The sequence below is a fragment of the Saccopteryx bilineata genome, chromosome 6, assembly GCF_036850765.1.
Source record: "Saccopteryx bilineata isolate mSacBil1 chromosome 6, mSacBil1_pri_phased_curated, whole genome shotgun sequence".
NCBI lineage: Eukaryota > Metazoa > Chordata > Mammalia > Chiroptera > Emballonuridae > Saccopteryx > Saccopteryx bilineata.
The window spans coordinates 139,514,027-139,658,205 of NC_089495.1; the positions used below are offsets into that span (position 1 = coordinate 139,514,027).

The 144,179-nt window shown below is 44.9% G+C and overlaps 2 protein-coding genes across 12 annotated transcripts in view; one reads left to right on the forward strand and one right to left on the reverse strand.

The window, feature by feature from the left end:
• Positions 1–19,273: 19,273 nt before the first annotated feature.
• Positions 19,274–109,532, reverse strand: NOL10 (nucleolar protein 10). Of its 2 annotated transcripts, XM_066236670.1 has the most exons (21): positions 109,382–109,532; positions 90,102–90,147; positions 87,384–87,482; positions 85,739–85,816; positions 84,160–84,197; positions 81,801–81,937; positions 80,848–80,913; positions 79,167–79,227; positions 76,766–76,851; positions 74,128–74,206; positions 72,634–72,783; positions 69,375–69,441; positions 63,505–63,557; positions 43,684–43,810; positions 37,249–37,328; positions 36,950–37,048; positions 35,904–35,993; positions 27,761–27,934; positions 27,260–27,507; positions 21,454–21,556; positions 19,274–20,027 (listed from the first exon to the last, which is right to left on the reverse strand). In XM_066236670.1, the coding sequence occupies exons 1-21, from the start codon at positions 109,445–109,447 to the stop codon at positions 19,896–19,898; spliced, it is 2,079 nt and encodes a 692-aa protein (XP_066092767.1). In that variant the 5' UTR covers positions 109,448–109,532; the 3' UTR covers positions 19,274–19,895. The 2 variants fall into 2 exon arrangements, with proteins under 2 accessions (XP_066092767.1, XP_066092768.1); XM_066236671.1 differs by lacking the exon at positions 90,102–90,147 and having other exon boundaries at positions 109,382–109,525.
• Positions 109,533–134,239: 24,707 nt separating this feature from the next.
• The window catches only part of ATP6V1C2 (ATPase H+ transporting V1 subunit C2), a 44,475-nt gene continuing 34,535 nt past the window's right edge, over positions 134,240–144,179 (forward strand). For 8 of the 10 annotated variants that reach the window (XM_066237606.1, XM_066237612.1, XM_066237614.1 and 5 more), the window contains exons 1-4: positions 134,240–134,351; positions 135,162–135,229; positions 135,434–135,588; positions 137,410–137,477. In XM_066237606.1, the coding sequence (XP_066093703.1) occupies positions 135,460–135,588; positions 137,410–137,477 (197 nt within the window). In that variant the 5' untranslated portion in view covers positions 134,240–134,351; positions 135,162–135,229; positions 135,434–135,459. Of the gene's footprint in view, positions 134,352–135,107; positions 135,230–135,433; positions 135,589–137,409; positions 137,478–144,179 lie in introns of all 10 variants that reach the window. The other 2 variants (XM_066237608.1, XM_066237609.1) reach the window with 2 other exon arrangements.

Consider the following 144,179-nt stretch of genomic DNA (forward strand, 5'->3'; position numbering starts at 1 on the left):
TTAAAAGAGCAGCATCGTTTAGTCTGAGGAGACAAATAGGCCCTTATTATTGATGGACTGATTAACTAATTTGTCCTTTATGATTATTTAGTTATTTCACTTAGCACAACATCTTCAAGGCACATCCAGGTGTAGCGTGTGTCAGAATGACACCTCTGAAACTTACGGCACCTCCCTTCGGACCCCACTGTATGCAATCTCTGCTCTTCCTCCCAAGGTTGATCTGCTGTTTCCCAAATACGCCTTCCCTCTGCCAGCCTCTGACCCTTTGCTCTCTCCAAACATCCCTTCCAGGATGTTCTTCCCTTGTTTCTATCTACTCAAGCCCTGCTCATGCCTTGGAGCTCAGCTTCAACGTGACTTTCTTGGGGAAGCATTCTGGAATAACACCTTTCCCCCTGGAGACGCTTCCTCGCTCCTGGGCCCCCACAGCCCTCACAATCTGCAGCCAGCACATGTGGCATTACCCTCTGCTTCCCGGCCACTGGCCCTCCTAAAGGAAGCCTGGCATTGTGTTTGGCTGGAACCCCTGCCAGACTCCACAGCAGGCAGCGTGCACAGCAGGTGCCTAGGACGTAAATGCAAAGTGTGTGAACAATAATACCATGGTTTGTCTTAAGTCCCCTCTGCAGGTCGGGCCAGTTCAGTGGGCACCCCCAGTGCCCGCCAGCCCAGCAGCCTGAGGACTACTTCAGCCTGGAGGGGAGCAGGTCAGCCTGAAGCCTGAGAGGCACTGGGTCAAACTCCAGTTGGGCCACTTAGTGGCTGCCGGACCTTGGTTGGCCTCGGTTTCTTCATCTACAAAATGGGCAGACTCCGTGGGATCTCCAAGGCCACTGCAAGCAGCCGGTGGATGCCATGTGGGAGTGTCTCACTCTCTAGTAAAGGTGCGAAGTTCGCGTGGGTTTTTATCTTTAATTGTTATTTCAATTTTTTTTTATATATACTGAGAGGTGGGGAGGCAGCTATAGCTGCAGGAGTGGAAGAGAGACAGAAGGGGGAAGGGGCGGGGTGGAGAAGCAGATGGTCACTTCTCCTGTGTGCCCTGGCCGGGAATCAAACCCAGGACATCCACATGCTGGGCTGATGCTCTACCACTAAGCCAACCGGCCAGGGTCTCAAATGTCTCTTTTTAAATGACAGATTAGACAAATAGACTTTGAAAAACTAGGAACAAGACAGATGTGTATAACAGGAAATATAAAGCTCCTCTCTCCCCCACAGTGCCCCCAGGAACCCTGGGAGCAGAAACACAGGCCGGGAAGAAACTGTCGCTGGTACAAAAAGCTACCACTTATCCATCCAAAGGAAGCTGGCCTCCTGGACCCTGATGCTCTGCCCTCTCTTCCCTGTCATCATGCGTTTCTCAACGAGGGTGGTGTCTGGCAGTCGGCTCCCCAGTGCTTGTAGTCCCCAAGCTGGGAGGGCTCTGTCCATAGGACACACGCAGTCTCTGCACCAGAAGGACTGTCTGACCCTCTATGGGACAGCTGACCCCAGCCCTTCCTTCCTGAGGCCTTTCCCCTCCTGGACACTGACCCGCACATGGCCTCAGGCTGCGGCTTCACTCGGGAGCTGCTGAGGAACTTCCCTTCCGGAAAGACTGGGTCTGAGAAGTAGCAGAACGCAGCCCCGTCTCAGTGTAAACTGGGTCAAAAGTGAGTTCAGCCCTCTAGGAAAGGAGGACGGGACCTGAAGGGGGGGCAGCTGGAGTGCAGGAGGGGCGGTGCTGGCGGACACGGCTGAGCCTCACTGCGTGGATCCCACCAAATCAGCGCACGACCTGTGGGCCAGATGCTGTGGGGTTCCAGACCTGGAGCATGGCCCCTGCCTTTGAGGCCGTGCACAGTCCTGGGTGTCTCTGTCCTCTGGACACAGGGGTCACGCGACCTGCCACTATCTTTCAAGCACCTCCGCCCTGGGGTTCTGGGGTGGAACCAGCACAGGGAGGCAGCACATGCCGCCATGCGGTCTGCATGGGGAAACGCGGATTTGGGCCTCAAGGAGGCGCTGGGCTGTGACAGGTCCTCCAACACCCGGTCCCCGTTGGTCACAAAGATTCCCCGGAGCTGCAGGTGGAAAGGCCTTCCGGACCACTTGTCCCCCCACCTTCCGCACCGGGTGTGTGTGTGTGTGAGCGGTTGGTGGCTCTCCTGTCGTGGGGCTGCCCCTCTCCTGCTGGAACAGACTGTCGAGGTCAGGCAGTCGTCTCCTAAGGCAGCTGCTGTTCCTTTACTTGGGTGTTCCCTCTTTAGCTTGAACTCAGTTCGCTTGCAGCTTCTACCCAGGAGTACTTAAATGCAGCCGCACGAACCCAGTGCTGGGCAGGGAGCCTGGGGAAAGTTGGACTGGACTTCCTGATGTGTGCAGAGTTGGGCTGAGCTCCAGGGAGGGCGAGAGTGTGCCCTGGGGGTGAGTGAGGCAGGGTGCCCCCAGGCAGGCGAAGCTTGAGCCCTGGAGACCAGACACCTTTAGCAACAGAGCCCTCTCCCCAGCCCAGGGTCAGCCTGAGGAAAAGCCAATGTGGGGGCTCCTCTGTGAGGGGAGGTGGACCGCGGGCACCCCTGCTCAGCCCCCTCGGCCCCTATGTTGCTGTGGGCAGTGGGCAGTCCCCACGCCCCCTGAAATGATGCTGCCCTTCTGTCGGGCCCTGTCTACAGGCCATCCGACCAAACAGCCCTCCCCCATGGCTGCCAAGAGCGGGGGTGGGGGGCCAGTGGCAGGGCAGGCCATGTCCCCCCAGGGCTGGCCCCACCTCCCGGCGTCAGGCAGCCTGCTCACACCGGCTGGCTTTTTCCATATTTACTCCTGAGAGTTCCTTCAAACAATTGAGAGGAAATACTCTCAACCCCAGCTGTCCAGGATACACGTGTCTGCAGCCTTTTTCCAGGGAGGGAGACCCTTGGGCCCTGCTCCCGGAAGGAAGCCTGGCTTGCGCTGTCAGGAAGCAATAATGTGGAGTTGCAGATTTCGGGCCGTTCCACTCTCTGGGCTGAGAGAGAGACAGAGAGAGATAGAGAGACTGAGGCAGAGAAAGACAGAGAGACAGAGAAAGAGGGATAGAGAGAGAAACCAAGACATAGAGATAGAGACACAGAAAGAGGGATAGAGACAGAGAGACAGAGAGACTGAGAGAGATGGAGAGAGACAGAGGCAGAGAGAGAGACAGAGAGAGACAGAGAGACAGAGAGAGAGAGAGGTGCAGCTTGCATCCTTCCTCAATCTCGGGCTACTCCATCCACCAGTGAACCAGATCCCGGGGGCCGCGCGCCAGGCCCTGCGAGGCCCTGCGCCGGCGCCAGCTTCCCTCTGAACGCGCACACAGACCAGCTCTAGCCCACCTTGGGGGTTCAAGCTCCCTCTTTCCCAGCTTGACCTGTGAAGTGAGAATCCGCCATGATCTCCCCCTCCAATGCCCCTGAGGGCCACAGGGAACATCACAACCACCACCTGAGCCTGGAGGGTGTCACTGCTAAGGTCGGGGATCTCTAACTCGGGCGGCCGGCTGTGTTCATTTGCTGGGGCTGCTCTAACAAAGGGGCACACTGGGCCCAGCATGTTGCTCCGCACTGGGAGCCACCTGAGGGAGGCTGGTGCACACATGTGACTTTATTCAGTATTCCCGAAACCTAGGTCTCCTACGGTGCTGTGCAGCACACCAGGGGGATGGCAGGAAAGTGATTCAAACAGATGGCATTGGATGCGGTCAAAATGCACCCAAAGTTCTCCCGTGCCACGGAGCAGAACTCCACCGCAGCTCAGGTGGTGTCAAATTGTGGTGTCCCTCTAAGGAGCATTATGCAAGGTGACTCACCAGCTATTAGAGAAGGGGCAATCAGCAGGACAAGCAGCAGCGATGGGAGAACAGGGCCCTGGAGCCTACGCCTGGTGGCTCAGGGCTGGTCAGCCCTGCCCCGTCCCGCTAACACAGGTGGGGAGCGGGGCACTGGGCTCATCACATTGGCTTCCATCTTCCCTCTGACATGCTGCCCACTACCTATTGTTCCCAGTTCCTGGAAGAGCTCAAATCCAAGCAGTGACATCACAGGCCCAAGTCTCTAGAATGTGAGTGTGGGTGGCAAATACCCATTAGATGAGGAGTTGGGATGTTTGCACAATTTAAGGATTCTGACAAATAAATCGGCATGACTCAGATGCATCACACTGGTGTCATAATGCTGGCGTGGGCTTTGTTCTCCTTTTTGCTAACAATCATTTAACATCCACACTCATTGCTTCCCTGAATGATGAAACTTACCCACAGTGACCCATCGGGCCTGGCAGGCCACGCTCCGGCCCCCAGAGCTGAAGGAAGAGGCTGAGCCAGATATCAGGGGCAACTTGAGCATCAGCGATGTTCCTGAGGGGACTTAGGAGAGAGGGGCCTGATGCAGGAGCGTGAATGTTAGAGCAAGGCAGGGATGGGCTGTTCCAGGAGGCAGGGCCGCAGTCCTCCCTCGCCTGCCTGGGCAGCCATTGGGCAGGCTGAGGACTCCCGGTGCATGGGCTCCAGGCAAGCCACGGGACAAGCCCCAGAAGCCCAGCCCCACGGCAGGGCACTGAGAATGCGGCACTCTGTAACAGATACCTAACAATGTGGACACCGCTTTGGTGCTGGGTAATCGGTAGACACTAAAAGAGTTCTGAAGTGTGTGCTAGAAATATAGATGCTGGGGGTGACGGCAGTGAGAGCTCAGAAGGAAAACAGAAGAGCTGGAGGGGTCCCAGTCTTCTTAGAGAGTCCCTAAGTAACCGTGGACACAATGTTAGTGGACAGAGGGACAGGAAAGGCCATTCTGATGAGGTCTCTGATGGAAACGCAGAAAATGTTACTGGAAACGGGGGGAGGGAATCTTGGTTACACAGAGGCAAAGAACTTGGTGGAATCGTGTTCACCATCTAGTGCTTTGTGGAAGGCAGAGCTCGTGAGCCGCAGAGAAGGCAAGCCAAGTGTTGAAGGTGTGGCTCGGCTCTCCTGGGTGGCGTGTCATAAAATGCAAGAGAGAAATAATTTGAACATGGAATTGTTAAGCAAAAAAGGGACCAGATTTGGAACTTTCTCAGCCTATCCTTATTGTGAAAAGGGGGGAAAAAACAGGGTTGAAAGAAAACACGAAGGGTGTGACTGAGTGACCACTGGATAAAAAGTAGACTAAGAAATTCAGGCAGCCTAGGGTCTTCTGGAATGTTCCCTGGGGGATGGATGGAAGAGGGACTTCTTCAGAGTCTGGTCTTGGTTTTGTTTCCAAATTGTTTATGGGGTGCCTGTGTTATTCAAACACATTAAGATCAAGTTCAAGTAAGCAGGACGAATAGCAGCCCTCAAGTACTCTGAACTCCCAACTAGGAACGCAACCTCTGTCCTCAGTTCTTAATGAGAAAGTACATGGCCTAGGACAACTACCAGCTCACATCCAAAAGGCAACCTCCTGTCATCACAGTGTCTGCAGGATGTGCCCCGGCCGCCTAATTCTCCAGGGATCTCCTACCTGTCCTCAAGTCAAGGAGGCCTGGCCCTGGACCAGGAGGACCCACTGGGGTTCACTCCTGAATAAGACCTACCTGTGGCCTTCGTTTGCTGTCCTGTGGGGAGACAGAGGGATGCATAAGCCCCTTGCACGGCCCTTGGAGAACATGGGAGGGCACTGAGGGGCCCACTATCCTCAGCATCCACCTGAAGTCCCACCCAGTGACACCTGAGGCTCAGCCACACCCCATTCGCTTCTACTCCAAAACAGGACTCTTACTCAAACACATCTGGGTAGAACATGGAGCTGGCACGACATGGGCATGGCGTGGTTCTTTCTGGCAGTGCTGCAAGGGTGTCAGCTTAGCATGGACTCTGGCGGTGAGGCTGTGGGCCAAGCTGCCATAACAAGAAGACAGGACAGCAGTGGTCTAAAGAAATCCCCTCTTATTTCTCTCACATAATGGTCAGTAAGGAGGCAGTCTGAGCTGCTGGGATGGCCCGGTGGCAAGAAGTCAGTCAGCCGCCCAGGTTCCTCCCATCAGTGGCTCTGCCGTTGTCTCACAGGCATGGTCAGAGTGGAGTCCCCACCACATCTGAACGACAGTGTGAATGTACTCACCGTCATTGAACTGCGCATGTAAAAATGCTTAAAATAAAGTAGTCCCCTCCCCAGCCCCATGAAAGGGTCAGGCTGTTTTTACTTATCTAATGCAGGGCAAATGCGGCAGCGAGCAGAGTGAGGCTTGCTCAGCGCAGGTTCCAGGGTCTGGCTCAGGGAAGCCCAGTGTTACCAGGGAGCAGAGGTTGGCCCGGGGCCACCCCAGCTTCATGTGTGCAGGTCATGAAAGAGAGGATAGGAGGAAAATGCAAGTTGAGTCATCTGCAGGATGTGCAGATCTGGGTAGGACCTCAAACTTGGCAATGGTGAAGGAAATGGTCTTCATTTTTTACGACTCTCATGTAACCTAGACATTCAGCTGAGACTCTTGTTTCCTATTTCAAGACTTTTCCAAACAGTTGTGTTTGCTGGGACCTTCAGAAACACACGCCAGGGGAGGGGACCAGAATGCACCGCGCTTCTCCGGGCCTGCTGGTCAATTCCCTCGGTGCCCAGCGCGCCCCCAGTGTTCCAACAGGAAGACGGCGCGCCGAGGAGCGGAGGAGCCGGGCGGCAGGGCTCTCAGAAGCCGCTTCCCGGATTCGCCCTCCCGCTTTGAAGAACCGAACAAGGTGGCATGTGACTCGAGGGGACCTACAGAGCCGCAAGGCCCCGCTTGTAACGAGGGGAAGGCAACTGGGAGCCACCGCCTGTCACCCGGATTTATGCCTTGGTTCACGCTTCTATCACGATCTAGAAACACACACATAGGCCGGGTCATGTCTCTGCGCCCTGGGGACCTAGGGCCCTCCTGGAGGGCCCTCACGTGGAGCCGCCCGCGCCCAATGCTGGGCCCAGCAGGGGGTGATGCAGCATATCCACCAGGAACCCGCCATTTTCCACGTGCTGTCAGCTTCTTTGTACACTTTGTCTCAATGGATGTCTCCACAGCCACACGAGGTAGAACTAATGATGTCCACTCGATTGACAGAGCAATCCAGTTAGTCTTAATGCAGTCTCCAGGTTTTCAGATTCGGTAGAGCCGTGGCTTCCCAGAGCCCGGTGATATCTGGAGCTCTGCAGGTGGGTAGCCTGGAGGGGGTGTGGTCCTCTAGACCAGGATGTTGCTATGGTTACCTATAACAAGACGGAACTCTCTATCTACAGATTTGACCAAGTCCAGGGAGGTGCAGGCCACTCCCCCTCTGCTAACCCTTGTTTTTTTCAAAGGGCACTCCCAGTCCCAGGAGAATAAGGCCCATCCCCAGCCTTGCTCCTGTCACCTGTCACCAGAAGCAGACACATGGGGTACTCTGCCCCGCCCCCTCGCTCTTTACCACATTAGTTGAGACATTAGTGTTGGCTGCTGACACCCTCACCTCCAAGGACCTGCCAAGGTTACAAGTAGTCACTTAGAGCAGTGGTCCCCAACCCCCGGGCCACGGACCGCTATTGGTCCTTGGGCCATTTGGTACTGGTCCACAGAGAAAGAATAAATAACTTACATTATTTCCATTTTATTTATATTTAAGTCTGAACGATGTTTTATTTTTTAAAAATGACCAGATTCCCTCTGTTATATCCGTCTAAGACTCACTCTTGACGCTTGTCTTGGTCACGTGATACATTTATCCGTCCCACCCTAAAGGCCGGTCCATGAAAATATTTTCTGACATTAAACCAGTCCGTGGCCCAAAAAAAGGTTGGGGACCACTGACTTAGAGGGTTACCGGTACAAACGATGACGGCCTTGTGAACCGAATAGTTACAATTTAGAAATAAAAGCTGAAGCCCCTTGGCTATTGGCCCCTGAGGACTCCCCAGGCCCAGATGAATGGTGTGTTGGCAGTGTCAGCCCCAAACCTGTGTTCTTTAGATCTGATTGCGTGTGGTGCCTGCTGGGCAGCTCTCTGTGCAGAAAGATGCCCATGGTTTCCCCTGACTACACGGGACAATGACTCTGCTCTCTGGGCCAAACCCTGAGGGAAAAGAATGATCTCCCAGGAGGCCTTTCCTATGAGTCTCCACGTGGCCTGGCGAGAGGAATGCTCCCTGACGGGGAGAGGAGCCCCAGACCTGGAACAGTCTACCATTCACTAAGCTGCCATGGTCACCTGACCCTAACAGGAGCCCTAGTGCAGGGCACCTTCCCTTGGTCACTCCGTTCCACTCTGTCCTCCACTGGACTGTTCCTCCCGGTCCTGGCTGCTGCCTCAGTGGCTTCTCAGCTGCAGGAAGCGTCCACTGGGAAAGCTCTGAGCTTTCTATTGGCCTCAGTCTACACTTTCGCCCCTCTGTCAGCCTGGCTGGCCCCAGCCCTGCAGGCAGAGTCCCCACAGCAACCTTGGCGAGGGCTGACTGATGAGCCCCCCTGCCTACAAGTCCCTCCGCCACTTACCAGCCAGGTCCTTGTCCCCACTGGACCGCTGTGTCCTCACCACGGCCACCTTCGCAGGATGCTGTCAGGGTTCCATAGAGTCCCTGCACAGCTGGACTTGAGCCGACGAGGTCCCCACCTGTGCCATCTCTCCTGTCCTTCCTTCATGCTCTTCCAGAAACCTCTTTATTTTCTCATTCAAAGGCTGATGCTCCCAAATCCATTCTTTACTGACAATCTGTGGTGGAGACCTGCTAGACTGCCGGGGGCTGTGTGTGTGTGTGTGTGTGTGTGTGTGTGTGTGTGAGTGCGCGCGCGCGCGTGTGTCCTGAGCTTGGAGGGGCTTTGCTTTCTCACTTGAAGTTCACGGGCAGCCAGCACATTTCTCGTTCAAGGGCAGAAGAAACCCCCAGCCAACCCCAAATCAGATTCTTAGGGCTGGAATGGACCTTGGCTGTTCGCTTACTTCAAACCCAACCTCATCATGGTCCTCGCTGTTAAGAGGTACGCTCAATGCCCTGCTCCCCAATCTTTTTTAGCTTTATCCTCTGATCTGAAATTTTAGCCTTTTATTTTTTTAATTTTTTAATTTTTTACAGAGACAGAGAGTCAGAGACAGAGGTAGATAGGGACAGACAGGAACAGAGAGAGATGAGAAGCATCAATCATCAGTTTTTCGTTGCGACACCTTAGTTGTTCATTGATTGCTTTCTCATATGTGCCTTGACCAGGGGGCTACAACAGAGCGAGTAACCCCTTGCTCAAGCCAGCGATCTTGGGTCCAAGCTGCTGAGCTTTGCTCAAACCAGATGAGCCCGCGCTCAAGCTGGCAACCTTGGGGTCTTGAACCTGGGTCCTCCTCATCCCAGTCCGATGCTCTATCCACTGCACCACCGCCTGGTCAGGCTGAAATTTTAGCCTTTTATTACCATGTGGTCCCACGTCTCATAGCTGGTCCCAAACCTTTGCTGATGCCCTGTAAGGACACCTGGTACCTGTGAGGTGTTTGGCAGAGTCCAGGAGGTTTCCCCTGTGTGCTTGTTCAGTGGGCCAGTGATTCATTCAGGAAGGCTAGACAAAGAACCCTGTGTGTGGCATTCTAAGCCTGGAGCATGGCGGGGGGGGGGGGGGGGGGCAATGTTGGTGTTGGTTTATCTCATGTCTACTCGACTGGGCCACGGGCCGCCCCGACATTTGGTTGGACAAACCTTATTCCAGCTGACTGTGTCTCTGGATGAGATTTAACACTTGAATCAGCAGACTGAGTAAAACAGATGGCCCTTCCCGGTGTGGGTGGGCCGTGTCCTGTCAGTGGAAGACCTGAACGGAACAGAAAGGTTGTCAGACTCCAACTGAAAAACTGGCTCTCTTTGGGTCTGGGGCCTGCTGGCTTTCTGACTGAAACTCATACCACCTGCCTTCCTGGGTCTCCTGCCAGCTTGCAAACCACAGATCTTGGGACTTGTCGGCCTCTATAATCATGTGGGCTGATTCCTTGAAGTAAATTTCTCTCTTTCTCAAACTTCCTATTGGTTCTGCTCTCTGGAAAGCCCTAATATAATTGGTGCTGTTAATACCACAGTCCCCCCCCCCCTTATCCACAGGGGATGTGCTTCAAAACCCCCAGTGGACACCCAACACTGTGGCTAGAACCGCACCCCGTATATACACTGTATCATAAAGTCATGGTGCACTTTTGGCCAGTCACAGGAAAGCAACAAAAGACGACAGAAATGTGAAATCTGCACCAAATAAAAGGAAAACCCTCCCAGTTTCTGTAGGATGATGTGGCAGCATGTACGCATGCGCAGATGATGATGTAACACCGTGTATACAGCAGAGCAGCCCACGGCCATGCCAGTAGAGATGTGGACGGTACAGAGGAAAGTTCAGTGTGTTCTGTGGCTTGCTAAATTCGAATCCGATATTCACCGTGCACCAAAGTGCAATGTGAATATCGGCACGTTTATAATGAAGCGCCACCACATAGGAATAACATTACTCGGTGGGATAAGCAGTTGAAGGAAATCAGCAGTTTGGTGGAGAAACCCGTCCTGGTAGGCCATCAGTCAGTGACAAGTCTGTAGAGGCTATACGGGATAGCTACCTAAGGAGCCCTAAAACATCTGTGCGTGAGCCCACATCGAACTGCACTGAATAGGTATGAAACAGGGAGTTTTTCTTTTATTTGGTACAGATTTCACATTTCTATCATCTTTTGTTGCTTTCCTGTGACCGGTCAAAAGTGCATCATGACTTTACGGACACACTGTACTACATTTTTCCTACACATATATGCCTTTTGACTTAACGGAAGGGCTTTACAGTTTCTCTGCGGAGTATTTGACTGCCAGCATCACCACTCCTGTGCTTTGGGGCCACAACTAAGTAACGTAAGTCACCCAAACACAAGCACTGTGACGCTGACTGTTGGTCTCATGACCTGGCTGGTAACTAAGTGACTAAGGGGCAGGGAACAGACATAGCATGGCAATGCTGGACTCAGGGCTGATTCACATCCTGGGCAGGACAGAGCAGGACAGCACATTTTCATCACGCTGCTCAGGACGGCGCACGATTTAAAACTTAAAAATGTTTACTTCTGGAATTTTCCATTTCATATTTTTGGACCACAGGTAACTGAAACCACGGAAGGTGGAATTGTGGGACGGGGTGAGGGTTAAGACAGACTGTGCTATGATTCTGATCTCCATTTCATGCAGCCAACACCACCCAGAGCCTGTGGCGGGCCAGGCATGCCGAGTTCACGGATTCAAAATCACGTACGGAGCACCTGCTATGTGCTTGAGAGACATAACCATGCGGTCCCTGACACAGGGCACGCGAGACGCCAAGGTTAACAGTCGCCGTGATGGCTGGCTGCTGGTGGAAGGCTACTGGGAAAGGCACTTCACTGCAACAGAAACCAGCAAAATAATATTTACCAATTAGTGTGAGATTTATCACCACGTCATTTTTTTTAACGTTTTTCAAATAAACCTGTTGTTATGGTAACCCTCTTAAAACAAGATGCAACCTGGTGTAGAGAACCTGAGAACTAATTACAATAGTGCTTTATTACTTAGTTACAACTTTCTTCTGAGGAGTTTAATGGACCTCACTCATTAAGCTCTATAAACACCCTCTGAAGTCTTTAGGGGACAGATATTATTAAACCCACTTTACAGATGGAGACACCAAAGCACGGATGGGTTCAATGACTTGGCCACTGACGACAGCTCAGCCTCAAGCAAGTCCGGGCCAGACCCAGGCCTCCTTGTTTCCTTCTGTTGTCTCCGCGCGTCGGACTCCGTCCTGGCTCGGAAAGCCCTTCGTCCTGAAAGGCTTGGTTTCCCACAGTGTGTTCTGGGGGTTCAGACTCGGCTGTCACCTTTATACAGAAAAGGCTGCCGGGCCAGGACGCTGCAGGGACGTGTGGAGGGAAGAGAGAGGCCGCTGCCGGAGGGCCAGAGCACAGGATGTGTGCTTCCTGGGGACTCAGCCCTCAGAGCCAGCATCCAGGGCCGGGGCACTGGCACACCTGACCCAGCCTGATGCTCCCAGGAGTGGTGGGGCCGCAGCGGTGTCCAGCTGACAGCAGGTGTCCCCTGCCTCCATCACACAGGAGTCTGACACTGAGCTGGCCACAGTGGCCACCAGGCTACTCCTTGGAAATCCAGGCAGAACTCCATCCCAGGGCCTCTGCTCAGCCCCTCAGAGCAGGGCAGCTGTGACATTAGTGTCTGGCCCCACCTCAGAGCCACTGAATCAGATTATTTACAAGCCCTGGGGGCTTCTCCAGCACCTCGGCCTGGTGTGTTCCTCCCCAGACACCCTGGCCGACTTCCCTCGCTCCTTCAAGCCTTTCCTCAGATGCTGCTTGTCCACAGGGCCCAGGCGGCCACAGGCTGGGCAATGCAGCAACGGGGCCTGTCCGGGCCCCCCGCTTCCAGCCCTCACCACCTTCACCACGTTTGTTAGAAGTGGCCTGTCTCCCCCGTGAGAACGTAAGCCCTGGCAGAATGGGGCCCTTTGCTCAGTCACTTGCACAGAGTAATCAGTACATATGGATTCAAACCACGATTTCTGACTCAGGTTACTGAGGGGTGAGGAGGAGAAACAAGTGTTTGGGGGGGTGGAGAGCATGGCTGACGAGTTTTGTTTTGGGCACATGGAACTGGAGACTCCCGTGGGCCCGCCCAACGGAAGGTACAGAGGCTGCCTGGGAGGTGTCTGGGAACACCCAGGAGAGGAAGGAGGAGGAATGAAAAGTTTAGAGACATCCTGGTGCACGTCGGTACCTGTGTGGGTGGCGGGGGGGTGAGGAGCCAGCAGCAAACCCACGAGGCAAGGGCAAGACAGTGTCTGTCACGACAGAGGGGTCAAGCAGGCCGGCAGAAGTCTGGTCGCAGAGGTGCACCGGCGGGAGGCATGCTTCTCTGCCGGGAGCCAGTGTAGGAGGGTGTGGAGGGTCAGCAGGCAGTGCAGGGGAAGTAGAGACGCCCCGGCGAGGGGAGGAGACACTCACCTGGGAGGTAGAGCGAGCAAGGTGGGGAGGGGAGAGAGAAGGGGGGGAGCGAGGTGTCAACTCCCCACATTGGAAGTCCCAGTTGGAGGCCCTGACACAGGGGAGAAGGCCACTTGTATACTGGGGCTGGGCGTGCAAGCAGAAACTGGAATGCTAGTTCAAAGGGTATGATGGGAAATCCAAATGGGCACGTGTCTGGGCCGGCTGAACGTGAAGGGCACCTAGGACTCACACTTCTGTCCGGACTCTGTGATCCCAAGGCTAACAGAAAAGCGCAGCTGGCTGGCCTCCCTCCCACCTGGCAGGAAACCGTTTGGCCCTGTGACTTTGAAGTTCCACCTGGGTTTACAAAATAGTCAGGGAGTCTGGAACCCACCACTGGTAGAGGACAACTTCCTCCTCAACTAATGTGTGTATATGGGAAGCTCACCCGGCAGGAAACCTGCAGCCCAGGGTGGTTTCCACCCCCCCGACAGCAGAGCTGGGCACCAGGACACCACGCAAGCTCCGGGGCTCTAGGCCATCACATCTTTAAGGGCAAGGACAGAACACTTTCCAGTAATTCTCCATTCACCTCGAGGGTGCTCATGGTGATGGTTACAAGTGTGAGCAGAAGGCATCACCCTGAGTCCCAATAGTTCAAATATAATGGTGAGACTTTTATGAGACATTAATTAATTCTGAAAAATTTACAAGTGGATAAAAAAATAAATTTTAAGAATAAAAACGAGGTCCTGGCCAGGTGGCTCAGTGGGTAGAGCGTCATCCCGGTGTGTCAAGATTGGGGGTTTGAGCCACAGTCTGGGTACATACGAGAAGCAACCAATGAGTCCATAATTTAATGGGACAACTAGGTGGACCAATGAGTTGTGTCTTCCCTCTCTATATATACCCCTCAAATCAATGGAAAACTTAAAAAAATAATAAAAATGATCAGGGTTGGAAATTTCCCTGTATATTCAACAAGATGTGTAGTATCCTAAATCAAGAAACTATATATGCGCCTAAATATATGGAAACTCCAAATATAAGGCAATTCCGTATTTTACCAAGGAGAAAAAGTAATTTACGCCAACTTGGAGAAACAAACATTTCTGGAATGTTGAAGAAATAATTCAGAATGTACTTATAGTTATTTATTTGTACATATTAACTTCTGCCGATACTTTGCTGTCCTCTTTCAAAGTTTTCAGTAGAATTCAGTCACTCTGAGACACAACACATTCATTGACTCTGGACTTTTCTTGAACTAAAACACATTACTTTCAGTATTCTCAAATGCAAAAGAGACGAGTTTCCTGTTGGTTGTGAGGACTCAAACTTAACAAAGGGCAAAACGGAGTTATGTAGCCACCACAATCTGCATTTGCTTAAAAATAATGGTAGCACAAACTCTGATCTTGTTGCAACTTGTGGCTACCCAGGTAAAGTCAGGTTTGAAAGTCATTTCAAAACCAAAATCAATCAATTTACCAAAAAACAGACAAACAAAAAAGCCAGATTTCTTTAGTGTACTTAAAGTTTATCTAAGAACCACAAAATTCTTTTAACTTTTCTCATTAAAACTGTTCTTCTGTAAAAGCTATCTTGCCTTTCATTTATGCTGAACATAGAGCTTTGAAAAAAAGATACTCATCCATCCGGTCATAAAAGATTCTCACAGAAGCTCCAGCAAAATGTCTCACCTAATCAGTTATTTGTTCATCAGAAATTCAAGTGTAACTGGGTGTCCTGTATTCAGTCTGACAACCCTACTGAACACGCCCTCCACTCAAAAGACAGTCTCTAATTCCCCTTCCACCAAGTGGGCTGTACTTGACTCATGCCTGACAAACCGAAGAGAGGGTAGGTGATCGCATGCAACTTCCAATACTCGGTGACGAGAAGCACTGTGGTTCCCATCTTGGTCCCTCCTGCTCTCCTGGTCCCTCGCTCTGAGGGAAGTCAGGTACCATGTCATGAGGACACTCCAGCAGCCCTATAGAGAGGTCCGTGTGGTCAGGCACTGCGGCCTCCTGCCAGCAGCCAAGTAGCCAAGCTGGGAGGGGAGAACATCCAGCTCGTCAAGCCTTTGAATGACCGCAGCTTTGGCTGACATCTTGACTATGCCCTTATGAGACACCTGAGTAAGAACCACTCAGCTAAGCTGCTCCCAGAACACTGACCCACTGTAACTGTTAGATAACTGTTATTTTAAGCCATAAGGTTTTGGGGTAATTTGTTACACAGCAACCGATAACTGCTGCACCTACTATATGGGCATCAGTCCAGTGATTTCATTGTCACGTTTTCCTTCTCCTGGGTTGTTGCCAGCAGCAGGCAGCCACGCTGGAATCTCTCGTTTTAAAGAAAACACTCTCTTGACCTCACAAATCCTATTTTCTGTTGCCCTGTATCCAAAACCTCCTTCCAAGTGTTGTCTGCAGTCTCGACTTCTGATTCCCTTTGCCCTGTTCTCTCCTGAACCCCAAGGGGGCCTTTCAGCTCCCGTCCCAACACAGCTCTTGTCAAGTACGAATCAACCTGCTGGCTTTCAACTGAAAGTTCAACCTTCAGTCCCCGTCTTTTTATTAAAAATATTTTAAAAATATTACTTACTGATTTTAGAGAAAGGAGAGGAGAGAGAGAGAGAGAGGAACATCAATCTGTTCCTGCACGTGTCCTGACTGGGGAGCGAACCAGCACCCTCTGTGCTCCCGGATGATGCTTTAACCAACAGAGCTATCCGGCCGAGGCTTCAGTCCTCATTTATTTAATAAATGTTTCAGTGGCTACTACATGTCAGGTATTGTATCAGGTGCTGGATGCACAGCACTGAGGGGAACAGACCAAACAGTCCTGATCCTTGGGGAGCTCACAGCCTGGTGTGGGGTGGGGGTGAGGGGGACAAGCAATAAACAGACAGGTAAAGCATTATGAATATTTACGGATCAAATGATATGTCTGGGATCAAAATATTTCCAAATAACAGGGCTAATGGGGAGGAGTAAAGATGAAACAAAATGAGCTTTTGTTGTTAATTATTGAAGCTGGGTGATGAGTACATAGGAGCTCATTAAACCATTCTCTACTTTGGTATATGTCTGAAATTTTCCATAATAAAAAGTTTTTTCAAAGCATATTATGTCTGTTGGGAACCAGTTGCAAGAAAGGCATAGGGCATGCTGGGAGCAGGGCGTGACGGCCAGGGACAGGGTTTTCCTGGAAGAGCAAACAGCAACGGCAGAAGCCCTGGTCAAGGAGTGCCAGAACGTTCTAGAACAGCAAGGGTAGGGCACTGACAATGAGCGAGTGGAGGTGCGAGCAGAGGGGCCAGCACACTGCCCTGGCTTTTACTGAGGGTAACCCACTAGCAGTCTTGAAAAGAGAATGAGGCTTTCAATAAGCCTTCATTGGTCATCTAGAACCTGTTCCCTCCTCACCCCACACCTGCCCCACCAGCTGTTCCCACATTGCTCAGGGATGCTCCAACCCGGCCTTTGCCCGGGCCAAGCACCCCGGGCCACATACCGCTCCCCGTCCCCTCTCAGCCACCATGGGGACACGCCAGGTCCTCCCCTGCCGCCTGCCTGTGCAGCCCTCTGCGTCGCGGCAGCGGGAGAACAGGTGATGCGGGTCGTTCACCAGATGAAGAACCGCATTATGGCCGTGGGAATCTTGATCATGTCACCTGGTGACATAATAAAACCATAAACGGTGCACAAAAGAATGTCATTAAGATTTGCCCAACTATGTGACAGTTTGTTTCTGCTCTATGACACATGGGAGATCCTATGGATAAAAAAAAAAGAAAAAGAAAAAGTGAAACTATATCCTAACTAGCAGAACTGCCAATCCCTCTCAATCTGCACAACAAAAAACGACAGAGCACCGAGGTAACCACCACACGGGAGAAGTTACTATGCTCACCTGAAAAATAACCTGGGGTACAGTTATTGCAGAATTGATTTTTTTAAAGTTTCCTTTTTTAGATTTTCAGGCAGAACTGGCAATAGCGGGAAAGTTAAATAAATTATGGATCAGTTACATAAAATACTGATGTCTGTACAAATGAACGAGGTAGACCTCTCTTTATGCACAGACTTAACTTGGGAAAATGCCTGTTATCTGTTATTAATTACAAAAATCAAGTTGAGACCAGCCTATTTTTAATAACAGTATGTTCCCATTTGCTTACCCCTAAAATGTGCATTTAGTTGTTTATAAAACAAAAAAAGTATTTGGGAAATATATACCTTGGTTGAAAGTTATGTCCGAAGGATTAGACGGAAATTACTTGTTATAACAATCCATGTGATGCTGACAAAACAATTCTTCAATTAGATTTTGTAGTTGAAGTAAAACACGCACACGGAAGGCACACAAGTCAGGAGAGCCGCCGACCACCCAGTCCCGTTAGGTCCCCCATCCATCCCTTTCTCCTCGCAACAAGAGCAACCACTGCTGGCAGCTTTCCCCTAATAGTCAGAAAAAACTTATTAGGTCGGGGGATCAGAGCACGAGGGGACCTGGGCAGGATCAGAAGTTGTCGCTCAGGAGCCCCCAGTATGTCCCGATGGAAAAACCAAGCCCCATTTTTAGGCTGTGCCTCTTCCACTGGCTCACAAACACCCCACACTCCTCTCCTGTGGAGGCCAGGGAGAAATGTGGCCGTGTCCTGGGGCTAGGAAGTAATCATTACAAACGTGAGAAATTGCGACCCTGAAGAGATGGCTGTTTTAAGGGACCAACAGGCCTGGAGGAAACATCTATGCAACTATCTATTCAGCGAGGCTCAACATTTATTTATTCACTTTAGAGCAAGAAAGGGAGGGGGGAAGAGGGAGAAAATGGAGGGAGAGAGGGAGAAACAGCAACTTATTACTCCACTTATTTATGCATTCACTGGTTAATTCTTATATGTGCCCGACAGGGTATTGAACTCACAACCTTGGTGTATTGGGAGACATGCTTTAACCAGCTGAGCTACCCCGGCCAGGGTGCAGCAAGTTTTCTTGGATGTCAAAGATTTAGCGCAGGGCCTCAGTGTGCCCTTTCAGAAATGCCCAGAAGAAAAGCTCTAGAAAACCTCACGGTTGACGAACACAACGAGTTCAGGGGCGTATGCAGAGGTGAGAAGGGGCTGGTGAGGGAGGAGCTATGTCAAGTCCTCACGGGCATCAGTCTGTGCTAGATGAATCCCTAAAGTACGAACCTCACTTAACCCTTGCCAAAACGCAGCATTAGGCTAATTTGTAGGAGGAAGTGAGACTCAGAGGGGTTAAATAGAGCATATGGAACTGGTGGGCAACAGGGCTGGGATGCCACCCTGGTCAGGTGGGCTTTGCTGCCAGTGCCCCATAGATCGGTACCACTCTCCTGGACCTGGTCATGATCTGACGCCCACTGGAAGGCTCGTGTTCCCCACAGCAAATGCACTTGGCTCTGCCAGCTGGGGCACTGCTTCTGGGACTCAACACCATGGCGGCTGGCCCCACTCCACAGGGAGGACCCCTGAAGGACGGAGGGGAGTGGCCCGGAAAGCCAGGTACAGTGCCAGGACCGGAGCCCAGGAAGTAGGTCTGTTGCCCAACCCCTCAAGCCTGGGGAAACCCCAGCCAGAGCGCGCTTTCACTGTGGATGCCCCGCCTGGAGACAGCCGGGGGAGTGGAGAGGCTGCAGGGCAGCTGGGAGAGGACCCCGGGAGAGGAGGGCCATGGAGAGGAAGGCGGCCGGAACCAGGGACTGAACAGGGGCGGGCCCGCCAGGACCCAGCTGCCAAGTCGTTCGGCGACCGTGTCCCCGCTGCCCCCACAGACACACACAAATCCACACAGACACAGACATACACTTCCCTGTGGAAACAGCCCACCTCTCCGACCACAGAAGAGGATGTGTGACCCACGCTGTCCCCTGCACGGTGGAGCAAGCCAGTCTGTACAGAAGAGCAGAGGGGGGTCAGGGACGGGCCCGGTGTATGTCAGGGAAAGAAGAGAGACCTGGTGAGACGAGGACACGCTGAGCCCGGAGCAAGGACGGATGGAGAGCAGGGCGGCCGGGTTGGACCGGACCGGACTGGGGCCCGAGTCAGACATCCCGAGCAGCTGCAGGTGTGCAGTGGGTTATGCTAACTCACACATCCACCTGCTCACTGACTGCATTTCCACTGAGACTCTATCACTTACAATCCCAAGTTAGCACTCCACCTGCACATAAAGACGTGCACCTCCAAAATCACATTAATACCTGACAAACTAATGAAACCAGAGTTAATTTTCAGATTACCTCAAGGAATGGGTCTTTCTCAGAGAAGCTGTTCAAATGGAAACATTTATTTTTACAAATGTTTTCACCACCCAGTTTAGCTCTGTGCACTTAGGAAACGGGAACAAATCTGTATTTAGTCTTTTGTTAAGTATAAAATACCTGGTAGCTTTCATTTCTTGTTTTAGGTTTTTATTATCATTAATTCATATGCTCTCGGTATAAAAATATTTTTTAAAAAGTCCCAAACTGACACGCAGACGGGCAGCCCCCCCACCAGCACACCTGCAAACACAGGCACACCGCTGCGCTGCAGTGGACCAAGAGCCGGCTTCCGGGCTCAGCCGAGCACGGCGCTGTGACAGCCAGTCGCGGACACCCCAGCCTTCGTTTCAGCACAGGGGACCCTCGGTGTTACAGCACATATTCCCCCAAACTAAGAAACGATCGCCGGGTCTACTTGGTTCAAACCGGGGAAAGGATGATGTTTATCGAGGGCAGCGATGCCTTCCGCACCCAGAGCCGATGCTGTGACGCAGAAGGCTGGACGCACGCTGCCCGCTCCCCTCTGCAGGAGGCCCACGTGGCCGGGGGCGGTTCAGACCGTGTCCCCCCCTCGGTCTGCGCACGGCGTGCACTAATGCTGCACCCTGGGGCTTCCTCCGGGCCATGTGCCGGGTTACTTCCTGACTCCGTGAAAGGGCCGTCCCCTCTTATGCCTGGACCTCAGGTGACTGGCTGAGCGGCGGAGTGCTTTCCTTTCCTGCCGGTGCAGCTTCTCGGCCTCCTGCTGCTGCTTCTGCTGTTCAGACTAAAAGAGAGTTCCATGAGAGGAAAGAGGGACACAACCCCAGCGCCCTGTGGGAAACGGAACGTGGTCCTCCCGCCACCCCCGGCGGGAGCAGCAGGACAAGGGCCCCTGTCACTGTCGCACCAGAGATTCTAAACCCTGGGCGAGACAAGTCCTGCTAGAGCAGTCCAAACTGCAGTGCTGACTGGCTTTTCTACCAACACACAATGCTGTTGGGACACAAAGGGGGAAGGTCTCTTAGAGAGGAGCCAACTTCAGAGACACTATTGCTCACAGAATGCCACCGACTTCCTACAGAACAGTCTTTTGTTTATAAGCCAGAACCGCTGGGTTATTCACACTCTCTTAAAAACAAAACACAGCCCTGGCTGGTTGGCTCAGTGGTAGAGCGTTGGCCTGGCATGCAGGAGTCCCGGGTTTGATTCCCGGTCAGGGCACACAGGAGAAGTGCCCATCTGCTTCTCCACCCCTCCCCCTCTCCTTCCTCTCTGTCTCTCTCTTCCCCTCCTGCAGCCAAGGCTCCACTGGAGCAAAGTTGGCCCGGGCGCTGAGGATGGCTCCATGGCCTCTGCCTCAGGCACTAGAATGGCTCTGGTTGCAACAGAGCGACGCCCCAGATGGGCAGAGCATCGCCCTCTGGTGGGCGTGCTGGGTGGATCCCGGTTGAGCGCATGCGGGAGTCTGACTGCCTCCCCGTTTCCAACTTCAGAAAAATACAAAAAACAAAACACAAAAACACTCACATGCACAGTAAGCATGTTATAACCCACCCATGATCAAGCATGCATTCACCAGGACCACTTCCAAAGAATTTCTGGCTGTTTTAAAAAAATTAACCCCCCCTCAAAAGCCAGAGATCTGCTCCCACTAAACATGGACAAGAGCTGTGCAGATGAGTCAGGTTCACAGCTGCAGCTCACCCTCCAGCAGTGCACAGCTCCCTTGACAGGCGGGAACCTGTTGGGGGCTCTGAGGGCAGACACACAGACACAGCACACAGACACGGCATGCACACATGGCACATGCGGCACACACATAGTACACACACGGCACACAAACAGCACACGGGGCACACACACGGCATGCACAGATGGCACACATGAGACACATACAGTACACACGCGGCACACACACAGTACACACGCGGCACACACACAGCACATATAAGGCACACACACGCGGCATGCACACCGCACACACAGCAGACATATGGCACACACATATAGCCATATGGCACATGCAGCATATACATGGCATGCACAGAGTATACACACCACACACACACATGACATGCACATGTGGCACACACACAGCACACACTCACGGCACACACATAGGACGCACACAGAGTACACACAGCACACACACAGCACTGCTGGAAGCCCGGGTGTTGTTAGTGAATTAAAAACATTAGAGAACCACTTACCCTCTTCAACGTGAATGTCAGCTGCTTGCTGCCAACGGTGGTATCCGACATGCTCAATGTCTCCGTTTTTGCTGCCAGCTTCAGCCGATCCTCTAGGGTTTTACTGTGAGAGATGTAAGAGGATGGCACATTCATTAGCATTATGTTTTAATTTACCATTTGAAACAAGTTTTAATTAGGATTGATGCGTGAAGGAAAATCTTTTACACGTATGGTGCAGACAGAAAATGGCAGTCATGTAACAACCAGCGGGAAGAATTAAACTCAGACAGCCATGGCTCACGCTCAACAGGTACACAGCAAAAAGAACGGCTGTAAAAACACCCACCAATTTAACATTTTAAGTGGTGCTTCCAAATAATTCACTGGCTACTGCTTATCTTTCTAAATCGCATTTCGGAAGCCTGTGAGTTAGCATCACGGTCGGTGGCCCTGATGCCATTCAAGCACTTTGTACCTAAACCAGGCACAAGTTAGGTGCGTGAGTATCACGACAACTCATCCACCTTCTACAAAGGATGAACACAGAGGCCCCCAGGTCGAGCCGCAGAGAAGTGCTAGAACACTGACTTCCTGCTTGCTGGGTTGCAGGCTGGGCCACACTCACACCCACAGCACAGACAGCCTGCTCCACGAGCCCGTCCGGGGCGCGGGGCGAGCACCGGAGCTGTCACACTGGGGTAAATGCCATCCCTTCAGCCCTGGTCACTGCATCTCTGCAGGCGCCTTCCAGCTTCTTAGGTGACTCTGACACACTTTACCCCAAACTTCCATTTCATTTCATTTCTGGATCGTGCTTCCCAGACTTCTCTAGGGTCTCGAGTAATCGGTGCCCCTATTAGGTCCACCGGGCCTCACAATTCACTGTCTACTGCATAATTAGCACCCTCCCACTGCCTCTTTCTTCACAATCCAGATGTCAAACACAAATTGTGTCCCAGTTACGTAGCACTTCACTGCATGTCGTTATTAGGTTTTATTGGAAAATCAAAGATTTGACCCTTTTTGTGAACTTACAGTTTAGAGGGAGGAAAATGAAATTAGGTCTAAAGATAGATACTTCCAATAATTTCTAACTTCAGCACTAATCCTTCGGGAAAAGGCTGAAGTAACACCCTTACATACCCAAAATGAAACTGAAAGAGAGGAAGAAAAGAATATGGTTCTGTTTTCTATTCTGCTCCCTCCTCAAAAGAAGGAAAATACACTCCCCTCCAACCCCCTTTGTACTGACTTAAAGTTGAATGCAGCCTTTTAAAGTTAACCCTGAAAAAGTTGATTGAATAAAAAAGTGGGGTACTTGTGTGAAAGGGTCTCCTTCTTCCTGAAGGACAACAAGCTCTGTGACTAACACCTGGGCACAGTCCAGCTTCTAAAGGACCCATAAGACAAGGTGCTGCCCCCTTCAAAATCTGAGGTTCACGACTGAAGTTCGCAACACGAGACCTATCTCCACTTTATGACGAGAATGCACCAAACATACTTTCTTTATATAAATTGAGACATCAAGTGGTTAGCATAAAAGTGGCACTATTTTCTAAGCAATAATGTCATTAAGAAACACTTTTAAAGTACTTTTCATTGTTAAAGTTTCTTTACAGACTAATTAATCCTTTCAACAAAACCGAGACAGAAGTATTTATCCTTTACAGATGGCAGAAAGGGAGGTAAGATATTATGACCTGCCCCAGGCGACACCAAAGTCAAGTTTAAAACTGGGACTCCAATTTAAGAACTTCTGGTTTCCAGGCATATGTTAGACCACACTTGATTTATAAAGTTTTGTTCAGGAAATGTGTCCATTAAGGATTCTAAACGACAAGCTTCCACCTGACAAACTGCATGAAATTAAGATTTACTTCGGCTTTTTTAAAACAAGAATTAGAAAGTGAAGTGTAAACTGAGATGCTAGCCTTGCATGGGAATTATGTCAGCTAAGCAGATTCCTGGACCTGCTCATTTACTTTTTGTCCCTCTCAGAGCCACCTGGATGTTTAAAGTTAATAGGGACCGTGAATAAGTATGGAGCCACTGAGACAAGGTGGCACACAGAAAACACCAATTTGGGGAGAAAAAAGATTTTTCAAGTAAATTGTGGAAAATTACTGCTCTTTAAAGAATGACCTGTTTCCTCCATGATAGGGCATATAAACCCTGGCTGTCTCCTGGTGTGCTTGCAGTGCACACCTGTGGGAACTTGTTCTGTCTGGGCTGCTGGGCAGACAAGGTGGGTTTAGAAGGAGCCGTGGCAGAAGATCAGACACAGACACTGAGCGTGGGGATTGCTCCATTAAAGTGAGTCCCACTTCCCTCCCTTTGAAAGTCAGTTTACAGAATGTGGCCGCTACCCAGCAGTGCCAAAGCCTGCTACTAGTGTGTGAATTTGGTCGGAGATGACCGAGAAGTGGAGACACCCAAAAACTGTCCCCTGGACCAGAACAGAACGTGGAGACCTGCACTGCAGGCCTGGCAGAGGGCTGCCCGCCCTGCCTGCCCCCTCCCGTCCTCCCGGGTTCTTCCTCCTTTCCCACCAGGGCTTTGGGGCTGCCAGCTTTGGGCCACTTTGTACCCGACAGGAAAGAATTTTAGGGAAAAATCTCACCGTCACAAGATAAACACCCCCAATGTGTGGGGCTGGCTAAGAAGACAGAGTGGGGCTTCTGAAGGTGGACAGTGAGGAGACTGACCCGGGATAGGATGAGGCAGGCACAGAGAAGGCGGGCTGTACTGAAAGAGAAGCAGGCATGCCACCAGGGGAAACCCAAACTGGGCCTGGAGCAGAGGCCCCAACAGCCCAGTGATTACTGTCCGGGCCTTACAGCACACACACACTGACTTCAGTTAAGACTACTTAGCCTGGTGCTCAGGCGAGTGTTTTCAATCACTGCGGCAATGGAGCCGAAGACACCTGAGGGCCATGCTCTGAGGAAGCACTTGGACAGGCGAGCCTGCCGCTGGGGGCCCACTGCACTGGCCTGAAGCACGGGCCCTGGAGAACGGGTCCATGGAGCAGTGGTGTTGCCCACGCCATGTCCCTATGACAGACACTCCCAATCCCTGTCAAGTTTTTTAGAAAAAAAACCCATTTTGATGCTTTCAGTTTGCACATGCTGCTTCTAAGTCCCTGTCTCCAGAGGTGTGAATTCAAGTGGCCACGGACCAGATGCCTCATCTATCAGCTCAGTTCCAATTCGGAGGGATTCCTATACCCGCTGTTGCTGCAATGTGGGGAAGGGGGCATCCAGACAGCGTGCCAAGTGCTTGGCTTTTGGGGTGAAAGCCTCACCTGTCACATCCTTCTGATCTAGGAAATCCCATCACTAGGTAATATACACTCAAGAAATTCTTAACAAAAAAAACAAAGCAAGCAAACTAACAAGACAGGCTCCAAATGGAGTCACTGTTGCGAAGCCCCACCAAGACTTAATACTTTTGACCTCAAACCTGTTTTTCATTGTGTTCTTGACTCGGTGGCAACTCTGCCAGACGTGTCAGCATCACCAGACTACTTTTCTCCTTTGACATGAAATTGGTGACCCCAAGAACGGTGGAGGGTCCGCCCATCTTTCTTTCCTACTCTTAGGCAGGGAGCAGTTTGGATCTAAGTGACTCGGGCTTTCATAGCTCCGACTGGGGCTAACGCAGTGTGCTAGCCAGTCTGCGGTGCCCGTGTTCTCTCTAAAGTGGAGATTTCTCACGAACAGTTTCTGGTAAATAGGGACTTATGTTTTTGTTCTTACTTTCTACAACAAGCATGTACTGCTTTTATTATATAAGTATTTACACAATAGGAGAAAGGTTGGAATTGATCTATCACCTTAATTTTAGGTTAGAAACCTTCCCTGGCTCTCAGGTGCTTGGGTCGGGCCCAACACGTCTCTCCAGCCTCGTCCACGGCTGCTCCCCCACGTCGCGGTGCTCTCGCTGCCCGAGGACAGCTGTCCCCTGCGCCGCCACACCGCTGCCTCCGCTAAAATGCCATCTTTCCACCTGCCTCTCATGCTCACCTTTCATCTGTCAAAGCCCTGTTTCAATATCACCTCTTATAAAGACACCCTGCACCTCCAGTTAGAGCCCTCTCTCTCTGACCCGCCTCCCGCCTGACCTTGTACAGCCTGTGGCATGCCAGCGAGAACGTGTGGGCTGCCCTTTGCTCACAGCAGGCCCTCCACGGGTGCTGACTGATGAATGGGTGAGCGGAGAGGATGGCAGGTGACGGATGTACTCACAAATACAGAACAGCACACTGTGAGCCACATAAATGTGCTGACAGGCACAGAGACTTACCTAAAGCCAGGTAGCTATGCCAAGCAAAGAAGAGAACTCATTCAAGTGTGAATTACCACTCACTATTCAATCTTCCCTTTATAGAAATAGTTTGGAAGCTGGGCGAGTCTGAATGAGCAGCTACACATAATACGCTCCACCTTGATAGGTTTTATTGACTGCTTTGGGGTGGCTCCCGGAATAAATACGAGGAGTCACTTTAGTTCCCCGAAAAATACTGGGTCAAGGCTTCATTAAATAATATAAGGGTCCTGCAGGTTCGGGCTTTGCCAAAACAACCCAGTCAAGACCAGAATTCAGTAAGCAGTTTGCGCCGAAATGCCCGCAACTGCAGCTGTTCACATCGAAGGGTGATTCGACAGGGTTTTCCTTTTAAGCTCATATAAGTATTATTACCTATAGAGCTCCTCTTCTCAAAAAAGGGTTAATTTAGTGATGTTTAACCTAGTAAGAAATTTAAGTGAAGAGTATTTTTTTTTTTTTTTTGCATTTTTCTGAAGCTGGAAACAGGGAGAGACAGTCAGACAGACTCCCGCATGCGCCCGACCGGGATCCACCCGGCATGCCCACCAGGGGCGATGCTCTGCCCACCAGGGGGCGATGCTCTGCCCATCCTGGGTGTCGCCATGTTGCGACCAGAGCCACTCTAGCGCCTGAGGCAGAGGCCACAGAGCCAACCCCAGTGCCCAGGCCATTTTTGCTCCAATGGAGCCTTGGCTGCGGGAGGGGAAGAGAGAGACAGAGAGGAAGGCGCGGCGGAGGGGTGGAGAAGCAAATGGGCGCTTCTCCTGTGTGCCCTGGCTGGGAATCGAACCCGGGTCCTCCGCACGCTAGGCCGACGCTCTACCGCTGAGCCAACCGGCCAGGGCTTAAGTGGAGAGTATTAACTTATCTATTACCTAGTCACTAACTACTAAATTCTCACCCATTTTGTGTTTTACATTCTACCCTGCTAAACTCACTGGCAGAAGAAGAATGTCAGTGAGTTTAGTCATGCCTCCCACCCCCAAACCATGGCCCCCGGTTACCAAGGCAGCTCCCCTTTGCCTGTCCTGTGTGTGCCTGGCTGCTCTGGGACACTGCTCTCTCTCACCTCCCCATGTTCCTATAACTGGCTTCACATGTCTGGCACATTTTCCAAGTGACTTTTCCAATAATCAGGTAAACTGAGATGAGGGTAAACATAACAAAGTCTAATTTTTAAAAATAACTCAAGGAGCAAAGAATGTCACCTCAATTGCCACTGGGCACAGAATAAGACATACCTACCTGTAGGTCAGGGGACCTGATAGGAAAAAACAGGGACCACAGGAGTGGCTTTGGGTGTGGAAGTGTCCCAATACACACTTACCAACACTCACAGGTACACCTGTGTCTTACGGTATGCAAACCATTCCCCAAGTTGTTAAGAGGAACCCTAACGGAGCCGTGTTCCCCTTGGTAGTGTGGTGCCCCTCACGTTAGCGCCGCAGACCCAGACGCCCAGGACGCCAGGCTTGCCGGCAGGCATGGCACTCACTTCAGCAGCTTCTGCTTGGTGGCAGAGTCCCGGAAGCTCCTGAACTCCTCACCAGCTTTGATCTCGTAGAACTGGGGCCGGAGGACCGTCTGTTGGTCCTCCTGGAGCCGCTCGCGCCGCCGCACACTCTCCTCCTGCTGCAGGAGTCTCCGCTGCTTCCTGACCTCTTCCACCCAGCCTCTGTCGTCATCCGAGCTCTCGGAGCTCTCCGCATCGCTCGGCTTTCCTTCCGGCTCGTCCTCCTCTTCCTGAGAGTAAAAATAGTTAGAAGCTGCTCCTCTCCCCCACCGAACATGGACCCAGTATTCCCACTGGGACAGCACTGGCCCATCAGAGGACGTGACGCCGCACGCATCAAGACGCTACACTCAGACCAGATGCACCCTCAGCTGAAGGTCACACAAATGACACATCACGTCTACTCAGAGACTCTTCTAACTCACACAGGAAACCTGACACCAAAGAAACAGCACAGATGCTGAAGGTTACACAGTACGTTACCTTTTCATGACGTTCTTGTTGCTCTAGGAGTCTTAGTTTCTTCTTCCTTTTTTCACTAATTTTTGAAACAAGTGGATTCAAAAGCCTAAATTCTTCACTCTCTTCGTCTACTTGGAAGTCAGGGTTCTCAAACATAACTTTAAATCGATCATCTGTGAGGATACTAGGAAGGCTCTGTAAGAAGAACGCAAAAATTTAAAGTTATTATCTGAATAAAAGCTGACCAGAAAGACGACTTTAAAAGTTTACTCGATTACAAATCAACAATCTGAGTAAGGTAGAATTTATCAAATGATTATGAAATTTCTTTAGAGTTAGCTTTCAGAACTCTCTAAACGCCCTGGGACTGGGTTCTGTCTCCTGCCCACAAATAAATTCTATTAACCCATTAAGAATAAGCCTTTCTGACTATTCGCCTAATCCATCAGAATTTTCTTCAATAACCTTTTAATGCAAAACCACTTTTCAAGAAAATATATGGTTTTGAAACATGACTTTTTGAGCACAGTTACTATACTGAATTAAAATCAGCGAGTCCTCAACTTCCTATTTCAAACTTGAGAGAGGACGCACACATCAACAACATCAACAACAAGCCCCGAATGAGCCTGAATGGAGCTGGGGGTGTGAGCTGACAGCCTCCAGCCGAGTTACCTGGAAACAGAGATGTTACCATCCCTCCGAGAAGAGCCTCATCAATTTTCCCTGGGCCATTTAATTGTTCTTAAGGAGACAGTGAAAGACTGTCATTTTGACAAAGTAAAACTTTGCTACTGAGACCCATCTGGATAGCTCAGGACTGACACTAAATTCCTTTCCACTTGTACCGTTTCGGAACGGAAATTTTTCTAGAATGTATTATAAACTACATTCACGCAGACAGACGACAGCCTTCTGCACGCAGGGTTCTTGCACTGCTTCCTATCTGCCACAGGCCTGGAAGCCAGATAAACCAACCTAGCCAACGTGGTTTGTGCAGTAAATAGCCTGCACCCAGGCTGGAGACGCCGGCCTCCTGTGGCGGACTCCAGCCCTGCTGGGTGGACTTTCTTTTACAGTTTCTCCACTACTGAGAGTAAGTGAGGCTGTAGGTAGTGGAGCTCTGAATACTGTACTTGTGTAGCAAGCCGCACACACACAAAAATATTAAATCATGACACATCAGGAATTTGGGCTGTTTATTACTTGTATGTACTTAAAATCTGATAAACCTTTACATAAATTTTATGATATATTGAATATATATTCAAGACATATCAAACAATAATAAGTACTACTTCTAAGACAGGCTGAGGTGCCAGAAGAAACAAAGATGATGAGATCCAGTTCCTGACCCTATGGTGCTCGCTCACCATGTGCCAAGAGCGAAAAGCTGTGTGCCACAAGGTCCCTTAGGAAGGACGCTAGCCAGAGTTGAAAGAGCTCGAGAGGCAGGGGTAACTCTAACAAGAGAAATCTGGGAAGGGTTCGGGGGGGGGAGTGGCAGCAGGGGCAGCGTGAGAGATGAGCAGGTTTCAGAAGATGGAACTCCAGGGAGCCCTGCCAGCCACTGCGAAGTGCTGAGTAGGCTGAGGATGCAAGGATAACGGCAAGACTCGAAACAGCATTATGACTGGACCAGACTGCAGAGGATGTTGGAGACCTTTATTCTGCAGGCAAGGGGGAAGCGCTAGGGGAGAAGGTCAGAGGAGGAGAGGGCAGACAGATGTGTGCTTCCAGAACCGGGTGACAGCGCTCTGCGTTGAGCCTGCCGCAGCGTGCTCCGTGCTGGACTGCACTGCTGAGGGGAGCCCGACTCCCGGGAGGACTGAGTGGCCCCTGCAGGAGCTGAGAGAGATGCAAGGCCTGAAGGAGGGCGCTGGGAACGCACATGGCCATAGGGAAGGACACTGAGATATGTTTCTAAGTCGGAGGACAGAGATAGCTGTGGAGGAGATGTGAGGAAGAGGAGTAAAAAGCAGGGCTGGAAATTTCTCTCCAGTGCTCAGCGTGAGTGACCAGAAGGCTGGAGACACCGTGAGTGAGGGCATGTCACTGGAGACCATCAGAAGAGGTGCGGGTGACACGAAGAGCCTGAAACCATGTTCCCAGAAAGCGAGCTGGCCTCCAGCCAGGGAGATGAGCCGCGGCTCACTCAGACCACGGAGCGTTAGCACCAACAGAGACACGCCGTCAGGCCACAAGGACACGGAAGAACCGTCACCGCAGACCACAGGTGCAGGAGGCCACCCTGGGAAGCCTACAGCCTGCACGGTTTCAGCCGTGTGATGGGGGAAGGTGAACCCGCGGGGACAGTGGAAGCCCAGCGGCTGCCAGGGGCGGGGGGAGAGGTGGGCAGGCGGAGCACAGAGGACGCCGAGGCACGAGACCACTCTGCATGACACTGTAACGGCGGGTACCTGTCATTGTGCGGCTGCCCAAACCGGCAGAACGGACACCACTGAGAGTGAACCCCATGTAAATGACAGACATCGGGTGACACCATGTCAATGCAGGGGTCACCAATTTAACAAATGCTCTCTGGTGGGGGGTGGGAGAGTGGGGAGGCTGTGCATGTGGGGGAATGGGGGGGATGGGAAATTGCTGTCCTTTCCCCTCAATTTTGCTGTGAACTTCATACTCCTCTAAAAAAAATCATCTTTTACAAAAATCCAGTGAATGAGAAAAGTTAACCAACAAAGAAGAAATGATGTTCCTTTTAAGACTAGTTCAGTCTATGGTAATGACTCATGGACGTCACCTGAACCCTGACAGACACCACTGCGGTGCCTGGGAACAAGGACCTGGCCTCAGGGAGAGGGCAGGGGCTGAGCAGCATGCATTTAGGGAGTTATCTGTAAATAAAGGGTACTGCTCAAGACCCAAGTACTGTCAAATGAATAGCAACTGACCTGTTACACATCTTCAAGTAAAAAAATAAAATAAAATCCAAGGGAGATTCTTCCTTTTCATCTTACTGCACTTATTAAATAACAATATTTAATAACTAACAGAGAAACATGTTTAAAAGGATATGTTGCAAGTACTCTTAAGATTTTTTTCTTACTTTAAAACAAATGAATTGCTTTGCCTCAAGACAAGTATGTGCTGCAGGAACAACTATAAAGTGAAATTCTTCTGACCTAGCTGTAAAAATATTTCCCCCAGAGAGTTCTCCTAGTCTGTTTGTTTTCATAGCTTTTTTCTTTCTTTCTTTCTTTTTTTTTACAGTAGGATTAAGTAAGATGTAGTCAGTGTGTTCTCGGTAGTTTACAAGTGTCTAGCTCGTGATCCGCCCTATAAATACTCACATATATATGCTAAACACTTGCCATTCAAATTTGGAAAACATCTTAAAGTACTGTTTACATCACAGCCCTACCTCAAAGAAGTGTATCTGTAGATCTGAGTAGGATGCTCGTTAATATTTTGTCTTAACATAGTAACACATATGAGGAATGTTTGACATTTAAAACAAATTAATGCTCCAATGCTGATACCTATGAAGTTAAGGCGATGCAGACTTTTGAGTAAAGAAGGTGGTTTGAACTAAGTGTCTCCCCCTAATCTCTGCTAAAACCCCACTAAAACAACAGAAAAGGGCTTTAAGAAGTCCCAAACCCTTAAGGATGAAGAGGATAGTAAAGGGGACAGGAGCAATGAGGTTTCAGAAGCAAGGGAGGAAGGCCTAGCACTAGGCTCTTCACCTGGAGGTTTCTCCCCTTGGGGGTGGGGGGAGATAGCAGCTGGCCCAGCAGCACCCTGAGGCAAGAGACGCAGACACAGGGAGGGGAAGCCAGCCCACTCTGCACCCCTAAGCCCTCAGGACTCTAGTTCTCACTTCTCAGAATGGGGGCAGCAGGGCTGTCCTTCTCCAAGCAAGAGAATCTGACCAACCAAGAGACAGACCAGAAACAGACGGCTGTCTGGAGTTTCCCCACATAAATGGTGTGGCCAGGTCACCATGCAATGACAATGAGCCCTGCTGCCACCTGAAAGTTTCCACTCAGCTCTTTCAGTCCTTCACTTTAAGTGTAGACACACGACCATGGGTCACAGCAGAGAGAAACTACTTAACTTTTCCTCAAGAAACATTCCAGCTGAAGAACCCAAGTTTCTGGAAGAAAAGGGCCCACCGAGTGGCAGGAACAGCAGGTGGCCCAGAGCCGCCCCCCCGGGGGGGAGTCCCCTGGACTCTTCTCTTCCCTGCCCGCCCCCTCATTCTGAGGGACAGCCCGAGGGGAAGCAGCCTGTGGAGTCGGTCAGGGGCTGTTCCAAACGCGAGGTCTAAAAGCCTCTCTTGTCCCTATGCACTGAGGACGGTGTCTGGGCTAGAAACACGATTGCCTGAGGACAATGCAGGTCCTCTCATTCTGTGTCTGCCATGAGGGTGTGGCAGTGGGTCCCCAGGGTGGCGGCCGTGGGCCAGGCACCCCAGACGCCCGTCCAGGTGGAGCAGAGCAGGGCAGGGCTGAAAGACGGGGAAGAGACTTTTCAGGAAGATAAAACTCACCTAACAACTGATCTTCACATACATATCCTGAGATGCAATTTAGACAGTGGGCAGAGAACTGAGGGCTAAGTAGTGGTGGCTACAGAGAAACAAACAAACAAGTCAACTATAAAGGCCAGGGAGGACGAGGCTGTGAGGGAAGTGTCATCAGGAAGTGTGAAGAACTGTGCATCGGCACAACCACGAACATGCTGACTGCTGACTTCCCCGGGGTTACTGCGGAGCGGTGTAGGGAGGCAGGTTATAAGGAGACAATGCCTGACATTTAAGGGTCAGGAAGTAGTACTGTTATGAGACAGTGTTTTATACCAAACCAGTCAGCCAAAAAGGCAAAAGGGTTTATCTCATGAGAGGTGAAAATGAGGGAGGGAGAGTGGGAGGGGAGGAAAAGGAGAGGGATACCCAATGCTCCTAACAGACCTTGGAGAAATGCTCACTTCCTAAAACTAGGTGTGTACTGCTGTAATAAAAAACAGAAGTTTTTAATTGGTACTAAAAAAGCTTTAAAAAAGAACATTTTTGATGTTCAAACTGCTTCGATGCAACCCAGTGTCTGTGCATGATCATATGTCCCCTCAGCGAGATGAACTGTTACTTTAATATAAACGTTGACAGGTGTCACATAATGCCCAAGGCTGTTAAGCCCCCTCTCACAAGTCTCCAGGCCACAGGATACACTTGGACTGGAGGCTTTACGCATGGTAGGCAGGGTAATACCTGACTGAGCTGCTGCAGAATCCAAGAGAAGTCCTCCATACAGACTTGAAGGCAAGAGCAAAAAACTGGCAGAAACAGCCAACAGGCAGAAAATGATACTTGCAAGAAAAAATGATTCTACCCAAACTCAAACCCCAACAGAACAAATGGATCATGGGTGCCATGCCTTCCCAAGCTGTGTGTGTGCCCTGGGAGCTCAGGACACATTTGTTGAAAAAACAGACGCATTCATTTTTACTAGAATTAAGACCTCCAACTTCTAAGTCTAGATGAGGTGTGGGTGATGCTTCTTGTCATTGTGCTGTGGGTCACTGTTCATGGCAGGTCCAACAGCAACTGATGGTAAACACCTCATTACACCTCCACGATGTTATCAGGAGTGATGATATCTGGGAACGTATTTCACTGCCTGCCTCCATGAAATTTCAGGTGGAGAGAAAGCAGAACAGAACCGCACCTCACCGACTTTCAAATCGGGAGTTATCAGAGCCATTAGCGCTCTCGAGGGTTTGAAGGGTTGAGTTCAAAGGCAAGACTAATGAACTGCCAATGGACGAACAGTTCTTTCAAGTATGTTTAACGATCATAATGAAGGATTCTTTTCCTTAATTCATGAATGGTTTTTAAGGCCTTCATTTTAATTAGATAACACTGTTAAGCAACAAATCATACAAACTTTGTTTAACAGCAGCCTCAGGTTTTTATGACTATTTTTACGCATTTCTGAGATGAAACAGAGCCTGGATAGTAGGGCCTCATGCGGACCAGCAAGCCAGCAGAAAGCAAACTGGGGCACAGTTTCCGAGCACCATTCCTAGCAGACCTCAGTGAGGTGACTGCTGCAAAGACAGCACCCCAGCTGTCAGCAGCAGCAGGGGAGCAGCGGTGTGAGGAAGGAGACGAGCATTTCTAAGGGTCTTCCTCCCACTGCAGGAAGTACAGTACACAGCCCACGCTTCTTGCAGGACGATCCTATTTACGTTTTGACAAAAACTCTAAAAGGCACAGACCGTCATTTCTCCCACTGGCCACTCTGCATGTTTCCTTTCCGCCTCCCATTCTGCACCCTATGCACAGTGAGGACAGCCCTCCTGCCCAACCTCAACAAAACTGCGACAGAGAGGCGGGGGGCCAGGGATGGGATTTCCCATCTTCATAATCATCAGGGCCTTTTGAAGAGGCCTCTGAACTGTGGAACCATGCTGCATCAAAATGAAACTTTCAGTGTCCTACCCCTATATTAAACATAATGGCAGTCCTCATAAGCACAGACCAGCAGGGAACGCATTCACCTGCAGCCTGAGCACCTGCAGCCTGAGTCGGCTTCTTTCTCTTCCCACTGAAGCTTTATGATGCGAATCCAGAGATCACTTCCATCTAGCCTATAAAAGGGCACTGTGGAGCTGGAACATCACCTCCCTAGTCACCCTCAGGCTGGGCGACAGGACAGCGGGAGGTCTCTGAGGAGCCAGTCCGTGCCGCAGGAAGCATGTACAGTGAGCAAGACACACACCCCTCTAGTGCACCAACGTGAGCGGGAGGCGCACAGCCACAGCACATGGACGTAAACTTTACAGTAAGTCTGAGTGTGAATCCTTTAGAAACTATAGCACCAAGAATGCCCCTCTCTGGCCCTCTCCTGTGCATTACCAAAGAAAAAACCAAGACCATTGAGGCTGAAGGTCACCACGATGACACAACTCATGAGCAAGGGGACCAGAAACAAGTCCCTTCTGTGGCGCTTCCCTGGCACCGCCAAAGAGAGTGGAACAGAAGTAAACATACAGCGAGCTCACTTATCTCATGTTCACTTACCTGGTTAAAAACTAGAGAGAGAACAGAGAAAGAATAAACAAACCAATGAAAACCTAAGCGCTCAACCCAGCTGCTCAAAGTTCCCAGGGCTGGGCCCTTGCTTCAGACTCGGGTCCTGCAGGCCCGGAGGGGCAGCGACCTTCACAGTTCCTTCTGGTAAAGGCCAAGCGTGGTACCTGCTCATGTGGTACCGGTCTCAGCTCTGGGAGGAAGTCTCACAGAGCATGGAAAATCAGAAAACATACCTGTCTTAACAGTATCATATCAGCTCAATAAAGTACTAAATTGTATGACTGATCTCTGTTTTCACATTAGCACAGGAAGGGGGGCACAGTTAAAATGCAAGCATGCACACTCCCAATAACACCGAGTCTAAATAAAAATTGGTCACTTCTGGAATTATAAACAAACCTAATCAGTAAAAAACAACAATAACAAACAGTCTAAATATTTAACAGTGAAAAGATTAATTATAATCATCCACAGCCTAGAATATAAAGCTCTCAAAAATATTTACAAAGAAATTTTAATAAATGAAAGCCACTTACGTTGTTCTATAGGACTAGGATAAATATTTTATATATACAATAGTATCTTGCTATTATAGTTTATAATTTTAAGAGAAATTTCTTTTCACAGAAAAGAAATTTAGTGAAGTATTAGCAATGCTTTCCTCTGGAGAGAATTACACGGTGACTCTCTTATATTTTTTCCTATCATGTAAACTTTCCATATCGAGAACAGATTATCTTTTAAGCAGGGGTAAAAATGCATTTTTTAAAATTTATTCATTTTAGAGAGGAGAGGGAGAGACAGAGAGAGAGAGGAGAGACAGAGAGAGAGAGAGAGAGAGGAGAGACAGAGAGAGAGAAGAGAGACAGAGAGAGAAGGGGGAGCAGCTGAAAGCATCAACTCCCATATGTGCCTTGACCAGGCAAGCCCAGAGTTTCGAACCGGCGACGTCAGCATTTCCAGGTCGACGCTTTATCCACTGTACCACCACAGGTCAGGCGTAAAAATGCATTTTTAAAATAAAAATAAATTTGAAAAACTTTAAGTTAATATCAAGAAAATGTAGAAGCAATTTATCAAAATTTCCTCTGCCTTATAAAACCTTACCTTAACTTTCTTTTTCCACGTAGACTTTTGCTTCTCCTCCTCCTCCTCAATTAATTTAAGTGCCAGCTCTTTGTTAACTTTTGGCAATTTCTGGCAGAGGAAAAGACAAGCTGCATTAAAACACGTGCACGTCGGCTGTGAAGGTGACAGCAGAGGATGGACGGAGCCTCCACCCCAGCCTCCCCTGCGCGCCTCCATTATCATTCCAGACACTCGACTGGGAAAACCAGTCTCCTGAACGGAAAGAGCATGTGTGTTTGTAACGGATGCTCAGTTGGCAATGACCATGTCACGTGGTGAGATAACGCCAATCTAGGGGGCTGTTAGCGGCGCTAGGGCCGGAGGAAAGACGAGACTCACTCCTCCCATCTACTTGTTGCTGGGCAGGCATCACACGTCAACCCTGCTCACCCTGGCAGCAGCAGGGGCTTCCAGGGGCTGGGGGTCCAGGCTGAGTTTCTCTGACGCTCCCAGGAGCAGCCTGGCACACCCTGGAGGACCCTGCCCACAGCAGCCCCTGCTCAGTGGCCTGTTGCCCGGCCCTGCAGTCAGCGCCATTTGTCATTCTTCTTGCAGCTGCTGCCTCTCTCAGTAGTACCGCGTTTCTGTCTTCTCAGTTCTCTAATGGCTGCTTAGCGATTCTTCATATGACGTTCTACAAATACTCCTGGTGCGGTCTGATGCCGTGTGGACACTGACATAGGCTAAGGCCTGTTTCCTCTGATCCCCACAGCTAGTCTAAGACTCAGCCTAATGTCGGTAGGAAATGGGGATTAGCAAAGCCTGAATGCCCCTCGGAAGACATCATCCATTTTCTTAGCAGGGCTGAAAAGGTCAGTCCATCCGGCATTATTTCTAGTAACATCACTGCCAGAGTCTGTGATGACAAAAACAGAGAGCACCTGCCTCATGACAAACAAAATACCCCGAAGATATTAACAAAAGGAAGAGAAACTCAGAGACAGACAACAGGTTTCTTTGGAACAATAACAAAGTGAAAATAAGTACTTTTCTCTAGTAAATTCCACGGTGAGCACATTAAGTACCTTTAACTGGACCCTCTGGGCCCGGGTCTCTTCTATCTTCTGTCGGATCTTATCTTTCCTGTATTCTTCATAGGCAAATGGATTTACCATCAACTTCACCTTTTCAAAGTAAAAAAAAAAAATTAAAATGAAAAATGTAAGGACTGTATTTAGCAGCGTGTCATATATAACATGACGACTATGTCAATGAACAGGCAGCTCTCTTACAAATCCTACGTATATTTTATGGAAATGCAAGTGACAAGGAATGGCTCCAGACTACTTATCGCTCCCTAACATACCTGTGCTTCTGTACTAACCTTGTGATAGAGTCTGATATCCATGAAGAATCCATGCATATACGCCCGGAGGAAGGGTGACCCAATGAGATGTGTGAGCCCTGGAAAGTCAATCGGGAGAGGGCGGGTCCTTAGGGACTCTGAGAGTAATACCGACACTCACCTCTTATGTTCAGACACTGTGCTGAGTACGGCCCAGGCATTCTCTGCTTCAGTCACCAGGCAACCCTGTGGGCAGGTGCCGTTACCACTGCCATGTTACAGATGACGAACCCAAGGCACACCGAGGAGAAGCGCACTGGCCAAGTCACAGGAGAGGCGGCTGCGGACCAGGCAGTGTGACTGTGACTCCAATGCCCGGGACACCAGCCTCCGTGCGAGCCCCCACCCAGCACTTCTTACAGACGTAGTGCTCCGTGAAACACGTTCTGGGAAGTAACCATGCTATAGGGGCCGCTAAAGGCCATAGCTGGGAAAAGGCAGAACTAAGTATTTAATGTTAATACTCTGAGGAAATAAGGGAAAGTCAGTTACAAAGTCTTACTTCTACTTTTAATATAAATTATATTTATCTTTAATGATGGTAAGATCTGTTAAAAAATAACCAAAGGCACAGAGTAGCAGAATGGATTAAAAAAGAAAATCCAACTGTATGCTGCCTACAGGAAACTCATCTAAGTAACAAGGATAAAAACAAATTCAAAGTGAAAGGCTGGAAAACAATACTCCAAGCAAATAACATCCAAAAAAAAGCAGGTGTAGCAATACTCATATCGGATAATGCTGACTACAAGACAGGAAAAGTACTCAGAGATAAAAATGGCCATTTCATAATGGCTAAGGGGACACTGAATCAAGAAGACATAACAATTCTTAATATATATGCACCAAACCAAGGAGCACCAAAATATATAAGACAGCTACTTATTGATCTTAAAACAAAAACTGACAAAAATACAATCATACTTGGAGACCTCAATACACCGCTGACGGCTCTAGATCGGTCATCCAAACAGAGAATCAACAAAGACATAGTGGCCTTAAACAAAACACTAGAGCACCTGGATATGATAGACATCTACATGACATTTCATCCCAAAGTGACTGAGTATACATTTTTCTCCAGTGTACATGGATCATTCTCAAGAATTGACCATATGTTGGGCCACAAAAACAACATCAGCAAATTCAGAAAAATTGAAGTTGTACCAAGCATATTTTCTGATCATAAAGCCTTGAAACTAGAATTCAATTGCAAAAAAGAGGAAAAAAATCCCACAAAAATGTGGAAACTAAACAACATACTTTTAAAAAATGAATGGGTCAAAGAAGAAATAAGTGCAGAGATCAAAAGATATATACAGACTAATGAAAATGACAATACGACATATCAGAATCTATGGGATGCAGCAAAAGCAGTGATAAGAGGGAAGTTCATATCACTTCAGGCATATATGAACAAACAAGAGAGAGCCCAAGTGAACCACTTAACTTCCCACCTTAAGGAACTAGAAAAAGAAGAACAAAGACAACCCAAAACTAGCCGAAGAAAGGAGATAATAAAAATCAGAGCAGAAATAAATGAATTAGAGAACAGAAAAACTACAGAAAAAATTAATAGAACAAGGAGCTGGTTCTTTGAAAAGATCAACAAAATTGACAAACCCTTGGCAAGACTTACCACGGAAAAAAGAGAAAGAACTCATATAAACAAAATCCAAAATGAAAGAGGGGAAATCACCACGGACACCGTAGGTATACAAAGAATTATTGTAGAATACTATGAAAAACTTTATGCCACTAAATTCAACAACCTAGAAGAAATGGACAAATTCCTAGAACAATACAACCTTCCTAGACTGAGTCAAGAAGAAGCAGAAAGCCTAAACAGAACTATCAGTAGAGAAGAAATAGAAAAAACCATTAAAAACCTCCCCAAAAATAAAAGTCCAGGCCCTGACGGCTATACCAGCGAATTTTATCAAACATTCAAAGAAGACTTGGTTCCTATTCTACTCAAAGTCTTCCAAAAAATTGAAGAAGAAGCAATACTTCCAAACACATTTTATGAGGCCAACATAACCCTCATACCAAAACCAGGCAAGGATGGCACAAAAAAAGAAAACTACAGACCAATATCTCTAATGAATACAGATGCTAAAATACTAAACAAAATACTAGCAAATCGAATACAACAACATATTAAAAAAATAATACATCATGATCAAGTGGGATTCATCCCAGAATCTCAAGGATGGTTCAACATACGTAAAACGGTTAACGTAATATACCATATCAACAAAACAAAGAACAAAAACCACATGATCTTATCAATAGACGCAGAAAAGGCTTTCGATAAAATACAACACAATTTTATGTTTAAGACTCTCAACAAAATGGGTATAGAAGGAAAATATCTCAACATGATAAAGGCCATATATGATAAACCATCAGCTAACATCATATTAAATGGCACTAAACTGAAGGCTTTCCCCCTTAAATCAGGAACAAGACAGGGTTGTCCACTCTCTCCACTCTTATTTAATGTGGTACTAGAGGTTCTCGCCACAGCAATCAGACAAGACAAAGAAATAAAAGGCATCCATATCGGAAAAGAAGAAGTAAAGGTATCACTTTTTGCAGATGATATGATCCTATACATTGAAAACCCCAAAGAATCCACAAAAAGACTACTAGAAACAATAAGCCAATACAGTAAGGTTGCAGGATACAAAATTAACATACAGAAGTCAATAGCCTTTCTATATGCCAACAATGAAACAATTCAGAACGAACTCAAAAGAATAATCCCCTTCACAATTGCAACAAAAAAAATAAAATACTTAGGAGTAAACATAACAAAGAATGTAAAGGACTTATATGATGAAAACTATAAACCATTTTTAAGGGAAATTGAAAAAGATATAATGAGATGGAAGAATATACCTTGTTCTTGGCTAGGAAGAATAAATATAATCAAGATGGCTATATTACCCAAAGCAATATACAAATTTAATGCAATTCCCATCAAACTTCCAATGACGTTTTTTAAAGAAATAGAGCAAAAAATCATCAGATTTATATGGAACTATAAAAAACCCCGAATAGCCAAAGCCATCCTAAAGAAAAAGAATGAAGCTGGGGGCATTACAATACCTGACTTCAAACTATATTATAGGGCCACGACAATCAAAACAGCATGGTATTGGCAGAAAAATAGACACTCAGACCAATGGAACAGAATAGAAAGTCCAGAAATAAAACCACATATATATAGTCAAATAATTTTTGATAAAGGGGCCAACAACACACAATGGAGAAAAGAAAGCCTCTTCAATAAATGGTGCTGGGAAAACTGGAAAGCCACATGCAAAAGAATGAAACTGGACTACAGTCTCTCCCCCTGTACAAAAATTAACTCAAAATGGATCAAAGATCTAAACATAAGACCTGAAACAATTAAGTACATAGAAGAAGACATAGGTACTCAACTCATGGACCTGGGTTTTAAAGAGCATTTTATGAATTTGACTCCACAGGCAAGAGAAGTGAAGGCAAAAATTAATGAATGGGACTACATCAGACTAAGAAGTTTTTGCTCAGCAAGAGAAACTGATAACAAAATAAACAGAAAGCCAACTAAATGGGAAATGATATTTTCAAACAACAGCTCAGATAAGGGCCTAATATCCAAAATATAAAAAGAACTCATAAAACTCAACAACAAACAAACAAACAATCCCATAAAAAAATGGGAAGAGGATATGAACAGACACTTCTCCCAGGAAGAAATACAGATGGCCAACAGATATATGAAAAGATGCTCATCTTCTTTAGCTATTAGAGAAATGCAAATCAAAACGGCAATGAGATACCACCTCACACCTGTTCAATTAGCTATTATTAGCAAGACAGGTAATAGCAAATGTTGGAGAGGCTGTGGAGAAAAAGGAACCCTCATCCACTGTTGGTGGGAATGTAAAGTAGTACAACCATTATGGAAGAAAGTATGGTGGTTCCTCAAAAAACTGAAAATAGAACTACCTTATGACCCAGCAATCCCTCTACTGGGTATATACCCCCAAAACTCAGAAACATTGATACGTAAAGACACATGCAGCCCCATGTTTTTGCAGCATTGTTCACAGTGGCCAGGACATGGAAACAACCAAAAAGCCTGTCAATAGATGACTGGATAAAGAAGATGTGGCACATATACACTATGGAATACTACTCAGCCATAAGAAATGACGACATCGGAACATTTACAGCAAAATGGTGGGATCTTGATAACATGATACGAAGCGAAATAAGTAAATCAGAAAAAACCAGGAACTGCATTATTCCATACGTAGGTGGGACATAAAAGTGAAACTGAGAGACATTGATAAGGGTGTGGTGGTTACGGGGGGGAGGGGGGAATGGGAGAGGGAAAGGGGGCGGGGGAGGGGCACAGAGAGAACAAGATAGAGGGTGACGGAGGACAATCTGACTTTGGGTGATGGGTATGCAACATGATTGAACGACAAGATACCCTGGACTTGTTATCTTTGAATATATGTATCCTGATTTATTGATGTCACCCCATTAAAAAAATAAAATTATTTAAAAAAAAAAAAAACCAATGGCTCATTTAATATTAAGATATATTAATAATGTACATGAAAAGATTTCTAGTATAATTTATTTTTCTGAATATCATCTATTTTCAGTTTTAAAAATGGGCAGTATGAATACATTTTAACAAAATGTATCTAAATCTTTATAACTGCTTTCCTCACTCAAAATAAATACAGTAAAGAAACTAGAAAAGCGGTCAAAATGTACTGAACACAGCCAGCCCTGGCCAGTTAGCTCAGTCAATTAGAGCAGTAGTTTTCCAACTTTTGACACCTGAAAATCAGTGAAAATAGGAGAATTATTTCAGAGACCGCTAAGGCAGAAATCACCCTGAGCATAATAAGTGAATTCAGGATCACCGGGTCTATAATTTTCATATAACACCAGGGTGGTTAACTCTTCCTCAGACTGGCACAAAATTTCTGGTGGACCGGTCTGTGGACAGGCTGCTGAAAAACACTGCATTAGAGCGTCGTCCAGAAACGCCAAGGTTGCAGATTTGACCCCTGGTCAGGGCACATATGGGAAGCAACCAATGAGTGCATAACTAGAGTGGAACAATAAATGAATGCTTTTCTCTCTCCCTCAAATCAATCAATGAAAAAAATCTAAACACAATAATTAAAAGACTTTAATTTTCCAATTTAAGAATGTAGTTGAGTACCACACAAGCCCGCTATAAAATTAATGTCAGTAATACTCAGGGAGGCATTGCAGTTGGAGGGCCCTATTTCACCTTATTTCATTCATCAGCCATTTTTAAAAAGGCTGAATACAACTCTTTTCTTTTTAAACATTAAAATTTAAAGAGCTATCTTGATGGCAACTGATAGAAAAAAATTCTGCCTGGATTAACTGTGCTACGAGATAGAGGATAAAAATAAAGGTAAAGAACTTCTCTACTAATCTATTGCGCGATTCTATTTCCTTCTAATAATCAACTGCTGTTGTATATCTACTTGTTGCAAAGACAACTAAGTTCTCTAGACTTGTGGAGAGTGAGTCCTCTACGTTTTCCCATTCTCAGTTATTCGCTATGCAGCCTTTCCCCACCATCAGAACGGGGTTAGCAGAGTCTGCCCCCTCTGCCCCACAGACCAGTGTTGGGGCCAACGGGTTCTGCCAAGGCTGGTGTGGCGGAAGTGACGAGCGGGACTCGAGGTCTGAACTCCGATCCTCATGTTCACTATCCCTGAAGCCTCTGGTGTCTTCATCTTCCAGTGCCCTGGCTTCCTGACCGATAAAATGGCATCATACTAGTATCCACTTCATAGAGCTGTGAGGATCAAACGGACAAAAACACTGCCTGGCCCTATTCAAGCACTGACTGTTATTAAGTGTCCTTTCCTGGTCTACGTTCTTTTAACTTACAGGACCTATAAAGGTTCTAGAGATTGGAGGAGTTGATCTATGAGTTTTAAGTTTTGGATCAGGTCTTTTTCAAAGCAAAACTGACAGGGAGCCAGGAATCAATTACTTGTAGTCTCCAAGATTTTTCAAAACCTGACCATATTCAAACAGCACTTGAAAAAATAAGTCATTGCTTTCTTGACAGGCATTTTTTTCTATACATAGGTAGCATGCTAAAAAAAATTATCCTTCATTTAAGACAAAAAAGCTTCAGTAGGTTGAACTTACCAGAACCTTTCTCTAAACACATATTACACACTTATATATACTGTGTTTAATATCTGATTTGGCAGAAAGGGGGAATCAGGTAAATCAGATAAACATGATTCCACCACTTATAAATGTTCAAACCCCCCCCCCCGAAAAACAAAAAGAAGCAGAAATAAAATAATTTTATAATCATTTCATCCTAATTTTTTTTTTTACCTAAATTTTCCAGGTCCTTCTTGGTGATGAATTTGTAGTCGTCGTAAACCGTGCTTTCTGGGTTCTCTTCTAGCTCCTCCGTCAGGTTGTCTAGGAAGGAGCACCACCGGGGAGCGGGCCCCAGAACCTGCCGGGGTGGGGGAGACAAGGTCAGTGGTGTGCATGCCCCGAGTCTGCTGGACATCAGTGCTTTACAACCACACTTCCTTCTACTCAATGTTCAAACCCTCAACGATATTTACCAGAAGTGCTGAGAGTACCCTATTTCCCCATGTGTAAGACACTCCCATGTATAAGACGCACCTTAATTTTGGGGCCCAAAATTTGAAAAAAATGTATTACATAAAGTGATTGAACTCAAGTTTTATTCATCGTAAGATTCGTACACCTCCTCATCACTGTCAAAACTCCCATCCATTAGCTTGTCCTCATCCGTGTGTGATGACAAATCACTGTCTTCAACAATGAGCGCAAAAACAAGCAGGAAATGCAAGTAAAAAAAAAAAAGCTACAACCACTGTGTAAGACATACTCATGTTTTAGACCCCAATTTTTTTTGAAAAAGGGTGCGTTTTATACGTGGGGAAATATGGTAACTGCAATATGCATGGTCGACAAATATATAACATAAGGTCATAAAAGCAGGAAGAATTTAGGCTTGCAAGGGAAAAACTTCACTTGGGTTGGGATATAAAAATACTAATAAATGCTCTTATATTAGAACTACAAAAATACAAATAATTCGGTACTTATAATAACATCCATCTGTTTATCACCTGTTTCATTCAAAACAATACTAGAATCTATAAAAGATATCTGGTATACCAGATGTTTAAAGTTTGCCACTCACAAAGAACAAAAGTCTAAAATGAGAATTACCTGTTTTCAACTCATTACTTGATAATTACATTTGATCTTATATGGTCTACTGCATTTAATTCATTAAAAATTAAAATTATGTATATAAAATCCTTTAGAATTAACCTAAAATGGGATGCCAGGATCCATGAGTCAGTCCCAACAAGAGGTCAAGAAACGAAAGGCTGAATAGAATTTACAACCAGCCAACAAAACCTGAGTTGCCCAGCTCATAATCCACAAAACACCAACTGATCTCCCTTTCTGGCTCCGAAACACCTCACCGCTGAGGCCGACGCCGACCCAGGCCAATCCCCAGCTCAGGGGAAGCTATGCCGTGAAATCCTCTCTAAAGTGGGGGCTTCCAGAAGAGAGAACACGGGTCTCTGACACAATGGAACTTCCACTCGCCTGTATATTCGGATAGTAATCAATTACACAGGAAAAAAACAGGAATCATAATGGAAATGATTACATCTAGCTTAAACGTTTCAGAGAAGGGAAAGTGGAAGAGAATTATAACAAAGAAAAATGGCCCCTAATATGCTCTTCAATTAAAATAAAAAAAAGATGTTAAATATAGCCGTATTCTTTTGCCTGTTTGAAAGGATGACCCCACCCTTAATGACAAAGGTTACAGGCTCATGAAGATAAAAACCAACTTTTATTGAGCACAGAAGGAGTCCTATACAAGAAGTTTCATATTAGCATAACCCATAGAACTATTGAAAATGGAAGATCATCTACATGAAGTGTTTGACTGTAACCTTAGAAGACAAACCTTCAAGAAATACAAGGCATCTTTAAAAAATTTGATGTAGAACACTCTGAAGAAATTGCTGAGATTTTAAGCAATTTTGAGACAGAAGTTGTAGTCGACAAATGTCAATACCAAATTCTGCTACACATAAAGCAGCATGCTAACCAGCAGTCACCGCCTGGGACCCCCGAGGGAGTTCAGTCCAGCTGGAGCGGAAAGAGGTGCGCACAACACCTGCACAGCTGTAGCCATGCTTGGCCAGTCACAGTAGCGCACACAGAAAGCACTGAGTCAACAGGGACTGGCGAGGGCTGGAGAAAGCAGGGCGGGCTGGGACACAGAGCAGGTGTATCTGAAAGGATTTCATGTGGAATGAACACATGAGCAAGGCAGGAAAATCCCAGGGCCTGTCTGAGAGAGCATTTCAGTACTCGCAATGACAGGGGTACCTGCTTCCCGTCAGGCATAAACTTTCCAATGCAAAGCTCTGCCACACACTGGTGCACAACCTAAGATAGCAATCTTTTCCTTTAGATAGGAAGAAAGGATGACACCATTACTTCTCTGTAATATAAGATCCAAGATCCTGTCCTCTTGGGAGAGTAGGATTGCCATCTGTTTTAAATAAATTTCCAGTACCTAGAACATTGCCTGACAAACAGAAGGTATTCAATAGATATTTCATAAATAAATCTATTCATATGTAAAACATGTACAAATGCATTTATGAATTTCATGTGCACTTAAGATTCTGTTTGATAATTTTTAAAATGGTCAAATTGTCTTCATGCAGATAAAAACACTCAAATACTCTACTATAAAACTATAGGATATGAGAACACTTTTTGGTCAAGTCAGACCTATTTTGCCTGCTCTGTGAGCAGGCATTGGTTACTAAGGGACCTCATAACAAAATAGTTCCTCCTTTAAACCTTCAATCAGTCATAAATGGCTGCGAAGACAAAGAAAAGATTATACTGTGTTTACTGACTTTTCTTGGGGGTGGTGATAAGGGGAGAAATATCAAAGTATCAGACCATATCTGAACTTACTTTCCCATAGTCCTTTTCCATAATGTTCCACAACAGGCTTTTGGATTAGTTATCTGGATACTAATGGAATTGTTTTGTTTTTTTTTACAAGGACAGAGAGAGAGTCAGAGAGAGGGATAGATAGGGACAGACAGGCAGGAACGGAGAGAGATGAGAAGCATCAATCATTAGTTCCTCGTTGCAACACCTTAGTTGTTCATTGATTGCTTTCTCATATGTGCCTTGACCGCGGGCCTTCAGCAGACCGAGTAACCCCTTGCTGGAGCCAGCCACCTTGGGTCCAAGCTGGTGAACTTTGCTCAAGCCAGATGAGCCCGTGCTCAAGCTGGCGACCTCGGGGTCTCAAACCTGGGTCCTCCGCATCCCAGTCCAATGCTCTATCCACTACGCTACCACCTGCTCAGGCTAGAATTGTTTTAAATTGCCTCTCGGGGACAGGTCTGGTTATGGTAAACAATCTCTGCAATTAAATTCATGGTCATTAAATTTTATAGGAGAAAACATTTCCATCAAAAACAAAATGAAATCTAATGGGTTGATTTTATTAACCACATTTCCCTAGTTCCTTTTCAGAGGAAAAAACTCAGAACAGCTATAACAAAGTTGAAGTGACTGATTAGATGGTATTAACCCAGGCTTCCTCCACAGTGGAGTTCCCTCAAAGGTCTACTGTGACGGTGCCCAGAGAGGGGCCGCTGAACCAGCTGACAGGGCTTAGCCAGGGGCACTGCTCTCTGCTATACCCAGAATGACCACAGTATTCATCAACATGTAAAATCCCTGGCTATCTTCACTCATAAAATAAAGTATGTTAAACCGTCAACTAATCCACAAATACATTAACTTACTTCCTAAATTTTAGGCTTTCCAACGTCAAGGAAACAGCTTTTAACCACTGGTACACTGTTCCTCCTACATCAGAAGTCTCTAGGTTGCCTACCTTGTCATTATGCTGCGATATTACACATTTCAGTCAAAACTGATTACAACCTGTTTATTTCCATTTTTATGCACCTTAAGAGTTTTGTTTCAGAAAGTTGGTGGGCTGTTCTATTTTAAACTTCTATTATCTGTTAATGACCTTGCACTTTTTATTTATAAAAATTTTATACAGTGACAAGTCAGTAAAAGTGGAGAACTGGAAACTGATTCATCAAAGTGCTGTAATGGGACACTGTGGTCCCTTAGCAACTTTAATGCCAATCTTGTCCACTGACCTGAATGGAAATACGTGGTCCTCTACACTAGAGTCTGTATCAACATGCTGTGGGGAGTGCTCGACATACATGCACCCAAGCATTCTGCCTTTAAAATGTTAATCAGATGTTTAATATTAAAATTCAAAATTTTCATATATTCTGGTAATGGACAAAAATGACCAAGGGCAGAGAGAAGAGGGTGGATATTAAAATTCTTAGAGAAGGGTGCCCCTTTCCCCAACTTTACTTCTGAAAAGCTGTTGTGTTACACCCCAGAGCTGTGTTAGGGAGAAACAAAGACTGAGGATTACGAGATGGATAGTTTTAACAGGTCAAGGGTGACTAACACAACAACAAAGTAAACATTATTAATATTTTTGGGAACAAAGATGCAAACTATACTAATTAATATAAATGCCACCATTTTCCCAGTTATTTATAATGCTACTGGGTATGACAAAATAATTTTATTTTCTTACTATCAAAGAAAATACATAGAACAGCAATTAAATTTAAAATTAACTTGTATTTTTAACTAATGATTAAAAATTTTTTTATACATAGTGTTTCCTTTATCCCTCCTACCTCAATGCCCCACTCATATTTCAGGCTGGGACCTACTCCTAATTTAGAGCTCTCTTTCCTCCTTTTGCCAACTTGTATTATGAATTTACCTTTGCCACCCAGCTTAGTGTATCCCAAGGTTCTCTTTACCAGGCCACAGTCACAGAGCTCCAGGGAAAAGCAACCTAGTCTCAACTCTCCAGGCAGAGGAGAACAGAAGCTCCATATCCACGCATGCTGCAAATGGCTTTTTCCAGTCTACTTGAATCATTACCAGCTAGAAGCAGCGGTCATTGGGACTTGGACATGAGCTGCAAAGTATAGAATGGTGACAACAATTCCAGTGCCATGCGGACTTTTCCTGTGGGGAACTTTCCTGGACTCCTGCTCCCTGTGACAGCTCCTAACAGACTGAACTGTGGTTGGGTTGCATTTTTCAGGGATTTGGCATGGTGATGGGGCCAACTTGGACTTGGTGAACATGTTAAGGACACTACTCTTTTAGGGATTCTTGCTGTACTGGCCAAGAGTTTGCTTAAAGGCTTTTAATCACTGTAAAAAAAAATAGAGGACTGGATGAAGAAGAGGGGGCACATATACACCATGGTATACTATTCAGCTATGAGAATGATGACATCGGATCACTTGCAGCGGAATGGTGGAGTCTTGGTAGCATTGTGTGGGGTGAAATGGGCGAATCAGAAAAAAACAGGAACTGTAGGATTCCATACATTGGTGGGACATAGAAGCGAGACTAAGAGGCATGAACGGGAGTGTGGTGGTTACAGGGGGGGGGGGAGGGAAGGAGGGAGGGTGGAGGGGGAGGGGGAGGGATATAGACAGAACTGGATGGAGGGTGGCGGAGGACGATCTCTCTTCGGGTGATGGGTATACAACAGAACTAAATGACAAGATAACCTGGAAATGTTTTCTTTGAATGTATGTACCCTGATTTATTGATGTCACCCCATTAAAATAAAAATTTATTAAAAAAAAATTTTAGCAACTAAGAAAGTTATGACAAAATAATTTTATTTTCCTACTATCAAAGAAAATACATAGAATAGCAATTAAATTTAAAATTAACTTGTATTTTTAACTAATGATTAAAATTTTTTTAAAAATTTTAGCAACTAAGAAAATTACTCCAGTAGATTGTATCAATAGATTATAAATAACTTTGAACCAAAATGGGCTTATACATGGAAAACTTTAATATATAATTGCATTAGAACACATAGATGTATACAGCAATCCAAATACATGAAGCTGTTTTTAAAATACTTTTAAAAATTATCCAAAATGCACTGCCGCACACATTGTGAAGCAGGACCTGTTTCTAAATGACAACTGGAAAGAGAATGATGATACTATCGAGAGTTTAGCTCACATGTTCTTCTAGGTTCAGACAATAACACTAGACCCACTGAGTGTAAGGAGGTAGATTTTCTCTCATCACATACTTACTGAGTTCCACATGTATTACATTCCAGGCACAAAATACTCTACAAAATCAGCTAGTAGGAAAAAACCCAACAGGAAATACATACACAACATTTGTGTGGAAGGACAGGAGGATTTTTAATTTTCTTAACTTCATTCATTCATTTAAAAGGTTAAGTGAACATTTTTACTAAAAGCTAAGTGTTAACTGCCAAATATAAATAAAACAAGTGTGGAAAAACAAGTACAACGAGCTGTGATGAGTGCCACAGAGAGAAATGTTTCAACGGCTCTGGAGGCCTTTACCTGCTGAGGCCGGGGGCCTAGAGCACTGAAGGGGACACATCGTCCTGACAGACTAAGGGGTTATGATCTCAGACTCAGTAAAATCTAACAGTCACAGTTAGAAGTTAATACTCCATGAAGTTAATATATATTCTACTCATTACTTACAGAGAAGATGCCTGGTTAGAAGATTGTCAATTTTACCTTTCAGTGATCCTACAGTACTATAATCCTAGAAACAATTTCAACACTATTTATGTTATAATGCCACACTGAACAGATAATGAACTACACTTACTGACAAGTAACAATGAAGAGTTTCAATATAAAATAATTTTACCATCTACCAACCACATAAATCATCTACTTTGTTATAATGTTGTTTTTAGGACATTCTAAAAGTAAATACAAATATCCGTTCTGGAAGTCAAGCAATAATAACAAGAAAAAAAAATAGAAAAAAATTGCCTGACCAGGTGGTGGCACAGGCATAGAGCGTCAACCTGGGACGCTGAAGACCCAGGTTCAAAACCCCGAGATCGCTGGTTTGAGCATGGGCTCACCAGATTGAGTGCGGGATTGCTGGCTTGAGTGTGGGATCACAGACATGACCCCACAGTTGCTGGCTTGAGCTCATGGTTGCTGGCTTGAGAAAGAGGAGACTGGCTCAGCTGGAGCCGCCTGGTCAAGGCATGTATGAGAAAACAATCAATGAACTTTTTTTTTTTTTTTTTGTACAGTGACAGAGAGTCAGAGAGAGGCATAGATAGAGACAGATAGGAACGAGGAGAGATGAGAAGCATCAATCATTAGTTTTTCGTTGTTCACTGACTGCTTTCTCATATGTGCCTTGATCGTGGGCCTTCAGCAGACGGGGTAACCCCTTGCTCGAGCCAGCAACCTTGGGTCCAAGCTGGTGAGCTTTGCTCAAACCAGATGAGCCTGAGCTCAAGCTGGCAACCTCGGGGTCTCGAACCTGGGTCCTCGGCATCCCAGTCCGACGCTCTATCCACTGCGCCACAGCCCGGTCAGGCAATCAACGAACTTTTTTAAAAAGTGCCACAACTATGAACTGATGCTTCTCACCTCTCTCCCTTCCTGTCTGCCTGTCCCTTCCTCACTCTTTCTCTCTAAAAAAAAATAATAAAAATTAAAAAAAAAATTAAATAAAAAATAGTAATAGTAATGGCAAAAAAATAATAAGATACTCTAAGAGGCAGGGGTTTTTATCCCCCTATAAAAATTTTAACCCACAGCCAACCAGAAATCTGTCACTCTTACTATAAGGCAGTGGTTCTCAAAGTGTGAGCCAGGGCACACTGGTGTGCTCTAGAACAATGGTCCCCAACCTTTTTTGGGCCACGGACCGGTTTAATGTCAGAAAATATTTTCATGGACCGGCCTTTAGGGTGGGATGGATAAATGTATCATGTGACCAAGACAAGCGTCAAGAGAGAGTCTTAGACGGATGTAACAGAGGGAATCTGGTCATTTTTAAAAAATAAAATATTGTTCAGACTTAAATATAAATAAAACAGAAATAATGTAAGTTATTTATTCTTTCTCTGAGGACCAGTATCAAATGGCCCAAGAACTGGTACCAGTCCACGGCCCAGGGGTTGGGGACCACTGCCCTATAAGATTTCCAGGTGCGCCCTATGGTATTCCAGAGAAATATGTGCCTGTTAGGGACCAAAAAACCAACAGGCTTTTTGGAGATTAGATTTTTGGAGGACAGAGGTGTGGGGAATTGGCTATAAACTGACAGTCTGCCCAACCACCCACCTCACTTGCCTGATTAGGCTGCAAAAGGCTGTTAAGCTGTGGTGCTGGATTGTTTACACTACCCCCCATGTTCCCCGGAAAGACTGGAGGCAAGTTTCTTCTATCCTTTGTTTGGTGTCAAGTTAAGATGATATGTATGGTGGGGGTTTTCTGCACTCAACACAATTAAGAGTAAAAAGAGAGGAATTCTTCAATGGATTGATGAGGAAATGAGAGTTTGTCTTTCAAATATATGCCCAAACATTGAAGAAATCGCTGGGACACAGCAGGCTCATGTTTCTCATAAACACAAGAATGAAAAAACTTAACACATTCACACCGGGACCTGCGAATTTACTAAATCTTACTAAGAATGTATCTATATATATAAAAAGATAACTTTTTTGTCATTTTTTTATTTTTTAACCCCTCTTTTTTATGAATTCTAAAAAGCGTAACTCAAAAGAATGTAACATAAAGATGTTTTTTAATGTCAGAATATATTTAATTTTGTCATATTTATTTTACTGAATTACTATAAGAGCATGCTTGGACTTCATATTTTTTCTTTAATATTTGACTTAATTAATATTACATATTTCTCAGAAATTTGTATATAGTGTGCCTACAATTATTTGTAGGATTTTAAATGCGCCCTGACTTCAAAAAGTTTGAGAACCACTGCTCTAAGGCCTTAAGTCTTCATGAAAAACTATTGGGGGGCAAAAGGGTTTGAAGCTTAGAATATTTTGCATTTTAAAAAGGCAAGACAGTACGCATACTGTGTGTCACATAGACTCTTCAATTGGGGTCTAGGTCAGCAGTACATAATCAAACACATTGATATTGGTGATCTGGGATGAAGAGAGACTAGAAAGAGCCTCATTACACATCAGATCTGAGTCCTAATGAAGCAGGTCAGGTTAAGTTTTGCCATCAATGAGTTACAAAAAAATTTTCAGGGTGTTTTGGATTTTAGAATTGTAGATTAAAGATGATGAAGGTCTACTATACTATAAATATCATTGACCACTATTTCTAACTGCACAGCCTGCAATCTCCAGTAGAATTAAAAGTTTTTTATTAATTTATTGTGTTTACATGGATTCAAGTGTCCCACTTCATGTAACACCCTCACCCCCAACCATGTGTCGCTCATTACACCCCCTTACCCCCAACTCCTCAATTCCCTTCCCCTCCTCTGGATTTGCTGACCTGTTATCTGTATCTCTGTGTTATGCATATATAATTTCACTATTCCCTTCACCTTCTCTGATCCCATCCCCTCACCCCCCTTCCTCCTGCTATCCCCTGCTCCCCTTGACCCCGCCTCTTGCCTCTATTCTGTTCCTCCATTCCCCAGTAGGATTTTGCCAACTAAGACCAACTCCGCAACACACAAACTCAAAGGGACATTTCCTTTCAAAGTTCCCCTCCACTATGGACTGACAAGCACCTCAGGCACCAGCATGTGTTGTTAAATTCTGGCAGCTGAGGCTTCATAATAACTGATCATCAGCCTGAGCTGAAGGCGACAGCTGAGTGAGCTGCGGGAGTGGCCAGGCGTTTGAGCAGGTAATTGCATTCGCCACATAACGCACGCCCAAGTTTATATGCATCAGTGTGAGCATTTATGAGTCATCTAAAGGTACTCTACTTGTGGTGCTTTGTTCTCTCATTCCTAAAATTCAGATTAGCAAAGAAGAAATCAAATTTCGACAGTCATTTTAAGGAGGAGAAAAACTATTCTCTACTATGATTTCAATTTTGATTTAGTGTTTGAGAAGTAGTTTAGGCACTGAAACAATGAAAAAATAAGACCAAGTGATAAAAACAGGCAAGATTGCTTATGCCAATGAGTATTAGTCCATCAAACCAATGAATCTATGCAAGGCTCTGTGAGTATAAACAAGAAAGGTCCTCAGCTTCCGTCCTCCTTCGGGTCTCAAGAAGAAAAACTACCTGAAGATGGATGGACCCAGCCTTCCTCACCAGCCACTGAGTAGGCATCTCACTCATGGTTTCCTGCAGGGCCTGGTGTGTACCTCTGCTACACATCACCACTGGATACTCACCACCATCTCACACATGCAGTCCCACACAGTGGCCTAGAGCTCACTGCCCGTGTCTGCAGCTCCAGCAACTCCAAGCAATGTCACCCTCCTCTCCTTTCAGCCCTCACCTTTCCCGGAGCTCAAACCTGACAGTGACATCTGCGTGTACATGCACGCACACACACGAGCACACACAGCTACCCAGGGTGCCAAGGGTGCTAGGCCAATTTCATCATATGAAAAAGCATTCATCTTTCTGGTCACACACCTGGTAACAAGCACTCTCCAAGATCTTGTTTTGTCACTTTCTTCCTGCCAAGTGACACAATGGTTTCAGTGTGTTATCCTGGTGACCACGTCAGTAGCTTCCTGGTGCTAGCCTACTTCCTTGCAAGCAAAGGAATTAATTAATAACTTTTCAGCATATCCTATGCCTTCCAATTCTTAATTATAAAAACTATGTAAAAACTAAGGGATGGAAACTTGGCAGCAACAAAATAATAATAATTTGCTTTTAAATTTACATATGCGTTTTCCTCAAGATTATACACCTTAACAGTGCTATTCTTGGAGGATCAAAAGACATTTCACAGCTACTGTTTATCTACAGGGTACCATGCACGGAACTAGGAAATCCTGAAGAGTATATTTTAAATTCAAGCAAAATAAGATTCACCACAGGTCTCCACAGAAAGCCGAGGAAAGCACTGATCCAGAAGAGTAAAATGAGAGGTAAATGAACCCAATTTGACTCACATCGAATAAAATGTGGCCAACCATTAACTGCTTAAGTTACTTTCTACTACCCTGGGTAGAATTGCTATCTTGGAGTTTTAAATATATATATCTCTCACTGGGACAATAAAAGGATTCTCACACATGACAACATATTATCCTCTTAGGACATGTGATATGTGTGCCCACAGGGCCGTGAGAAAGAAATAAAATGGACACAGTATTCATCTATTCATAGAGAGGTCTTAGGACAGATCCCAGACACTTCATGTCCAAGTTAACCATTTTCAGAAAGAGCTTTACAAGAAACACCATGCACATAATGAAATCTTTAAATTCATAATGAATGGTTTGGTGGTGGAAGTGATAAACCGTACAAGACCACCTGCTATAGCTGAACAAAAACTTAACTGTGGGCTCCCGGAAACCAAGGCAATATGAGATGTACAATGAGGTAGAAAGATAGCGTTTACTTGATAAAGGGAAGTATACTGGTACACTCAAAAAAGGAATTCTCTTGGAATTAAACTCAATAAGCATATCATTTATCTTTCTTTAAGAGACTGTCTTTACAAGATCTTTCTTTATAAGAGCTTTACAAAAGAAATTTCACATCACTGTTAAACATCAAAGACACCACTAAACTGTAATTTATGAAGGCCCAAGTAATGTGGTCCAGGCAGGCAGCTTGATGACCTAACTTGGCTCTGGCATAGTTTAGAGCTGCTTAGTCCAGTACAGTAGGAATTAGACACATATGGCTATTAATTAAAATTTAAATCAATTTAAAAAAATAAAATTTAAAATGTGCCTTAGGCACATTTCAAGTGCTCAACAGGCCCACAGGGCTAGTGGCTACCACACTGGACAAAGCAGATAGAATGTCTAGAACGTCATCATTGCAGAAAGTGCTACTGAACAGCACTGGCCTACAGAAATCAAAGAAATGGATAAGAAATATCCATTAAGAAGACAGTACGTAAAAAAAACTATGACATGACTACATAATAAATACTACACAACTGTACACCTATTGGAATGCCTGACTCCAAACACTGGCCACACCCAAGCTGACCGTGACACGGAGCAGCTCTCCTTCTCTGCCAGATGCCACGCGGCACAGTGCCGGGGAGACAGTCCAGCACTTCGCACAAAACTAAACATGTTCTTCTCATATGATCAGCACCTGTGCTCCCTGCTACGCACCCAGAGGAGCTGAAAACATACGGCTATACTAAAACCTGCACGAGAATGTTTAACCACCAAAACTCGAAGCAACAAGATGTCCTTCCACTGGAGAATGAATAAACTGTGGTCAATAACTGACTCAAACTGAATAGCTAGCATCTGAACAGAAAGCTGTCACTTACTTTCAAGAAGATGGGCATGCCAGATGTGTAACTGTTTAAACAAAAACAAGTATCATCTGATACACTGATAAAATATGTCATGGGCATCAAATATTTTTATATGGAAATTACATTTATTTTTACCTACGCACAACTAAAGTAACTTCTGAAAATGTGACAGGATGCTCAGAAAATTACTTCCTGAGTGTCACAGATTAATGCTTTCTGTGTGTCTGCTATTCTTGTGATCCAATGAACTGTCACAGGAAATGGAGAGGATTTCCTTTGTGGAGAAAAATGTCACAGATACTGTTACAGACTGAAAGTGTTTGGATGGAAATAGGAAGCCCACGCTTCCCCTTTGTAAAGACACAAACAACTTGTTTGTAGGAAAACAGAATACTTTATTAGCCACCTGACTTTTGCCTTACTTCCCATTTGATAGTTATGAATATATAACAGAAAAATTTCAACTAGAATACCAAGACTGTAAAGCAATTTCATACATAAGATAACATTCAAATGACAGTTTTGCTGTGAATTTGGGTTAGAAAGGAAACTCCCTAAAAAGAAATGCCTCATCCTTTTGTATCTGTTTTGCATCAACATTAGAAAAAGGTGATGGAAATACATGGAGTTTGGAATCTTAACTTTTTTTGGCTATTATCTTTTATTGTATTTACTGGGGTGACAATGGTTGATAAAATCATAAAGGTGTCAGGTGTACAGTTCTATAAACACGTCATCTGTATACTGTATTATGTTCACCACCCCGGGTCAAAACTCCTTCCATCACCATTTGTCCCCGTCTCTCTTGTAATCACCACACTGTTGTCTATGTCTGTTATGTCTGTGAGTTTTTCTCTTTGCTTAATCCTTTTACCTTCTTCACCAAGCCTCCAATCCCTTCCCCTCTGACAGCTGTCAGCCTGTTCTGTATTTATGAGTCTGTTTCTATTTTGTTAGTTTACTTTGTTCCTTGGATTCCACATATAAGTGAAATCATGTGGTACTTGTCTTTCTCTGACTGGCTTATTTCACTTAACATAATGCTCTCCAGGTCCTCCATGCTGTTGCAAAAGGTAAAATGTCCTTCTTTTGCAATGGCCGCATAGTATTCCATTGTGTAAATGTACCACATCTTTTACCTGCTAGGTTCTGTCTATAAGTGACTCACATTTTCTTTCCAATAAACGTAGGTATTCCACCACCTTTGATAAGATGTTTTATCCTTTCAGATCTTTAGTACAGGCTTGGCTTGATCTTTAAGATGTTTTTCTTAGAGAACAAAATTAAGCATATGTCCTATTTGCATTACTGTGAATCAAAACATCTAAAAAACATGCATCTTTGAACTCAAAGCTGAACTCAATTTAAAATGAGTTGTGTGTTTCATTCAAATATGCCTTTTTCTTCCCTTCAGAAGTTTTGAAAGGTCAGTCTTTTCCTCCCTCCCATTTTCTGACAGGTCTTCCCATGTACTCAATAGTGAGTTTTTTTCTTTAGTCCAATGCCCCAACATTTAACCTCCCATTAGGTGCCTTCCTCTCACGACCTTCCTCTTTTCTCCCCCTAAGCCCACGTCTTCTCAGCTGGTGCCGGACAACGCGAGTCCTGCCCTCCCTCCTGAACTCTCCGACCCACATCATTGGAACTTCTTAGTGAACATTCCCCACGTTAGGAGCCCCACGGTCACCCCGCATCTCACTGCCGTGCCTGACCCCACTCACAGGTAGAGTCACCGCCAACTTTCTGCTTAGTCTTGACTCCCTGACTGACTAGAACTCCCAGATCTTTATTCTACAGACACTGCTGCTCAGCTCTACTGGGCCTATTCTGAACTTGCTAACTGTATTTTTTAAATCTTTTCCCTTCTCTTATTCTCCATTTCATTTACTGTTCCTAAAGTTTAATTCCACTGGTTTAACCTCTTCTATAACGACCAGGTTCTGACGTCAAGCAGGTAAGAATTCACCCCTCGGGGTGTCCTTCAGCCCTTCTGAGAGTGCGCAGCTCCCTCAAGTGTTGGGACAGGGCCAGATATAGTACGTCACTTGTACCTCGTGGCCTTGTCATAACAAAAAAAACACCCATATCTTAAATGATCAAAATCACACTCAGTGTGGTAACAATGTGAGAGGGACTGGGGCTAAACATGTTTTGAAGAAAACAACATATTCCAGCAGCATTTTTTTCAAATGGTGTCCCTCATCTCCTGTCAGCAGAAAGGGGACTGGACCCGGCCCTGTGTGGGTCCAGTGCAGGATGCTGTGCAGGAGAGAGATTTCACAGCACGTGTCCAGGTGACTTTGAGAGCATGACAGCGGGGGACAGTGAAACAAGGAAGGGCTAAGGACAGAAGAATCAACAGGCGGGCTGCTTTGGCTCTCTGGAAACCTCACAAAAAGGAAATGAGACCACACTGGGGAGTCAGGGAAAAGGGGGCCTTAGACACAGGTTCAGGGGTTTGCCCGGGACAAGCCCCTGCTGCCCACTGCTCCCCTGGTTGCAGTGTCGTGGAGTCCCTTGGAGTCTGGGAGATGCACGTCTGTGGGGGAACAAGGGAGAGGAGGAGTGGGTGCGCTCCCGTGATAGCCAGTACTGGGTCCTTTGTTTTGAGGGTTTCTAGGGAGGTCCTAGAGGAGATCTCACTAGAATAGTCATCAGCTTTCCAGGTATGCGCTTTTAGGGTCATGGTTTCCGCTGACTGGTCAGTGCCAGGGCAGGGGGGCATTAGTCACTGTAACTGGCCCTGGAGCTGACATACAACTAAGACCTAGGTGTGATCTCTAGTGAGGGGACCTGTGTCAGGCTAAAGATTGCTTGGCCAGTTTGTTCAGCTCTGTCTCCGTTTCCCCATTCCACCTGCCAGGAATTCTCCTAGCTTCTCACCATCCTACCTCACAACCACATAACACAAAAAATAATAAATGATTGCTCTCTCAGTTCTCCCAAGAAGGACACATAAATAAACCTTCTAAATGCAAAGCAGACAAGGTAACAGTTCACATGTAGATGATGCTTCAGGAAATTAGGGTTGAATTTCTTAATTGAGGAAGGCTTTTCCTCAAGTTGAGTCCGGGACACACACCCACCAAGTGGAATGGGTGGCTGGGTGACTACCTGCCTGACACCGCCCCCCCAAACCCTCCCCAACACCCCGAAGGACTGAAAAGCCATTACAGTACTACTAAATGCAAAGCAAGTACAGTGTAACAAAGATAAATAGTATACTTCCACATAGCAAGAATGTCTCTGAATAGGAAGCCTATGGTTAGTTTCTTCATCTCTTTTTCTGATATTTAAACATTTTTAAAAAACTATATACTCTTTTTATTCACATACAAAATTCACTTTTCAATGCTCTCCAAGAATCATAACATGGAGAATATTAATTCAGTGGAAAAAAAAGCAAGCTATGAAACCATATAAATGTGTTTCTGATTAAAATGATGGGAAAACAGAGCAAAATATAAGCTCTTTCTACTGTGCAATGCAGAATGAAATGTCTTCCAACCCAGCTCTGTACTAACGTGTCATCGGATCTTGAACAAAGAATTGATTCTTCAGCTATAAATTAAGGGGTGGCACCAGATGACCTCAAATTTCCCTTCCTACTCTAATATTCTTTTTTGAATGTCCCGTTCCCTATGGCACGCTGAAAAGTCGTTTCGTGTGAAAATACTTCGGCAGCTACCGATTCGGTCTGTGCCCCATCTTGCATCTTGCACATCCTTTCTGTGCGGGCAGATTCCCCAGGGAACAGTGTTCTCTGTATCGACGCTACCTCCCCAAAGCAAGAGAATATGTTGCTACCAGCACTATAAATAGGAATTTCTAACAAAATTACTGTCACTATGTCTAACAGCTCTCTGCTTAAACGAGAATCTTAGGTGAAAATGTGATGATCACTTTCAGGGTTCTACACGGACACTAATATACTCAGGGCTATTTCAACATATACCAGTGAGCCAAAGAGCTCTCGTATCTGGGGAATTCTCCGAATATCAAATCAGTAGACATAAGTGAGCCTTCAGTAATGGCCTTAAATTGAAATGTACCAACTGGACCAATCATGGTCCAGACTGAAACCCTAATCCTAGACAGGGACATACACAGCACTTCAGCAACAACACCTTAAAAGCACAGGTATACAGAGGAAGAAAAACAAAGGGACTGAGGTATTGTTTTTATAATAGATAAGTTCATCTTATCCTAGATGCAAAGCCAACTTTTGAACGAATTTCAAAAATGATCCAACAGGAGTTACATGTCCATACTTTCACATTCTCCTTTTTATTTTCCAGAGTCATCATGAAATTTTTCAGACAAGGCCCGACTTCAAGAAATCTGTCAGCATTTCCAAACACAACAATTGCACCACACCGAGGCTCTCTGATCTGGCTGATTAGAATGGACTGTCAGAGCAAAGGAACTGATCCTTATCTGAGGGCATAACAATTACATTCTGGCACGCGTGCTATCGGGCGTGCAAGCAAGCAACTGTCCGGGGCCAAGTGGTTTCGGCGCTGGCTGATGCCCCATGGGCGCGTTTCCCGCGGAGACAGTACCAAGCACACTGGCGGCATTTTGGGTTGGGCCCCCAAGGAGACTTGGAGTTCCTCTGGAGTCCACAGGGCTGCCAACAGTGTTGATTATAAAGAACCAACCTAAGATTAAATTACATTTCAAGGGAAAACCAAACTCGAAGAACAATTTCTGGCATTATGTCTCAAGAGCTGCAGCTGAATTAGAACCTGGAATTTAAAAAGCAAACAAATAAAATAGCAGATTCTAGTCTTTGAGGAGGAAAACCAAGAAAATTGCTGAGAAAATGGGAAAAGGACTGGAGGAAACCCAGTCAGTTACGGGGATACCTGAGTGGCAGAGAGTGTGTAAATCAAGAATTGCATTTAATCTAGGAAGAGTTCAAGCGTTCAAGAAAGATGGTATCGGACAGAAAGGCAAAAATTTACAGGCTAAAAGAAAACTAGCTTCTCTTCAGTTTTAGTCCAGCCCCAAAGGCAGAAAGTGTTTTCATACTTGATTTATAAGACGTTAACACAAATCACAGCCCAAAACTCCTATCCTTGGCATGAACCACATGTTAAACTTCTCTCGTTCTATAGCAGCGGTTCTCAACCTTGTGGGTCGCAACCCCGGCGGGGGTCAAAACTACATATTTATTTATTTTTTATTTTTTTATTTTTTACAGAGACAGAGAGTGAGTCAGAGAGAGGGATAGACAGGGACAGACAGACAGGAACGGAGAGATATGAGAAGCATCAATCATTAGTTTTTCGTTGCGCATTGCAACACCTTAGTTGTTCATTGATTGCTTTCTCATATGTGCCTTGACCGTGGGCCTTCAGCAGACCGAGTAACCCCTTGCTGGAGCCAGCGACCTTGGGTTCAAGTCGGTGGGCTTTTTGCTCAAACCAGATGAGCCCACGTTCAAGCTAGCAACTTCGGGGTCTTGAACCTGGGTCCTCTGCATCCCAGTTCGAAGCTCTATCCACTGTGCCACTGCCTGGTCAGGCATATTTATTATACAATACATTTTTAAATAAAATATGTATTTCCGATGGCTTTAGGCGACCCCTGTGTTTTGGTCGTTCGACCCCCGCCGCCAGGGTTGCGACCCACAGGTTGAAAACCACTGTTCTATAGACTTCAAATAAACCTTTGTTCCAAATATCAGCTCGGTAAATTCGATAACATCTTATGAAGAATGGCAGGCTTTCAGACCCGGGGCTCTCTCTGCTTTGAAAGAGAATTACAAAGGGCAGGTTCCAAGAAAAGACAGTAGCACTGCAAAACCCTTGCTCCACGCAGGGCGGCAGGGTGCAACGGTGGGTCAGGAAGGAACATGAGAGAACCAAGTCTGAGCACAGCACCTCGCTGAGCAAGACTAGCTCACGCTCTCACTGTCCCTGTATACACTGTCACCGGGACCTTCTCTGGAGTTTTTCACAGCTTTCTGTTAGAGCTGAGTTAGAAAGCTGAACTTAAAGTCTTATCAGACAGGCTCACACCTGTCAAGGAAGCGGTTTCTCTCTACCTGGCTAGCGTCCGGCTCCCTCCACACACATTAAGTAAGGTCCCATTACTTGCAACATAAAATCCACCCCGAAATATAGACCCAGAAAGTGGGAAGTGAATAATAGGTTTCCTACAGATGGATAACTAAAAATGTTTTAAGTAATTTTGATGCCTTAGAATATTTCTGCCAAAAAAAAAAAAAAAAAGTATTTCTATGGATACAAATCTGTATGTAAAATCTGACTGTGTACACACAACATTACAAGCAGTCCTTGGGTTACGAACAAGATAGGCTGTTGGTTTGCTCTTAAATTGAATCTGTATGTAAGTTGAACAGGTACATTTACCTATTAAATGCATCTTAGATGTATGTCTTAACATAGTGTTTATTTTTACCTTTCTGTGCATATTAATACTTACACATTTTCAAACTTACAGAACCTATCTCGTCCGTAACCAGGGGACTGCTGGGATAAGCATAGCTGGAAGACAGTCCATTGAAACATTACAATGCTTACAATACAAGGGGGAAACAGTTTTATTCTCATATTTTGTAACACTTGGCACAAACAGTAATATGCACACACTGTTTGCATCATCAGAAAGCTGTACTTGTTTCTTTCAAAGGCCATTTACAAAATGCAGAACATGCCACAGCGGGGACAGTAATCTGCACTACTCACACCCCACCTCCTCCCGGACTTGGGGTATCCTCACACACATGGTCACCGAGCAGGACGCGGGCTGTCACCTTGGGTTCCTTCCTCTTCCTCACTGCCCACATCTCACCAGTGCCAGGCCTATCTTCCGAGTTTCATAGTCCTTCCACTCTGTCCCCACACCACCTCAGCAAAGCCAGGAAGATGGCCGCCTCGCAAACGTGCTTAGGACAGCCCCACCCCTGCCCCAGGGGCTCTCCCCTGCCAGGCAGCCCTCCACGCTGTACCTCAGTGCGCTGTCACTTTCCCATGGCTGACCCGACCTAGTTCTGACATGGGAAAGGCCCTGCATTGAGGACACCGGCTTCTGGGCAGTTGCTGAAGATCAAGGCACCATAAGCACCTGAGATGAATGTGAACGGAGACTTCCCCCAGGACAAGCTGTGAAGGTTAGGGGCGAGCTGACTTAGTCTGCCTCTCTCCACGGTGTCCCCCGAGGGGCAGGCAGGAAGAAGGCCATAATGCGGGATGAGGGAAGGTGTCTTCTGTCACCTGTACAAGCCCCATCAAAGAACACCTCTGAAATGTGCCATTTGGCAATTCAAGAATAACAAATCTCAGAAATGACTGCCTGCCAGGTCAGACTTCTCTCAATCACCCCAGGGCCCCCAAAGCTCCAGATACTAAAGAGGGAGGTCTGGCCCAGGAAACACAGCTACCAGCATCTTTCCACAGGGCCGTCACAGCCTGCTCTTACTGCTTCTGGCTGAGATCTAAGCCATTCTCCTATGGCACAGCCAAAGTAATCTTTCCCAAATGCAAACCTGAAGAATACGGACTAATTCCTAAGTGTCTATTTTAACGTGATAGGAAGTAGTTTCCCCAAAAAGGATGAGTATTGTCTTACTGGCTCCGGGATGCAAAGTGAGCCTACAGGTGGGTCCGCTGTGCGTGACTGACACATCGCATGCAGACCCAAAGTCCTCAGTGTGTCCTGTTCAAACTAAAGTGTCCCTGCTGCCCTAGTTTTATCTTAACCCCTACTGGTGTTACTTACTGGAATGTAATAGATGCCCATCTTGGGGGTTTCATTGGCGGTGAGAAGCATTCCTGAAAATAAACACAAGGAGAAGGTAAACACGTGGAGAAAAGAGGAAAGTACCCTTTTCTATTGGTTTTACATTCCGAAGCGCTTGCAGTGCTCAGGATGCAGTGTCTGGCCACCAGGTACCCGAGGCAGGCAGGCAGTGGGCTCGTCCTGGTCCCCCGAGACAGGCTCCTGACCCTCAGAGATCGCCTGCACTAGCTAAGTAAGCGAGCACTCCCTACCACACAGAGAGTATGGACTTTCAATGAGTTATTTATTACAGATAAAAATGAGAGTTAAGAAGAAAGGCTTCTTTTTATCAGGAATCAAGGTAAAGCATTTCCCACAAAATGTCACAGCAAAAGTAGTTCCTAAATGTCAGTTCACAGCTGATTCGAAAACAAAACGACATACGGGAGTGCGGTGTGTAGCTACACCTGAGAAGACCAACACAGAATCTAACAGCACTGATTATATCAAAATAACTAACTCAAGGGAATTTTAACACAGTATCTGACAGAATAGCTAATAATTTAGTCTCAGGCAGCATTGTAAGAAAGCAAAATTGAAGGGACAACTTTCTAGCAACAAGAAAAGTTTCCCTATAGCCCTAGTAGCAACAGTGACCTCCAAATCCTTACTCTCAGGTACAGGACCCGAGTGCGTGGGCATCTCGTTTGCTCTCTGTGCCATGCACACTGCGGCCGACTCCGCCCCGGTCTTGGGGAGTGGCTGTGACCTCCCGGCCCCTTCCAGCATGGAGCACTTACAAAAAACTGCAGTTAGCAACTAACGACTAGGTGCAGTCACGCACACCATCTCAGTAGACACACACCTCTCTGAAGTGACCACAACCCTCACCCCTCTGTAGATGAAGAAACAAAATCAAAATGGATATCCTGTCATGAGCTAGAGAATTTCAGAGCTGAAATGCAAACCCAACAGCTCCGATTTTTAAATGCTTTCACAAGTTATACTCATTTATAAAATTTATTCTTCTATTCCAGTAGAGGAATCCACAAAGATTATCAGACCATGTAATCATATGATAAGGACAACGATTTGATTCTATGTTTTAGGAAATATTTTTTGCTACTCTTTTGTTAATGCAAAAGCTTGTACAAAGTGGTATTTACACTGTCACAGAAATGAAATGCTGAGATACACAAGGCCATCAAATCATCAGAGAGTGGCCATCCTAGCAGATCACATCTCAGACAAGACCCCCAAGCAGAGCTGGCCGACCTGGGACCTCTCTCACCGAACTACAGATATGCACAATGAAAACATCTAAAAGCACAGTGAAATAGAGAAAGAACTTGTGTCTCAATTAAAGCAAATCAAAACTCGGAGACATTTTCATAGAGTGTAGCTCCTATAAGATTTCTCACCCTGGTGCCTTACCAGGCCCTGGAAACAAATGTGGCCGAGGTCGTGATGGGAGCCCACCCGCAATGATGAGCTGCCCATCCTCACTGCGGTATGGCCAGGGGCCTCCCAGACCCAGAGACATGATTAAAGACGACGTTCTGGGGACTGAAGAGCCATGTCACAACCCAAGAGAAGGATCTTCCCGAAGATAACCTGTCCTCCTGGCCTCACTGGCTCAACACTGAGCACTGAGTGCTCAACAGTGAACGTTCCACAAGGAAACAACCTCATCTCCCCAGTGAACCACAAAAGAGACTCCTGTCTGATTATACAAGAGAATTCAGACTGGACACAGCAGAGCTGCTTCACAACATTCCACAATGGAGCAGGGTCTCACTTGGCCACCTGTGGACTGTGATACAAGCTGAACTCTGGCCAAACTAAAGGGGAAAGGTCAGGACTGAAAGCAACCGTGAGTGAGAAAGACAAACAACTGCACTGAGCCTGAGGCGTCTTGGAAGTTCCTGACAAGACAGAAGCAGAAAAATTGAACAGAAAGAAAGAGGGGCCCTGGCTGGTTGGCTCAGAGGTAGAGTGTTGGCCCAGTGTATGGAAGTTCCGCATTCAATTCCCGGCCATCTGCTTCTCCACCCCTCCCCCTCTCCTTCCTCTCTGTCTCTCTCTCCCCCTCCTGCAGCCAAGGCTCCAATGGAGCAAAGTTGGCCAGGCACCTAGGATGGCTCCATGGCCTCTGCCTCAGGTGCTAGAATGGCTCTGGTTGCAATGGAGCAACACCCCAGATGGGCAGAGCATCGCCCCCTAGTGGGCATGATGGGTGGATCCCGGTCGGGCGCATGTGGAGTCTGTCTGCCTCCCAGCTTCTCACTTCAGAAAAATACAAAAAAAAAAAAAAAAAAAAAGAAAGAAAGAGGTAGTTCACCAGAATCTAAGGTGACTGATGGAGAGAGGAGCAGAGTGTGAAGCACTAGGCCCGGTCCTCACATCCGTGGGTAAGGGAGCAGCCTCGGAAAGCAGGCTCATTTGCTGCAGTCACCACAGCGTTCGTAAGTCGAGGACCTGATATTCTACCGACGCCAAACCTCACGTAACACAGTACTCTCGTACTCTATTAAGTAAGATAAAATGAAAGGACTTCTTGTATGATCAAATAACAAATCATTAAAAAGCACAAGTATAAACTCCGTATAGCAACATGAAAAATGTTTTACTATAATAGCAAACTAAAAATCAAAAGACAATTATACATCTAGTGCAAGGATAATTTAAAAGATAAACACAGTGAATACAAGAATTTCTCTAGGTGTGAGAATGGTGGCTGGCCAGTCTGCCTAATCATAAAGCCTGAACTAGGTCTCTGAGTTGGAATCTTTTTCCTCTCCCATTGGTTTCGGAACCAGGGATGTGACTGCACAGGGCTGGGCAGGGCTCTGCACGATGTCAGCTCCGCAGGCACAGAATGAAGCTGATGTGCTCCCTCATCCAAGGGCAGCTGCCTCTGGGGCGCCCTGACCTACAGTCGCTGGAAGGCGGAATGAGCAACTGGAGTGGGCGCTGGAGAGGAGCCAGGAGGGCGGGGCCGTTTCCCAGCAGAAGCGCTGAGCAGTCTTCGCATTAGAAAGCCATTATGAAACAGTAATCGTGACTTGCTTTAATTACTCCAAAATGAGTAAGAGAAGAGAAAAAAGGGAGAGGAGTCTAGCTTTCCCAAGGGTGACTAAGCTCATGAGGAGAAGCAGAGTTAAGGGGAGAAGGTGGAGTGACATGAGGGAAGGGGCGAAGCATGGAGTCAGCCAGGCTTGGGCCCAAACCCCAGGGCGCAGCTGCAGTGCCTGTCCTGTGCTCGCTCGGGCAGGAGAGAAATCACCAGGCTCGTGTTGGGGTTGAGTGACCTCTTCCCAGTTATTTGAGTGGAAAGTCATGGCGTCTGTCCAAAATATCACTCTTAGAGCTTTCCCCTTTCAGCAGAGTGCACTCTGTTCTCAGTGACGAGACCCGGTGGTCCCCACGGCAGAGCACGCACTCTCCCTTTGCTGGCACTGAGCAGGCTCAATGGGCTGGGAGCTGACCAGGCACCCCACAGCGCCGGGCACTACTAGAGGCCAGAACAGTCAGCCCACAGTGCACCAACCCGCTGGACTCAACTTCTACTTTAGAAAAAAGTATGGGAGCTAGAGGAACAGGTTAAACATTTCAGACCATGAAAGATAATCACACAAATCCAGGACGAGGAACATTCTACGAGACTATTGACCTGACCTTGGAGAAGCTAGTGCCGTGGAGAAAAAAACAAAAGAGGGGACCAGTCTGAACTGAAAGACACTGAAGACACAGAACTGAATGCAACTCAGAGCTTCATTATATCCTAGTGTTAAAAATGGGTGAAAGCAGACATATGGCGGACCATGAGGGAAATCTGAAAGCGGACAGGATGTGAGACAGATCAGGGAGTGACGTGCTAGCTGGGCAGTGCCACTCTGACCACTGGCAGAGCAGAGCAACCTGCTCTGAAGAGATCTGCGCTGCTCCCAGGGGAGGTGAGGGCACTGTGCCCACAGCTAGCCAGCATGCCCACAGCTGGTTTTTAATACTGTGCACCCTGTCCACATCCTAAACCATTACAGATCTCTAAGTCTAGACTACCACTGTCCGATGGAAATATCCCATGAACCACACAAGTGATTTAAAATATTCTATCCTGACCGGTGGTGATGCAGTGGACTGAGTGCTGGCTTGGGGCACGGAGGGCCCCGGTGCGAAATACCAAGGTCACTGGCTAGTGTGCAGGCTCACCAGCTTGAGCATGAGGTTGTCACTTTGAGGTTGGAGCTGCCAGTTTGAGTCAGGATCATCAGTATGATCTCCAGGTCGCTGGCTTGAGCAAGGGGGTCACTGGCTTGGCTGGAGCCCTCCAGTCAGGGCACACTGGGATACAATCAATAAACAACTAAGGTGAAGCAACTACAAGTTGTTGCTTCTCACCTTTATCCCCCTACCAAATCAACCAATGAATATATAAATAAATGGGACAAATTGATGTTTCTCTCTCTCTAAAATAAAAGTTAAATAAGTCAATAAATAAATCATCTATATCTGCAGACCTGCTCATCTCGAGACCACAGCTCCTGATGTGACCTGGAGATGAACCCCAACGCGAGGCTGTGGGTCAGGACAGAGCATCCCAGTCACACCAGAGGCACGTTAAATATACACGTTTCTGGGCTTTCCCCCTGGACACTCAAAGTTGCTACGCCAGGGTTGGGGCCGAGCAATCTGTACTTTTTCAACAGCTCCCCAGGTAATACTGATGGGTGGCCAGGTTTGAGCCCCTCTGTCAGACACTGTCACTGTCCCATTCCCTCCTAATAGTCAAATGTCCAAAAAACAATCATCTTTCTTTCCCAAATTAGCTCTTTCTGTGCTCTCAATCTCAGCTCAGAATATCACTTCCTACTCAAATTAGTTCAAAACAGATCAACCTTCACAGGATGGACAGAACAGTCTTCTGAAAGCAGTCCAATCAGGTCCAGATTACAGAGCCCAAACCACTCAGCATGTCATTCCTGGACCTCCACTGCATCTACCACCTGCCTTCCAACTTGATTCCTCCCAGGGCCACCCCCCCAACAAGGCGCCTCCCCTTCCCCAGAGGAACCCCACATATCATGTCACATTGCATGGTATCATGTTCTACCCTACCCTAGCCTACCCTGCTCTCCCCGAGACTCTGCTCTTCTTACACTGCTCCCTCACAAGGATCACCAGTCTCCACCTCCACCAACCCAATCTCACTCATCTTTCCACACTAAATGCAAAAAAAATCTCTCCAGTCTCCCCTACCTCCTCTGGCTGGAGAGCCCTCTCTAACACATTAGAGTGCTGTCTGAACTCACACAACAGAACTTTCCCTCTTTGCCTGTGACATGCCATCAAAATGATCTGTGTGTATCTGTCCTCAGAGTACAGCACTGCTTGAGAGTGGGAACTGCTCTCATTTCCTCATACCCCAAATTCTTCACAGCTTCACCCTGAAGGTATTGTTGAATCCTGAAATCTGCCTTGTCATTTGCATACAACATAGGAAACCCCTGGCTTCCCAGCCCTGCGTGCTACGCAGCAATCCGGCCCTCTCCCAACCCCACACCCGGGTTCCCACGCACGGATACTCATCACATAAAAGGACTGCAGAGCTCACTGAAACCACGGCTCACCTGCCACCTGCCCACAGCTCTCGGTCTCTGCTAGCACTGGGCTGGCTGAGGACTGAGTCACCCACAGGGCCGCTCTCTGACCCACCCACACCACCTCCTGCTCGTGATTCTGCGAGGGACTACGACATCCGAGCACTGCCCTGATGAAGCCAGTCCCTGTCCTGAGGAATATGAGCTGAGAGCCCGATAAAGCATGGCTGAGATTTGTCCATCGCAACGACCCGTGACAGCACTGTATACCTGAGTTGGGGTAGAGGCAGACATCATTAATGTCATGTTCTGGCTCCAAGGAAGTAAATATTTTTCCCTAAAAGAACAGGCAAAAAGGAATCGTTAAAATAGTTAAAGAAAGACAGCTTTTGGCCATCTCACATAAAGAAAATATACTGGAGATATGACTCAACCACACAATGCTCTGTGAAGAAATAAAATCACCTCAATGGAATCACAGAATTTAAATTTTTTAAAAATCTTAACAGAATTCATTTGATCAATTTAGCAAATGCTTTTCATTTCAGAGGCAAATAAACCGAAGCTCATGGGGGACAGGTGACTTATGCAAGAAAATAAGTAGGAAGTTTTAAAGGTAATGTCTACACCGGTGTTTTTCAACCGCCGATCAATAGACCAGTCCGCCAGAAATTTCATGCCGGTCTGCAAGAGTTAACCACTCTGATGTATATGAAATTACAGACCCAATAATCTTAGTCAGATTCACTTATGCTCAGGGTGACTTCTGCCTCAGCAGTCCCCAAAATAATTCTATTTTCATCGATCCCCCAGTGTAAAAAGGTTGAAAAACATTGGTTTAAATAACAGGAAAGGGCAAAGTTTAAAAAATATTGTACATCAACTTAAAAAAATTCTCATCATCTGGAAAACAGAGCCTAGTTAAGTTCGGTACTCAGGGAAAGCAAAGGAGAGATGGTCGGGACGAAGTGAGACACCACCAGCCATACCTACACCACAGGCTCACGGGGGTCAAGTAGACAAGTGAATATGAAGTAGCTTACAAAATGCAATCTCTAACTGCAGAAAGCGATGACCATAATATAGTAAAGCCTAAGATATTTTTATGTTTAATGTGAGGGGAAATGTGGTCTTTTTTTAAAAAAAAAACTAGGTGAGAGTAAGACAAAAAAAAGACAGAAGATAAGATGGGAATGGAAAAGGGAGGTGAGAAATAAAAACAAGGAAAGCCAGTCGAGCAAAAACACGACTTTGGGTGTTGGTCAAGAGGGCGTGTGTAGTCATAACAACAATGCCGAAACAGAACTTCCTGCAGCAACTCCAGCATGATTTCAACAGCTGATGCCCATGAGGCCTGCCAGCTCCTGGTGTGCTAACTCACTGGGAGGGCCTCCGTGGCAGAGGGGGAGGGGAAAGTGTGAGGAAGGCAGCTGTTCCACACTCTGGGAGGAACAGCAGCCAAGGTCCAAGTCAAGACAGTGAAATTCACATAGCTCCTCCTTTCTTCTCAAATTCCCACTGAAACAGGAAGGCAAGAGGGAAGAAAAAAGAATAAAAAGGAACTATAAGAGTATAGAACAAAAAAGAAAAAAATTCCACTATGCTGCAGTTTTTTGGGGAGGATACATCCAAAACTGACAACACCCATTACCTTTAATTAGGATGGAAGCCAGATCAAGGGTAACTTCTACTTGTCCAGTATTTCATGTGTTTTAAAAAATAAAATGTCTGGCCTGACCAGGTAGTGGCACAGTGGACAGATCATTGACCTGGGGTGCTGAGGACCCAGGTTCAAAACCCTGAGGTCGCTGGCTTGAGTGTGGGCCCACCAGCTTGAGCATAGGGTCACCAGCTTGAGCATGGGATCATAGATATGACTCCATGATCGCTGGCTTGAGCCCAAAAGTCACTGGTTGGAAGCCCAAGGTCGCTGGCTTGAGCAAGAGTCACTGGCTAACTGGAGCCCGCAGGTCAAGGCACATGTGAGAAAGTAATCAATGAACAACTAAGGAGCCACAACTATGAGTTGATGCTTCTCATCTCTCTCCCTTCCTGTCACTCTTTCTCAAATGAAACAAAAGAAAATATCTGCATTTGTAGTATTAAAAATACTGTTTAAAGTATATTAGTTTGGATTACCAGAAAAAGAGCGGAGAACATTCCAGGCTATGACACCACAAAACTTCCTAAGAAAGCTCTGAGAACCCTCCCAAATCAAAGCCAACAAACACAAACAGCATAGTGACTCCTGGGAGATGACCAGGGTAATTCTTCCAAGAACAGAGTCAAGCTGGAAGTCCTTCTTCTCCCTAACATACATGGAGTCACAGGAGCTGACACGCAGGGTGGGGGAGGCAGAACAAACCAGATGAAGCTGCCCTCCACAGCAGATCCAGAGGGAGGAGAGTGAGCTCAGGTCACTCTTGGGGAACTAACAAAACAGATTAAAAGCAAAAGCAATGGTCCGAGCAGCCAGGCACTCTGACCAGCAGCTGAGTTGCTCAGGGGCTGCCCGCAGCCCCTTTGCCCGGAGCCTGGAGCCGGAGCCCCAGGTGTCTGCCCGCAGCCCCTCTGCCCGGAGCCTGGAGCCCCGGGTGTCTGCCCGCAGCCCCTCTGCCCGGAGCCTGGAGCCCTGGGTGTCTGCCCGCAGCCCCTCTGCCCGGAGCCCGGAGCCCCGGGAGAGACGGGTGTCTGCCCGCAGCCCCTCTGCCCGGAGCCTTGAGCCCCGGGAGAGACAGGTGTCTGCCCGCAGCCCCTCTGCCCGGAGCCTTGAGCCCCGGGAGAGACAGGTGTCTGCCCGCAGCCCCTCTGCCCGGAGCCTGGAGCCCCGGGAGAGACGGGTGTCTGCCCGCAGCCCCTCTGCCCGGAGCCTGGAGCCCCGGGAGAGACGGGTATCTGCCCGCAGCCCCTCTGCCCGGAGCCTGGAGCCCCGGGTGTCTGCCCGCAGCCCCTCTGCCCGCAGCCCCTCTGCCTGGAGCATGGAGCCCCGGGAGAGACGGGTGTCTGCCCGCAGCCCCTCTGCCCGGAGCCTGGAGCCCCGGGAGAGACGGGTGTCTGCCCGCAGCCACTCTGCCCGCAGCCTGGAGCCCCGGGAGAGACGGGTGTCTGCCCACAGCCACTCTGCCCGGAGCCTGGAGCCCCAGGTGTCTGCCCGCAGCCCCTCTGCCCAGAGCCTGGAGCCCCGGGAGAGACAGGTGTCTACCCGCAGCCCCTCAGTCTGGAGCCTGTGAGAGATCAGTGCCTGCCCTCTGGAAACTGATGCTAAGGCTGTGGGACCTTCCACCCATCTCATCTCAAAAATGGATTTTTAAAAAAGTGACAATTTTGACTAAAAAAGAATGAATGTTCTCCCATTTAGTTCACTTCTCTCGAAACACTTAGGTTTTGAAATGAAAAGCAGGAGGCAGATTAAAACCTGCAATATAGGATTCTGGTTATTTTTTAAATGATACTTGGAGCTGAACAGAGAGAATATCAAATATTCTTAAGAATACATTGTTTTAATAGAAATTTCAACCAAAATACGTACTGAGTTCTTATTCCACATTTTGATAATTCGAGAGTCTGCAGACAAAATCAAATCTAACGAATCCTGGAAATGAACTGACTTAATGGGCAGCCCATACTGGTGGTCCTTCACAAGCAGCGGCTTATCAGATCGAAGATCATACAATAAAACCTACAAGCAAAGAAAACCAAGTTATTTCTGTTTAAACAAACTATTTTATCTTAAAAAGCAACTTTTGAAACTTACAACAGTGGCTGCCACTGGCTTCCCTGCCTTTTTACGAGTACAATGAACACCCAAACCCTCACCCAGGCACAAAGATCCCAAAGCCAGCCAGCAAAACTGCTCTAGAAGAATCACCCCTACAGTACATGGTTTTATGGATTTAACCGCGAGAGTAATTTTTAGGCATACTAACACTGAGGACTACTGAGCTATACTAACAAAGGGACAAAAAAGAAAGTACGTGAGAATTTGTGTCATTTAGGAATTCAACAAATATAAATGTGTACATACACACACACACACACACTGAGGGCCTCCTATGTACCAGGCACTGTCACAGCAAGTGACAGAAACAAGACTGACAGGCAAAAAGAAGACGGTCCTGGGAGACTCAGGACAGATGGCGGAGGCAAGGCTATCAGGAGTGCGGGGTAAGTGGGGTGTCTCTCCTGGGCTCTGTCATTAGAGGCAAGGAGCCTGGGGATGCTCGAGCTCCATCCCAGACCATGCTCTCTAGACCACGATGGCAGAGGCAATAAATGTCCTGGAAGCAGGTTCCCAGCCTGTTCTGGGGGAGAGAGACTTACAAGTGTGTGGGCTCTGCCCTATAGGAGAGAAGGAGAGGAAAGATGGGATGGAAGCCCTTCAAGTGCTTCCTCCACGCTCCCCAGACTAGCACGTGCTCGGGGCGCTAACCGACCACGCACCGCACAGATTTGGTTAATGACCTAAGTGAAAAATGCCTGCGACGAATACATTTTGAAAATACTTACTAAACACATTTCTCATCTACTCTCAGTCATCAATATGTATTTAAGGGCACTGTGACTCTCCAAGAGTGGGAATCAGGCAGCACCCTGAACTTTCTGACCATGGAATTCTGTTGAAGACACTCTGGGAAGTGGAGTTCTAAACCACAATCAAGAACAGACTCCCGGAACTCCGGCCTGAGCCTTGGACCAACCACGAAGGTCAGAGCTAAACTTTCTCAGGGCAGGAGAAGAACACAGCATTCTGGAGTACTCTCTCCACTCTGACCAAAACATACAGGCTGGGGCAAAAGTAGGTTCACGGCTGTGAGTATGCCAAACGCAGCGTCTGTTCTTGTTATTATTATTTATTAACAATTGTATTATTTTCCATACAAACAACTATAAACCTACCTTTGCCCACCCCGTATAATACCTCACTTTTTGTTCCCACAGTGAAGATGTGTGGACATTTCCCACAACACAGACATATCTCTGAAATACTAACTAAGTGCAAAGTTTTCAACATAAACATACTTACCTGCCCTGTGGACGTTCCAACTGCCATGGTCAAGGCACCATTAAATTTCAAAGCAGAGATCGTTGGTAAGCTGTTTATCCTGAAAAGCAACATATCCATGTTCCCAGTAACCAATTCATTATTAATCTTTACTGCAATTCTAATGGGGAAAATATCTCTAGCCGTCTTTTCAAAAAGCAATTGTATCCAAACTTTCTTAGTCAAAATAAAAACTAAGTGCTACATATAAATGTAATCCCCCTTTAACAATCTATAGATTATCTTCAAAATCTGTTAAGAAATCGTCTCAAAGTACCTACAAACAAACAAAAAAAGTATAAAACGAGTTAAAGAGACTCAGTATGACAATATAATCGCACTTTAATTAAGCCAGGATAAAGTATTTACAGAACCATCTCCTTTTTTGCTTAAAGAAAAACAGTTTTATCTTCAGGTACGGGTATACCCACTTTTAAAAATTAGCTACGTCAAGCTAAAACTATTAACACACTAGGGTACAAACGGGGACCCCAGAGTCTCTAAAAGTAACAAAGCGCCTGACCAGGCGGTGGCGCAGTGGATAGAGTGTCGGACTGGGTTGCCGAGGACCCAGGTTCAAGACCCCGAGGTCGTCAGCTTGAGTATGGACTCATCTGGTTTGAGCAAAGCTCAGCTTGGACCCAAGGTCGCTGGCTCAAGGAAGGGGTTACTCGGTCTGCTGAAGTCCCACGGTCAAGGCACATATGAGAAAGCAATCAATGAACAACTAAGGTGTCGCAATGCTCAACGAAAAACTAATGATTGATGCTTCTCATCTCTCCGTTCCTGTTTATCCCTCTCTCTGACTCTCTGTATCTGTAAAAAACAAACAAACAAACAAAAAAAGCATATGCCTGACCTGTGGTGGTGCAGTGGCTAAAGCGTTGAACTAGAATACTTAGGTTGCCGGTTCGAAACCCTGGGCTTGCCTGGTCAAAGCACATATGGAAGTTGATGCTTCCTGCTCCTCCCCCTGTTCTCTCTATCTCTTTCCTCTCTCTCTCTCTCTCTCTCCCCCTCCTCTCTCTCTAAAAGTGAATAAATAAAAATTAAAAAAAACTAAAAAAAAAAGAATAAAAGTAACAAAGAACGACGAATGGGACAGCCATGAATGTGGAATAAGCTTCTCTCAGCAGCCCAGAGCATCAGCACCACAAGCACTGAGACCTGTGGGGGACAGCTGGCGGATGAGGAGTCAGAGCAAATACAGTCCTAACTTCAGCGCTCACCATCCACATGTCCTCAGACCAGCCCACAGCTAGCCTACTCCTCTCTTCCTCCACCTACCGCCTCAACCCAATGCTACGGCGAGCTTCAGTTTGAAACCTTGAGGCCGCTCGGCCACCTTATTCACTATCATTTTCTCTGTCTCCTAATACAATTGTCGTTTTCTTCAGGTAGGTATAGGTAAGTTTGCCTCTCAATCTTTTACAATTTTTGTTGTTGGAAATGCAAACTGTTTCTCACTGTATCTAACTGGATATTGCTGATAACTATTAGAGCCATTTATTTTATAATCAATTCACTTAAGTCTCCTGTGAGTTCCCACAGCTGTCTAGTGGAGTCCGCTGGGCTTCTCAGACCGACAGCCATGCCATCTGAAAAGACACCAGCCTGTCCGTCCTCTCCAATACCCACACTTCTCCCTCTTACTATACTGGCTCCCCTCCCAGAACTCCACTTCTCTCAGATACAGAGGTGACAGCTCATAACATCGGTGTAGGAACAAATTAAGCTAAGCATAAAAAAAGTCACCAGAAATAGAATCAACACACAGAACTACTTTGAACATTTTGGTTCACACCCACATTTTCCTCTATGACGTGCTGCTTTGTCACAAAAATGTGATAACACCCTAGAGGCCAAGTGTATGATTTGCTTTTCCACTAAATGTTATATTCTGGAACTTCTTTACCTAGAAATAAATATAGTTTTGCAACGTAACTCAGTGTCTTACATAAGCCATTGGTCAGTATTTCCTCATCTGTAAAATAAATATATCAAAGGCTGTTGTTGCAGTAAGTTAAGACAGCATATAAAGAACTCAGAACAACAGAAAGTACTATGTTAGCTATTGTTTCTAAGCTGTATTGAATCAATATCTGCTGACAGTGAATAATCCCACGTCAAGGACCTGGCCAAGAGAGTGACAGGTCTGCGTACGCGTTGACATGCACACAGAAACATGACTACGTGTGCATTACACGAGCAGCAGTGACCGCTCTGGGGGCTGGGAGGAGACAGGGGCTTCGAATGCTCCCTAACCAAGCTTCTGGAGAACTTCACCCTCCAAGCGTGTACTGCTTTTCCAATCGTTTTAGATGCAGGAAGAGCCAAATAGGAACAAAAATATAAAGAAAACACTTGCTTCCTTACAAGTCTAATCACATCATTTTGCTTGTTAAGTGCAGTGGTGGACTCCTGGTTCTATCACTAGACCTACTTTCGAAAGTACTTTCAAAAGGAATGCCATCTGGCTTACACACTCAGTGAGCTGTCACAGAAAATGGTTTTTGTATAAAATAATCACAAAACTACAACCTCAGACAGAAGTCTAAAGTTGTTCATCTTTTAGTAATTGATTCTAATTTTGTATTGATACATCTGTGATCAGACTTACTCTGAATCGGCTGTGACGCTGCTCAGCGCACAGTCCAACAGGCCCACTCTGCCTCGCGTTCTTGGGTCCCAGCACTCCACGCGACCCTCAACAGACAGAGAAAAGTCATTTCAGAGAATGGCTACGACTAGGAAATCTTTAGATGAATACCAAAATAAAACCTTAATGATTTAAGTCAGCGATTTTCAACTGGTGTGCTGCAAGAATTTTTAAAACACACAATACCTGACTATTTAGTCAGGAATCCTGATTTCTTTCCCCTAGACTGTCAAATAAACAAATGACAGCAGCCAACACAACAACAGCTGTCCAGGGCGAATGAATCAAAATAATATCTTTTTTCCTTGTCAGATCAGCAAAAAATATATTTTTGGTGTGCTGCAGAATTTTAGTAACTAGCTTATGTGTACCATGAGATGAACGAAGTTGAAAATCACTGACTCAGATAAAGAAAATCTCATAAATCTTGCAGCAAGTAACTCCCAATGGTCATGTCTTCCATGTCTCCTCAGAACGAGTTCATAGATTTTACAGACATAAAAGAAGTCACATTTCAAAAATAAAAATATGGGCATACAGATAAAGTCCAGAGGAAATACAAAAAATGTTTAAACCATCCTGATTTTGTGACCTAAATATGACGATTTCTATCACTAAAGCCTGCAATCTAATGTACTTCAAAAAGCACTAAATGCAAGCAAGTCCTTACTGTCTGATTTTGATAACAATAATAAATATTATAGTAACTGACACAAAAGAAATAAAAAACCAACACATTATCAAAATAATGTAAAAATGACTGTTAGAAGTGTGGTCTGACCATGCATTTCGCATTTCAAGTCACAGCAATCAAGGAATCTCGGGAAACCTAGCCTTCGGGCCGGGGGTTCTGCACCCCACAACACGCGTCAAGGCTGGTCTGGCAGATGACGCCTGCTCCATATGTAGCTGCTTCTTCAAAGCATTTTCCTGATAGCTAGCCTACACTGCTCTGTAAGGACTCCATTTAAAACTATTTTGTGAAGAAAACTATTTAAGAATTTCCCCTTGGTAGTCTCAAGAAAAGTAATTACCAAGAGAAAGCTTCACTGGCCTGACTCAGGCTATTTTGTTACAGTATTAGAACACATTCGATATAGTTTTACACCTTCCCATTAAATCAGCATCATGTGTCCCATTGCAAATCCTAATCTCCTAACATAAAAATAATTTGAGTAAAGCGACTTAAATTTATCCATGTGGGATTGGCTTAATAAACTACAGCACACCCAAACGATGGACCCTGTACGCCCTTTACAACAGTTCTGGACGGTGAGTTATAAGTATCGATGTTATAAAAATATATCATCATGTTAGAAGGACAGGGAGGCAAGTAGAGAACCATGACAAACTTCATTTTTCTAAGAAAAACTTTAAAAATGTATTACTGCTTGACCTGTGGGGGCACCGTGGATAGAGCCTCGACCTGGTACGCTGAAGTCGCCAGTTTGACTCCGGGCCTGCCTGGTCAAGGCACATATGAGAAGCAACCAATGAACCACTAAAGTGAAGCAACTATGATCTTGCTCCTTCTCCCTCTCTCTCAAATAAATAAAATCTTTTAAAAAAATGTATTACTAACATATCCATATATCTGCATATACATATCAAAAAACCCCTAAGGGATAATCCTGCACATCATTAAAGAGTTACCTCTGAGGTGCACAATTTGGTAACTGAAAGGCACAGAAGACACGTTTTAAATAATGCTTCTGACATGTTTGCGCTTTTTTTTTGTAACTATGAGTATTTAACATGATTGTAATTAAAAACTCAAATTCAGAAAAATTCTTGACAAGTATGAAGGACAATGATTCAAAGGCACTGCAACTTAAAAGGAGAGTGTTGTGTATTTGTTGAATGCTACCACACAGGACGCACGAATCACAAGCCCATCTGCCTTCAGAGGTGATGCTGTTCTCACCCAGGTTGTTTCATGGTTCTCACCAGCACCTTAATAGAGATGGCAAGGCAAGGATTATCTCCATTTCACCAACGAGGAAACAGCCTCAGGGAAAGGAATTCACCATCACCAAACTATCAAGCAGCAGAGAGCCGAGGTTCATGACACAGCACCTCTTGCTAAGGACAAGAATGGCTGTCACACCGCTCCCGCGAAGCTTGGATCCAACAGTGACTCCCCGTCCTGCCCTGGAAGGTCACTGGTAAAGCATGTCGCATCAGATGCACGACGGGGCAGTCTGCAGCAACCTGTCCCACTCTCCACACAAAAAAGCAAATCAGGGGCTGTCGCTGCATTAGCACCCTGCTGTTAGGAACCAAGCAACCTGTCTTAAATAAAATTTTCGTTTATCATTAAATGTCAAACAGTATTTTTTAAATCAAGTCCATGCATGCTTACCTCTACTGTTCCTGTGGCAAATAAGCCATGCATTGAATTTATGTCACAAACATTGTTCTCCCTACAACAATAAAGCAATAAGGGAGAACATATTAGCATCTACTCTTGGGAGAGGGCTACCCAGTAAACCTTCTCAACCAAATGCGGTGGAGAAAGGAGACGCACAGCTCCTGTCCCCCAGCTGCCTGTGCAGCTGCCAGGGCAGGACGAGTGCAGTGCCCGAGGTAGTGGCCAGTGTCTGCTCCCCTGCGCAACACCGTCTCCCGGGGATGAGATGAGAGCTTCCTTCTGAGACACTACTCCACGGCTGCGAGAATAAAAAGTTCATTTGACTTTCTCAATACACCTTCTCTGAAAGCAGGAAGGACACAGGCTGTAGCTGTGCCAGCCTTGAGACAGACTAGGGTAGGCCGGGCACACTGCTCTGAGCCTCACTGTCTGCCTGCAGCACGGACACTTCGCCGATCTCATCTGCTTGTAGAGAGGATTAAATGGAAAAGCTACAAAATGTCAGCACAGCCTGAGAGTTTACAAGATACTCAATAATAATGGCTGTTGTTATAAATAGAAAACTTTATACCTGCAGCTAAAGAGCAGGTAACTTTTTATTATTCCAGAATACATCATGAGTTACTACTTTTTTTTAAAAAAAAGAGCATTTCAAGTCAACATGAAAAAAACCACTGAGAATTTATCCAGTTTTTACTACTACATGCTCTTCCAACCTTTAAAAGCCCTTCCAAAGCCGTAAGGAAGACCCAACAGGCTCTTCGGATCCGCAGATGAGAAGTGATCACGCTTACATCCCTTACTAGCTGCGTGACTTAGACAAGCTACTTACTGTCTTTCAGCCTCAGCTGCCCTATCTGTAAAATGGAGCTAATAATAGCATCTGCCATAAAAATTTGTTACAAATTTAAAATGAGTTACTATATATAAAATACCTAATAATGCCCGATATAGTAAGCCCTTTCACTATTACTATTACTCAATATTATTATGAAAGATTCATTCCTAGGGGATTTCTCTTTAAATGAAACAGTGTAGACAATAATGTATGATAAAAGGAAAATTTAAAAAAAAAAAAAACCTTAAATTTCTGCTAGCAAAAACATAAAAAATAAAAATTTTAAAATGATACTCCAAGTTAATTCAAAATTTCTCCAAAAGGAATAAGATCACAAAACAAAATCATGACTGAAAATTAAAAGAACACTACAAAAATGAAAATTTTTAATGAGTTTTAAACTTTCAAGTATATATTTTAGAAATTAAAAATTTTAGGCTCTGACTAGGTTTTTTCAGTGAATAAAGTGTCAACCAGACACACCAGAAGGTCACAGGTTCGACCTCCAGTCAGGGCACACAGGAGAAGCAATCAATGAGTGCACAATTAATGGAACAACAAAGTGAAACAAGTTGATGCTTCTCTCTGTTTCTGTCTCCCTCCCCCCCCTTCCTCTCTCTCAAATCAATGAAAAAAAATTTTTTTAATAAAAATTTTAAGAAATCACCAGGTCATTCAGTGACTTTTCTGTTTAAGGAAAAAGCTAATGCTACTCTTTCTATTGAAGTTACCCAGAATATTGCCTAACGCAACACACATTATTCGATAACAATTCTGAACATATGGCTCCATCTTCTGGCCAAAATAAATACAGCAGTATTCTTAAATACTCACGCAGCATCAGTTTGTAGAGGATTTAGGTACCGTCCTTGTTCTAAGTTTAATCTATAAACTTCAGAGCTACAAAGGAATACATAAAGTTAAAAATATGGTAAACTAAAATAAACTTTTCAAATAAATTTAAATACTTATATAAAAATATATATTTCTAGAAACAGAAGCATACACACACACATACATACATACAGGGGTAGGCAAAAGTAGGTTTATAGTTGTGAGTACACTAGTTTATTTTAGCATTACTACTTATTAATTATTATTTTCCATATGAACAATACATACAGCAATACATATTGCTCATAAGGCATCACTTCCTTTTGCAAAATACAAAAGATGTACTCTATACCTAAAAAATAATTACCTTATTTGTGTTTGTTCATGTATAAAAGTGATTTAAACCACCTGTGTGCCGAGAAGTAATATGAAGTTAATTAGACTATTATTTATAAATAGCATGATGAATTAAAGATCCAAAGTGTATCTATATATATGTGTATATAAGAAAAGACTAGAAGGAAATTCAGCAGTAGACTGATAAGGGTTTCTTCTGGATGTCATTAATTATGAGTGATTTCTTTCCTCTTTATACTTTTTTATACGTATTTTCCAATTTTCTAAAATAGATATGTATCAGTTTTATAATCATAAAGAAGGTAACATTTAAGAATAAAAATCTTTTAGTAGCTGAACAATGGTGCTTAGAAACGGGCTTCAACCCCAATATGACCCTATCAGGCTGCCCATGTCTCTCGACCTATGGCACCATGCTAACAGAGTCAAGGATGCAACTCCTAAATGAGCCCGGCAACTTTGGAACTACATCCTGTGAGCAACTGAAAGGCAGGGACCGCGGCCTATTCTTCTAATTTTTCTTCTCAGTGTGAAGAACAAAAATTGTCTGGGGAAGTGAGGTGGAAAGGAAAAAACAAGGGCATTAGACCCAATACCTTGCGCCAACAAAGTATAAGTCACAGGATGGATAATGGTAAGAGAAATCTCTCCCAAACTTTGGTATTCTGGTTTTGTAGTAAAAACCTGACTGTGAATGGAATTCGATGTATCTGTCATTATGTAAGAAGACAATCTGAAAATGAAACAAGAAATTTAGTTTGGTTAGGTTTCTAGGTAAAGTATGTATTTCATCATCGCTAATACTGGCAAAGAAAGAAAACCTCTGATCTTTCTCACCCTCCTTCCTTCTCTCTGTAAACACACATACATATATACACAACACTTTCTCATGATTAAGAATTGTGATTAAGGCCCTAGCCAGGTAGCTTAGTTGGTTAGAGCATCTATCCCATGCACCAAGGTTGCAGGTTTGATTCCTGGTCAGGGTAAAAACAAGGATCAACCAATGAATGCATAAATGTGGTACAACAGATTGATGTTTCTCTCTCTCTCTCTTCAACACTAATAAATTTTTTAAATTTAATAATAAAGAATTATGATTAACAATCAAATCTCGCCTGATCAGGTGATGGTGCAGTGGATAGCATGTCAGCCTGGGATGCTGAAGACCCAGGTTTGAAACCCCAAGGTTGCCAGCTTGAGCGTGGGCTCATCCAGCTTGAGCTCAGGGTCACTGGCTTGAGCATGGGATCATAGACATGACCCCATGGTCACTTGCTTGTACCCAAAGGTCACAGGCTTGAGCCCAAAGTCGGTGGCATGAGCCCAAGGTCACTGGCTTGAAGCCCAAGGTTGCTGGCTTGAGCCCAATGTTGCAGGCTTGAGCCTAAAGTTGCTGGCTTGAGCAAGGGGTCACTGACTCAGCTGGAGCCCCCAGTCAAAGCACATATGAGAGACAATCAATGAACAACTAAGGTTCCACAACGAAGAACTAAAGTTTCTCATCTCCCTTCCTGTCTGTCTGTTCCTGTCTCTCTCTTGTGCTTAAAATAACCCCCAAAAAACAAAAAAAATGAATCAAACCTCTCCAGTGGGTACTTGATGTCTTCTTGCATCTCATTTTTCCTGCAAACCTTACCTTCCAACAGGAAGGCTTAAAACAAGTGCCCTTCATTTACCTGGCACCAACACTGTAATACTGGGTACTGCTCAGTAACCTCAATGGGTAATTTCCCATTTTCTTTAGTTTAATAATCTCATAATTATCACACAGGGTTTGATAAACTTGTATTAACTTAATGTTAATGTACTACAAAGGTATCTTTAACCTTTTGAGTGGTGAGTTTTTTTCATGCTCACTGACTCCTGGGAGTGAGTTTTGTTTTCAAAAAATGAAGTTAGTTCCAGTTACAGTTTTATTATTAACTTAAAATAATGTTGGTTTGATAACCAATTTGTGGAAACAAGAACATACATTTGCCTTTTTTTAATGCTGCCTTACACATTTACGATCGTACTCTAGATGGTCAGGAGGCACGAGGATGTACGTGAACGTTCATACTACTCAAAGGGTTAAAATCTGGAGGTGATGTTTAAAAGTTATTTTACTGCATAAACTTGATGGATGAAGACTTGGGGGGTGAACACACAATACCGTGTACAGAGATGTGTTGTAGAATGGGGCAACTGAAACCTGTATAAACATGCTAACCGGTATCACCCCAATAAATTCATTTCAAAAAATTAAAGCAAATTTATCAATATCTAGATCAAATACACTATAAAATTACATGTCTATAAACACATGACAAATGGCTACATGGGAAAAAGGTAAAACTGCAGTCCACAGTTTGCAGAACTGAAGACAATAGATAAAGCCATGTCAGCTCAGAAAATTCAATTTTCCTTCAAGATGACATCTGACATCATTACATTTTCCACTGAAATTCAATAAGAAAATTTTTTTAAAAAGCATGTACATAGTTGGCTGTGTTTTGGATTGTTTTGGAACATGCCACGACCATTTATTTGCAGAATTAATAAAATTAAACGTATAACATTGCTATTTTCCTTTTCACATATGAAAGCAACCTGGCAAGTAACACTGGTTCTAGTGCAATAATGAAAATCACACATCTAGAATCTAAGATGGTCTAAAAAACATGACTGCAATCAATTCTTAAAAGCACCTATAAGATTTCACATGCAATGTGGAAAATTTACTTTGATATTAGACTGGACAAAGGCTATCTCTATCACTGTTATTTTAAAAGATACTGTATATTTTTTTAAAAAGATACTATATACTATACGTGACAAACTAAAAATATATCAATAGAAAATGATAGTTTTTCTACACAGCCATTTTTAATTTAACAATGGGACACCATAGAGATAAAATACATTTCACTTATTTAGTCTGGAGCACAGGCAGTACAAACCAATCAAGCATACCTTTGAATAGTCATCAGACAATGTTTCAAAGGTGACAACTGAAAAATAAGATACAATAGGAAAAAACACAATCATCAATTCAAATTTTTAATAAAAGTACAAACAATGCAAAGATTCTAATTCAACACAATAATTATATATAAATGCTGGGTTTTTCTTCCACTTTGCCTCTACATAAATTAAGAACAAAGTTGCCATACTCTACTACTCCAAAAACACCAGATGGAAAAGTTAAAGCTTTATAATTTCTTAGTGCTGATCAACTAAATATTCTGCAGAACTGAAGTCAATTAAAAATAAATTCAGCCTGACCAGGTGGTGGCGCAGTGGATAGAGCCACCTGGGATGCGGAAGGACCCAGGTTCGAGACCCCGAGGTGGCCAGCTTGAGCGCGGGCTCATATGGCTTGAGCAAAGAGCTCACCAGCTTGGACCCAAGGTCGCTGGCTCCAGCAGGGGGTTACTCGGTCTGCTGAAGGCCCGCGGTCAAGGCACATGTGAGAAAGCAATCAATGAACAACTAAGAAGTCGCAACGCGCAACGAGAAACTGATAATTGATGCTTCTCATCTCTCTCCGTTCCTGTCTGTCTGTCCCTGTCTATCTCTGCCTCTGTAAAAATAAATAAATAAATAAATAATTAAAAAAATAAATAAATAAATAAATTCATAAAACATGACTTCTAAATTTTGCCACAGTTTTTCTGAGATATTCAACATAAAACAACAGAATTAAAGAACATTCACAAAATGTTGCTTAGAAAAATAACAGTAACTTCTTACCATCTTGTAAACAAAAATAAGGAGTGAAAACAGTTCTTATTACCAGTTCACGGAGTCTGTATTGGGTGAAAGAAGTTAGGAGGGTACATATCGCATTCCTTCCCCTCAATCTCAAACATAAGGCCACCTGAAAAAAGTACCTGACCTTTCCCATCTCAACCTGCCCCCTGTCCTATGCAGAATTTTAAGAATGACCCCACTGACCTTCTCCCTTGCACAGTCCCCTTTTCTGGAGAGTGTGGGTTGAACTTGTGAATGCGATGAGACACCACTCCTGTGACTGTCACATTATATGGCAAAGGGAGATTTACAAATGTATGAGTCCTTTAAAGTACAGGTTTCTTCTGCTGGCAGCAGAAAGGGAAGTCAGAAGAGGAACAAGAAGGATCCAATGATCTGTTGCTGGTCTGAAGGGGGAGGGGACCAGGTGACAATGCAGGCAGCTGCTAGAAGCTGAGAGTGGCCCCAGGCTGACAGCCAGCAAGAAATGGGGGTCCACATCTTACAACCTCAATAAACTGTTTCCTGCCAACAACCTGGACGTCTGGAAGCAAATTCATGCCAGGAACCTGTGGCTAAGAGTTGGACCTGGCTGATACCAAGTTCAGCCCTGAGCATGGAATGTAGCAGAGCCTGACGGCCTTTACCTACAGAGCTGTGAGATAATCAATGGATGTCCACAGGAAACTGTCACAGAGCAAAAGAAACCAAAACATAACCCATCCCCGTTTTAACAAGCAGAATGGCAGCCAACTATAAAAATCTATTTTCACCAATTCAAATTTAACCTATTACATACCTTCTGAATCTAAACACCTTTCAAACTTCAAGGACAATTGGTAGGTGTCATAGCATCGAACCCGAGGTTTATAAGTTCCTATAAAAAAATTAATGTGATGTAAAACCTGAAGGACACACCTCTCATGGTCAATATCTTGCAGATATGTTAAGTATACTTTCTGTTCAGAGGTAAGTAGGATTCGCTGGAACCATATCAAAAGGAAAAGAATTTAGAAGCAGCCCTCCACAACATCCCAAGGGGAAAATGAGCAAGGATATATAAAATCAAGTTACAGAAAATGAAATACAAATAATTACCCCGTACCAACAATCTAACAAAGTAGATTAAAACAATAAAGTCGTTTTTGTCCATCAGAAGGGCAAAGATGAGAAGATGGTTCATATGGTGTTGGTGAGGGTGTTAAAAAGCCCGCTCACACACTGTTGGTATTACTGATTGCTCCTTTGAGGGACAATCTGTCAGTATCTATAAACTATGTGACGTTTGCAAATGTGTATTTCAACTTATACACATCTGCTCTATAGAAGCACACCAGTAAATGTACCAAAGACATGAAGACTGTTCACTGCAGCCCTGTATACAAATGGACAAAAGTTAAAAGCAAGTAAGGCCTGACCAGGCAGTGGCACAGTGGATAGAGCATCGGACTGAGATGCGAAGGACCCAGGTTCGAGACCCCGAGGTAGCCAGCTTGAGTGCAGGCTCATCTGGTTTGAGCAAAAAGCTCACCAGCTTCAACCCAAGGTTGCTGGCTCGAGCATAGGTTACTCAATCTGCTGAAGACCTGCGGTCAAGGCACATATGAGAAAGCAATCAATGAACAACTAAGGTGTTGCAACAAGCAACAAAAAACTAATGATTGATGCTTTTCATCTCTCCGTTCCTGTCTATCTGACTCTCTGTCTCTGTAAAAAAAAAAAAAAAAAAAAAGTAAGACACCTACTGGTATTATTACTTGGTAATAAAAAAAGGACACATTACTGACGCATATAACAATGTGTGAATCTCCAACATGAAGACCTTGGTGAAACAAGACTTACACAAAAAGACCACACAGCGTAAGACTGCATTTTTATGAAGTTCTGGGACAGGCTAAACTAGTCTGCGGTAAAAATGATCAGAGTAATGGTGGCCTGTGCTCGGCTGGGGGCAGGGTCACCCATGAAAGCGTGAAGGCAGTTCCAGGTGCAAGGAATGCTCCATACCTTGATGGGGGTCGGGTCACACAGGTGTCGCACTTGTCAACACTCATCAAATGCTATAGTCAAGATCTATGCATTTCACTGTATGAATATTTACATTAAAAAGCCATAAATAAATACTGAATTCAAGTTAATGATACACACACTGAGGTAGTCAGGGATAGAGTATGTTGATTATCTGCAATTTGTGCTGAGACACATTAAAACCAGGATGGTGATGAATGGACAGACAGACAGACACATGATGAAGCAAATTCAGCAAGCTACTGAGGAATTTAGGTGGTGGGTAAATGGATGCTCATTGTACAATTTTTTTCAATATTTCTATGTTTCAAAATTTTTATAACAAAATGTTTGGGTGATTTAAAAAGTGACCTAATCTACCATAATATTTCCTGATATGAAATGCACATAAACATCACAATCAAAAAGATGCTTACCAGTTGCTAAAATATATTGTCCATCTTTTGACACCTTAATAGTGGTACAGACAGTAGGCATTTCAAAATCCTGAATGAGTTCGATTCTCCTACGGACATCTACAAAGAGAGAAGATGAACAGCTGATGTAATAATCACATACCTGCTCTGTGTCACAGGAAGACAGACACACAGAGTGGTCACTGCAGGAGCCGTGGGAAAGCCAAGCATAGCCCCACCCACCCACCACTCAGTGGGGTTTCCTCTTAGCTCATACATTATTTTTCTAAGTATCTTATTTTAATTTTTCAAAACAGAAAAAGTACCATCATTAATTGAAAAACACCTGCTTTTAAGACCTGGATAAAACAGAATAAACAATAAATCACTATCATTATTCAATCATGGCTAAGACAAAAATCTTACTATTCCCCCCCCTCCAAAAAAATAACTAGTTTAGGCCCTGGCCAGTTGGCTCAGTGGTAGAGCATCGGCCTGACGTGTGGAAGTCCCGGGTTTGATTCCTGGCCAGGGCACACAGGAGAAGCGCCCATCTGCTTCTCCACCCCTCCCCCTCTCCTTCCTCTCTGTCTCTCTCTTCCCCTCCCGCAGCCAAGTCTCCATTGGAGCAAAGTTGGCCCGGTCACTGAGGATGGCTCTGTGGCCTCTGCCTCAGGCGCTAGAATGGCTCTGATTGCAGCAGAGCGACGCCCCAGATGGGCAGAGCATCACCCCATGGTGGGCATGCCGGGTGGATCCCGGTCGGGCGCATGTGGGAGTCTGTCTGACTGCCTTCCCGTTTCCAAATTCAGAAAAATAAATAAATAAATAAATAAATAAATATAACTAGCTTAAACCTTCAAAAATCTTAAGTTTATGTAAGAAACAGCTACCAAGTTGCTTCTGTTGGCACCGCTAATCTATAGTCAAGAGGATTCAGGTTAGAGGAAGACTTCAAGATCTCTCTGAACCAAAACCCTAATACAGACTCTCACAAAAACAGGTTCTCTCCTACAAGAAAGTGTGTATTCTTGCTGGTTTCCTATTATAAGGACTGTTCATGACTGTGGCCCATTACCACCCTAGTCTATTAAACACAAATATAAGATTCAGACCAACTGAGTAGGAGTGGCCCATGCAATCTGGAAAACACATAACAATTTGGGATGGGTTGGCAGAAATAGTCAGTGAACCATCTTTTCCTCTAAGTAGTCTGAATCTATTTCCTTACATACTAGAACACCCAACTGGAATGAGAGAATTAGAAGAAATGAGAATCAATAAACACTACTAAAGCAGCAATTTTGTTTTTCCTTTGATTTAAAGTTTTAATTTTTTAACTTTTGTACTATATAAAGCCCAATCTTCCACAATGCCTGCCTTGGGGTATTTATCTCACATCCATAAAACCGTTTACTATCTTAGATCTTTGATTTTTAGAGGATTACAAATAAAATATACAGGAAGATAAGTCATCCTTTATATATGACAAGTTGTAAAGGAGAAAATATAATGAAAACTGTCTGAAATAATTTAAGGCAAAAGCTGATCTTACATGCCTATCTCCCTGCTGCTGTAACCTAAAGAATCCAAACCTACTGCGATGATTTTTTTTTTTTTTACAGAGACAGAGAGTGAGTCAGAGAGAGGGATAAACAGGGACAGACAGCCAGGAACGGAGAGAGATGAGAAGCATCAATCATTAGTTTTTCATTGCGCATTGCAACACCTTAGTTGCTCATTGATTGCTTTCTCATACGTGCCTTGACCGCGGGCCTTCAGCAGACCTAGTAACCCCTTGCTGGAGCCAGCGACCTTGGGTTCAAGCTGGTGAGCTTTTGCTCAAGCCGGATGAGCCCGCGCTTAAGCTGGCGACCTTGGGGGTCTCGAACCTGGGTCTTCTGCATCCCAGTCCAACGTTCTATCCACTGCGCCACCGCCTGGTCAGGCTGCGATGATTATTTATGGTTCCTGTTCATGTCTCTTGTGTGTAAAATTTTAGTGTTCAGGGGAAAAAATGTTCACTGTCTCTAATTGCAAAAACTGCAAATGGATTTAACACATGGAAAAAGATTTGGATACACTGGAGAATAAAGCAATTACTGAGCTGAGAGGAAACAGTCCCCCTTGGGTCTCTGACATTCCCACACATCCTGCTAGGTTTGGCAGGGCTGCCAGGCCCTGGCCACTCCTTCTTTACCCGAGCCTTCTCTCAGGGTTACTTATGCAGCTGGGAACCCTAACAGGTACAGTAACACGTCCTCTCTGGACAGAGAGCAGGCTCTCTCTCATATTGCGTGCTCTAAAAGCTATGGGCCTCCCAGACTTGAAGTTCCTCAGCTGCAACACCAACCACTGCACACAGACATCCATCTGGGCCATACTGAGTGCCCCTGTGGAATTTAGGGCAAGGAGAACTGACAGACAAACTGACACACATTCTATGCTGAGTCATGTGAGAAATGGAGGCCTTGTCTCTGACCCAGGAGTCTCACATCTTCTGCTATTATCCACGAAACAGCAAAAAGCTTACTAGCTTTTAAGGAGGTAAAATCAAACCCCCCACTCACCAGGAACTCATATCAACCGCAGCAAAAAATTTCTTAAGAAGGAAAAGAGAAAAAGTTCATTTTCCACTGCATATTTATACACCTTCACTTCAGTGCAGTAACAGTGAATGAGTGAAAGGCTTATAATACGGATCACAAATGTGGCAGAAGTGGGGAAAATAATGCTCACCGACATCTTTCTTCTGTAGTGCTCTCTTCTTCCTGTCAGAAAGCCACTAAAGAAAATAAAAAGACTTTATTTCAAAACATATTTACTTGAATTGTTTTTCTACTGGCAAAAATAACACATTAAAAAAAATTAAGGGAGAAGACAAGATGGCGCTGGAGTAGGCGGACGTACCAACTCCCACCTCCCAGAACCAAAGTGGATTAAAAACTAATTTTAAGAACTATCATCTGGAAAAACCAACTTTGGACTAAACTAAGAGGACTCTTCAACCAAGGAACACTGAAGAAGCCACACCGAGACTGGTAGGAAAAGCGGAAACGCGGAGAGGGCTGCCCAGCTCCCGGGAGCGAACGGCAGCCGGGAGAGACTTGCGTGGCGGGAAGTGAGTTTAGCAGAGAGGGGAGGGGTCTGAATCCCAGGAACAAAGCCCCAGCCTGCAGCCCCAGAGCCCAGAAGAGGCGTAAGGACAGTATTTAGCTGGAAACAAGTCAGGATACTGTTTGTGAGAGTCTGATTTCTCAGACCCAGGATTCTTCTTAAAGGGACCGTGCAGAACACCTGTCTCACAACCACTCACCCAGGGCTCCGGGGGACGGGGAGAGAGAGGACTGGAGTAGCAGGAAAAAAGTGTAATCTAGGAGGCACAGGGAAAAACATTTTGGGAGACAGCCACCCTAACCCCTGGGACAAGTCACTCCCCAAATCTAAAGTGAACATTTCCCCCGGAAACAGCAATACCAGCAAAGGGAAGCAGGACACCAGCCAAACAAGCTCTTCCGCGGCACTCAGAGCAGAGTCGCTTAGAAGGAGGGAGCTTTTGGGGCTACAGTAGTGAGTTTTAGGGTCTGAGCTGCAGCGCCCGCACCCACCCGTCTGAGGGCTCGCCCAAGGGCTGGCGGCGGGGGGACGCGGAAGTGTGGTTCTGTCGGCAAGGGTGGGGCGGAAGCCTGCTGGCCGCCACTGGGCTCATGTGTGAGCTCCGTCTTGCCCGGCTGGGGAGGAATAGGCGTGCAAAAGTGGTCAAGCCCAGCTGCCAGCAGCCTGTAATCCAGCCTGCAGGAGAAGGGCGGGAACCCTGGAAGGGGTGGAGACAGGCCCTAGAGCAAGGGCGCAGGAGCACAGCCTTGCCCTGCCCAAGGAACCGAGGATTGTGGCCTGACTTGGAGCCGGCTCCTCCACGGGGGTGGAGCCAAAAGCCCAGAACAGGTGGAGTTCCGCTACTGAGCTGAGCGTGGGCACGCAGTCCTGCCCAGCCAGTAGAGCCAAGGCTAGCAGGAGTTCCACGAGTGGGCTCCTCCTGCAAGGGCGGGGCAAAAGCCCAGAAACAGGCAGAGACCCGCAGCTGAGCAAAGGTGCTAGCCACTTCCCTCAGGGCCGAGTGTAACGTCACACACAGTTACGGGGCAAAGGCCTAGGCCACCAAGGCTTGTGCACCCGAGCACGTGATCACAGCCACTCCCGTGAAAGAGAGGTGGAAACCACAGCAGCAGCCCCAGTGGGCAGGCACCGGCAACACCCAATCCCAAAAGCCCTAGGCAGCAACAGAAGAGGGGGTGGCGGGCCTGCAGACAGACCATACCTAGGGAACAGAGGCCATACCCAGTGGACTCCAGTGGCCAAAACCTTCCTTTACACAGAGAAAATGAAAAGGCAGAGAAATGCAACACAAATGAACCAAGAGAAATTCCCAGAAAAGGACCTAAATAATTATCAGATATAACCAAATTACCAGATGCAGAGTTTAAAATAACAATTGTTAGGATGCTCAAAGATATTAGAACAACAATAGATGGTCATTACGAACACCTAAATAAAGAGATAGCAAATATAAAAAAGGACATTGAAATAATAAAAAAGAATCAGTCAGAAATGACAAATACAATATCTGAAATAAAGAACACAATGGAAGGAATTAAAAGCAGGATGGATGAAGCTGAGAATCGAATCAGCGAGTTAGAGGACACGATAAATAAAGGCACAGAAGCAGAGCAGAAAAAAGAAAAGAGACTCAAAAAAGTCTGAGGAAACTCTAAGAGAGCTCTGTGACAACATGAAGATAAATAACATCCGCATCATAGGGGTTCCTGAAGAAGAAGAGAAAGAACAAGGGATAGAGACTTTGTTCAAGCATATCATAGCTGAAAACTTCCCTCAATTAAGGCAGGAAAACATCTCACATGTTCAGGAAGCACAGAGAACTCCATTAAAGAGAAACCCAAAGAAATCAACACCAAGACACATCATAATTAAAATACCAAAGCTAAGTGATAAAGAGGAAATATTAAAAGCTGCTAGACAAAAAAAGACTATCACTTACAAAGGAGCCCCCATAAGGATGACTTCTGACTTCTCAACAGAAACACTTGAAAGGTCAGAAGGGAATGGCAAGAAATATTCAAAGTAATGCAGAACAAGAGCCTACAACCAAGACTACTTTATCCAGCAAGGCTATCATTTAAAATTGAAGGAGAAATAAAAAGCTTTACAGACAAAAAAAAAACCTCAAGGAATTCACTACAACCAAACCAAGGCTGCAAGAAATGCTAAGGGACCTGCTGTAAACAGATCAAAGGAGAAAAAGAATATAGCAAAAGAGGTATACAGTTTTAAAGAATAAAATGGCAATAAACAATTACATATCAATAATAACCTTAAATGTAAATGGATTAAATGATCCTATCAAAAGACATAGGGTAGCTGCGTGGATAAGAAAACAGTACCCATACATATGCTGTCTACAAGAGACACACCTTAAATCAAAAGATGCACATAGACCGAAGATAAAAGGATGGAAAAAAAATATTTCACACAAATGGAAATGAAAAAAAAGCTGGGGTAGCAATACTTATATCAGACAAAATGGACTTTAAAACAAAGACTATAGTTAGAGATAAAGAAGGTCACTACATAATGATAAAGGGAGCAATCCAACAGGAAGATATAACCGTTATAAATATCTACACACCTAATATAGGAGCACCTAAATATATAAAGCAGACTTTGATGGACTTAAAGGGCAAGATCAACAGCAATACTATAATAGTAGGAGATTTCAATACCCCATTAACATCATTACATAGATCCTCAAGGAAAAAAATTAACAAAGAAACAGCAGACTTAAAGGACATATTAGATCAACTCGATTTAATAGGTATCTTCAGAACCTTTCACCCAAAAACAGCAGAATATACATTCTTTTCAAGCACTCATGGTACATTCTTTAGAATAGACCACATATTAGGGCACAAAAGCGGTCTCAACAAATTTAAGAAGATTGAAATCATATCAAGCACTTTCTCTGATCACTTTCATTTCCATTTGTGTGAAATATTTTTTTCCATCCTTTTATCTTCAGTCTATGTGCATCTTTTGATTTAAGGTGTGACTCTTGTAGACAGCATATGTATGGGTACTGTTTTCTTATCCACGCAGCTACCCTATGTCTTTTGATTGGATCATTTAATCCATTTACATTTAAGGTTATTATTGATATGTAATTGTTTATTGCCATTTTATTCTTTAAAACTGTCTTCCTCTTTTGCTATATTCTTTTCCTCCTAGAAATCAACCATCAACTGAAAAATACTCAAACACTTGGAAACGAAATAGCATGTTATTAAATAACGAATGGGTAAACAATGAGATCAAAGAAGAAATTAAAATATTCCTAGAAACAAATGATAATGAGCATACATGACTCAAAATTTATGGGACACAGCAAAAGCAGTCCTGAGAGGGAAGTTCATAGCATTACAGGTATACCTCAAGAAGCTAGAAAAAGCTCAAATAAACAACTTGACCCTACATCTAAAAGAACTAGAAAAAGAACAGCAAGTAAAGCCCAGTGCTAGTAGAAGGAAGGAAATAATAAAGATCAGAGCAGAAATAAATGACATAGAGGCTAAACAAACAATACAGAGGATCAATGAAACCAGGAGCTGGTTCTTTGAAAAGGTAAACAAGACTGATGAACCTTTAACCAGACTCACCAAGAAAAAAAGAGAGCGGACTCAAATAAATAAAATTAGAAACGAGAGTGGAGAAATAACAACTGACACAACAGAAATACAAAATATTGTAAGAAAATACTATGAAGAACTGTACACCAAAAAACTAGACAACCTAGATGAAATGGACAAATTCCTTGAAACATATAATCTTCCAAAAATTAATCTGGAAGAATCAGAAAAACCTAAACAGACCAATTACAACAAATGAGATTGAAACAGTTATCAAAAAACTCCCAAAAAAGAAAAGTCCTGGGCCTGATGGCTTCACAAGTGAATTCTACCAAATATTCAAAGAAGAACTAACTCCTATCCTTCTCAAGCTATTTCAAAAAATTCAAGAGGAAGGAAGACTTCCAAGCTCCTTTTATGAGGCGAGCATAATTCTGATTCCAAAACCAGGCAAAGACAACACAAAGAAAGAAAATTATAGGCCAATATCCCTGATGAATTTAGATGCAAAAATCCTCAACAAAATATTAGCAAACCGGATCCAGCAATATATGGAAAAAATCATACACCATGATCAAGTGGGATTTATTCTTGGGAGGCAAGGCTGGTACAATATTCGCAAATCAATCAATGTGATTCATCACATAAACAAAAGGAAGGAGAAAAAGCACATGATAATTTTAATAGATGCAGAAAAAGCATTTGATAAAAATCCAGCGCCCATTCATGATCAAAACTCTCAGCAAAGTGGGAATACAGGGAACATACCTCAACATGATAAAGGCCATCTATGACAAACCCACAGCCAACGTCATACTCAATGGGCAAAAATTAAAAGCAATCCCCTTAAGATCAGGAACAAGGCAGGGGTGCCCCCTTTCACCACTCTTATTCAACATAGTTCTGGAGGTCTTAGCCACAGCAATCAGACAAGAAAAAGAAATAAAAGGCATCCAAATTAGAAAAGAAGAAGTAAAACTATCATTATTTGCAGATGATATATTGTATATAGAAAACCCTAAAGGAGCAGTCAAAAAACTACTAGACCTGATAAATGAATTCAGCAAGGTGGCAGAATATAAAATCAATACTCAGAAATCAGAGGCATTTTTATACACTAACAATGAACTGTCAGAAAGAGAAATTAAGGAATCAATCCCCTTTACCATTGCAACCAAAAAAAATAAAGTACCTAGGAATAAATTTAACCAGGGAGATTAAAGACTTGTAATCGGAAAATTATAAAACACTGATAAAAGAAATCAGGGAAGATACAAACAAGTGGAGACATATACCATGCTCATGGTTAGGAAGAATAAACATCATTAAAATGTCTATATTACCCAAAGCAATTTATAAATTCAATGCAATACCGATTAAAATACCACTGACTTACTTCAAAGATATAGAACGCATATTCCAAAAATTTATATGGAACCAAAAGAGAACACGAATAGCCTCAGCAATCTTGAAAAGGAAGAATAAAGTGGGAGGTATCACATTTCCTGATATTAAGTTATATTATAAGGCCATTGTACTCAAAACAGCCTGGTACTGGCATAAGAACAGGCATATAGATCAATGGAACAGAACTGAGAACCCAGAAATAAACCCACATCTTTATGGACAACTGATATTTGACAAAGGAGGTAAGAGCATACACTGGAGTAAAGACAGCCTCTTCAACAAATGGTGTTGGGAAAACTGGAAAGCTACCTGCAAAAAAATGAAACTAGACCACCAACTTACACCATTCACGAAAATAAACTCAAAATGGATAAAAGACTTAAATGTAATAAGCCGTCAAACCATAAGCATCTTAGAAGAAAACACAGGCAGTAAGCTCTCTGACATCTCTCGCAGCAATATATTTGCCGATTTGTCTCCACAGGCAAGTGAAATAAAAGACAGGATAAACAAATGGGACTTTATCAAACTAAAAAGCTTGTGCACAGCTAAAGACAATAAGAACAGAATAAAAAGACAAACTACACAATGGGAGAATATATTTGACAATGTATCTGATAAGGGGTTAATAACCAAAATTTATAAAGAACTTGTAAAACTCAATACCAGGAAGACAAACAATCCAATCCAAAAATGCGCAAAAGAAATGAATAGACACTTCTCCAAAGAGGACATACAGATGGCCAATAGGCATATGAAAAAATGCTCAACATCACTAATCATTAGAGAAATGCAAATTAAAACCACAATGAGATATCACCTCACACCAGTCAGAATGGCGCTCATCAATAAAACAACACAGAATAAGTGCTGGCGAGGATGTGGAGAAAAGAACCCTCCTGCACTGCTGGTGGGAATGCAGACTGGTGCAGCCACTGTGGAAAACAGTATGGAGATTCCTCAAGAAATTAAAAATCAAACTGCCTTTTGACCCAGCTATACCACTGTTAGGAATATGCCCCAAGAACACCATAGCACTGTTTGAAAAGAAGAAATGCATCCTCATGTTTATGGCAGCATTGTTCACAATAGCAAAGATCTAGAAACAGCCCAAGTGTCCATCAGAGGACGAGTGGATTAAAAAGCTTTGGTATATATATACTATGGAATACTACTCAGCCATAAGAAATGATGACATTGGATCTTTTACAACAACATGGATGGGCCTTGATTACATTATACTGAGCGAAATAAGTAAATCAGAAAAAACTAAGAACTATATGATTCCATACATAGGTGGGACACAAAGATGAGACTCAGAGACATGGACAACAGTGTTGGGGTTACAGGGTGGGGGGAAGGAGAGGGAGGGGGTTGGGGGAGGGGAGGGACACAAAGAAAACCAGTTAGAAGATGACGGAAGACAATTTTATCAATGTCACCCCATTAAAATTAATCAAAAAAAATTTAAACCTTTTATCAGGGGTCGGGAAACTTTTTGGCTGAGAGAGCCATGAACACCACATATTTTAAAATGTAATTCCTTGCCCTGGCCGGTTGGCTCAGCGATAGAGCGTCGGCCTGGCATGCGGAGGACCCAGGTTCGATTCCCGACCAGGGCACACAGGAGAAGCACCCATTTGCTTCTCCACCCCTCCACCGCGCCTTCCTCTCTGTCTCTCTCTTCCCCTCCCGCAGCCAAGGCTCCATTGGAGCAAAGATGGCCCGGGCGCTGGGGATGGCTCTGTGGCCTCTGCCTCAGGCGCTAGAGTGGCTCTGGTCGCAACATGGCGACGCCCAGGATGGGCAGAGCATTGCCCCCTGGTGGGCAGAGCATCGCCCCCATGGTGGGCGTGCCGGGTGGATCCCGGTCGGGCGCATGCGGGTGTCTGTCTGACTGTCTCTCCCTGTTTCCAGCTTCAGAAAAATGCAAAAAAAAAAAAAAAAAAATGTAATTCCATGAGAGCCATACAACAATCCGTGTACATTACACATTATCCAATAAAAGTTTGGTGTTGTCCCGGAGGACAGCTGTGATTGGCTCCAGCCACCGGCAACCATGAACATGAGCGGTAGGAAATGAATGAATTGTAATACATGAGAATGTTTTATATTTTTAACGTTATTATTTTTTTATTAAAGATTTGTCTGCGAGCCAGATACAGCCATCAAAAGAGCCACATCTGGCTTACGAGCCATAGGTTCCCGACCCTTGCCTTATATGAATATATAACATAGAAAATAAAAATATTCTGTAATCCTAACCCTGCTGCTAACATACCATCTTGATAATTTTTTCTTGTGTATATTTACATATATCAGACAATAAATTTTTAGAACTACCATATTTTACACAAGAGAAAACTAATCCATTTAATCAGTCTAGGAGAAAACAGTAAATATCAAATATTATGGGTTATAACAAATATACAGAACAATTTCACTTCATCTACTTAAGTGAAAAAATTTTTTTTTTTATAGAAGCAGAGAGTGAGTCAGAGAGAGGGATAAACAGGGACAGACAGACAGGAACGGAGGGAGAGAGATGAGAAGCATCAATCATTAGTTTTTCACTGCACATTGCAACACCTTAGTTGCTCATTGATTGCTCTCCCATATGTGCCTTGACGGCGGGCCTTCAGCAGACCGAGTAAACCCCTGCTGGAGCCAGAGACCTTGGTTTCAAGCTGGTGGGCTTTTTTGCTCAAACCAGATGAGCCCGTGCTCAAGCTGGCGACCTCAGGGTCTCGAACCTGGGTCTTCTGCATCCCAGTCCGATGCTTTATCCACTGCGCCACCACCTGGTCAGGCTACTTAAGTGAAATTTTAAAAAGCAAACCATTAAAAAGAGAAAATTTCTTAAAGACATATATATTTTTTTTTTTTTTTTTTTTTTTAATTTTATTTATTCATTTTTGGAGAGGAGAGAGAGAGGGAGAGAGAGAAACAGAGAGAGAGAAGGGGGGAGGAGCTGGAAGCATCAACTCCCATATGTGCCTTGACCAGGCAAGCCCAGGGTTTTGAACCGGCGACCTCAGCATTTCCAGGTTGATGCTTTATCCACTGCGCCACCACAGGTCAGGCAAGACATATATATTTTACAAAGGATAAAACTAGATAAATAACTGACTAGGTGACACTTAATAAGAGAGCAATGAGACATTGAAAAGTTGTATTTATTCTATTAGTAGGTTTTGTTCTGTAATCAGTGGAGCATAACAATGCTATATGAACATGTTGAAGCACTCATCAATTACGATTACCCTAAAACAGGGCTTCTCAATCAAGGGCGATTTTGGGCATTCCTAAGACACAGCTGGCTGTCACAACTGGAGGTGTGCTCTTAGTGGGTAGAGGTCAGGGATGCTGTCAAATATCCTACAATGCACAGGACAGCTCTCACAACAAAGAACTGTTCAATCCAGAATGTCAATAATGATGATTAATCCAAACCTTAAAAAAATGAAAGAAAAGCAAGAGAAATATGAACAGATGTAATTGCTCTTTTTCTTAGCAAGAGAGAGACAGAGACAGACAGGAAGGGAGATGAGAAGCATCAACTCGCAGCTGTGTTACTTTAGTTGTTCATTGACTGCTTCTCATATGTGCCTTGACTGAGAGGGTAGGGGGACTCCAGTCAAGCCAGCAACCTTGGGCTTCAAGTCAACCTTTGGGCTTAAACCAGCAACCGTGAGGACGTCACGGAAATGGCGCCGTGAGCAGCGCGTCCGACAGCTCTCCCCTAAATCACAACAAATTTATCAACTAGAAACAGAAAAATTTCTCCTCGGAGCATTCCGGAGTTCCACACAAACTGATAGCGAAAGGACTGTTATCACTTGAATCTGAGAGACGAGGGTGTGGAGGAATCTACCACAGGGACGTTCTTTCAAACCGCAAGGAAGTGCGCCTGTGGTGAGTCAGCCCATATACTTGGGAACCGCGAGCTGCCGCGAGCAGCCGCGCGCGCCCGGGTCCGGTTGAGCACCGCTGACGTTCCCAGCGGCCCGCACACTGCGAGTGGGGGTCGCCGGCCACCGGTGCCCGGAGCGCCCCATTCGCGCGCGTGCCTTGGGCATTCCACGCGCCCAGGGCGCCCTGCTGGCCCGCACACCCAGGGGGCTCCATTATCCTGCGCCTGGTGCGGTCCAGCCGCCAGCGGCGGGGCTAGCGGGAGAGGCTTGGGAGATTCTCTCCGTGGGCGGGGCACCTCACCCAGCCATTCAAGCTAACAATCAAGCGTTGGGGGAGGGGCGCGCGCAGGCAGCCTAAAATACCTTCGGAAACACAGCTGCGACCCAATCACTGAAATTAGCTTAACCCATGAAATCTGCGCACCCTCGGTTCTAATTGATAAGATCTCTCTCAATTCAGCGTTCCAAGACAAGAGGCGTGATATTTTTTAGTGCCTCTCGCTAAAGGGGCGGGGGCAACTTCTGATTAATAGAGCCTCCATATTTAGGGATAAACGCTAACAAGAAGGACTTGGCAGATAATAAGGTCTATACTACACTAGTCGTAAGCAGAGACTAGTGCCTCTTCTTCCCTGCAAAAACAGGCTACAAAGTGTGGAAAGCCTGGGTTGAGAGGTCCAACTAAATGATAGGCGCTGAACAGTCACCTTGACAACAATTGACTCCCACCCCCGCCTGATTACACTGGAGGCCCTGACTGTCAGAGCCTTTCCCAAAGCCTTGCACTGAGTGGGGATAGAGTGGGGATTTCCCAGCTCTTTGAGCCTCTTACTCCCCAGGCAGACGCAGTTGCAGCCTTATAGCTGGATCACCAGGCTGCTAATTCAGAAAGGGGGGACTAGGAGAGAGAATCCAGGAAAGCAAACTCTCTCATCGTTGGACCCTGCAAACGCCAACAAGCCTTTACTTCCAGCAAGACTAAAGCCAATTATATGACATTGCCATAGAATCCCATCAACTGCAAATCCCTACCTAAGAGTGACACAGGGGCAGAGCCTGGGGTACAGAGTCACCGACCAGGAAGAGGGAGAGAAAAGAAAAAGGAAGAAGTTAACCTCTCAAAATCAAGAAAAACCCACAGACTTTACAACTTGATCCACTATTTTTGTTGTTGTTGTTGTTGTTTGTTTCTTCTATCTTTTTGCCTTTATTTCCTCCACCTCGGTCCTTCTATTCTCTGCCCATCTTATGCTTCCCCTTTCTTGAACTACACTACCCATGAGTGTTGCATTTTATTTTTCTTCTTCATCCTCACCCTCCTTTAAGGTTATACTCCAAAACACTTAACTCTCACTCTCTCCTCTTTTTTTTTTTTTTTGTCTTGCTTTATTTTGTTTTTTTCTCTTCCTATTTTATTTCTTCCTTCATTTTTCTCTTTATTTTTTCCTTTCTATTCATTTTTTCTTTTCTCATTTTACTTTCCTCCCATATAATCCTCAATCACGAACAAATTAGTTAATTTGGGACTCAAGGCTTTTTTTTGGCTTTATTTCTCTTTTTTGCTTTTGTTTTTATTTTTTTTTCTTGTTTGTTTATTTTTGTGGCATTTTGGGTCCTCCCAACCCAAGGTCTCCATTGTATTTAGTCTTCGCTCCACTTAATACAACAGATTTTTACTTATTATTTTTATTTTTTCTTCTTTATTATTCTTTTTTGGTCCTTTTTTCTGGTTCCCTCTTATCCCTCTCATTATATCTCTTAGTTGACCATCACATACAAGCAAATCATCTTATGCTTGTCTAAGATTTTCTTCCTTTTTTTTTTTTTTTTTTTTTTTTTGCATTTAGTAGGTCCCTACTCCCTTTTTTTTGCCCCTTGAACTCTTCACCCCAAATCAGGCCCTCCATTATAGGCACGATATTTCCCTGAGGAGGGGAGAGGAGGGAAAGAGAAGAGAGAAAAAAAGGGGGAAATAATAAATTATTACTGTTTTTTTTTGTGGGGTGTTTTACCTTTTTTTTTTTTTTTTTTTTTTTTTACTTTTTACTCTTTATTAATTCTAATTAGTGCTATCAATAAGACCACCCTCAGATGCCGATAAGAAAGAGGAAATCGAATATTATGGATACAAAAGAAAGAGAGGTAACACAAATAGATGTGGAAAAATCTATGGAGAAAAGACTTAACATATTGGAAGCCTTGGAGCTAAATGACAGAGAATTTAAAATAGAAATCTTAAAAATACTCAGAGATATACAAGAAAACACAGAAAGGCAATATAGGAAGATCAGAAAACAACTCAATGAACACAAAGAATATATTACCAAGGAAATTGAAACTATAAAAACAAATCAAACAGAAATGAAAAACTCAATTCACGAGCTGAAAAACGAGGTAACAAGCTTAGCTAACAGAACAGCCCAGATTGAAGATAGGATTAGTGAAATAGAAGACAAACAACTTGAGGCACAACAGAGAGAAGAAGAAAGAGACTCAAAAATAATAAAAAACGAGAAAGCCCTACAGGAATTGTCTGACTCCATCAGAAAGAATAACATAAGAATAATAGGTATATCAGAGGGAGAAGAGAAAGAAAATGGAATGGAGAATATACTCAAACAAATAATAGACGAGAACTTCCCAAGCCTGTGGAAGGAACTAAAGCCTCAAATTCAAGAAGCAAACAGAACACCAAGTTTTCTTAACCCCAACAAACCCACTCCAAGGCACATCATAATAAAGATGACACAAACCAATGACAAAGAAAAAATTCTCAAGGCAGCCAGGGAAAAGAAGAGTACAACATATAAAGGAAGGCCTATTAGATTATCATCAGATTTCTCAGCAGAAACTCTACAAGCTAGAAGAGAGTGGACCCCAATATTTAAAGCCCTGAAAGAGAGGAACTTTCAGCCAAGAATACTATACCCATCAAAGCTATCCTTCAAGTATGAAGGAGATATAAAAACATTCACAAATACAGAAAAGATGAGAGAATTTATCAACAGAAAGCCCCCACTCCAGGAAATACTAAAGGGGGTTTTCCAACCAGATTCAAAGAACAAAAGAAAACAACACCACAAGTAACAGCTCCACCAAGAACACAATAAAACCAAACTTAAACTGTGACAACAAAGGAAAAAAAGGGGGGAGAGGATGGAGATTAACAGTAGCAAAGGATGATGAAGTGCAGAAATACTTATAAGATAGGGTACTACAATGAATATGGTAGGTACCCTTTTCATTACTTAATGGTAACCACCCTTAAAAAAACCACCACAAAAACACTTGACTTAAAAAAGGTAGCAACAGAGGAAAGAAGTATGGAACACAAACAAACAAAAACAAATGATAGAAAAACAAAAAAGAAGAATCAAACTAGATACAAAACTAACAGAAAGCAATTTATAAAATGGCAGTAGGGAACCCACAAGTGTCAATAATTACACTAAATGTAAATGGATTAAACTTACCAATAAAAAGACACAGAGTAGCAGAATGGATTAAAAAAGAAAATCCAACTATATGCTGCCTACAAGAAACACATCTAAGCAACAAGGATAAAAACAAATTCAAAGTGAAAGGCTGGAAAACAATACTCCAAGCAAACAACACCCAAAAAAAAGCAGGCGTAGCAATACTCATATCTAATAATGCTGACTACAAGACAAAAAAAGTACTCAGAGACAAAAATGGTCATTTCATAATGATTAAGGGGAAGTTGAATCAAGAAGACATAACAATCCTTAATATATATGCACCAAACCAAGGAGCACCAAAATATATAAGACAGCTACTTATTGACCTTAAAACAAAAACTAACAAAAATACAATCATACTTGGAGACCTCAATACACCGCTGACAGCTCTAGATCGGTCATCCAAACAGAGAATCAATAAAGATATAGTGGCCTTAAACGAAATACTACAACACCTGGATATGACAGACATCTACAGGACACTTCATCCCAAAGCGACAGAGTATACATTTTTCTCTAGTGTACATGGAACATTCTCAAGAATTGACCATATGTTGGGCCACAAAGACAATATCAGCAAATTTAGAAAAATTGAAATTGTACCAAGCATATTTTCTGATCATAAAGCCTTGAAACTAGAACTCAACTGCAAAAAAGAGGGGGGAAAACCCACAAAAATGTGGAAACTAAACAACATACTTCTAAAAAATGAATGGGTCAAAGAAGAAATAAGCGCAGAAATCAAAAGATATATACAGACAAATGAAAATGAAAATACGACATATCAGAATCTCTGGGATGCAGCAAAAGCAGTAATAAGAGGAAAGTTCATATCACTTCAGGCCTATATGAACAAACAAGAGAGAGCCGAAGTAAACCACTTAACTTCACACCTTAAGGAACTAGAAAAAAAAGAACAAAGACAACCCAAAACCAGCCGAAGAAAGGAGATAATAAAAATCAGAGCAGAGCCCTGGCCGGTTGGCTCAGCGGTAGAGCGTCGGCCTAGCGTGCGGAGGACCCGGGTTCGATTCCCGGCCAGGGCACATAGGAGAAGCGCCCATTTGCTTCTCCACCCCTCCGCCGCGCCTTCCTCTCTGTCTCTCTCTTCCCCTCCCGCAGCCAAGGCTCCATTGGAGCAAAGATGGCCCGGGCGCTGGGGATGGCTCTGTGGCCTCTGCCCCAGGCGCTAGAGTGGCTCTGGTCGCAACATGGCGACACCCAGGAGGGTCGCAACATGGCGACGCCCAGGATGGGCAGAGCATCGCCCCCTGGTGGGCAGAGCGTCGCCCCCTGGTGGGTGTACCGGGTGGATCCCGGTCGGGCGCATGCGGGAGTCTGTCTGACTGTCTCTCCCTGTTTCCAGCTTCAGAAAAATGCAAAAAAAAAATCAGAGCAGAAATAAATGAAATAGAGAACAGAAAAACTATAGAAAAAATCAATAAAACAAGGAGCTGGTTCTTTGAAAAGATCAACAAAATTGACAAACCCTTGGCAAGACTCACCAAGGAAAAAAAGACACAGGACTCAAATAAATAAAATCCAAAATGAAAGAGGAGAGATCACCACAGACATTATAGATATACAAAGAATTATTGTAGAATACTATGAAAAATTATATGCCACCAAATACAACAATCTAGAAGAAATGGATAAATTCCTAGAACAATACAACCTTCCTAGACTGAGTCATGAAGAAGCAGAAAGCCTAAACAGACCAATCAGCAGGGAGGAAATAGAAAAAACTATTAAAAATCTCCCCAAAAATAAAAGTCCAGGTCCAGACGGTTATACTAGTGAATTCTATCAAACATTCAAAGAAGACTTGGTTCCTATTCTACTCAAAGTCTTCCAAAAAATTGAAGAAGAAGCAATACTTCCAAACACATTTTATGAGGCCAACATAACCCTCATACCAAAACCTGGCAAGGATGGCACAAAGAAAGAAAACTACAGACCAATATCTCTAATGAATACAGATGCTAAAATACTAAACAAAATACTGGCAAACCGAATACAACAACATATTAAAAAAATAATACATCATGATCAAGTGGGATTCATCCCAGAATCTCAAGGATGGTTCAACATACGCAAAACGGTTAACGTAATACACATTATCAACAAAACAAAGAACAAAAACCACATGATCTTATCAATAGATGCAGAAAAGGCTTTTGATAAAATACAACACAATTTTATGTTTAAGACTCTCAACAAAATGGGTATAGAAGGAAAATATCTCAACATGATAAAGGCCATATATGATAAACCATCAGCCAACATCCTATTAAACGGCATAAAACTGAGGACTTTCTACCTTAAATCAGGAACAAGATAGGGTTGTCCACTCTCTCCACTCTTATTCAACGTGGTGCTAGAAGTTCTGGCCAGAGCAATCAGACAAGACAAAGAAATAAAAGGCATCCATATCGGAAAAGAAGAAGTAAAGCTATCACTTTTTGCTGATGATATGATCCTATACATCGAAAACCCGAAGGACTCCACAAAAAGATTATTAGAAACAATAAACCAATACAGTAAGGTCGCAGGATACAAAATTAACATACAAAAGTCCATAGCCTTTCTATATGCCAACAATGAAATATTAGAAAACGAACTCAAAAAAATAATCCCCTTCACGATTGCAACAAAAAAAATAAAATACCTAGGAATAAACATAACAAAGAACGTAAAGGATCTATATAATGAAAATTACAAAGCATTGTTAAGGGAAATCGAAAAAGATACAATGAGATGGAAAAATATTCCTTGTTCTTGGATAGGAAGAATAAATATAATCAAAATGGCCATATTACCCAAAGCAATATACAAATTTAATGCAATTCCCATCAAAATCCCTATGAGATTTTTTAAAGAAATGGAACAAAAAATCATCAGATTTATATGGAACTATAAAAAACCCCGAATAGCCAAAACAATCCTAAGGAAAAAGAATGAAGCTGGGGGCATTACAATACCTGACTTTAAACTATATTATAGGGCCACGATAATCAAAACAGCATGGTATTGGCAAAAAAATAGACACTCAGACCAATGGAACAGAATAGAAAGCCCAGAAATAAAACCACATATATATGGTCAAATAATCTTTGATAAAGGGGCCAACAACACACAATGGAGAAAAGAAAGCCTCTTCAACAAATGGTGTTGGGAAAACTGGAAAGCCACATGCAAAAGAATGAAACTCGACTACAGCCTGTCCCCGTGTACTAAAATTAATTCAAAATGGATCAAAGACCTAAATATAAGACCTGAAACAATAAAGTACATAGAAGAAGACATAGGTACTAAACTCATGGACCTGGGTTTTAAAGAACATTTTATGAACTTGACTCCAATGGCAAGAGAAGTGAAGGCAAAGATAAATGAATGGGACTACATCAGAATTAAAAGTTTTTGCTCAGCAAGAGAAACTGATATCAAAATAAACAGACAGCCAACTATATGGGAACTGATATTTTCAAACGACAGCTCAGATAAGGGCCTAATATCCAAAATTTACAAAGAACTCATAAAACTCAACAACAAACAAACAAGCAATCCAATAAAAAAATGGGAAGAGGACATGAACAGACACTTCTCCCAGGAAGAGATACAAATGGCCAACAGATATATGAAAAGATGCTCAGCTTCATTAGTTATTAGAGAAATGCAAATCAAAACTACAATGAGATACCACCTCACTCCTGTTAGATTAGCTATTATCAACAAGACGGGTAATAGCAAATGTTGGAGAGGCTGTGGAGAAAAAGGAACCCTCATTCATTGTTGGTGGGACTGTAAAGTAGTACAACCATTATGGAGGAAAGTATGGTGGTTCCTCAAAAAACTGCAACTAGAACTACCTTATGACCCAGCAATCCCTCTACTGGGTATATACCCCAAAACCTCAGAAACATTGATACGTGAAGACACATGTAGCCCCATGTTCATTGCAGCACTGTTCACAGTGGCCAAGACATGGAAACAACCAAAAAGCCCTTCAATAGAAGACTGGATAAAGAAGATGTGGCACATATACACTATGGAATACTACTCAGCCATAAGAAATGATGACATCAGATCATTTACAGCAAAATGGTGGGATCTTGATAACATTATAAGGAGTGAAATAAGTAAATCATAAAAAAACAAGAACTACATGATTCCATACATTGGTGGAACATAAAAATGAGACTAAGAGACATGGACAAGAGTGTGGTGGTTACCAAGGGTGGGGGGGAGGGAGGACATGGGAGGGAGGGAGGGAGAGAGTTAGGGGGAGGGGGAGGGGCACAGAGAACTAGATGGAGGGTGACGGAGGACAATCTGACTTTGGGCGAGGGGTTTGCAACATAATTTGATGACAAAATAACCTAGACATGTTTTCTTTGAATATATGTACCCTGATTTATTAATGTCATCCCATTACCATTAATAAAAATTTATTAAAAAAAAAAATTCTAATATTAAAGCAAAAAAAAAAAAAAAAAAAAAAAAAAAAAACCAGCAACTATGGATGATATCATGTCTATGATCCTACACTCAAGCCAACAACCCCACGCTCAAGCTGGTGAGCCTGCACTCAACCCAGAGAGACCTTGGGGTTTCAAACCTGGGTCCTCTGTGTCCCAGGTTGATGCTCTATCCACTGTGCCACCACCGGTCAGGCAAACAGATATAATTTCAAAAAGCATAAACCAATGTCAGACACGTGACATTATCATCCTTAGGACTCTGATTATGTAGACCAGGGGTAGTCAACCTTTTTATACCTACTGCCCACTTTTGTATCTTTGTTAGTAGTAAAATTTTCTAACCACTCACCGGTTCCACAGTAATGGTGATTTATAAAGTAGGGAAGTAACTTTACTTTATAAAATTTATAAAGCAGAGTTACAACAAGTTAAAGTATATAATAATAATTACTTACCAAGTACTTTATGTCGGATTTTTGCTAAGTTTGGCAGAATAAATCTTTATAAAACAACTTACTATAGTTAAATCTATCTTTTTATTTATACTTTGGTTGCTCTGTTACCGCCCACCATGAAAGCTGGAAGGCCCACTAGTGGGCAGTAGGGACCAGGTTGACTACCACTGATGTAGACTCACCACTCAAGACCCTAAGTATAATGCCTTAGGTGGTGTCTACACAGAAGACATAGACTCTGGAGGAACGCTGAACTTGAGGCAGGGCTTTTCTCTGTATACAGCGCATGGATTCATAGGTTTATGCTAGTCTCAGATTTTATTTTAGGCAGTAATGTTTCAATTAATGGTGACGTTTAAGTATATTTCTAGGAAAATAATATAGTCTTTCACATCAACCTAATACAAGCAGAATAAAGGTGTATTACCAGGGCTTCCCCTCTAAAAGAGGAAGCCAGAACCCCCTGTTCCACGGGCGGAACTCAGACCAACAGCAGCAAGCTATAAAGCAGCATAGTTTAAAACGACCATCCGCCTGAGCAGGCGGTGGTGCAGTGGATAGAGTGTCGGACTGGGACACGGAGGACCCAGGTTCGAGACCTCAAGGTGGCCAGCTTGAGCACGGGCTCATCTGGCTTGAGCAAAAAGAAAAAAGAAAAAAAGCTCACCAGCTTAGACCCAAGGTCTCTGGCTTGAGCAAGAGCAAGGGGTCCTTGGTCTGCTGAAGGCCCACGGTCAAGGCACATATGAGAAAGCAATGAACAACTAAGGTGTCGCAATGAAAAACTGATGATTGATGCTTCTCATCTCTCTCCGTTCCTGTGTGTCTGTCCCTATCTATCATTCTAACTCTGTCTTTGTAAAAAAAAAAAAAAAAAAAAAAAAAAAACACCAAAAATCCCCCATTATCTAACAAGTGACCTGAAAATGTAAATGAGCTTCTGCACAAAGATTCCCCTCACTGGAAGTGCCCACACAGAAACGTGACCATCGCTTATCAGAAATAAAAACCAGACTGCAGCCTACATGTACGACCCTGCATAAGCCACCTTGCTGGATCTGTTGCATAATTTAAACATGAGAAGAATGGAAGAGGATCACTGATTTCCCCAGCCCCTTCCAACTCTGATGTCCTAAGACACAAATCAAGTACCGGTCAGCAAGTTTCAAAGGCCCTCTATCGCATGAATTCTGCAGGTGCCAAGTCTGCATCTGCCTGGCTCACTGATGTATTTCTAGAACCCAGAATATAAAAGGTGCTCAACAAACACCTGATGAACGGGCATTAAGAGAAGGGAGAAACGTCTGTCAACCCATCTGTCCACGATTTCCTCCCCGGGGTGACAGAGGCTGTGAACATCCACAGAAACCCGAAGGCACGCCTCCTCTGTCCTACAGAATTGCACAAAAGTTCCCTCAAAGCACACTGGCCCCGCTCACCCCTCGGCCTAGCTTCTGGCTCGGTGACAGAAGGGTCCTCGTCTACCAGCACGGACTGCTCCCCCGGGCACTGACCCTGAACCTCGGCCCCGATACCACGGGCCGGGCCAGGGCCGAGGAGAGAGGAGGACCCCGACGTGATTCACCTCAGGAAGGGACTTTCCGCAGCTGAGACTGTAAATCTTCACCTCGTTGAGGCTAGAGACCTGCATGGTGGAGCGGAGCAGCGGCAGCCCGCGTTCCGGCCCCAATCGCTGTCCCCGCGGCGCACGCGAGCATCAGCTCCCAGGTTCCCCGCGGCGCGCAGCTGTCGCGTGAGGCGCCGGCGCGGGCTGATGATGCATTTCCGGGCGCTGGGAAAGCGCCAGTTCCCGAAAGGGAGAAAGTGGTGGAATTGAAGGAGAACGGGGGAGGGTTGTGCGGAGGTTGGCGTGTGTGCCCACGACCCCCGCACCGGGCGGGACAGAAACAGCTCTTCCTCCTCTCGGCGTCCTGAGCGGCTGGGAGCGGAAGGGTCGGGTTCCGAATGGTGGTCTGGGATGTGGATGTTCCACGGCTTTTTATCCCCTCGTCTGCCGATGGGAAGTGTTTTCTCTCCAGTGTTTCTGCAATGTTACATTGCAAATAAACGCTCTTTAAAATTGGTGTGTTTAAAAATGTCATTTTGGTCTGTATTTTGTTAGACATTCACCCACTAAGGAAGGAAATAAAAGAAAAAGCATGCTAAAAAAATAGTAAAAGAAAGGGTGAAGATCAGGGAAGCGTGGGTTTAAGCCTATTGTTCGTTGAGATGGGTGCGTGGCAGGAACGACGCAGCCCCTTACATACCCATCGTTTTCAGAGCGCTCACAAACTTTCTCTGTTCTTCCCGATCCCTGGAGCGCTGCTTTTTATTGTTGCCTAGGATTTGAGGATTCTGGGCTTAGGTGAAAACCCAAGAGGAAAGTGTGGGTTAACGACGCAGTCAAAAGGGCCCTTTTGAAATCGAAACATAATATTCTCCTTAACGTGTAACTAAGGTGGGTCAGTTTGGGCACAGGCTATACTGGTTCATGGCAAGGTAAGGATGACTGGGTTTAGCAATTTCTTTTTATTATAACTGTCAAAGTCCCAGGCAAATTCTATCTTCTGCCAGAGACTTTCTTTGAGAAAATGCGCAGGACTGCCATCCTCCTTGGGGAGGCAGTATGGCGCCGCAGAAAGGTCATGGGCTTCATAGTGCTAATAAAAGGGGCCTTTTAAGCAAGTCATAAAACTAGAAAATGCTTATTTTCCAAAACATGCAGGATAGCTTTCAAGAAATATTGAATAATTTTGTGCACAAAAAATATTCTTTTTATTATTCTCACGAATATTGTGAAAGTCCATTGACTGTAAAACAATAGTATCACTTGACTAAGTGCTATATATTAGATTTAAGGTATATGGCTATATCTTACTCCTACCTTTACTTTATTCAGTGGAAACCCCGTTTCCCACTGACCCCTAGATTTGCCTTCTGTTTCATTAGTATCGGTTTCATTATTCTGATTTTTTTTCTTTTTTTTTTTTTTTTTTTTTTTTTTTCTTTTTTTTTTTGCATTTTTCTGAAGCTGGAAACAGGGAGAGACAGTCAGACAGACTCCTGCATGCGCCCGACCGGGATCCACCCGGCACGCCCACCAGGGGGCGACGCTCTGCCCACCAGGGGGCGATGCTCTGCCCATCCTGGGCGACGCCATGTTGGCTGCGGGAGGGGAAGAGAGAGACAGAGAGGAAGGCGTGGCGGAGGGGTGGAGAAGCAAATGGGCGCTTCTCCTATGTGCCCTGGCCGGGAATCGAACCCGGGTCCTCCGCACGCTAGGCCGACGCTCTACCGCTGAGCCAACCGGCCAGGGCCTCATTATTCTGATTTTGAATCTGTCTATGCTAATCTGGTCTCTGGAAAGCCTTTTCCTACTTATATCCAGATTCCACCAGTTCCTCAAAAATCACCTTTTTCTAATTCTGCTATGCTTTCACTGCATTAAATATCTTATGGCAATTATGTCTTTTTTGGTAGATTTTAATCATCAAAATACAAGAAACACATCCTATGAGGACAATATTAATGACCTTGGCCTTAAGGCTATACCAAATATCTATGCTTGGAAGTGTTCTTCAAATACTCTGGTTTCCTTAAGTCAATGTCTCAAGGCTAATTAAAATGTCATTTTTAAAGAGCCTACAAAGCTTCGTTCTTTATTAAACATGGGAGAGGCTCCTTATGAACGTGTTCTTCACTCAATTAGTTTTCTTCATCTCTCATTTTTATTACTACAGAAAAAATTTGTAATGGCTGAGCTGAGACACTGGAAGTAGGGGAGCAGGGGTAAAGCCATGAACAGGGAGGGGTACGGCTGGTATTTTTCAGGCTGTCAGTAACTCATCATGGGGAGACTCAGGAGTGAGGGGCAAAGATGGGAGAGGAGGGAGGGAAGGGGTGGCTCAAGTTCTGTGACAGGAAAGTCCGAAGGGACCAGCAAAGGTGTTCCACTGTGTTCTTTTAGGCTTTGGGAGAGCGACACAGTTTTGAGTTGGAGTGTGACGTGATCAGATTTGCCTGACGTTGTATCCTGTGGGAGACAGATTTGAAGCAGGAAAGCTAAGGGCCAGGTGGGCAAAGATAAGGGTTTGAACTCTAGGACTGTGAGAACAGAGAGAAGGAATCTAACACCTGACAAGTAGAATCAGAAGGACTTGGCAATGGATTGGCCAAAAAGGTAAAGGATTGGGAGAGGAATTTTGAAGATTGCTTGAAGGTTTCTGGAATGGCAACTAATAATGGAAAATTTAAAGTTAAATGGAGTCTGCGACTTAACTATTTTCTTTTAAACAATTCCCAATGTTTTGATTCCCAGGAGTAAATAATAATAACTAATACATCGTGCTTACGATGTCAGGCATCATTCTAAGTGGTTCATATATACTGGATTTTATTGCATCTAAATGCCCATTAACTCTAAGTTTCACCATTACCTCATGTATCACCAGAAGAAAAAAAATACTGTCAATTAAACACATCTGACATACAAACCACATCCTCATTTCAGGGATGTTAAAAATAGATGTCTTGGACTCAGTGTTCTATGGCATATGTTCATTTATCTTTACAACAGCTCTTTGAGGTACTATTGAGGAAACAGTAGCAAATTAACTTGCTCTATATAGGTTCTATCTGGGTAGCCAGGATTTGGGCCCAGGCAATATGTCTTAGAGCCTGAGTTCCTACCTCCAAGCATAGACATCTAATTAAGCACTATATTCAAATTCATTGCAGCCTAAGGACTGAACACTTGTGTTACAGATGATAGTGGAAACACCAGAGAAACTGCACTTTCCTCAGCAAAAAGCAACCCTGGAGTGCAGTAGGGCAAGCCCCAGGCCAGTGACTACAGGAAGAGAGCTGCTCAGGCACGTAAGGCCAAGAACACCTTGTTTTTTCCTTGTTTTTTTTTTAGAAAACACTGTGTGGTTCTTGTTGGAGGGACAAGATGTATAAATGGATGAATTTGAAATGACAATCATCTAGAGCCACACTGCTTTCATTACCAAAAGCCAAAATGTATGGGACAAAAAAAAAATTAGGACTTTGGATCAAGATGAGGAATGATCAATCAACTGATTCATTTTACCGAGAAATATAATAGGGCCCTGGCTGGATAGCTTGATGGGTGAGCATTGTCTCGATATGCACAAGGTTATAGGTTCAATCCTTGGTCAGAGCACATACAGGAACAGATTGATGTTTCTGTCTCTGTTTCTATTTGACTCTCTCTTTCCGCTGCTTTTTCTTTCTCTCTAAAATCAATAAAAATTAAAAAAAAAAAGAAATATGATAGGGCAAGTGAGAGCCAAGTAAAAGTCCTGCAATGTTATGGTCTGCTGTGTGGATGAAAGTTTTGTCATTTATCAAATAGAGCACAGTGATGGGGAGAATTAAATCAACCCAATCATGTAGGGACCGAGAATGCAAAAAGAGCTCACACCACGGCACAGCCATGCATTCATTTAGCAAAGTGACAACTCAAAGCAATATCAGTCACCCTCTTAAATTAATTTGAATTATATTGGTTTGAAGCATTACAGTTTTACAGGGACAGAGAGAGAGAGACTCAGAGAGAGGGATAGATAGGGACAGACAGGAATGGAGAGAGATGAGAAGCATCAATCATCAGCTTCTCGATTGATTGCTTTCTCATATATGCCTTGACCGCGGGCCTTCAGCAGACCGAGTGACCCCTTGCTTGAGCCAGCAACCTTGGATCCAAGCTGGTGAGCTTTTTGCTCAAACCAGATGAGCCCGCACTCAAGCTGGCCACCTCGGGGTCTCAAACCTGGGTCTCCGCATCCCAGTCTGACACTCCATCCACTGTGCCCACCGTCTGGTCAGGCGCGTTACAGTTTTATATAAATTTGTTTTGGTGGACAAGAACTAAAATGCACTGTCGTGTCCTGGACTGGATCCTGGAACAGAGAAAGGACATTAGTGGAAAATCTGATAAAGCCATAGTTTCGTTAGTAGTATTGTACTGATGTTAATGTCTTCGTTTTGACTACTATGCCATGGTTATGTACAATGAGGGGCATGAGGGCAGGTGGCGAAGTGCATTTGAGAACTCCGCAGTATATTTACAACTTTTCTACCCATCAAAAATTATCTCAAGGTGAAGTTTTTAAAAAGAGAGTTAAGCCAACATTGGGAATCTGAGATTTCTTTTTCACTTACACACTGGAACATGAGTCAAGCTGATACTATAATTTTGTATTTACTTATCCAAGTCCCCATTGATACCCAAGCTGTGAGGCACACACCATCGGCTCTCGGACGCCTCCAAAGTCTCACCCCATATGGACGCTCCATAAATGTGTGCTAAGAGAATTAATAATCATGAAATCACCATAGTTCACTGAATGCATAATAGGCCTTCTAAATTGTTTTACACAAGTGACCTCTTTTAACCTTTCAAAACCTTACCAGGAAGGTAGTGTTAATTTCCTAATATTGTAAATGAGGAAAATGAGAAAAACTTAGGTTCACAAAAAAAGAAACTTGCTCAAAGACATTAATAATTGTTCAACCTGTGTACGGTGTGCATGAGTTGTTGAAAATACCGTTTTCTCAACTTTACTGTATGCTTGAAAGTTTAAAAAAGAAAAGTAAGCAAATTTGCCCTGTGCTGCGTGAGAAAGGCAGAATGCAAAGCTCTCCTATGGGACTGCCAATCACTTCCCCCTCCTCCTGCTCCTCCCTGCTCCCCCAGCTCACTGCCCCCCTTTTCATCCTCTTTGCCCTTTCCCCATTCTGTGGTTATGTCCCATATCTGCCTGGGTGTTAGCTGCAAGCAGCAGTCACAGATTGGCCAATCTGAAAGGAAAAGGAAACTACAGAAAGGTGGCTGAGAGCCTCACAGGTCTTCATAAAGCACTGAGGCCGGCTCAGAGAGCACGCAGAACTCAGGGAGGCTGGACCCTGTCTACATCTGCCCCGTGAGGATCCACTGAACCCAGGCTCCACCTTTTGCCACCCCAGAACACTGTACCTTCCTGTTGCCACCATAGCTACCAGCTCCAGTGGGGAGCGGGTGGGCATGCTTCTGTTCTTTCCTCTTTACTTAGCTTACACCCATCTCAGAACCCATCCTACAGTTGAGTGGCCAAATCTAGGTTGCTGCCCCATGACCAGGCTCCACAGGAAGCCACCTGGAGATACCTGTTGTTCTTGGCTTCTGTACCAAGACTCAATCTGCAGCCTAGCCTGTGGTGGCGCAGTGGATAGAGCATCAACCTGGTATGCTGAAACTGTTGGTTCGAAACACTGTGCTTGCCTGGTCAAGGCACATATGAGAAGCAAGCAATGAACACCTAAAGTGAAGCAACCATGAGTTGATACTTCTCGTCCCCCCCTCCTAAAATCAATAAATAAAATCTTAAAACCCTCAAAACTAATGTAAAATATCTGCATCCCACAGAACAGACAGAGTTGTCATCAGATTCCTTTTTTTTTTTTTTTTTGTATTTTTCTGAAGCTGGAAACGGGGAGAGACAGTCAGACAGACTCCCGCATGCGCCCGACCAGGATCCACCCACCCGGCACGCCCACCAGGGGCAAAGCTCTGCCCACCAGGGGGCGATGCTCAGCCCCTCCGAGGCGTCGCTCTGCCGCGACCAGAGCCACTCTAGCACCTGGGGCAGAGGCCAAGGAGCCATCCCCAGCGCCCGGGCCATCTTTGCTCCAATGGAGCCTTGGCTGCAGGAGGGGAAGAGAGAGACAGAGAGGAAGGAGGGGGGGGTGGAGAAGCAAATGGGTGCTTCTCCTATGTGCCCTGGCCAGGAATCGAACCCGGGTCTCCCGCACACCAGGCCGACGCTCTACCGCTGAGCCAACCGGCCAGGGCTGTCATCAGATTCTTAAGTGGATTGGGACCTGAGTAAGGTCAGGAACAACTGCCAGGATTGGGCCTTGGAAGAAGCCCCATCCAACTCTGCCAGAGCCGCACGCTGACCGGGCACCACTACCCACAATGAAGCAGTTAGGTTTCCAGCACCCCTCCTGCCCAGCCCATGGGGCGTCTCTGTGTCTTCCAGACTTCACTTCTGCACCTGCTCTCCATGAAGTATTATGGTGGGCTTTTGGTGGGTTTCTCACTTCACCTGGAAAAGCACACCCCTGGTCTTCCGACTTTCAACAAATGGGGTCATCATCCACAGAGTTGTTGTTCACCTTCCAAATCAAGCCCACCAGAAAGTCTTGTCTGCTTTGTCTCAAAGGAGGTCTTCTAGATTTCTACATTACCATTGCCACTGCCACCCTCTGGCCCAGCCACTGCCCGCTGGCTCCCTCAAGAGCCTGAGAAGGGTCTCCCACCCTTCTTTCCTCCCTGCTGCGGCCAGTTCTCTCTCAGCCATTGATCTTTACAATATTGCACCAGATGGTATCACTGCCCTGCTTAGTTCCCAGGACACACATGTGTAAAGCCAAACTCCTACCTGATGCTTATTGGAGCCTACACAACCCGTGTTCAGCCCCTCTCCCTGACCTCCCCTGAGAGTGCTTTCAGTGAAATCACCCACACTGTTCTCTTGCTTTTCTGGCCTCAGGGTCTTTGCACTTGCTGTTCTTTCTGCCCAGAACGCTCTGACCTCAGTTGTTCCATGGCTGGCTACTCGCACTGTCCAGATCTCAGCTGCAATGTCACCCCCTTCGAGACACCATCTCGGACCCACAGTGGTTCCTCCTCCACTCCAGTGGCCTCGGTCACATCTGTGTGCTGTATTGTCCTTATCATGTTTATTATCTGAAATGACTTTGCTCCCTGACATGTCAACTCTTTCCTACAGGCTCACTGGAAAGGAAGCCTACAAGAACAGGGACCTTACCCATCTGACTGCTGTATATGTCACTATATGCAACCCTGAGAGTAAAAAATCTCTATATAGCAACTTCCCTAGCCTCCATCTTTCTTTCCTCGGGGCCAGGGAACCTTGCCGGGTGGGATGTGCGCTCTGTACTCAATAAAGCCGTTTATTATTCCACACTTTGCAGCTCTGGCCCGTTCCTTCCTTCTCGGCGGGGAAAAATACCTTACATTTTGGTGCCGAAAACCCGGAAGGAATTAGAAGTCCGCAAGGACCGCTCCTTTCTCCTCCCCTCCGAGAAAGAACCAGGAGAAAGTACCAGGATCTCCGACTTCCACCCACTTTGGCGCGTGGTGCGGTAAGTCCCCTGCCTCCAGCTTTCCTCTCGGTTCTTTCCTCCGAGACTCCCTGTCCGAAACCGTAGCTATGTCAGGGAACTCTTTTCCGTCCGAGTGAGGGTGTGCTTGTGGAGACCTCCCCAAGCACATCCACTTTCATCCGTGGCTGGACATTGAGTTTTTGGGACGCTAATGCTCAGGTCTGACCGCTCCAAGAACTGAAGAAGAAACTGTTCTTCTTCTCCGCTGTGGCCAGGCCACAGAACCCACTCAATTAGCTTCCTGAAGGGACTTTCGGTGTTAACACCCTCACCAATTTAACTATCGCCAAAAAAGCTGGGAACTGATTGGAGATCTCTTACATTCACGGCCTCTAATTATTTGCGCACCTGTCCTTAATCTCTGTGCTGCCTGTTCCACCGCGCAGGCCTTTTTCTGGCCAGAGAAACCTCACCTAAAACCTCCACTCCTAATCTTTCCTTCTCCGCGGACTCCCAACTCTCTTTCCCTCCTGCCTGACCCCCGGGGGCGCCTCTCTACCTCACTCTTCCTCTCTCTTTCTCCCTCTCTTGGGACTTTTCTCTGGTCCCTCTGCAGACCTCTCTTTCCTCTGAGAGCCTCCTCCTCTCCCTTCAAAAAAAAAAAATCTCTATATAAATACATGTGGGGCCCTGGCTGGTTGGCTCAGTGGTAGAGCATCGGCCTGGCGTGCAGGAGTCCTGGGTTCGATTCCCAGCCAGGGCACATAGGAGAAGCGCCCATCTGATTCTCCACCCCTCTCCCTCTCCTTCCTTTGTGTCTCTCTCTTCTCCTCCTGCAGCCAAGACTCCACTGGAGCAAAGTTGGCCCAGGTGCTGAGGATGGCTCTGTGGCCTCTGCCTCAGGTGCTAGAATGGCTTTGATTGCAACAGAGCAACGCTCCAGATGGGCAGAGCATCACCTCCTGGTGGGCATGCCGGGTGGATCCCGTTCGGGCGCATGCGGGAGTCTGTCTGACTGCCTCCCCGTTTCCAACTTCAAAAAAAAAAAAAAAAGAATAAAAAAAATACATGTGGAATGAGTGAGAAAGGAAGATGTTGTCTGAGTGACCTTGCAGACTCTCGCTGATCTCGTAGTCTTCTTGCCTGTCAGACGCCCCGCTCTCTGTCTGTGTGGTATCTGTTTCCCTGGAGTGCTGAAGTCCCCGATGGCTAGTCATGCCCTTCCCAGCCCAGGAAACCAAGCCTACCTATCTCCTCATTTCCCTCAGTCATCACTGGGGTTTGTTCATAACCTGCCTGTTGCTATATAACAAATCACCACAAACTTGGCAGATAAGACAACATACATATTGGCTCAGAGTTCTGTAGGTCAGAAGTCTGGCATGCCATGGCTGGGCTGCCTGGCTCAGGGCGGTACAACAAGGTGGGAGCAGGTGTTGGCCAGCGTGAGTTCCGCTCTGGAGGCTCAGGGGAAGATCAGCTCCCAAACACATTCCTCTTGTCAGCAGAATGCAGTCTCCTGCAGTGCTAACACTGAGTACTCCCCCCTTTATTTCTGCTAGCTGTCAGCTAGGCCTACTCTTAGCTCCCCGGGCTCATCCTCACGTCCTTCCCACATGCTCCCCTTCCATCGGCACTCACAATAGGGGTGCTCGCTGTCTCTCAGGCCAGCCACACTGGGTCTCTCTCACCTCCTCTTCTGTGCCCTGCAGAGGAAACTCTTCTAAAGGGCTTGTGGGAGTAGGTGAGTTTATTTCAGGATCCACTGATTAGTAGCCTTAAGTACACCTGCAGAATTTTTTTCTGCCATGAAATGTAACCTAATACCATATTCACAGAGAAGGGAATTATACAAGGGCCTTGGGTCACCTTAGAATTCTGTCTACTGAAATAATTTGTATAGTCATCATCATCATCATCATCATCAACATCATCACCATCATCACCATCATCCAGCACGATAATCAGGCTATAACAAAAAACAAAGCCATTGACTTTGGAAGAAATCAGCTCACTTCATGAGTGGCTTGCCTAGGCTCTCCAGAGTTCTAGGGCCGTCTGCTCCATAGAAATAGAGACAATAACAAGTGTGGGACAGGCAAAGGACCAGTGCAGTCACATTGGACCCCATGTCAGAAAGGCCTCACACTGGGTTTAACATTCTGCTGTCACCATTTTGAAGTTCTTAACAATTTTTAAATAAGGGGCCACACATTATATAGCCACTCCAGTACACACAGCACAATGGGCACAAGGAAGGACTGGAAAGGTTCTCAGAAAGAGGAAGGTACAGGGAATATCAGGAAATGTAGCCGAAAAGGTAGGAAAGGGCTGGACCATGAACATGGTGCAATTTGTTAAGGCAACTGGATGTCACCCTGGAGCTAATGGGCTTCCTGGCTGAGTGGCAGGATCAGATGTGCACAGCCTTTCCAAGGCTGGTGGGCAACTAGGTTTGTGGGGTCCAGCTAGGGAAGCAGTGGTTGCCATTATCTGGGAGAGTGAAGAGGAAGGTACACATAAACATAGCACTAGTCATAGCAGAGAGGTGAGACTGAGTGTGGGAGATATTTAGGGAGAAAAGTCAATTGCCCTTAGTGATTGTTGGAAGGGCTTAGGGAAAGGGCGAAGTCAAGGGTGCCTCCCAGTCAGGCAAGATGGTAGATGATGGTGGGCTGGGGCAGAATTGGGGGAGACAACTAAATAATTCAAGATGAGATTTATTGTCAAGATGTCCGTTCTCACCATATTAATCGATAGCTACAATGCAATGCCAATCAAAATCCCAGCAGGCTTTTTTTTTAATGTTTTTTATTTTTACTTTTTATTTTTTACAGGGACAGAGAGAGTCAGAGAGAGGGACAGACAGACAGGAACGGAGAGAGATGAGAAGCATCAATCATCAGTTTTTCTTTGCGACACCTTAATTGTTCATTGATTGCTTTCTCAAATGTGCCTTGACAGCAGGCCTTCAGCAGACCGAGTAACCCCTTGCTCGAGCCAGCGACCATGAGTCCAAGCTGGTGAGCTTTTTCTTTTTTTGCTCAAGCCAGATGAGCCCATGTTCAAGTTGGCAACCTTGGGGTCTTGAACCTGGGTCCTCTGCATCCCAGTCCAATGCTCTACCCACTGCACCACTGCCTGGTCAGGCAAAAATGTTTTTTATTTATATTTGGTAGACATTGGCAAGCTGATTCTAAAATGTATAAACATAGAGGGTTTTTTTGGTTTTATTTTTTTCAAAAACACTTGGGAAAACAAAACAAAGAGGACTTAACATTACCTGATTTTAAGATATCCTATAAAGCCAAATTTATCAGAATAGTGTGATTCTGGAGTAAGAATCAACACACAAATCAGGGAAGAGAATAAAAAGCCCAGAAACAGATTCCAGTTAATGTAATTATCTGATTTTCAATGAAGGCACAAAGCAACCCAATGAGGAAAGGAAATTCTTTTCAACAAACAACACTGGGAGACATGGGGACCCATCATGGGAAGATGGGGCTCGGGTTCTATTTTACACCGTACAAAAAATATGACTCACAATAGAGCATAACTTTAAACATCATAGTTAAAAACATAAAGTTTTTAAAAAACAAAACAAAAGAATATCTTGTGACCTGGGGGGATAGGCAAAGGTTACTTGTGTCACAAAAAAACTGTAATTATAAAAAAATTGATAAATTAGAGTTCATCAAAATGAGAAACTTCTAGCCCTGGCCGGTTGGCTCAGCGGTAGAGCGTCGGCCTGGCGTGCAGAAGTCCTGGGTTCAATTCCCGGCCAGGGCACACAGGAGAAGCGCCCATCTGCTTCTCCACCCCTCCCCCTCTCCTTCCTCTCTGTCTCTCTCTTCCCCTCCCACAGCAGAAGCTCCATTGGAGCAAAGATGGCCCGGGCACTGGGGATGGCTCCTTGGCCTCTGCCCCAGGCGCTAGAGTGGCCCTGGTCACAACAGAGCGACGCCCTGGAGGGGCAGAGCATCGCCCCCTGGTGGGCAGAGCGTCGCCCCCTGGTGGGCGTGCCGGGTGGATCCCGGTCAGGCGCATGCGGGAGTCTGTCTGACTGTCTCTCCCCATTTCCAGCTTCAGAAAAATACAAAAAAAATAAAAATTAAAAAAAATAAAATAAATTTTAAAAAAATTTAAAAAAATGAGAAACTTCTGATCACCAAAAAACAGTTACAGACTAGGAGAAAACATTCACAAAACATATCTGACAAAAGACTGGCATCCAGGATACATAAACAACTCTTGCAACGCAATCGTGAAAAAAAACCAAACAATCCATCACTATATTACTAAAAATGCATCACTATATTAGTGACCAATAAGTACATGAAAATGTCCTCTGCATAAATAGTCATCAGGAAAATGCAAATTAAAACCACAATGAGCTGTTATTACACACACGTCTGAATGATGTAAATTAAAAATTCCAACAATACAAAGGAGTGAGGAAGATGTGGAGTGATAGGAACTTTCACCCACGTCTGGTAAAAGTATGAATTAGTGCAACCGCTTTGGAAAACCATTTAAAATTATCTACGTAAATTGAACACACATAAACCCTAGGGTCTTGCAATTTTATTCCTAGATATGCATTAAACAGCAATGTGCCAGTGTGCCCAACAAAAGATCTAGACAGGGTTATTCACAACAGCACTATTTACAACAGGGGTTGGGAACCTATGGCTCGCAAGCCAGATATGGCTCTTTTGATGGCTGCATCTAGCTCACAGACAAATCTTTAATAAAAAAAAAAACGTTAAAAATATAAAACATTCTCATGTATTACAATCCATTCATTTCCTACCACTCATGTTCATAGTTGCAGGTGGCTGGAGCCAATCACAGCTGTCCTCCGGGACAACACCAAATTTTTATTGTATAATGCGTAATGTACATGGGTCGTTGTATGGCTCTCATGGAATTACATTTTAAAATATGTGGCATTCATGGCTCTCTCAGCCAAAAAGATCCCTGACCCCTGATTTACAACAACTCCAAATTTGAAATAGGTGTTCATCCCAACACACTGTGGTATACCTGACAATGGATTATGCCAATATAAATGAATGAACCAGGTCTCAGTGGACGGAGGATGGGATATCCCACCTATGCACACATTCCCCGACTAAACCGGGTAGTTTCCTGGTGGCACCAAACTTCCCACATCCCCACGTGCTCCTCCCTTCACTCCTGCAGTGTCTGGGTCATTCTAGAACTTCAGGTCTGTCTTTTCTTCAGGGAGAACCCTATTTCAAGTGAGTTTTCCCAGTTGCTCTCAGTCTCCTTACTCCTGTCTTCAGAGAACTGTAAGAAAAATGGAAATTCCTCATTTTTATTCACCCGTTTACTTGTGTGAGGCAGGGGAGAGATTCCCCTTTTTGTCCGCTGGTTCTCTTGGCTGGCTGAATGATCAAATCAGCAAGAGACAGACTGACAAGAGAAAATCAGATTTAATTTTCCGTGCACGGAAAGCCCATGGACATGAGAGAGTCAGAGCCCATGTACACGAGAGATTCCAAGACAGATAGGGAAACCGGGGTAGAGAGGACATTCTGAGCTGGAGACTAGGTAGGTGCCTTGCAGGACAATAAGACCAGCAGACAATCAGTAATTAGTAGTCTTCCCTGCCCTATAAATAGATTAAAAGGGTTATCTCTGATAATCTCTTATCATGGGCAAGGCCCCTAATTCAAATTCCTCTGGATAATGAAAGGAGGTGGAGGACAGAAGTTTCTCTTGCGCCCACAGGGCCTTCGTTGCCTGTAGCTCAAAATAAACCACACACCACTGAGGCACAGTCTTTGGGGTGGCTTGTTCTGAAGCCCCACCTTTGCATGTGGCCTGCTTGCTTTCCAGCCCAGAATGTGAGTGAGCTTCCTGGGGTAGACAGCCTTGCCTGTCGTGTCCCCCAGTTATCCCAGCAACGAACACACAAAAGGTCCACCACTGTCAGGTGAACGCATGTGTGTGTGGCAGGCAGGACACGACTGTGCCCGAAGGCCTCCCATTGGGAAGAAGAGAGCTTAGGTGGTGGGTAGGGGGACTTGGGAACCAAGGAGTGTTATTTTTTTTTTTTTTTTTTTTTTTTTTTTTTACAGAGACAGAGAGTGAGTCAGAGAGAGGGATAGACAGGGACAGGCAGGAATGGAGAGAGATGAGAAGCATCAATCATTAGTTTTTCATTGTGCGTTGCAACACCTTAGTTGTTCATTGATTGCTTTCTCATATGTGCCTTGACCGCGGGCCTTCAGCAGACCAAGTAACCCCTTGCTGGAGCCAGCGACCTTGGTTTCAAGCTGGTGAGCTTTTGCTCAAACCAGATGAGCCCGCGCTCAAGCTGGTGACCTCGGGGTCTCGAACCTGGGTCTTCCGCATCCCAGTCCGACGCTCTATCCACTGCGCCACTGCCTGGTCAGGCCCAAGGAGTGTGATTTGAAGGTGGAACACAGCTGAGCCTGTTTGCAATCTGAGGGGAGGGACCAGAAGAGGGGACAGGTGACTGATGGTAAAGGAAAGGGAAGTGACAACTGATGGTGAGGGGAGAGGATTCATGGTGAGCACAGGAGGGGACACTGGCCTCAGAGAGGAGGGACCTGTCATATCCTCTAAGGCCAGAGGAAAAGGTAGAATGGGGTCAGGGGTATGTAGGGTGATGAACTCATAGGTGGTGGAATTAGAAGGGATATGAGGGCATCCCTTTTCTTGAAGCAGGAGGCGAGGTCACCTAGAGAACAAAGACTGCAAAAGCCTGAGGCAAGGACTGCAGAGGACAGTGACGCTGACTCACCCCCTCACCTGATGGGCGTTTCTCTAGTGATTGCCTCCCCCACCCACAGGTGGGCTCCCCGAGAGCAGGGGCCTGGCCGGCCTCTCACTCCTCAGCACCCTCCAACAGTCCTGGCTCAATGTGTACACACATGCGGAGTGTCTGAACGGGCCAGGGAGCCTGGCAAAGGGACCTCTGGAGAAAGAAGGTCATGTGCCATGAGCAGTGTCAGTCACCCAAAGGCAGATTAAGGTCAGTTGAGGCCCCAGGTACAGAAGAAAATATTGGGCCCCTTAAGAAAAAAGAGAGAGAGAGAGAAAATAAAAATACATGTTGTTGGGCAGATAAAATGTATTATGCTCACTTTGTTAAAGAGGCCGTTGCCCAGGTGATATTAATGTGTGTTGGGGATCGTTGTAGCCTGGGGCTTGGTTTTGGGATTAAGTCTTTCCCACCCTTTTTGGTGTGGGGTGGTACAATCCAATCATGCCTCGGAGAAGTGACTTTGTATTAGGACTTCCCTATTATGTATATTGGATTAAGGGTTTGGATTTCTACACTATAAAATGGGGACGAAGCGGGAACTTGGGCTCTTGGTTCCTGAGATTATCATTAGAAGAGAGAGCAGAGGAGAGCAGCAGAAGGAGGCCACGTGGAGGAGGCCAGGAGAAGCAGCCAAGATGGCGGAGTGCTGAGTGAGATGCCAGTTTGTGCAGAGTTTGTATCTGGGATAAGGAAGGAGATGGGGAACAGAGGTGAATAAGTCTGGTGAGCTAGAAACCTTTGATTCTAGGAAACTCGGATAAGTCAGTGGCTTTGTGAGCACTGAATGTGACTGGGTTTTGGAGCCCAGTGTGTATTTTTACTTGCCCGCCGGGTGCAAGCTAAATTAAAGACTATGGCCCACCAGTTTTTGGCTCCGCTGTTTCCTTACCGACTGTCCGAATCCAATGCGAACCTGCATGGGCCGGGGTGCTGTGTTAGTAGCCCTGGCCCTGGCTTCTGGCTTTACACATGTTAAACATATTGTAAATAAAAAATATTATGTCCTATTCATGTTAAAATGGCATGTAGGCAACCAAACCTGGTGCCATTAGAAAAAACTGTCAAGTTGGGGTTTTGTGGGGCCCTTCAGAAGTCGGGGCCCGGGGCGCCCGCCATGAAGTCTGCCTCTGCAGTCATCCCTTGTGGGGCCCTTTCTAGGACAGCTGAGCAGCCGAGATGTGGGTGGAGAAGACACAATAGACCTGATCTATCTAGGTTAGGGTTTTGATGAGCAAGGGGGGGGGTCTGTGGAAAGACAGGGGCTCCAGAGAACCGAAGATGCTAATGGGCAGGACGTTTGGACAGTCAGGTCTAGCAGGGTGCAAAGCCAGATCAGGAGACAGAGCAGGAGAAAGCAAAGGCGGGTGTGTGTTTGTGTGCCTGCGTGTGTGCAGGCTTGCGCCGTGGGAGTTAGGCATGAGAGTGGGAAGGCCAGCAGGCTGTGTTGAGAGAGTGGGATAGTGGTATTTAAGCTTTCACAGGTGGAGCAGTTTCAGGTGAAGACAAGGTGCAGGGTGTGGCCACAGCAGTGGGCAGCTGAGAGTACAAGGAAGGGATGTTGTCACGGGGACACTCAAGCTACCCCGTGACAACATCTCCAAAGTCAGATGCCCACGTCTTCACTGAGGGAGGGGGAGGGACCAGATGATGCTATTTCACTTGTTTCTTCATGAAATACTGATTGTTGATTAGCTTGAACCAGGCAGGGTCTTTCCCTGATGGGTCTTGTCATCTGCGAGGCCCTATCCTCAAGGACACGTGTCTCTGCCTTCTCTGTCCCCTCCTGAGAAGGGCGGAGGACAACCGGAGGCTGGATGGCCAGAGCCTCAGGGGCAGGGCTTCTCCACGGGGACGTGGAGGCGGCTGGCCTGGCATCAGCTGCTTCCCTGGGTTTCCTCAGGGGCAGCTCCGGCAGGAAGCCAAAAGGAAGTTGATGTGCTGAACGTGGGCTTGGTTTGGGAGATGGTTCCAGGGAGCCCCGAGGGTTCAGGATCAGGGAGAGAACACAGAGCACTCTGGAAAGAACAAGCGAGCCAGGATAGTGGGGAGGGGGCGGGGAGCAGGGATGGCATGAAAGTGCGCAGAGTGGGACGGGCCACCCCACACTCATGAACTCCTGGCTCAGGGTCACAGCCAACCTGGACCTGCAAGCACTTGGGGAGATCCGAGCCCTGAGTTTTACTAACGCCTGGCAAGCCCCACTGCGTACGTTGGGTGCACAACCTGCTTCTCTTTGCCAACAGGTCCTGTGGGCTTCTGCAAAGCAGAGCCTTGCGGGAAACTCAGCCTGTTCCTCGTGGCTCTTACATGTGCTGAGAACCAGGGCTCCTTTAGGATCTTACGCGAAATTCCCTAAGAGCACAGGGCTCCTTTCCAAATGGAAAAATAATGGTGAGCTAAAAAAAGATGCCGTGTTGGTCCCTTCTATCTTCTCTCTCATCTATCAGGGTGTCACTCCTGCTACATCAATCCACATGGATGGGGGAAAGCGGGGTGTACAGATCAGCATAAATGCTCACAGGTGCCACCAGCAGTTCAGAAAGGGATCCTTAAAACCTCTGTAAGAAAACGCTGGGCACAAGCCTCGTTTGTGCCCTAGCGAGCCATCCATTCTGTCTCCCCAAGATGCTGGGGTGAGAGGGTATGGGCTGTCCCCTGAGCTGGCAGCAGGCTCTCAATGGAGTGAAAGGAGGAAGATGACAGCACTGACCGCATCCTCCACCATTGTCACCTGCGCTGTCCTGCTTCTGCCTGCAAACTTCCTCCTGCTGGTTTGCTGACTAAGTGCAGACCCTCTCCATCCTGCCGGGTGGAATAACCCATAGGCCAAGTCTTTTTTAAGGACCCACGTTGTGTGGGATACTGAGCCCACACCAGGGGGACAGTGATGATTCAGAAATGGGGCCAGGATGCCCTGGCTTACCAGCAGAGCTGGCCTCAGACTGAGGGCCGGGAAGGGACGGGCAACTGGGCGGTGGAGTAGAGGGCAAGGCCCAGCCACTGCAGCCACCTACACAGCGGCTTGCTCTCCCCAAATGGTGGCAGCGTGGTGTTGAGATCAAAATAAAGATCAAATATTTAAACCTGACATTCTTGACCTCTGATGTTATTCAGCACAGCATGGTTCTCAGAATCTGTTTCAGTGACATTTATCAGCTGTTTGTGCATCAAGGATATTATTAACAGCAATGAACAGTATATATTTACCAAATAATTAAAATTGTTATATGTATTCAGTGTTGTAATATTTATCAAGATGAGAATTTGCTTATTAAACAAACATTTACTAGCAGCCTGCCAGGCACTGTGCTGGGTATTGGTGATTCAGGGAAGAATGAGTTGTGATCTCTAATGTCTAAGTAATGCAGGGTCCAGCCATGGGGACAGAAGAGTCACCCAGGATTACAGCGTCGTGCACTGAAAACTGGATGGGGGATGGGCAATGTAGGTGGTGTGGGAATTCCAACAAGGGTCTGGAAAGGTTTCACAGGCAGGTCATGCTGAGCTGACTTGTATTTTTAGGTTACTTTTTTTTTTTTTTTTTTTTGCATGCGCGCAAGAGAGAGAGACAGACAGGAAGGGAGAGATAAGAAGCATCAACATATAGCTGTGTCACTTTAGTTGTTCATTGATTTCTTCTCATATGTGCCTTGATCAGGGGGTTCCAGCTGAGCTAGCAACGCCTTGCTCAAGCCAGCAATCTTGGACTCAAGCCAGCAACCTAGGGCTTCAAGCCAGCGACCTTTGGGCTCAAACGGGCAACCATGGGATCATGTCTATGATCCCACACTCAAGCTGGTGAGCCTGCACTCAAGCTGGGGACCACAGGGTTTCACACCTGGGATCTCAGCATCCCAAGTTGATGCTCTATCCACTGTGCCACCACTGGTCAGGCATAGGTTACTTTATTAATAGATGCTATTTGTGGTAGCTTTCTTTTTGTTAAACAACTGTATTGAGATGTAATTCACATACCGTACAATACACCAATTAAACTGTACCACTCACTGAATTATCTTGCCAGCCTGCACAGGGAGATTTTCCTTTTTGGGGGCTAACTTTCTATTTTAGTATAATTTCTATATTACAGAAAACATTACAAGAATCTCCACAGATAGAGATATATGATGAGATTATATATTTACAGAGAGACATTTTGTTATTATTTTGAATAGCTTGAGAGTAAGTTGAAGACATTGTGTCCCTTTACCACCCCCTATTTCAGCCCTGGATCACCCAGCTCCTTTCAGTAGACAATGGAATTTAGAAATCAGGGTATGGACTCTTGAGTTCAGTGCTACTGGTAAATCCTTGCTTATGGGCTCTTTCAATTAACAGAGTTAGAAAATTATCTATTATCTATCTATCTATCTATCATCTATCATCTTTCCATTTACCCATCCACCCATCTATCCATTCATCCATCCCTCCACCCATCTATCCATTCACCTTAAAACCTAGCAGTTTCATTACTGACACCTCTAGTTCTAATCCAGTGACACAGGGTTCATTCTTTTTCTGTATTTGTAACTTCCTTCCTTCATATGAGAAACCTGGCTTCCATTGTTTATTTGCTCAAACCTAGGATACACCACGGTTGTTAACTCATACTATCGTGAAAAGCGAACTGCTAACTAGTGTTCAGTGATAACCTCTTTTAACATCTTGATAGTGTCCTTTTAAGACCTATGTTATGTATTATATTTATATGAGATACTTTATAAAATTGAAATTCTACTTTTGGATTTCCACTTAAAATTTTATGCTCAGTTCTTATATAATTTCATTCATATTCCTCTAGAACATTTTAAATGATAGCATGATTATACTACTACTAATTTGTCAAATCCTCTTTTGCTGGTCATGGATTTTGTCTCCAATTTTTAGTCTTATAAGCATAAATGAATGACTATGGATGCCATTCATGTTTAACACACACACCGACACTTATGCACACCATGTTATATATCTTTGTGATATTTTCAAACCATTTAAAACTTCTAAAACAGAATAGATTTAAGAATAACGAACAAACAAAAAAAATTCTCACTCTGCCTGTCCTGATTCTCCAGGCAATCTCCAGCCTTAAGCTCCTTGCTTTCGGTGATCCAGAAAATATTCCCTGAGCATCTGCTCCTCGCTAAGAACAAAGCAGGTGTGGTCCTCGCCTTCCTGGGGCCTGGACTCCAGAGTGTAAAGACCAGCACACCAGCAGCAGGCACATTTGCACATTTTGCATATGTTACCTCCCTCCATTTTCATCAGAACTTAACCAGACCATGGTGTCCCCATTTTCTAGGTGAGGAAGCTGGAGAACAGAGAGATTAGGCACTGCTAACAAAGGATAGAAATGGAACTTGAGGTCAGACCCACTCAGCTCCGAAGCCAGAACTCAAGACCCCCTGTGGGGACCCTTTGCTGTGCCCCAAAGATGCCCCAGAAGCTTTGGCTCCACTGTACTTCCTACCAGGCCAACAACATCAAAGGTGTGTTTGAAGGGACTGAATGCACAAGTGACAACTGGGCCACCTGTTTGCCACAAGGCAGAATCAATATCTTCCCAATGAACTCTGCGAGGGAGAAAAGGGACTTGGAAACCAGAAACAAAAGGAGGGAAAGAGGTCGAGAGGAGTGGGGCTTTTAAGATAGCTAATACTCACAGCACACCTTGATTGAGCAGTGTGGCCCGATCGCTGGGCCATATCATTTAATCCCTAGAAAAACCTCATAAGACAGACCCTATTATTCTCCCCATTTTCAAGCTCACTGAGCTCAGGTAGCTGGTGCCAGTTCCCTCAGCTGACAAGTGGAAGAGCCAGAACTTGACGATAGACAGAGTCTAGCTCTTCCAACAGGGTGACAGAGGAGTAGTTCAGATCATATTGTGCAACATGCATGCAGAAGTAGAAGAATGAAGTTCAAATCCCAGACCTGCCCTGGCCGGTTGGCTCAGCGGTAGAGCGTCAGCCTAGCGTGCGGAGGACCCGGGTTCGATTCCCGGCCAGGGCACACAGGAGAAGCGCCTATTTGCTTCTCCACCCCTCCGCCGCGCTTTCCTCTCTGTCTCTCTCTTCCCCTCCCGCAGCCAAGGCTCCATTGGAGCAAAGATGGCCCGGGCGCTGAGGATGGCTCTGTGGCCTCTGCCCCAGGCGCTAGAGTGGCTCTGGTCGCAACATGGCGACGCCCAGGATGGGCAGAGCATCGCCCCCTGGTGGGCAGAGCGTCGCCCCATGGTGGGTGTGCCGGGTGGATCCCGGTCAGGCGCATGCGGGAGTCTGTCTGACTGTCTCTCCCTGTTTCCAGCTTCAGAAAAATGCAAAAAGAAAAAAAAAAAAATCCCAGACCTACCAGTAACTGTGCTCTTGATCAGATCACTTTATCTTCTTGGGCATGTGTCCTCATCTGTGAAACAAGGGGCATGGAATTTCTTGAATGTTTATGCCTTCTTTTATGCCTGTATCACACCCTGCCTGGTGTTTTGTATTCATACCTTTGTGAGTTGGGATTGTTCAAATTCCTGTTTCCCATACTTGCTTTGCTCTGCCACTAACCTGAAAACTCTGGTTTATGTTTACAGACCTCATATTACATTGCAGATACTGGAAACAAACAAACAAACCAAATGTGTTAAATGAGGAAATGATTGGAGGACCCTTCTCCTTAACTATGTACATTTGGGCAGATAAATCATGAAAATTCCCCAGCCTTACTTTCCCCAACAAAACCCTGGAAACCATCATGATTGTCTGGGTAGTGGCTGAAGAAGGAAATGTAGGTCAAAGTACAGTACTTGAATAAAGATTCTGTTGATATTAAGGAATTATTATAATGAGCCACACTTACTATGTAAAACCCTGAAGACCACCTAAGAGAGGAGAGGCTATGAGAAATGAGAGAGTCTCAGGCTGTGTCTTATGTGCCTGCAATGCTATTTTCTCTCACAGTCAGAACAAGCTGGAAGGTTGGCTTCTAATTTTTTTGATGGACAATCTGTACTCGCAAGGTTAAGCAGATTATCCCATGGTCAGATTCCAAAATCTAATCTGTTTCTACCACACCATATTGACTCGCAGGGGATGATTCCACTTACATTCTTCTCCTCTAGAGAGCTGTCCCTCTAGAAGAGACATTTCCCTGGTTCTTCTTAGCAAAGCCTAGAAAAATTGACCTGAGTCAGTTGTAGGTGGAATTAGGCGTCTGTGTTCATTTGGACAGAGCACCCTTCGAGGGCCTGTCTCCATGAAGTAATAGTTAAAGAGGTCTAGAAGGGTGCCGTCTGGGAGAGGCCGCAGGAAAACAGCCCAACTAGGCCAGCCTCGTTCTTCTGGTTCCCAAACCTGACAGGACTGTTGAAGACGTCAGCTGGCTCAGTGCATAACCACTGCCAACTGCAGAGACATTTCAGGCCTATCTAGCCAAAGCCAGATTCATAATAAGCTAGAAATGATTCAAGGCTGATGGTATTTCCTGCTCAACCTTTATTTTTAGAAGAGACAGTATTCTTTATGACCTGGGTTTTTTCAGGCTATGTATATGAAGCAGCACTTTTCGTAACCTGGGGATATTTGGAAAGCAGTGGTCAAGGCACATAAACTTGCAGTCTCCAAGCTACAAGTTTTGGAGACTTTGAGGGGGTTGTTAAATGCGTCTTCAGGAAGATACGCAGGAGGGAGTGGCTTCCCTTCAATGGTGGAAATGACAGTTGATATTCTAATCTACGAAGGGATCAGGCTCCACAACTTTTGGCTGATTTCTCCCTATTTCTCTGTGTTAAAGAATGATCTTAGCCCTGGCCGGTTGGCTCAGCGGTAGAACGTCGGCCTGGCATGCGGGGGACCCGGATTCGATTCCCAGCCAGGGCACATAGGAGAAGCGCCTATTTGCTTCTCCACCCGCCCCCCCTCCTTCCTCTCTGTCTCTCTCTTCCCCTCCCGCAGCCAAGGCTCCATTGGAGCAAAGATGGCCCGGGCACTGGGGATGGCTCCTTGGCCTCTGCCCCAGGCGCTAGAGTGGCTCTGGTCGCGGCAGAGCCATGCCCCGGATGGGCAGAGCATCGCCCCCTGGTGGGCAGAGCGTCGCCCCTGGTGGGCATGCCGGGTGGATCCCGGTCGGCCACATGCGGGAGTCTGTCTGACTGTCTCTCCCCGTTTCCAGCTTCAGAAAAATACAAAAAAAAAAAAAAAAAAAAAAAAAAAGAATGATCTTACTTTATAGGGAAAAGAGGTAAAAACCCAAGTCACCTCACAACCTGTGTGGTTGTCTTTAAAAACTGCAAATAAAAAAACCCTTGGGCAATTTAGTGTGGATTTCTTCTCTCTCTCTCTTTCCATTCAGGATGCAAGTTGTCTAAAAAGATCTCTTTATTTGCCTTTGAAATCAAATGTCTCTGACTCAAGTTCTGAACTGTTCTGACTGCTGATGACACTGGTTAAACTTCACTGATAAGACAGATTTGCTTAATTTTTTGATCTTTAAGAGGCAATCAACAGCAGGATGCCAAACTTTATGTATAATACATCTGTAATCTCAGTCATGCCAAAAAGCTTATGAATATGCATGAAAAAGTAACGAAGAAAATTTGAATGGTTATTTTCAGATTATGGAAACACCGGTGATACTTCTACCTTCTTCATACAGTTGCATGTTTCCCAAAAGCTCTATAAGAAGCAAAGATTAACCTTAATAAGTGGGGGAATAAAAGTTATTTGAGAAAAGTCAAGCTACCCTTATAGCAGTAGTCACCAACTATTACAAATTCCAATATTTACCAAGAGGCTTAAGATGTGACAGATAGAAAGACTGATTTTGAATGGAGAGGTTTTCAGTAAGACAAAGAACACTGTAGGTCCTTATTATTTTCTTTGTCTGATGTCCAGGCATTATTTTGTGTCTGATTCTTCTTTATTTCATGAAACAAGCTAGTTAGAGGAAACCATATTTATAGAAAGAATCATGCCATATGATTCTTTGTCAGGGACTTCTACATGTGTCATCCAGTCTCTGAGAAGCCAGGTCAGTGGTTCTGAATGTTGAGGCTAGAAGAACGTTGACTGAAATGGAAGCCATGGTCTGTCCTTCGGAGTCATGACCCAGACCTGCAGGCTTGCTGGGCACAGTCAGACAGACATAAGACGTAGGTTGGGGGCCTGAGTCCCACTTACAGTTGTGTCATCTGCCAGTTGTGTGATACCTGTTCACACAACCTCTGTGCGCATGCATCCCTGGGCATTTACTTGCTCGTAAATGAGGTCTGCTCCAGCTCTAGGGTTTCGTTTTTCCTGGCATTAAGGGGTAAAGTCCAAAATTGGGGAGCCATTGCCAATATCCAACCAGGGCACACCTTCCCTGGAATTGCCACTTAATCACCCTGTACACACCAGGTTTCCTCATCCCTTGGTTTCAGGTGTCCTCCCTCCCTCAGGAAGATGTTGCAAGGACTGACTAATGCGCAGGCGTGTTCCAATAAGCACACACACAGGTGATGATACACAGCACAGGTGCTGAATGTTCCCAGCTGCCAATTCCAGATCCACAATAGGATTGCAGGACGCTCAGGTTGTGACCTTAAAAGTCACCTTCTCATAGCACCATGTGGGGTTACGCCTTCCTCTCTTTCCAAAGATCTGAAAGCAGTCATAATAGTAAGTTGACAGTCCTCTTTCAGTGAGGCGGAACCTCTTCTGAAGGCAGCAACGGTGCCTTCCTCAACACCCCCTCACACCAGAGAATAATTCTGAGATTAAAAAAATATATTTTCCAGAAAGCATGGAAAACATCGTCCACAGAGAAGAAGGCACTAACGTTTCCTCCTCTACGCGAGGGGAAATGAATTCGCAGAGTTTTGTTTTGTTTTGCTTTTTAAACATTCGCACACTGATTTCTGGGGTTTGCTTCAAATAGCACATGGTGCCGCGCAGCGGGTTGGGAAGTCCCTCCCCTGTGCAGGACAACTGGATGCGGACAAGCTGAGGTGGGCGCCTCGGGCAGTGGGAAGTTTCCCGGGCAACAGGACAAGCTGTCGCCCGCGGTGGACAGGGAGACCTGCGGCTCTGCCCAGGTGTGTTCCCAAACCCGGGACGCTGTAGCGTCACTCTCCACAGGTCAGCTCTGTCTCTCGGTGATTTTCCCTGAGACCCTCAGGCCCTGGGGGGTGGGGTCGGGTATGGGGGAGTGGGAACAGGAGGCGGCAGCCGCTGAGAGCAGGTGTCTTCTTCCGCTACTCTCAGTCGTCTTCACATTTAGTCCGCTCTGCGACGACGGTGTTAGTCTGGGGACCCCATCCAACCTCCCAGCACCCCGCCAGGATGCGGCCCCGCTGGGAGGGGCTTGCGGATTTTTTTCCCAGACCCGAAGGGCAGCGTCCCCTCTCCGCTGTCCTCCCTGGATGGCCCTTGGTCCCCAGTCCAGCGACAGCAGGAGGCGGGCAGCGCGGTATGCAAATATCCCGCAGGCAGGCAGGCGGGGGCCGCCTCCAGCTCTCGGATAAAAGCTCGGGGCGGGGCCCCGCGCAGAAGCCGCTGCCTCCCGGGAGCCGGCCGTGCGCTCCGGCCCGCACCTGCCCGCAGCCCGTCCGGCCCGCGCGGCTCGGCCGCTCCCGGTAAGGATGAGCAGGATCACGGACCGAGGGGAGAGGCGCGTGCACTGCCCGCGTACCTTGGATCCCCACGCGTGGCGCCGTCCAGGTCCGCGTTTTCTCCCCGGGAACCAGCCTAGGGCGCCTCTGCTGCGCCCTCCCCCTGGCCAGACAGGTGGCATCTCCCCAGGTTTGAGCAGGGCCAGTTTTGTCCCCGGGCCATAAGACAGAGAGAAACTGCGTTGGGTGTGTACGGCGTTAGGAGGGGCTCAGCTTACCTCGGAGTGGGGTGAGATGGGGGTCGAGAAAAAAGCTTCCACAATCGGTCTCTGGCTATATCCTGTTTTTTCCCCTAATCCATCCGCAAACGCACCTGGGGAAGCAACGGGAAGGGAGAAACTGAGTGAAGGGGAGGAAGGTGTAGGTGTGTGCACGTTTGAAAGAGCAGAACTAATGGACTTTAGTGGCCGGAGACACTGGACAGAAACTACCAGCCAGGCCCAGAAGAGCAGACACCTAACTTTTAGTAGTTCCTGCCCCCACACATTTTTTTCTTATTTTATAAAAAGACGAGTCTGTCTGAAGTCTATTTTGAAAGCTAATGCCTATCTCAAGGTTGGTGAGTAGGCCCTGGGGTTTGTCCCGGTGGTCTAGCATGAGACCGCCTCCTTGTCCCATATCTGCCTCCACCCCACTGCACCCCAGAAGATGCGACATGGAAAGGAGAGATGACCATTTCAGAAGGTCCCCAAGTAGTGGCCCCCTGTTTTGCGGTGTCAGGTACAGGTCTTTCACTGGACGCTCTCCCCTCCCTCCCCTTCTTCTGAAAACCAGTCAGAACCACCCAGGGAAGAAGGACCTCTGGGAATATTTGTGAAGACCTGAGGGCTTTTCAGGTGCAGGTAAGAACTTTGCAGATGGGGCTGTGCAGATGTGTGTCCTTGGATCTATGGAATCTGCACTGGAAGGTCAAAGGGGTGAAGAGTGGGAAACATAAAAAGTGACAGGTCTTGGAGAGGTTACTTTCCAGGGAAGGGAATGATGAAGTAGAGATGTTTGACACTTCTCCCGTTTCTGTCGGTGTGTGTGGCTGTGGGTCTGGCCAGTAACTGGATAAAAGAAGACTGAAAACATGTCCGAGTTCTGGTTGATTTCTGCCCCTGGCGATAAGGAAAATTTACAAGCTCTGGAGAGGATGAACATGGTAACCTCCAAATCCAACCTGTCACATAACACGAAATTCGCCATTCCTGACTTCAAGGTAAAGTTCCTGGGAAGGAGGAAGGAGGTGATGGGTTGGGTTGAGGTGGTGTCTTCTGGAAGTCAAGGAGAAAATAAGGGCAAAGGCAACACTGAGAATCAACTTGGGGTTGAGGGTGGACAGATAGATGGTCTGGGTGGGACTCCATGCCGTAGCCCCAACGTAGTCATGGTACCTATGGACTGAGAGCCACCGAATGGAATGAACAGGAACAGAGGGTGTGGGGAGCAGTGTCCTCAAAAAGTGGGAGGAGCATCTCACACACTTGGGTTCTTGTGAGTTGCTCTCAGAGTCTTCCTGTTTCATCTTCAACATCCATGAGGATCAATCATATAGTTTAAATATGCAGGCTCGGAGAGCTTCAGCATTGATCGTGCTCTGGAACTGGGAACAGGGCAGGAAACCCCAGAGCCTTCTGGTTCTGCTGGAGAGGCAGAAAGGGGAGTTGGTGATACCAGGGCAGATGGCAGAAAGAGTCTAAGGGCTCTTGTACTGAAGAGCCAAGTTAGATAGAAATGAACTGGAGAAGAAAGATCGGTACGGTCATCTCCTTCAAGGAGAATGGACTTTTTGTGCTGCTTCCCAAGATGGTAGGGGAAACAGCATCCTGAGTGTTGGAGGGATGGTACTGCCCAAGCAGTGGGGGCTCTTTCAGCATACTGCCATATAAACCCTCTTTCGCACCCCAGTTTGCCCCTTGCCAGCAGAGACACACTGTCAGGTGTCACGGTTGTTGGTGATGCTACTACTTTTGTAGTATTTATCTAGTAGTATGGTGGGGGGTCAGCACTTGTAATGAATCATCTCGAATCTTTGCAAGTCCCACATTCTAGATGAGCATGGCCTGAGGAAGGGCACCAGCGTTGTAGAGCTGGTAAGTGGCAGCTCTGGGTGCTAAACCCGTATCTTGCTGACTTTTCAAACGCACCACTGTTTGTCCAGGGACAGACGCTGTGACAGTGAGAAGTTCAGCATCCACTGGGCTGGACTGGAGGGAACAGAGAGAACAAAAAGACAGGACCCCTTCCCAGGGTTGCTTAAATCAAGTTTCTTTTTGTTGTTGTTGTTTGTTTGTTTTTCTTTTTTTTTAAATTAATTTATTGTGTTTAAATAGATTCTAGTGTTTAAATCAAGTTTCTTGAAAAGAAGCAACTTCACTTATTAGGGATACCCAGGCTTCATAATTTTCTTATTACCTTTTCATGTCTGACTGGTGGCTGGTAACATGACAACCAAGTTTTTTCTTCTGGTTCTGTGAACAGACCTTTAAACACAAGTTTGGACTCTAATGTCTTCCACAATAAGGAGCAGATTGGTGCAAGCAATCTGAAATGACAAGGACTTCCATGAATGATGAAATGGGAGGAAAAGGCTGTCCCCTGCCTGAGCAAGATCATGGCTAATAACCTCAAAGGGGAACAGAGGAAGGGATTGGTTGCACTCTTTTGGAGAGGAAAGGCTTTTTGAAAAGATAATTTCTTTAACTTGCTTTCTGGTATATCTCCTCCTCAGCTATGGGGGTTAATCCATGACTAGCAGGCTTGTTTTCTAACATGAAAACAAGCTGAAGGCAGGCCACCACATAGCAGTCACTTCTTCCTATGACAGAAATATGGCAATTTATCCTATTGGAAAAAAAAATTAAAATTTCCAAATCCACTGATTTCCCTTAAGAGCTCTTCCCAGTCACCAGTTTGGCTACAGACCGAGGACAGCTACCTCAAGGTGGGAGTTACAGGATTCCCCATGCTGTGGTTGAAAAGGCATCCTCACATCTCTGCCACAAAATTCGGGCCTCTAATTTCCTTATTATCTTTCTAGGTGGGGACTTTGGATTCCCTTGTTGGCCTCTCTGATGAGTTGGGGAAGCTTGATACCTTTGCTGAAAGGTAAACGATCTCTTATTTACTATATACAAGTGAGAGTTGGATGTTGTTGTCAGATGACACAGTGCCCTAGCTTGGGCTGAGCCCATGCTTGCCTAAGCCGGGTCCTGGAAGTCACGGGAAGAGGCAGGTGGGTCCAGTGACGGTGCTGGGTCAACAGTGGCAGGTGGGATCACCGCATGATTTTCTTTGCTGGAGGCAGTATTTTTTTTTGTGTGTGTGTGTGTGTTTTTTTAAATTTTTTATTTATTAATTCATTTTAGAGAGGAGAGAGAGTGAGACAGAGAGAAAGAGAGAGAGAGGAAGGGGGGAGGAGCTGGAAGCATCAACTCCCATATGTGCCTTGACCAGGCAAGCCCAGGGTTTTGAACTGGCAACCTCAGCATTTCCAGGTCGACGCTTTATCCACTGCGCCACCACAGGTCAGGCGAGGCAGTATTTGTAAGGGGGGTGCCTTAAAATGAAGGCGACTGTGGCTTAGGTACTGAAACTTAGAAGGGTAATTGGTGCGGGTTTCCCCTGAAGGCTTTTTCAGTTTCTTGCTGGGGTTTGTTGTTGTAGTAACATATGCACCTAGTAAAAAATTCAACAGTACAAAAGGAAAGCTACCCAGTGAAAACTGTTTTCCTCTGATCTCTTTCCCTCTTTCCCTTTATTTCTCCTCTTTGAAGGCAATGTTGTTATAATTTTCTAGGACAGCCAGTGCATGTACAGATAAATATGAAATATGTCCTTAAAAATAACTTTAGACATGTATTCTGCCCTTTGCAGTTTTCACTTATTTAGGTAATTAGAGACAGGTCCATCCGTAAGTGTACATCCTTTTTTACTGGCTGCATTACTTTGAATAGATGTTGAATAGATGTAATTTATTTGAATTTCCCTACTAATGGGCACTGAAGTTTTCTCGTCTTTTTCAATGACTGTTCTTTTCCCTGCTCCTATGTACACATGTGGAAGAGAGATCATTAAGAAACACCTGGTCAGAGTATTGGCAGGTGGAATGTGACAGAGTTGTCCATATCTCCCTCTGAGAAGTTCCTAGTAACACTCCCACCAAAAGAATGGGAGGCTATTTCAGAGTCTGAAAATCATTTGTCTGAAAAATCTTTTACAAATCTGGTACAAAAATCATTGAAAGTATTTACAGATCACAGAGATCATGAAAAAGGAAATATAAATCAGCATGATTATGCCCACCTTGTGATATGTGCAGCACGCCCATCCATTGATTTCTAAAATATAAATATTATTTATGCATACATATACTAATACCTATACATCTCTTAATAAAGGTGACATCATATTATACATATCTTTTCATATCTTGTTCTTTTGATCTCACCATGGACCATGCCACTGTGATATCATGCCATATGGCTTTGCTATCATTTATTTGATGGTTTTTAAATAATAATCCCTTGTTTTGGTGAAGATGGAAATCTGTTGTTTAAGGAGTGATTTTAAAAAAAATGCAGACAGGATAGGTGAGGAAACAGTCTTCAAGGACCACGTCGTCCAGCTCCTAAAATGACTCAGGGTTTGACTGCTTGATATCACGGCCTGCCTGGAGGCTTTCAGATTTTTGGTGCCCGTGGTCACATTCTGCTTTTTCTTGTTGGGGGAGTGGTGCAATGGTTGCTATCACCTTTTCTAGTGCATTGTTAGGGAACTTGTGTAATAAGGAGCTCTAGTGGTCATACTCTGAGGATTTCTAACCTTCAGACTTGGGGTCACGGACAAGAATTTGGTTTGGTGTGTGCAGTTGCTGTTCATATGTACCCATTGCCTCAGACTCCAAAGAATCCCTTGATGTGGATGTTGGGCTAACCACGTAAAGGCACACCTCATCACCAAGAAGTTTGCAGCTCTTAGTCTTTTTTTTTTAGTAAATAAATTTTTATTAATTTTAATGGGGTGACATCAATAAATCAGGGTACATATATTCAAAGAAAACATGTCTAGGTTATCTTGTCATTCAATTATGTTGCATACCCATCACCCTAAGTCAGATTGCCCTCCGTCACCTTCTATCTAGTTTTCTTTGTGCCCCTCCTCCTCCTCCTACCACTCTCCCTCCTTCCCTGCCTCCCCTTCCCTCCCCCCCCCCCAACCACCACACTCTTGTCCATTTCTCTTAGTCTCGTTTTATGTCCCACCAATGTATGGAATCATGCAGTTCTTGGCTTTTTTTGATTTACTTATTTCACTCCATATAATGTTATCAAGATCCCACCATTTTGTTATAAATGATCTGATGTCATCATTTCTTATGGCTGAGTAGTATTCCATAGTGTATATGTGCCACATCTTCTTTATCCAGTCTTCTATTGAAGGGATATTTGGTTGTTTCCATGTCTTGGCCACTGTGAACAATGCTGCAATGAACATGGGGTTGCATGTGTCTTTACGTATCAATGTTTCTGAGTTTTTGGGGTATATACTCAGTAGAGGGATTGCTGGTCATAAGGTAGTTCTATTTTCAGTTTTTTGAGGAACCACCATACTTTCTTCCATAATGGTTGTACTACTTTACATTCCCATCAACAGTGAATGAGGGTTCCTTTTTCTCCACAGCCTCTCCAACATTTGCTATTACCTGTCTTGTTGATAATAGCTAATCTAACAGGTATGAGGTGGTATCTCATTGTAGTTTTGATGTGCATTTCTCTAATAACTAATGAAGATGAGCATCTTTTCATATATCTGTTGGCCATTTGTATTTCTTCCTGGGAGAAGTATCTGTTCATGTCCTCTTCCCTTTTTTTTTTTTTTTTTTTGGATTGTTTGTTGTTGAGTTTTATGAGTTCTTTGTAAATTTTGGTTATTAGGCCCTTATCTGAGCTGTTGTTTGAAAATATCATTTCCCATTTAGTTGGCTGTCTATTTTGTTGTCAGTTTCTCTTGCTGAGCAAAAACTTCTTAGTCTGATGTAGTCCCATTCATTTATCTTTGCCTTCACTTCTCTTGCCTTTGGAGTCAAATTCATAAAATGCTCTTTAAAACCCAGGTCCATGAGTTTAGTACCTATGTCTTCTTCTATGTACTTTATTGTTTCAGGTCTTATATTTAGGTCTTTGATCCATTTTGAATTAATTTTCGTACAAGGGGACAAGCTGTAGTCGAGTTTCATTCTTTTGCATGTGGCTTTCCAGTTTTCCCAGCACCATTTGTTGAAGCGGCTTTCCTTTCTCCATGGTGTGTTGTTGGCCCCTTTATCGAAAATTATTTGACCATATATATGTGGTTTTATTTCTGGGCTTTCTATTCTGTTCCATTGGTCTGAGTGTCTATTTTTCTGCCAATACCATGCTGTTTTGATTGTCGTGGCCCTATAATATAGTTTGAAGTCAGGTATTGTAATGCCCCCAGCTTCATTCTTTTTCCTTAGGATTGCTTTAGCTATTCAGAGTTGTTTATAGTTCCATATAAATCTGGTGATTTTTTTGTTCCATTTCTTTAAAAAATGTCATTGGGATTTTGATGGGAATTGCATTAAATTTATAAATTGCTTTGGGTAATATGGCCATTTTGATTATATTTATTCTTCCTATCCAAGAACAAGGAATATTTTTCCATTTCATTGTATCTTTTTCTATTTCCCTTAACAATGCTTTGCAGTTTTCATAATATAGGTCCTTTACATTCTTTGTTATGTTTATTCCTAGGTATTTTTTTGTTGTTGTTGCAATCGTGAAGGGGATTATTTTTTTGAGTTCGTTTTCTAATATTTCATTGTTGGCATATAGAAAGGCTATGGACTTTTGTATATTAATTTTGTATCCTGCGACCTTACTGTATTGGTTTATTGTTTCTAGTAATCTTTTTTTGGAGTCTTTGGGGTTTTCAATGTATAGGATCATATCATCTGCAAAAAGTGATACCTTTACTTCTTCTTTTTCAATATAGATGCCTTTTTTTTTTTTTTCTCTTGTCTGATTGCTCTGGCCAGAACTTCTAGCACCACGTTAAATAAGAGTGGAGAGAGTGGACAACCCTATCTTGTTCCTGATTTAAGGGGGAAAGTCCTTAATTTTATGCCATTTAATATGATGTTGGCTGATGGTTTATCATATATGGCCTTTATCATGTTGAGATACTTTCCTTCTATACCCATTTTTTTTTTAACAGGGACAGAGAGAGAGAGTCAGAGAGGGATAGATAGGGACAGACAGACAGGAAGGCAGAGAGATGAGAAGCATCAATCATTAGTTTTTCGTTGCGACACCTTAGTTGTTCTTTGATTGCTTTCTCATATGTGCCTTGACCGTTGAGGCTACAGCAGACTGAGTAATCCCTTGCTCAAGCCAGCGACCTTGAGTCCAAGGTGGTGAGCTTTTTGCTCAAGCCAGATGAGCCAGCGCTCTAGCTGGCGACCTCAGGGTCTCGAACCTGGGTCCTTCCATATTCCAGTCTGACACTCTATCCACTGCGCCACCGCCTGGTCAGGCTATACCCATTTTGTTGAGTGTCTTAAACATAAAGTTGTGTTGTATTTTATTAAATGCCTTTTCTGCATCTATTGATAAGATCATGTGGTTTTTGTTCTTTGTTTTGTTGATATGGTGTATTACATTAACCGTTTTACGTATGTTGAACCATCTTTGAGATTCTGGGATGAATCCCACTTGATCATGATGTATTATTTTTTTTAATATGTTGTTGTATTCGATTTGCTAGTATTTTGTTTAGTATTTTAGCATCTGTATTCATTAGAGATATTGGTCTGTAGTTTTCTTTTTTTGTGCTGTCTTTGCCAGGTTTTGGTATGAGGGTTATGTTGGCTTCATAAAATGTGTTTGGGAGTATTGCTTCTTCTTCAATTTTTTGGAAGACTTTCAGTAGAATAGGAACCAAGTCTTCTTTGAATGTTTGATAGAAGCACTAGTATAACCATCTGGGCCTGAACTTTTATTTTTGGAGAGGTTTTTAATAGTTTTTTCTATTTCCTCCCTGCTAATTGGTCTGTTTAGGCTTTCTGCTTCTTCATGACTCAGTCTAGGAAGGTTGTATTGTTCTAGGAATTTATCCATTTCTTCTAGATTGTTGTATTTGGTGGCATATAGTTTTTCATAGTATTCTACAATAATTCTTTGTATATCTATGATGTCTGTGGTGATTTCTCCTCTTTCATTTTGGATTTTGTTTATATGAGTTCTTTCTCTTTTTTCCTTGGTGAGTCTTGCCAAGGGTTTGTCAATTTTGTTGATCTTTTCAAAGAACCAGCTCCTTGTTTTATTAATTTTTTCTATAGTTTTTCTGTTCTCTATTTCATTTATTTCTGCTCTGATTTTTATTATTTCCTTTCTTTGGCTGGTTTTGGGTTGTCTTTGTTCTTCTTTTTCTAGTTACTTACGGTGTGAAGTTAAGTGGTTTACTTGGGCTCTCTCTTGTTTGTTCATATAGGCCTGAAGTGATATGAACTTTCCTCTTCTTACTGCTTTTGCTGCATCCCAGAGATTCTGATATATCGTATTGTCATTTTCATTTGTCTGTATATATCTTTTGATCTGTGCGCTTATTTCTTCTTTGACCCATTCATTTTTAAAAAGTATGTTGTTTAGATTCCACATTTTTGTGGGGTTTTTTCCCTCTTTTTTACAGTTGAATTCTAGTTTCAAGGCTTTATGATCAGAAAATATGCTTTCTAGACCTTTTTAGGCCCTTCTGGGCTACCATTTTCCTCCCTAGTGCAAGTTCTTTAGCCTCTTTCTTATTCACCGGAGCCCTCTCTAGCTCTAAAATTCTGTGACTTTAGATTATTACTTCCACTTTCATTGTTTTTTCCCCCAGTAAGCATTAGTGTTTGGTTCTGTAACTATTTGTTGTACAAGTTGCTTGTGATGGTGGCATAGCATCTGTTTAAGAAATAATAGAAAATGTGTGAACAAGCAAAATTGAGGCTATAATTGCATAACAGAGAAAACCTATATGAATTAAATATTTGAAACAGAAAAACAGGCTAGATGTGGTAAGAATGGAAATCACTGTGTACTGTTTTACTTGAGGGTTATGTTTATTCCTAGGTATTTTATTTTTTTTGTTGCAATTGTGAAGGGGATTATTATTATTATTTTTTTTTAGTATTTTTCTGAAGCTGGAAACGGGGAGAGACAGACAGACTCCCGCATGCGCACGACCGAGATCCACCCAGCACGCCCACCAGGGGCGATGCTCTGCCCACCAGGGGGCGATGCTCTGCCCCTCCAGGGCGTCGCTCTGCCAACCAGAGCCACTCTTGTGCCTGGGGCAGAGGCCAAGGAGCCATCCCCAGTGCCCAGGCTATCTTTGCTCCAATGGAGCCTTGGCTGCGGGAGGGGAAGAGAGAGACAGAGAGGAAGGAGGGGGTGGTGGAGAAGCAAATGGGCGCTTCTCCTATGTGCCCTGGCTGGGAATCGAACCCGGGTCCCCTGCACGCCAGGCCGACGCTCTACTGCTGAGCCAACCGGCCAGGGCCAGGGGGATTATTTTTTTTGGTTCGATTTTTCTGAATTTGCTGATGTTATTTTTATGGCCTAAAATATGGTCAATTCTTGAGAATGTTCCATGTACACTAGAGAAAAATGTATACTCTGTCGCTTTGGGATGAAGTGTCCTATAGATGTCTATCATATCCAGGTGCTCTAGTGTTTCGTTTAAGGCCAATATATCTTTATTGATTTTCTGTTTGGATGAACGATCTAGAGCAGTGGTTCTCAACCTGTG

Bases quoted from the DNA above. Each gene is read 5' to 3' on its own strand.
- NOL10 (XM_066236670.1), bottom strand. From the start codon at position 109,447: ATGCAGGTCTCTAGCCTCAACGAGGTGAAGATTTACAGTCTCAGCTGC. The intron at 81,938-84,159 runs GTATGCTTGATT...TTTCATTTTCAG, and splicing joins TGTCTGATGACTATTCAAAG to ATTGTCTTCTTACATAATGA. The intron at 74,207-76,765 runs GTAAGTCTGATC...GTTGCTTTTCAG, and splicing joins AGCGTCACAGCCGATTCAGA to GATAAACAGCTTACCAACGA.